The sequence below is a fragment of the Heterodontus francisci genome, chromosome 24, assembly GCF_036365525.1.
Source record: "Heterodontus francisci isolate sHetFra1 chromosome 24, sHetFra1.hap1, whole genome shotgun sequence".
In the NCBI taxonomy this organism is placed as follows: Eukaryota; Metazoa; Chordata; class Chondrichthyes; order Heterodontiformes; family Heterodontidae; genus Heterodontus; species Heterodontus francisci.
The window spans coordinates 54414978-54559156 of NC_090394.1; positions in this window are offsets into that span (position 1 = coordinate 54414978).

Consider the following 144179-nt stretch of genomic DNA (forward strand, 5'->3'; position numbering starts at 1 on the left):
TTTTGCAATGTTTGTATTTTTTCGTGCTGTTTGGAAACTGTTTGGCAATGTAATTTTTACAGATTTTTATGAATAAAGTATATTTTGGAAAAAAAAAGAAAGCAGAACAAAAGAAAACAGTGGGGTTTTAAGGAGGTTTTTGAAAGTAGGAAGGTGGCAAATTATCTAGAAATTACACCACAGAAACAGGCCATTTAACTCAATCAGTCCTTGATGTTTTCCATTCTTTACTTGAGCAGTAGTCCTAATCCCTTGTGCCTGCTGTGTTTTCCTAACACCTTTGTCGTCCATTTCTTCAATCACCTACATAATCTATTCTTAAAACTAATATGACCTGAAATTTGTGAATCTGCTCCAACTTTCGTAATTTCACTGGAAGTATGATGGAAGCCCCATTTGCACCAGTAGACATAACTTTGGCAGAAGGAACACAGAAATGCCGTAAAATGTGTTAACACTTTTTACACCATTTTCCAGGATTTCTTTGCCGAATTTACAACAGATGAGCAGAAAAATCTCCATGAAAATTTATCCCCTAAGAAACTGCCCATTAATCCTTCTCTCTGTTTCCTCCCTTTGAACCAGTTTTTAATTGAATTTCCTACCTTTCCCCTATCTGCAGTAATCTCTGATGTGGTGCCTTGTCAAAGCCTTTCTGAAAGTCCATGTGCACCACATCTGTTGCATTTCCCTCCATCCACCACAACCATCACCTCCTCAAAGAACTCTTTCACGTTTCTCAAGCATGAACATTCTTTCCAAAATTCATGCTAGCTGCTTCTAATTATCTTCTCTTCGTCTAGATATTTAGTAATTTTTAGTTTAGTTTAGAGATACAGCACTGAAATAGGCCCTTTGGCCCACCAAGTCTGTGCCGACCATCAACCACCCATTTATACTAATCCTACACTAATCCCATATTCCTACCACATCCCCACCTGTCCCTATATTTCCCTACCACCTACCTATACTAGGGGCAATTTATAATGGCCAATCTACCTACCAACCTGCAAGTCTTTTGGCTGTGGGAGGAAACCGGAGCACCCGGAGAAAACCCACGCAGACACAGGGAGAACTTGCAAACTCCACACAGGCAGTACCCAGAATTGAACCCGGGTCGCTGGAGCTGTGAGGCTGCGGTGCTAACCACTGCGCCACTGTGCCGCCTTAATTAAAGATTCCAAAGCTTTTCCTGCCACAAATGTTAAACTAACTGTCCTGTAATTACTTGGGTTACTGTTGTCCAACCATCCAAGATCTACCCCAATTTTCATTGCTCTACCATTGGTGGCCATGCCTTCAGCTGCCTAGGCCCTAAGCTCTGGAATTTCCTCTGTAAACCTTTCCACATCTCCACCTGTCTCTCCTCCTTTAAGATTCTCCTTAAACCCTGCCTCTTTGACAAAGCTTTTGGTCATCTGTGCTAATATCTTATGTGGCTCAGTGTCAAATTTAATTGATAGCACTCCTGTGACATGCCTAGGGATGCTTTACTGCATTAAAGGTGCTCTATAAATGCAAGTTGTTGTTGTTGACTTTACTTTTGAAAATGGCTATTAAATTGGTCAGTCTCCAGAGCTCCAGTACAAAACCATTCGCAACAGACCCTTAACAGTCCTCTAGGTGTAGAAAGCAATTGTTGTTTGGCAAGTATGCGTTATTGGAGTACAGCACTTTGTACAGGAGAGGACATGAGTTATGCCACTTTGGATACTTTGTGCTCTGTGACAAATGGAGGTGCTCACCCCAACAAAGAGGTAATGATTGGGGTCTTGGCATCAATTAGGGAAAGTTGGAGTTTGGATGGAAAATGTTTTGGAGGCGAAAGAAAATCGTTTTGCGAATGGTTGGATCGGGGAAGAAACCACAAGTCAGGATTTAGGACATCAAGGTTTCTTACTTTTGGGCTAAAGTCTGAGGTGACAGGTGGAATAGTCGATGGAATCTTGAGAAGAGGCTCAGAGATGCTGTTGAGAGGCAAGGAAGATGGCTTCTGTCCATGAATCTGGGGAAAATTACAATCCACTTGTTGGATAGGCAGTCTCTAGCTCTGTCAACAAGAACACAAACAACATGTACTTATATAATGCCTTTACTATAATATATCCTTTCCATCGATGGCCCCCGGGGGACAGCATCTGTGCCTAGCTGAGCAGAGATTGGAGAGGGCTGCGCTCATTGGTGCGGACTCTCGACAGCTGTCCCTGTTATCACTGTCTGCTCTTTCTCACTTGTGTAGTGTGAGTGACCAGGTGACATCCAATTATCTGTTCAACTGGTCCCACTGAAGTGTGAGTATCTGAGTTAATACATGGTCACCATGAGTTCTGTAATAATGCACTCTCAGCGTGACTCAACTACTCTGAGAAATCGCCCATCACGAGGTCCATGGACTTCTGCTGCACGCGTGAAGGCCCTGGCAAAGATAAAAGATATGAATTAGGATTGACAAGGTAAGAATGTTGCAAGTTATCATTCTGAAGATGATAATTTTTCACTCCCTGATGAAATCAAGTCAACATGAGTGAGTGTTGTATGACATATGTGTGCACATTATAATATAATTCTGTCACCACGGAGCTGCAGGGTGTCCAGCTCTGACTGCCAGGGATGCCGAGATGCTACTCATCTCCAGCACTTCCTCATCTGCAGTTATCAACTATGCGATCTCTTCCTTGTGTTTTGTGCTCTTTTCTTCTGCAACCAGGAAATCAGTGCGTGTAATGGCCAATAGATACAGTGCATTTGGTGAGGGTGACTATCAAGGAGAGACATGAAATTGCCTAAGGATAAGGATGAGAGTGAGTGGCGGTGTTGGGTGGATGGATGGAGATGTGAGGAAGTGCACAAAAAGAGAAGGATGGGAGGGAATGCAAGGTAAGTGCATGTGAAGAGTGATGTGAAGAGTAGATGCAACAAGGCAGAGCTTGAGAGTGTAGTGATGTGCACAACACAATGTAGGTGAATGTGCAACTGTACTCACCTTTCCTAACCTGGTTAGGTCAGTAAAACTCTTCCTGCACTGAATCAAGGAGTGTGGCACAATGCTCCTGCTGCTGACCTCCTGGGCCACCTCCAGCCATGGCTTCTGTGTGACAGCAGTAAGTTTCTTCCTACCATCACTGAGGAAGAGTATCTCTCTCAGCTCCTCACAGCTCCCAGCAGTGCATCAAGAGAGGTGGAACCAGTTGAACATTTAAATGGGACGCAGCCCTTGGCTATCCTGAATGCATTGTCACTGTTTATATTCTCTTGTTTCCAACTCCTAACTCCTCCTTCAGATTGCCTCTTCAAATAATCTGCTTTAGATTGTGTCAAACGGGCCCTCATCACACCCGCTGTCGTTCATTAGATGGCAAATACAGAGGTAAAATGATAATGAGCTGACTGTGTTAAAATGCCAGTGACAGAAATGCTAAACTTCTGGATTACCCATGCAACATCGGACTACCCCCCATCCCTGCCCACTTCCAACGCGCCTCTGCATTATTACTGGGGCCATAAGTTCTGGGTTGCTAGTCCGATACCATAACCACAGACATCTGTCATAATCATACGACATCTGCTACCCGTGTGCATAAACAGAAGTGCTTCAGTATTAATTAGTGCAATTATAACTTGTTGTGCCTGGCATTGTTGCACAATGGCCTCAAAATGGGGTTTTCACCGGTCGAGCACCCAAATGCCCAAATCTACCTGAATAATTCATATTGTAGCACTGCTGGTAAAGAAGACATGCTGCCACTTAGTTTATTATTTTATTGAGTTTTGGATTATTGATTTTCAGTATAAAACCCTACCTTATAGCATGATGGATCAGTCTGGAACCATAGAATCATAAAAACTTACAGCTCAAACAACTGTGCCAGTGTTTTGAAAGAGCTGTCTAATCAGTCCCACTTTCCCCATTGCCCTGTAAATTTTTCTTTTTCAAGTATATATCCAACTCCTTTTCAAATCAATCGACTTCCACCACCTTTTCAGGCAGCACATTCCAGATCGTGACAACTCGCTGTGTAAAAAAAAAGTTTCCCCCTAGTTCTTTTGCTATTTATCTAGAACCTTAGTTTGTTCACTCTCATTCGAAAGTACTATGATTTGTATAAAGTTTGTTCAGGTCTGTTCCCTTGTACTGCACACCTTATCCTGCAAACAAAAGATTGTCTTGAGATGTAAGTTGAAGGAACACATATTGTGACACACACAAAATGAACCTGCAAGCCATTAGCTGAGTCAGTAAGTGACCGAGCATCATGCAGCTAGGTTGTGCTAGAATGGGTTGTTTTATGAAGCCCTTTTAAGATGTCGGTGCGTCAGGCATTTCAGTTACAATCTGCCTCTTGCATGTGTAACCTGCTGAAGTACAGGCATGCGTGGGACATACTGAGAGAGCTATGAGGTTGGCTGAGGGCTTTGCATGAGCCAACGGCAATTGGGTTGACAGGCAACATTTTGTGGCATGTGCACTTGGACCATCTGATATATACTGCTGCTCAGTAGCAGCTTGCTAGAGATCTTCCATCTTTTTCATCTGCTCCCAAGACCTGTGAGTACTGTATGTAGCATTGCCCATGGCCGGTACTTGCAGGAATACTGCACTGCTATTCACCAGGGAAGAGTGCAAAACAAGGCAATCATCCTCACATCCACCTATAATGAAGCAATCCTCCACTTTGCCATCCATCAAATAGAAGGTTTAACACTTGGTCACATATTCTATTTCCTGCCTCTACGCTTTTTGTTTAGCATCTGTTGGTTTCTGCCAACCACATTGTTTTTTCCATCAGAAAACTTTCGACAGCCTTCATAAGTTTCATCCACCATAGTCTTTGGGAAGCTGGAAAGAATTCCTGTCCTACATGCAGCCATTTACTTTTAAGCATCTAAGTGTCAGCTTGGCTCATTGGCAACACGCTTCCCTCTCAGCCAGAAGGTTCAAGCCCACTCCAGAATTTAAGCATGTAATCTAAGCTGACACTTCAGCACGGTACTTAGGGTGTGCTGCATTATCGGAGGTGCTATCTTTCAGACGAGATTTTAAATCGAGACCCCATTCACCACTGTTCTAGTAGACTTAAAAGATCCCATGGCACTATTCAAAAAACCCACCAGAACAGATTACCTGATCACTTATTTCGTTGCTGTGTGTGGGATCCTGCTGTCTTCAAATTGGCTGCCAGGTTGTGCACTCAGTACTGCATCTTGTGACACATGTATCACTAAGGCATTAGATAAGCTATTACTTTCTAAATACAGTATTCTAAAAAATATTGATATGACCAATAGTTCTATCAAACACTAAAATAGACTCCCTGAAATTTCACCTATACCAACTTCCCCAGGAAATGATCCTCAGTGCCAACTCAACTCTCAAAGTGCACACACCCTACTTCACCAACCATCATTTCCAGTCTCTGTGTTTTATCCCAGGCTTCATGGATAGGAATCTGTAGTTTTGTGTCATGGACCCACATATACTGTTAAATGCAATAGCACTGGAAGGACTAACTTTTTGAGATAACCATTAAAATGAAAGGTATTTCATCACCAGAAGCTCAATTATAATCATCTTGCAGCTGTTAAAGTTAGTATGTCTCATTCTAGTTTCATATGATATATATTTAAGGCATCTGAAAACAGATTAGATTGTAGCTTTGACCTGCAGGCAAGATTTGAAAAGTTCAGACTCTGTAGTGGTACTTGTGTTGTATGTAGGATTTCCTAATATGGGTAAATAGATTGAGAATTGTTATGTAAATGCTAAATGGTGTTACAACCAAGGTGGGAGGAGTGCACTGTCTTTTCTAGTTCCACTTCTCCACAGGCACAACATATATTGATATATTTACCCAGTTATCGATGCAGTCAATCACAGACTCGACTCTTTATCCAAGAATAAAATACACCAACTGGGTCTCTTTAATAAACAACAAAATTATCAGTTTATTATAAAACAAGAGATAACCAGGAATGAAACAAAGCATTAACACAGAGTCGCAAAATGAAAGTTCCCTTTTACCTTATACACACACACACACACATTGCTCTGTTACAAAAACAAGACAAAAAAAATACTTTGGCCAAATACTTGCTAATTCTTGAAGAAAAAAAAGATATGGAAAGATGTCAGATGTCCCTTTTTTGTCTGGCGTCCGCGTATATGATGACGGGTCACTGGGTTCCTTCTCTGGAGCAATTTGTTCAGGTGGTGTCGAGGATCTATTCGGCAGGTTTTTCCAGCGTCGCAGGAGAAATGCAGCAACAGGAGTTTCAAGAAGGCCTTTCAGGACAAATGTAGCATCAATTTCTCTATTTTTTACACTCACTTCCAAGAGATTCTCAAAGTGATGGAAAAGCTGGCAGGTTTTTCAAAGAGATGGAAAAGGCTGAGCTGGGATGACGGCTCTCTTGGGTTTTTAAAAAAAAAAACTCCAATTGACTGTTCAAAGTGAAAACAAAGCAATATCTCAAGAGTCAAGCCTCCTGACTCCGATAAATCTTGACCTGTCACCTCTCTGGAAACATCTCCCCCAAGTCAAAAAGCCTTGCTGGGTATTTATCTGAAGACAGGTGACTTCCAGTACATGTTGTTTGCAAACCAAATCCAAAAGATCTTCCCATGACCTCTTTTTTTTAAAAAAACACAAAGTCCAGCATCTATGGAATCCTTTTTACAGTTTTAAAACACAAGTCCTCGAAATTTAACAAAAAATGGAAGTACTTACGTAACAAAGGCAAACTTTCAGAATTCTGCTATGAAATGTACCCTCATTTGTTCCATCTGTGAATGATAAAATGTTTTGTATGCCAATGATAATTTCTCATTGACAGTAAGTTAAACCATTCAAAAATCAACTTAAATTGTGATAATATTATTCTTTAATTGTAAATGAACCACTTGACCTTTATTAATGCGTATAATTTCAACCGGAAACATTTACATTTATAATTGCTTTTATATTGATGTTAGTGGGGTATCTGTACTATCCTAATGCATGAGTCTCACATAACCAGCAGCGCCCCAAAGTAAACCCAATAGACTTGCTAAGGCAGCTGTCCAGGAATACCTGGTAGGAAATTGCAGGAAAAGGTAGTGACACCACAATTCACAGTCAGAATAGAGATAATTGAGTAGTTTCCCCACCCATCATTCTTCTTATAAGTGATGGGATTGATTTGACATGCAGACGGGCTAGGAGGTGATGGGGGGGGGTGATGAAGTTGGGGGCGGGAAAGACCAAATATGGCCTTCCCGCCCAGAGGTCAATTGAGGCCCTGAAGTGGCCAATTAGTAGCCACTAAAAGGCCTCTTCCCTCCGCTGCTGGAATTAAACCAGCGGTGGGGAGGGGGTGGGGGGTGGGTTGGCTTCGCCATGCGTGGAGGTCACTCAGTAAAATGAGGAAACTTCCCCATGGGCCTTTGGTGGGGGGGGGGCTCCTCCGTGGGTAATCTGTGGCCCACGAAGAGCCCCTGGTGGCAAAGGCCACCTTTCCGGTAACAACCCCACCTGCCCTCAACACCGACCCTCCCCCCCACTCCCCCCATCACTGCTGCCTGCCAGACTAGCCCCGGTGACCTTGCATCACTTACCCTATGGTCCAGTGCTCCAGCCCTGGGCCTGTTCCCAGGCCTCCTGTAGTACTGGCAGTGGCTACCACTCCTGGTGGCAATGCAGATACTATAGAGCTGCCGGCCCTCTGATTGGCCAGCAACTCCTGGAGGAGGGACAGGAATCCTAAGTGCCTAACCACCGTTGAATTGCGCTGGGGTGGAGGGTGGGGGCGGGGGAGGGTGTGCTGCTCCGAAAGGCAGAAGCAGGGTTCCCCTTGTCTGTTCGTCTCAGTGCCGAGAGCCCTGCCGGCATTGCTAAATTCAGCCCATAATTTGTATTATTCAACTATGCACCAGTCAGTGCATTTTGTTAGAGAAATAATCCTGCTTTTATAGGAAGACCTTGCTGTAGTTTTCGTCTTGAGTTCTGCTTGCAATAGTACACAGAGTCTGTTTAAGTAGACTCTGTTTGCTGAGTTAATATACTGCTCTAGTGCACTGTTTGAATAGATTCTCCTGCTTACTAAGTAAACTATCTTTTTTGTTACGTCATGCCGCAAGTCCTGCCCCATCTCTAACTCATTGACTAGCAGAGTGATGTCAATACACATTTCGAAATAAAAGCATTCAAGGCGCAGGTAAAAATTCAAGTTCAAAGCCCAGTCCTTAGACAGAAACATAGCTATAAGGAAGAAACCTTTTGTAGGCATTTGAAACATAAAGTGACCAATCTTATGGGCAAGTTAAATGATTTTTATTGTGTTTGTGTTCTGAATGTTGTTGCTACTGGCCTAAATGAATAAAGAAAATCACAGCTGCAAACAGTGTGAAGCAATGATTTGAGCCATCTGATTAGTTGATCTTGCAGTTCCTGCTAATTCAGGGGTGACAGCTTTGGCAGAAGCTCGGACTTTGCAGTCAATGGCGAAGCAGAGGTGCTTGCTGCTGACCTTGAAGAAAGCCATGCTGAGAGATCTAGCGATCTCTATAGCGAGAACATTACATACAGTGGATTGCAGTGTTCTTTAATGGGGATTCCCAGCATCAAGCTACAGTGATGTCATCAAGCTGTCCAAGCAGCCAATCACATTAAAGAATTCTCACAGACAGAGAACCAGGAAATGAAAAGCACTAATAATCAAATGACTTCTTAAAAATGTTTACAGAGAGAAAAAATAAATCCTGCAACATACACATGGGCTGAAGGTAGAAGCTGAAATATTCTGAAAAAAACTTTAAAAAAAAATTATTATGCAAAAAAGTTTAAAAATCCAGTAATTAATCAGTTGTTCAGCAGTAGTTATTACTGAAACACAATTATACCCATTGAACAAGGTGCAACTTGTTATGGTGTTTCTAACCTCATAATGTGAGAATGGAAATGGGAAGTTTTTGCCATATCAGTTGATTTCACTGATTGCTGGTTCTGGTTGCGGGGAGGGGGGGGTGTGGTGGGGGTGCCCACAGCACAGTCCATGCAGAGCAATGAGTGATAGACCACACTCGCAACATCGGGATTTCTGTGTTAATCTGCACTTGCGCTAAAGTTGTGGTCAGATTCAGAGGACTAATGATGGAGAATGCTGACAGTTTGCCGCCAACCCCATTGCTATCCTCGGAACAAAATCCAGGCCATTATATCATTATCTGCTGGTTAATGTTTCTCCATGCTGTTTTTAATTTACTGAAATTAAATCAGTTATATATTTGATTGGGAATTCAGATATGTAGATATTGAATCAATCATGAGGGCCTGTTTCAGTGCTGTATCTCTAATCATAATCATAATCATTTGCTTACCAAATGCACTTTTGCTGTTTTGAGGTGTGACACTATAGATTTATGTTGGATACTTGGCTTTTGAATTTATATATATTTTTCAACACTTTTCTACCCATTGCCTTTCTTACTTTGATGCAAGTAACAAGTTCACAATCCAAATTTTGAGGTATGGTCGTGGTTTTTGGACTAGTGATCCAGAAAATATGAGTTCAGGTCCCACCAGCCTGAGAATTTCAATTCAGTCTAAAAGAGAATCTGGAAATAAAAACAACTGCTATCATAAAAAGCAACCATGAAGCTGTTGGATTGTCACAAAAACCCAACCTGTACACTAATATCCTTTAGGAAAAAAGGCCATCCTGACCTTTTCTGGCCTGCATCTGACTCCAGGCCCACATGAACATGGTTGATTCTTAACTACCCTCTGAGGTAGCCTAGCAAGCCACGCATTGGGCAGTATTTAATGCTCCTCCACATGGCCAGTTTGGAGGCGGGAAGGGCATTTAATCAGGCGTGATGGAGGAAGGTGGGGCCCAGCCACGTTCCCACCTAAACGCCGATTAAATCTGTGGCAAGAAGGACCGTGGCGGTCCTTCCCGCCCTGCCACCAATTGAGGCCCTTGAAGGTCAACTAATGCCGAATTAAAGGCCTCTTCCCACCGCCACTGGTGTTACCCCTGTCACCAAGCAGGAAGCATGACACGCAAACCCATGTGTGGTTGCTTGTGGTCTCCTGGGGTTGGGGGGTGGGGTGTTCCTCATTCAAAGGCACTCAGTGCCTGATTGAGGGACCTTGCATCAGGAAGGGGGTGGGCCGGCTGAGAGCCACCCCCACTGCCTTTGCCGCTGACCCCACTACACCTCCCTCTGCCGCGACCCCCCTCCTGCCATCACTTACCTCTGGCCTGGGTGGCTCCATGATCCTGGGCCTCCAGTAGGTGTCCTTCCGGCAGCAACCACTGCCTCCCCAGTGGTACTGCCGAGCAAAAGAGCTGCCGGCCTCTGATTGGCTGGCAGCTCTTGGCAGGCAGGCCTCCCCATCCCCGCTGGTGGCCTCTCAAGTGCCTGATTGGCTGTTGATACGGCAGGCATTCCCCAAAGAAGACAAGTGGGTCTCTTGTCGGCTGTCCAGTTGGTAAGGGAGACTATCTGTCGCCTCGATAAAATTCCCCCCATCGTATCAATAGGGATATGCAATAAATGTTTACCTTGCCAGTGATACCCAAATTCAGAGAATGAATATATTTTTGAAAAAATTGTAAGTGATTCCAGAAGGGATTAGAGAAGTACAGTTACTGAGACCAACTGCACCTGTGCTGATCACATGCCAAGTTGTGAGTGGGGGCTGGAGCATGGGTAGTCCTGACATATGAAGTACTCACTGCCATGAACAACCCCACCTCTAGGTTCTGACTTTTTATTTTAAAAGGCCACTGGAAAACCCCGAATCTGTCCGAAGTTCAGAAATGGCTGTTCCTGATGTCAGAAGCTGTCAGCTGTGAAACTCAGCGCAATTTTTTTTAAAAATGACCAATCACAAAGTTGCTGTGCTGAGCGCTTTCGCTCCTTACAACTGTCAGGGGGTGGGGAGAGAGAATGAGGGGGGAACAGAGAGAGAGAGAGGGGGAACAGAAAGAGAGAGAGGGAGAGAGGGAGGTGGGAGAGAGTAAGTGAGGGAGGACCTGGAGAGAGGAGGGAGGGAGAGAGAGAGAGGAGGGAGAGAGAGGGGAGAATGGAGTGAGAAAGAGGGGGGAAAGAGAAAGTGAGAGAGAGGGGGGACAGAGAGAGAGGGGGAACACTGGGAGAGAGAGAGACCGAGAGAGGGAGAAGAGAGAGTGCACAAGTGCACTCCTGACAGTTGGACATCTATCCGGAGTACTCTGCAGCGCTACAACAAGTGTGCGGGCAAACATTTGACTACATATGCAAGCAAACAAATGCCAGATATCTCACTAAATCAGTGTCCAACACAGTGGTGGGAAAGTAAGACAATAAATTAATTTTCTCATTTAAAGCTTCATCACAAAAATGCACATTTGTTGTTATTTTGATTAACAGTAAGATAACTTTTGCTTGACTTTATCTTTCCGAAATTGTTTCATCGGTCCCCCATGTAAGACAAAAATTGTAATGCGGCCCTCCACATGAATAGGTTGATCAACCCTGGTATAGAGCCTTGGTGAGACTGCACCTGGTACTGTGTACACTTTCGGTCTTCTTATCTAAGGAAGCATATACTTGCCATAGAGGGAGTGCAACGAAGGTTCACCAGACTAATCCCTGGGATGGCAGGATTGTCTTATGAGGAGATATTGCAGAAATATATAAACCTATATCTAAAGACCTCATAACTTCTTATTTTAACCTAACACCCCCATTCACACACATACGCTTGAAAATCAATGATGAACCAATTTTTTTTTTAAATGGTGTTTTAAAAATGAGCTGTTTCTTAAGAATAAATAAATAACTGGGTTGTTAGTCTTTGTGGGTTTCATTCCTGATGGGTGACGTACCTAGTGTAAACAAAAAGTCAAATGCCACTTGAAGTCGCCATGCAGATTTGATGAAACAGTCTTTCAATAGATAGGCATTCAAAGCACTTCAGCTGCAGTAGGCGTCACACAGTTCTTTCAACGATGAACACAGCAATAAGTCTACTTGAATTTTAAAAACCAAAAGTCTCTCAGTCGAAACTTCACTGTAAATTCCAAAAAACACAATCAGTCAAGAGAGGTTCAATCTTGAAGCAAAGACTTCTTAGATTGGAAGTAAAGAAAAGGAATTTTGCTACCTCCAATGGTCTCTTCAAAGGGTTTTTTCCTCCTTGGTCAATGAACATGGCTTGTAGCTCCTTGTAGAAGTTCAACTGAGAGAAATAGACAGCGTTTTCCTTCAGTAAGCACGCTTCGCTGGTGTTTCTCAAAACTGGTTTTAGCTGGTTTTTCCACACAGTTAAATTGAAACAGTATACCATGTGACCTCTCCACTCTCCTGCAGTTGCCTAGGTAACATATGCAGCTGTGGCACACTGTTCTCAGAAATCTAACACTTCTCTGTCTTAAAGGCAAACTGTTTCAAACAGAGGGAAAAAAAATACAGTTCCATGACAATAGGATGTTTCCTCTGGCTGTTGAGTCTAGAACCAGGGGACACAGTCTCAGGATAAGGGGCAGGCCATTTAAGACTGAGATGAGGAGGAATTTCTTTATTCAGGGGGTGGTGAATCTGTGGAATTCTCTACCTCAGAGGGCTGTGGAAGCTCAATCATTGAGCATGTTCAAGACAGAAATTGATAAATTTCTGGATACTAATGACATCAAGGGATATGGGGATAGTGGGGAAAAATGGCGCAGAGGTAGATGATCAGCCATGATCTGTTTGAATGGTGGAGCAGGCTTGATGGGTCGAATGGCCTACTCCTGCTCCTATTTCCTATGTTCCTATGTCCTTGTTTTCAAAATACAGGCAAATTCAAAGACTCTTGCTTCGTGTCAATTAGCTTGAAAATATGTCTAAAGTGTGAGATGTCAAATCCCGTTCATATTGTCATTGCTCCTTAAAATCTAGTGTATTATATAATGTAAACAAGACTGTTAGATTTCAAAGATCATTCATTGATTTACATCATCTGAAATAAGAACAAAGAACAAAGAACAGTACAGCACAGGAACAGGCCATACGGCCCTCCAAGCCTGCACCGATCTTGATGCCTGCCTAAACTAAAACCTTCTGCACTTTCGGGGACCGTATCCCTCTAGTCCCATCCTATTCATGTATTTGTCAAGATGCCTCTTAAACGTCATTATCGTACCTGCTTCCACCACCACCCCCGGCAGCAAGTTCCAGGCACTCACCACCCTCTGTGTAAAGAACTTGCCTCGCACATCCCCTCTAAACTTTGCCCCTCTCACCTTAAACCTATGTCCCCTAGTAACTGACTCTTCCACCCTGGGAAAAAGCTTCTGACTATCCACTCTGTCCATGCCACTCATAACTTTGTAAACCTCTATCATGTCGCTCCTCCACCTCTGTCGTTCCAGTGAAAACAATCCGAGTTTATCCAACCTCTCCTCATAGCTGATGCCCTCCAGACCAGGCAACATCCTGGTAAACCTCTTCTGTATCCTCTCCAAAGCCTCCACATCCTTCTGGTAGTGTGGCGACCAGAATTGCACGCAATATTCTAAGTGTGACCTAACTAAAGTTCTTTACAGCTGCAGCATGACTTGCCAATTTTTATACTCTATGCCCCGACCGATGAAGGCAAGCATGCCGTATGCCTTCTTGACTACCTTATCCACCTGCGTTGCCACTTTCAGTGACCTGTGGACCTGCACACCCAGATCTCTCTGCCTGTCAATACTCCTAAGGCTTCTGCCATTTACTGTATACTTCTCACCTGCATTAGACCTTCCAAAATGCATTACCTCACATTTGTCCGGATTAAACTCCGTCCGCCCAAGTCTCCAACCGATCTATATCCTGCTGTATCCTCTGACAATCCTCAACACTATCCGCAACTCCACCAACCATCGTGTCATCCACAAACTTACTAATCAGACCAGCTACATTTTCCTCCATATCATTTATATATATTACAAACAGCAAAGGTCCCAGCACTGATCCCTGCGGAACACCACTAGTCACATCCCTCCATTCAGAAAAGCACCCTTCCACTGCTACCCTCTGTCTTCTATGACTGAGTCAGTTCTGTATCCATCTTGCCAGCTCACCTCTGATCCCGTGTGACTTCACCTTTTGTACCAGTCTGCCATGAGGGACCTTGTCAAAGGCTTTACTGAAGTCCAGATAGATAACATCCATTGCCCTTCCTTCATCAATCATCTTTGTCACTCCCTCAAAAAACTCAATCAAATTAGTGAGACATGACCTCCCCTTCACAAAACCATGCTTCCTCTCGCTAATAAGTTTGTTTGTTTCCAAATGGGAGTAAATTCTGTCCCGAAGAATCCTCTCTAATAATTTCCCTGCCACTGACATAAGGCTCACCAGCCTATAATTTCCTGAATTATCCTTGCTACCCTTCTTAAACAAAGGAACAACATTGGCTATTCTCCAGTCCTCTGGGACCTCACCTGTAGCCAATGAGGATGCAAAGATTTCTGTCAAGGCCCTAGCAATTTCTTCCCTTGCCTCCCTCAGTATTCTGGGGTAGATCCCATCAGGCCCTGGGGACTTATCTACCTTAATGCTTTGCAAGACGCCCAACACCTCCTCCTTTTTGATAATGAGATGACTGAGACTATCTGCACTCCCTCCCCTAGGCTCATCATCCACCAAGTCCTTCTCTTTGGTAAATACTGATGTAAAGTACTCATTTAGTACCTCGCCCATTTCCTCTGGCTCCACTCGTAGATTCCCTTCTCTGTCCTTGCGTGGGCCAACCCTTTCCCTGATTACCCTCGCTCTTTATATACGTATAAAAAGCCTTGGGATTTTCCTTAATCCTGTTTGATAATGACTTTTCATGACCCCTTTTAGCCCTCCTGACTCCTTGCTTACATCAGGTCAAAGTTGAAAAAACCTAATACAAAAGCAAAATGCTGTAGATACTGGAAATCTATAATAAAAACAGAAAGTGCTGGAAATAAGCAGCAGGTGTAGCAGCATCTGTGGAGAGAGAAACAGAGTTAACGTTTCGGTTGATGCGAGGTCATTGACCTTTACCATTTGGTAATGCGCTTTTCCCCCTCCACAGATGCTGCCTGACCTACTGTGTATTTCCAGCATTTTCTGATGACTAAACCTAATTGTATGGGTCACAGAAGGCTTATTTAGCCAAAATAATTGCCAGATATCTATATCGCAGAAGATATTAAACACTATTTAAAGGTGACTTTGATAGCCTGTTCATTACCCCATAAAATGTGGAAAACACCATGGGGCTGATTCAAATGAGATCCATTCCCAATAATTGCTTCAATTGGTGTTTTAGTTAATGCCAAGTATTCTAATACAGCTTAATTTAATATTGCATGAAAATGTGAAGTAGCAGTAATTGTTGTTAATGTTAGTTTAACATCAGCAATGATGGTGAACATGTGGAAACAGCATTACATACAAGACAATGGAAGCTTGGGCATACTTTCAGTTTTTATTTGCTCCCCTCTTCATTGTCTTTGAACTGCACTATTGACAATGATATCTTTCAAACTCATAATAACACTCTTTTAATAAACATAATTTTGGCAATAATGCTTTAGGTGTAGATTCAGGACATTAAGCAGCGGATTTGAATAAAAGGATCATTATCTGTTATTTAAAAAGTCTGCTGTAACTCCAGGATTTGCTTTGATAACATGGTTCTCTCGATTAGACACGGAGACATTTTAATTTTAAAAAATAGCATTTAAAGTCCCCATTATAGGAGAATTGAGGGAAGATGGGGATGTGGTAAGGAATATGGGATTAATGTAGAATTAGTATAAATGGGTGGTTGATGGTCGGCACAGACTCGGTGGGCCGAAGGGCCTGTTTCAGTGCTATATCTCTCTATGACTCTATTGAGATCCTATAACTTGTAATAAGAATTTGCTGCTTTGCTTAGATTTCATTTACTTTAATGAAAGGAAGAAATCAGTGAATAAAAACAATTTTTTGAAGAAAATTTTAAAAGCGCTGAAAAGTTAGGCTAAAAAAAGATTTCCAAAACGTTTCGTAATATCTACCTTTCTTATCCAGCTTTTGTTCTGCTGACTGTTAACTGAGATGGCAGAATGTGTAATTTTGTTCTTTCTGCACTTTATTTCTATCTTTACTACTTTCTTCTGGCTTTCTGTCCCCAGCACATTCAAGATCCTTGTTTTCAGTTTCAAATCTGTTCACAGTGATGCTTCAACTTATTTGAGCAGTATTTTATCCAACCTACACTTTCTATTTTTGCAATCTCTGACAGCCCTGCAACCCTCCGACAACTTTTCATCCCTCCAACTCTGGCCTGTCATGCATTCCCTACTTCCTTCAGCCCATTAAAGGCGGCTGTGGCTTTCACCATCTTTCACCCTACGCTCTAGAAATCCCTCCCCAAATCTCTTTGCCTCTCCATCTCTCTCCTCTTTTAACATAGTCCTTAAAAACTACCTCATTAACCTGTCTGTTACAATCAGGTGAAGAGGGGTCAAAGCGCTCCCCTCTTGTCCCTCTCCTTGTTTGACTGCAACAGGGTTTATTTCATTTTTGAACAGAGTGTGCTTGCCAATTCAGTGGGTGTTTGACTAGTTATGTCCTATGATCATAAAAGAACCAATCAAACAGGTTTTCTTGAGTAAAACAAAAAAAAAGAGGTGAGCTTTACTGTACTTAAACCGACCTAAGTAAAATAATAAACTATGCTCCACCTTTCACACACATACTTGAGGGTCACACACACACACAAATAGGTTACAGAATGGGGAAGGATAGATTGGTTGAATTAGAGTCTGGAGCAATAAAAAAGGGTATATAGTCTGTGGAGGTTGGTGATTCAGTTGCCTTTTGGCTGAACTCAGTGGTCCTGAGGCTTCCGACTTGTAGATTTGGGAAGCAGATTCGATAGTTCTCCATGAAAGCAGTGATGAGGATGAGTTCCATCATGAGGTCTCTGTCTGCCGCAGTGATGGGCTTAGATGGTGACAGCCAGCAGGGTCCCATTGTTCAACTGATTACCTTTGAGTGGTTTGTCTCCACCAGTTTAACGTCCCAAGTGTTTGCCTTGAAATGACTGGCCAGGTGATGCACTCCAAACTACCCAAGTCATTGTTCTGAAGGGAACTGGCCAGACATCCCGACTCTTCTCGATGCATTGGAATGTAGGGATTTTGATGCAAATTTCATAGACCATTTTTGCTGCTAGAAGTCACCTTTTTTCAAATTTTAATGCAGGTTTTCAGCCGATGGATTAAAAATTCATCATTCGGCAGAGCACATGTTCGTGATATCTCCTATGTTTTTGGCTTAATGTCAGTTTTTGTCCTGTGAAGTGTGTTGGAATGTTTTAATATGTTAAAGGTGCTATATGAGTGTAAGTTGTTGTTGCTGGCACCTGTGGAACTATACCCCAGCATGATTTAGCACCTTTAAGCGAGACGGGAATGATTGGGGGAGGAAAATACTGTGAATTAAGTTATGGTAAGAATCATTCTCATCAGACATTTTCAAAGATAAGAAAGATAATTGAAACCCAACAAGTCGTTAGTATTTTTAGAACCACACCACAACATTTAAAGACTGTCTTTTGGTAGTTTATTAACCATCTCATTATTCTTGCAGTATGTGTGTTTTTCTATCTTGCCAACAGTATTTTTACATAACTCAATACACCATCAGTCCTTAACCACTGGCTACCAAAATAATAGCTGGGCTATTAAATTTCAAATAACACAAGCTCATGTTTTGACTCGCCCTTCAAAGATCATCAGGAAGGATTTGAAATATAGTTGTGCTAATTTGGACAGTGGGAATATGAATGACCAAAATTCAATATTGAAAATTCTTTGTTGCACTACTGTTAACTATTTTGTGTAGGCTTTTAAAACAATATGTATTGTTGATTTACTATATGCTTCAGTATGTTCACACAGTAATTGTATATTCCTTCACATATGTGATGATCAGTCACAATGATTGTATAGGTCGGTGGCTCAGATTGACTGCTTTTGCCTTCAAAATAACAAGTCAATCCTGTGTGAGAATAAATCAGTTAAATCATATTAGTCAGCATTACATAGCCAAATATGTTGTTATTGGCACCTGTTATCTTCCAAGCTAAATTAATATGCAGCTGTGTAGTCAATAGGGATTTCCCACAACACCAGTTTGTAATATATTAAAATATTAACCTTACCTCATACTGCATAAATCATGCTATATTTCAAATAAACCACATAGTATGCAAAACACAATTTTTGGCTCACAATTCCTTTAAAATTGTGTAATATAAAGGGACCAGGAATGGGTCTCAAATTCCGTGTCAGTGTTGGAAAAACCCCTGGTGAGTTACAGTTCACAGCCCGTTTAAAGTTAACAAATCACTCACACCTGTTTCTGTCTGGCTCATGTACTGTTTAGACAGACACAAACAAAATGCACATTTGCTTTGTTACTATGGAGGTATGGAAAATCAGAGAGAGACCCACAACTCCTGAGTACCACTCTTCACTTCGTACACCCCTCTCCTCTATCCCTCCAGTTCACTGTTGGAGGACCAGTAAAAGAGGTGCATAATTTTTGTATTTTCACTCTGAGGATTCATAAAAAGCTAGGTTCATTGGGAGCATGGAGCTCACCTGTTTTATATTATATTGTAGTCAGAGTATGGTGTTGTCATCAAAAACAAACTATCAATGTAAAAGTGTAAAAGTGCCTAAAACCCTTTACTTTGGCGAATGAACGTTCTGCTTATCTGAAAATCTGAAGGAGAAGATAACTAATTGAATGGGCTGGCAGTATGATTATAAAATACTCACCCTTCGATGTGTTCTAGGTGGTTAGTTTTTAATTATCTTCTGTATTTCCATGTAGTCTATCAGTCAGCCTGGATGACATCCATTAAAAAATAAATTGTTACCACAGAGGTTAATTCTGTACTTGTGAAGCTGAGAAACAGGACTGCTCAGTAATGGAACATTTTTCTAGTGTTTATATTTAATGTAAGAACCTTCCCCCATGGTCCCAGTAATGTGGTTTCACCTTAACCTCAGACAGTCATCCTCTTACTGCATTAGTGTGATGTTTCCATGGCTCACACCATTCATTATGGGGTCTCTCTGAGTGAGATTGTCAATTTAATCACAATTGATGTTGAGTTATGAGCAGTTTCATTCTGCGAATTTGTGCCAACTGTGAAATAGTTGAGGCTTCCCCAAGTTCTTGTCACATAGGACATTTCAGCTATCAGACTGAGGAGACTGTAATCTTGTCACCTAGGCTGGGTTTACATTAGTCCCAAGAAGTGAAAGGGCAACAGGGGTGAAATTGATATGGTGTGCATTGATAGGGAGGGGAGTGAAATTTGACATCCATGGTAGGGCAAAATGGGGTGACAGCAAATCGACAGCCCATTTTACACCCGGCTTCATTTCTTTTTTTATCGAAGTCAATGGAAAAGACAATTGGCCAAGGTGAAATATGGACTGCTGATTCACTGCCACCCACTTCATGCCACTGCTAAACACCAATTCCACCACCAATGTACCTTGAAAAAGCATTTACTTAACCCAAAAATGCATTCATTTTATAGATGAAAAATAAAACAGTCTTTGAAATGAGTGTAAATGTTCTATTTTTGGATCTATTGAGTGAACAACAGAAATCCAACATGGACTGAGGGAAAACCAAAACAACCATAGTCTAGAAAGAGGCCAAATCTTATCAATGGCTGGTAGTGAATATTTGGGAATCTTCTTAATGCTGTCATTAACAGACTGCCACTCAGGAGTGATTTTTTTGAATCTGTGCCAAAATGCACTGCATCACTTCGGCACAGCTCATATTGAAAAATTGGATGGGTACCTTGAGAGGCATTGACTGTCTGATCCACTCAATATCCTGATATTCACTTCCCCCAGGTAACACAATGATGGAACATTTTTTTACTTCATGTTGTTAATGTAATACTCTCTCCAGACTGTCCCAGTAATGTGGCTACACCCCAACCTGAGAATATCATCTGGCACAAATCCAGGAAAGTCTCCCCCATTACATTCTATTGATCAACGGAATAGATGTCTCCTGTGTGCAAAATAAACCCACAAACCTTACCAGCTTTGTTAACATAATATTTAAAGACAAAGAAAAACCGCACCTGGAATACTGTGTGCAGTTTTGGTCTTCACATTTAAGAAAGGATATACTTGCACTGGAGGCAGTGCAGTGAAGATTTACTAAATTGGTTCTTGGGATGAGGGGGTTGTCCTATAATGAGAGGCTGAGTAAATTGGGCCTATATTCTCTGGAATTTTGAAGAATGAGAGGTGATCTAATTGAGACATACAAGATTCTGAAAGGGCTTGAAGGGAAGAAGCTGAGAGATTGTTTCCGCTGGTCAGGGAATCTAGAACATGGGGACAGAGTCTCAGGATAAGGGGCCAATCATTCAGGACTGAGATGAGGAGAAATTACACCCTCAAAGAGTTCTGAATCTTTGGAATTCTCTACCCCAGAGGGTTGTGGATGCTCCATCGTTGAATACATTTAAGGCTGGGATAGATAGGCTTTTGGTCTCACAGGGAATCAAAGGATATGGGGAGCGGGCAGGAAAGTGGAATTGAAGCCCCAGATCAGCTATGATCATATTGAATGGTGGAGCAGGCTCAATGGGCCATATGGTCTACTTCTGCTCCTATTTCTTGTGTTCATGTGAATTAGAGAAATGCTTTTCACAGTAAATATTCTAATGTGAAGTAGCAGTATTATCATCTATGGAGTCTACTCAGAGCCATAATTATAGCTGAAAGCACTAATTGAGTTTTAGAACTTGAAAACATGATCGTCAAGAACATTTTAATGACCTTTCATGTAGGTTTAATTACAATCATGTTTTATAGGTAGAGCTTTGATAATTTTTAAGAAACACAGATTTTTTACTCTTAAAATTATTTTCTGAATAACCATTGCAACTGACAAATAGACGTACTGAATATATTGCTTCATTCTAAACCAAGAAAAATTTGAAAAAAAAAAGTAAATAGCGTGATGCAGAAATAGTGCAATGAACTCTTTAAAAGGTTATGTGAAGAATGAGGTTGAAATTATTACGCGCTTCATTGTTAAGACCCTTCACATTACTGACCGTGCTCATGAATTATTCTTAAGACACCAAACCTTTGCCTTCAGGCTTAATTGAAAAGTGCGACTTATAACATCGAAGGGCACACCATTTTCGCTTCCACTAATGTTCTGAAGGAAAGAATGTGTATTCACTGTAAAATTAGAATGAGTCCAGTGCCATCGGCTTCTTAATTAAAGTCGACTTCCAAAGTCGAGTTTACCCAGTAGAATTCAATGCGTGAGTGGAATCCGACAAGGAAGCCTGAAGGAATAACATCGTCAGACTTATTAGTAACCACAGAAACGAAGTGTTAATTAAGGAACGTGTGATTCCCACCTTCCAACTAATTTCCAGGAATGTGAACAATATGCAAAAAAGCTGCCTGTCTTATAATAAATCATAATTACAGCTAACATTACACTGACACTAATGGTCCCAGGACAGCACAGAGGAAGGCTGGCTAATTCATATTAATGTCAAATGAGGCAGCTAAGTAACACCATAAGAATCGACACGGAAATATGTTGACATATTTAACTATCATCAACTGCACAATGCGGTCTTCTGATGTGTATTTGCTAAGAATATGCGTGAATGCCTTCAGCTGAAGACTTTTTTTCCCTTTCAATACAAAACTTTCAAAAATCAATTGGAATATCAAGTTAAAATGCTCCAATGTCGCAATTACCAAACGGTGGTGTCTTCTGGTGAGCTATGGAAAACTAACATAGGAGGGATTACTTTGAGTTTGAATGCACCCACCAGCTAAACAATGGAGGTGCTAGAGAATATGAATTCACCCAGGGTATAAACAGGGTGAGTGTAGAATCGACTCAGTGTCTCCTGTTTCCCGCCCAGCAGGAACAGTTAAAAACAACCCCCAACTGCAGATATCAAATGCTTCAGGAAAATTAAATTTCGTATTAAGCACAAGTGTGGAAAGATCTAAAAAAATGTTAAGTTGCACTATATAAAGTTGTTGAATTCATTTTAATTCGAAGATAAAAATAAAGAACAGCTTTGAGTATGAATTCCAAATTTATGTTCACTCAACCATGCACGCATCTAATTAGATCATTGTACGTTTCATGTGTTGCTCTAAGTTACAGCCGCAGAATTTTATATAGATGAGAAAACTGTAAAAGAATAGACAATCCACCAAAAGTATATTTATTCCCAGATTATTATGGTTTTGAAAATATGACTTGAATGTATATAGTGCCTTTCATGACCACAGGACATTCCAAAGTGCTTTATAGCAAATTAAGTATTTTTGAAGTGCAATCACAGCTGTATTGTAGGAAATGTGGAAGCCAGTTCACACACAGTAAGTTCCCACATACAGCAACATGATAATGACCAGATAATCTATTTTTGTAATGTTAATTTAAGGTATAAATATTGGCCAGGGATAACGCCCCTGCTCTTCTTCAGTATACTGCCAGGGTATTTTTGGGCTGAATTTTATGAGGCCTCCGGCGTCATGGGTCTTGGTGGGGGGGGGGGGGGGGTGAAATTATCTGGGTGGTTGGGGGGGGCGGGGAGCGGAGAAAATACTTTTTCTTGGGCGTGGGGATGGTGTGAAAGTGTTGAAGAGTAAATGTAATGAGGTTGGGGGGAAAAAGTTAGGGTTGGGAATAAAGTTCATTTTTGTAATTTGGTCCATAAACAAAAATTGGAGAGGGGAGGGTGGAAAGGGACCCCATCTTTTATTTAATTTTTTGAGGACAATATACCGTGATATAACTTTAAAAATTAAAATTGATTTGAAGGGCTTGAAGCCCTTTAAAAATGGCACTGACACCAGATGCCGTTGCCAGAGTGGTCGCCCCCTCTACATCACCGGGGGCAGTCACTCCGCCCCCTCCATTTAAATTAGCCCCTGCACAAAATATCACAGGGTCTCAGCAACGGTGCATCTGTGCCTGAAGACTGTGCTGCCACGTTAATAAATTTCAGCCCTTTATTTCTACCTGAGAAGGTTTAACACTTCACCTGAAAGACAGCACCTCAATCAGGACAGCACTTCCTCTGCACTGTACTGGAGTGTCAGCCTGTATTTTTATGCTCAGTTCATGGGGCTTGAACCCACAATCTTCTGACTGCGAGATAACAATGCTACCAACTGAGCCACTGATGTACAGCTACAGACAGCAAAGACAGAGGGAGTGATTTTCAAATGCTGGCCACCTATTTCCGACCTGAAAAATGGGTGGCCAGCAAAGGGAAATCAAGTGGGTATCTTGGACATTCTTTGACTTCCAAAGCCCGCCTGATTCAATTTTCAGACAGGCTTTTAAATGGGCACCCAACATTCTTGCCCAAAACAGATGGGAGGCCATTTAAATATAAAAAATGTGATCTTACGCCAATTATTGGAAATCATTTACAATTTTCATGTACACTTAGGCACACCGTGCACACTAGGCTCAATTGTACGTCGTACTGAGCAGTCAGGTGGCAGGACTATATCTCCAACACAGAAGTCCTTGAAGCGGCCAACACCCCCAGCTTATACACACTACTGAGTCAGCGGCGCTTGAGATGGCTTGGCCATGTGAGCCGCATGGAAGATGGCAGGATCCCCAAAGACACATTGTACAGCGAGCTCGCCACTGGTATCAGACCCACCGGCCGTCCATGTCTCCGTTATAAAGACGTCTGCAAACGCGACATGAAATCGTGTGACATTGATCACAAGTCGTGGGAGTCAGTTGCCAGCATTCGCCAGAGCTGGCGGGCAGCCATAAAGACAGGGCTAAATTGTGGCGAGTCGAAGAGACTTAGTAGTTGGCAGGAAAAAAGACAGAGGCGCAAGGGGAGAGCCAACTGTGCAACAGCCCCAACAAACAAATTTCTCTGCAGCACCTGTGGAAGAGCCTGTCACTCCAGAATTGGCCTTTATAGCCACTCCAGGCGCTGCTTCACAAACCACTGACCACCTCCAGGCGCGTATCCATTGTCTCTCGAGATAAGGAGGCCCAAAAGAAAGAAGAAGAACTGAGCAGTCTAACCAGTGGTCTTTAAAAGGGACCTTTGCAAGCTGGTCAGGAAAAGGTAAGTTTTAGGTTTTGTTTTAAGGAAAGGAAATGACTTGCATTCACATAACAACTTTCACAACCTCAGGACATCCAAATGTACTTTACTGCCAATGAAGTACTGTTTGAATTGTGATCACTGTTGTAATGTGAGAAGCACTGCATCCAATTTGCACACAGCAATGAGATAATGATCAGATAATCTGTTTTAGTGATGTTGTTTGTGGGTTAAATATTGGCCAGGATTCCAGGGAGACCTCATCTGCTGTCCTCCAAATAGTGTCAGGGCATCTCTTACATCCACCTGAGAGGGCAGACTGGGCCTCGTTCTAACTTCTAATTTAAAAGACAGCACTTCTGACAGTATAGTACTCCTTCAGTGTTGCACTGGAGAATCAGCCTGGATTATGTGCTCAAATCTCTGTAGTGGGACTTGAATCTTCTGACTCAGAGGCAAGAGTGCTACAATTGTGTCAAATCTGACACATTTTAGGACAGGGTTGTCCAACATATGGCCTGCGGATGTAAACCGTACCCGGACATTCCTCCTTTTTGCTGCGTGGTTTCTGCCTTTGGCCATTTGCTTTGTCCTTTCCTTGAATCAGAATTTCAAACTTGGCTCCGCTGTAGTGCCAAGCGCCAGCTACGATAGTTGCTCTGGGGTCAAATCCACCACTTCCGGAATGTCAGGCACCTCAATGAACAGATACAGGTTTGTCAGGACCCCTCTCCACATAACTTGGCATGCCGAGCAGAGCGGTAGAGCCTGCCTCTATTATCCGCATTTATGGTGTGTGCACAGACAGAGGGGCTGGATTTTATAAACTCGCCACGAGATGATCTTGGCAACGAGACAAAGAAACGGCAGCCTGCTCATGAGGGCCTCACGCCACAGAACTGCCACAATCTTCCATGCGGCGGCTCATTTGCATCCCCGGGGCGGGCCACACCCCCCCCCCCCCCGATCACATGGAGGGGGCAAGGACATAGAGAGAGATGGGGGAGAGACATGGGGTGGGGAGAGAGATAGATGCAGAGGGAAGAGAGAGAGGGCAGAGAAAGAGATCAATATCGCTCCTGACAGATGAACATTGATCCGGAATCCTCTGCATCACTACATCAAGTGTGCAGGAAGAGATTGACTACTTATGCAAGCAAAAACAACACCAGGAATGTCACTAAATCATTGTTCAACATAGTGATAAGAAAGTAAGTCAATAAATTAGTCTTCTCATTGACAGCTTCTTCACAAAAATGCACATTTGTTGTTGTTTTGATTAATAGTAATATAAATTTTTAATTCCTTTACCTTTCCAAAATTTTCTCCCTAGCCCCCTATGTAGGACAAAAATTGTAATGTGCACCCCCCCCCCCCACCCACACGAAATCCTATTTTAGGATTTCTGTACAAACCTGTCAATTTTTAGCCTTTCAAAATTCACGAGCCGAGCGCCTGATATTGCCCACAGCTCACCGGTCAAATTCAAGTCAGGTCTGAACTGCAAAATAGTTTGGGCCTCCTAATGGTGGCTGTGGGCAGATGCCTTGGATGCGCCACCAAATTCAAGCCCTTTTAGATTGACATTAATAATTGCCCCGAGAGTGTTAGTGAGTTATTCTCCTCCTTTAGAAAGCCTCAGTGAGAGATTATTGTTGGCAGTAAGAGAAAATTGTGGGTATAAATGCAGTAGAATCCTTCCATAACCTTTCCTGTTCATTAATATATTGCTATAACACATTCTGTGTGGACATTTGCAATAAATCAATGAGATTTTGTTTGGGTTTTAATTTTCAATTTGTTTTTAAGCAAGGACCTCCTTTATATGTTGGATGTTTAGGTCATGGAGATAGACTGGAATACAGTCCATTGACAGCCATAGAAAAGTAAGTACACATGCAAACATCATTCTGTCCTGGGCAATGTGCAATTTTCTTGCCTTTTCTGCTGCTATTGTTCATCAATGAGACAGTGTGCAGGTTTTTTTTTCGTATGACTACATTTTCTTATGGGGTGAGGGAATAATCCTATAATATTGTCAGACAGCAAGCTCTAGCTGAGATCCACCAAAGTTACATTGATTTTGTGGTCTTGCCAAGAAGAACACCTGAGTCAGGCACCTACTGTTATTAATACATCTGTCTGGCCTGTGATAACTCATTCAGTCCCTGATGGGTAATGCAAAGCCATTAACAGGTTGTTGCCTTTTTGCCCTCATTTAATTACACCCCAAGGAAAGGGTTTTGTCAGAAGGCTTGCAGACAGACTGGGGTGACCCTCCACAGTCTCCAGATGATATGACTGGGTTTTAATATTTCATGCCAGGACTAAGCAATAACATACTAGAGGACGTTGGTGTATGTCAGTAAGCACACCATACCACACTTTACAATGTCTCATATTTCAGCTGAGACTTTTAAGAAAAGTAATTGGAATATCAGAGGCAATTTTCATTGGACTTATTTTAGTATTACAATAATTTCTATCATGCAAAATATAAGAAACATCCTATTCAATCAAGGTTGCACAATAAATTTTACAGGAATTTTGCCCTGTGTGTATTTAAACAGAATGATTTTATTTAAAGATGTGGTTACAACAAAAGTTAGCAATTATATTTTTGAACTTTTAAAATATAAACAAAATGACAATCGTAAATTAGTGGAGGCAGCTTCATTAAAGCCACAAACTCATCACGTCACCTATCCACAATGCAAATTTTCTTTAGCACACTCTACCTTAATGATATTGTTCCTTATATCATTTTAGATATGAGTGTGAAACCATTTCTTTTCATCAACAATCATTCGGTTCTTTTGTGGGCAGGGGATGTGAACATCTGGATTTCTTGAGAGCTGAGATATTTCATCATGATTTAAAATAAATCACTGGATGAGGGAAAATGTTAGGAGGTGATTTTAACACTACCTGGTGGGCAGATAAAATGGCCCAGCACCCTTACCCACCTTTGAGTCGCCAACTGATTTTATCATCCTCAACTGAGTAAGCACCAAGATTATCCGCCCAAAGCCAACGGGGTCCATTTTTACATAAGCAAGCTGGATCCTGATGAGAAACATCAGGCACCAACTGGAATTTTAACTCAGTGGCTTGAGCAGAAAGCCATAGTGGCTTTCCCACCAGGTGAAATGACAATTGGAAAAATAATCTTTAGTGAGAACAGCCCAAACAGGTATGGTTTTTATCTTAATAAAAGCAAAATACTGCGGATGCTGGAAATCTGAAACAAAAACAAGAAATGCTGGATTCACTCAGCAGGTCTGGCAGCATCTGTGGAAAGAGAAGCAGAGTTAACGTTTCGGGTCAGTGACCCTTCTTCGGAACTGGTTTTTATCTTTCTTTGTGGGACCATGCTTCTCTGCCCCTCACTAGAAGAGCTTAGACCTCCACTGTCACAGACTTGATGCCTTTCCCTCAGCTGAACAGGCCCAACCGCTGATCCCTCCACTATATACTGTTGGCAGGTGGCCTCCAGGCCACGCGATTTTCCACTTCTTCCTGTTAATTTCCCTGCCAGAACAGGTAGGGAGTCGGCAGTGAGATTTAAATGAAGCGAGGAAGTTAAAATACATTGGACCTCATTTCTGGAGCAAGGGATAAGTTTCTCACTCACACCTCCACTGACTCATTGAGAACACAGAGTTAAAATTGGGCTATGCAGCTGCAATCTTCAGAGGACTTCTGTTCCATTGCTCTCCTAACCTACAACTGAAACCTTTAGAACAGGTATATATCCAGATTCCGTGTGGATGCTTCTCTGTCATGTTTGCGATCAAATATGATGTCTCTAAGAATCTGCTTACCATTCCTGTCTTTGATATTAACCCCACGTCCCCACAGTGGGCAGGAGGGAGTCAAGGTTCAGCCAAGGTGGTTAAAGACTTAAATATGGGCTATGTATCCCCAACACCCCACACACACCTTTTTATTTTTACAGTGTGAGACACTTCATTAACATTTTTAAATTGTTCAGCCTCCCACCTCCCAATTGCTAACCTCTCTCATCCCTCCACAGCATGGCCTTACCAGGTTCTTCAGCTGTTTTCAGCCTCCAGGCCCCTTCCCATCTCCTTGTAAATAACAGGCCAAATGGATGCTGTATGCTGCTGTTGGTCATAGTCATATTGATCCTTAGATCTAGTCTAACGAGCTGCTCATCCTGATGTGATTGAGAAGACCTCAAAAGGGTAGAAAGTAAACCCACAGCAAAAGTACTGCAAACAATCTCTTTCCCACTCGTGGTTAAGAAAGCAGCCATAAGTAAGCTAAAAGTACTCAATATTTATTGCAGTAGCTCCATGAGATTGAGTCAGCCCCCTCAATTGCAGTTCTGTTCTGTTATGAAGATGCTTCTATAATTTTTGTTACTTTTTTTGAGGACTCATATTTAAATCATGGAGATGGATTCATTGGAAGGCTGAAGATTTCATAAATGCTGGACTTTGCTTTGTTGTTGACAGGTCACTGAAAGGACACTGAGATATTGTTTGAAAACAAGCTTTACTGGAAATCATGTGCTTTGGGCTCAGTAAACAATAGAAACCTTGGTGACCTCAAGAAGATGTTTATAGAGAAGCCACATGTCAAGATTTACGGAGGTCAGGAGTTTGACTTTCTGTTTTGAAGACTGTTGGCGATCAACTTGCCAAGGCAAAAACACACAGCCCACCTCTTTCTCTACCTCTTTGAAGAAACCCTGGAAAGATCCAGTGTGGGACAACTAAAATCCCTGGTGCTGCATCTCTCCTGAGAAGCTGGAAAAACCTGCCAGATTAATTCTCAACGCCAGCTGAAAAGAACTGATTTAGAAACGATCCCAGTGACTCATTTCCATATACCCAGATGCCAGACCAAAAGGGACAACTGACTTCCTTCCATACCTCCTCTTTTTTCTTCAAGAATTAGTAAGTATTTGACCAAAGTTTTTTTTGTCTTTTTTTGTAACAGACCTCTGCAGAGAGAATTTCTGTAGCTTTTTCAGAGTGTGTGTGAGTGTGTGTGTGGGGAATTTTAAAAGAGAACTTTTATATTTCACTCTGTGTGTTAATGTTTTGCTTTGTTACTGGATAAGTCTTGTTTGATAATAAACTGATAATTTTGTTGTTTATTAAAGAAACCTGGTTGGTGTATTTTATTCTGGAATAAAGAGTAGAGTCTATGATTGACCGCACTGGTAACTGGGTAAACATTTAAATATATGTTGTGATCTGTGGAGAAGTGGAACTAGAAAAGACAGTGCACTCCTCCTGCCTTGGTTGTAGCAATTCTCACCTTGCTTCCACTGCCGACTATCAGGAAGCTCGGGAAACCTGTGAATCTGACGTTAAAGTGAACACTATGTTGAAATATTGTTCTAATTGAGTGAATAATGTATATTATTAGGCAACCCACTACTCCCGATGGAGCTGCAGGCACACAGCCTAATGCACTGGAATAAAATGCCGAAGTCATGGGGTTGCAGCCGGCTTCCTGACCAACTGTCATTTTCCCGGTTTAACACCCCACCTGCACCTAAATCTGTGTGCTCCTTGTTGTATGATTGCCTTTAAGAGGGATGTCCCTTGAAGATCTTAATATGATAATAAGCCAAGTACCAGGATGCAATGATGTGACTCAGAACCAGAGTCACTTTGCAACTGTAACACCCAGAGTAAGGTTCTGTAAATAGTTAGCTCTGTACTGTACCTATTAGTTTAGCTGTTTAATAAATCTGTTTGATATCTTCAACCAACTGGACTCCACACATCTCATTTATGTTGCAACAGACAACATAAAAGAACTCATTACATGGTGGCAGCTGTGGTGAGGAGACAAAGTCTGAGGTTGAAGACCATGGTTAAAACAGCTCTGAAAGTGACCTTTCCTACAGCCAGTAGCGAGAAAGTTCAAGAAAAATACTGGGTCAAACAGTGATAAAAGAACTTACCACAAGTTGTAGAAGACAGAGCACAGAACGACAGGCTGCAAGTAAATCGGGTAAGTCATTGTGCCGATGGTTGAGGGATACTGCTTTAAAAAAAAAGCTTTGACGTCCTTCAAAAGATTGTTTTTTTTTTCAAAAGCTTTGTGTAGAAAAAAAAGGGAAAGACCCGATTTCTTTCCTGAGCTGATCAAGGTCGGCGGCACTACAGGAGTCATCCATTAGAAAAAACATGGGAAAATCCAGATCACTGCAGAACCTTCATCCATGCAACCAAAGTTTAAAAAAACCATTAAACCACTCAAGCATGAATAGGAGCTTCCATTCACATAGCCACAGCAAAAAAACCCTCATAAAACCATTCGAGCATAAGAACATATACAAACTCTAGCAGCTAGTGACCAGCTGTGTAAACAGACCATCTTAAGTGCTGCAAAAACAAACTCTAAGAAAAGCAATTAAACTGCAAGTCTTAAAGCAAGTTTTAAAGAAAAAGAACAGCAGAAATATGGATACCAAATTTCTCAGCATGAACTGGAAGGCCTTGGATATCCTATCCAAGTGCTAACTGTTCAAACAAAGAATGCAATTATTCTTCACAGACCAAATAATTGTAGAACCAGAAAAACAGGCTTTAAAAATACTAATAGAAGTTGGAAATGAGGGATTACACAGAATCAACACCTCTGGACTATCTGACGAGGACCAGAAAGTTCCCACAAAGATATGGAAAGTGCCCAAAGATCAGCTCCGATTACGAGTGAATTTTAGAATTCACCGCATTGAATTGATGTCCTACAGGCAACAGCCATAGGAATCAATACACCAATTCATCAGCAGATGCCGTAGTAAGGGCAATGAATGTGAATTCTCAGAAACTGAGCTGTCGGACCGAATAATGGAGCTAGTGATTGTATCGAAATCCATTGAAGCATTTCAGAAAGACCTCTTGGGGAAAATGAAGGGTCACAGCATTGATGCACTGCTGGAAGATGGCAGCAAATACAAAGCCATTGTAGCTGGACAACAGCACCTGCAAGCACTAGGTGCTGCCAACAGCATCAGCACCATAACCAGGTTGAAAAGAACAAGCAAGCTGTGTGGTAAGTGAGGTCTGTCCCATTCATGGAGTAATTGCCCTGCATTTTGTAATCTGTGCAAGGCATGTAGTGCAAAAGGACCTGCGCCCGCCTATGCAAGAAGTCTGGCTCGAAAGACACAGCCAGAAGCTGCAGTAGGACAGGCACAGAAAACAGGGCAACAGCAGAAATGAGAGCACCAGAGACCTATGTAAACGCAAGCTGATACACAAAGTCCACAGCGAAACAGCCCTGAGACAAGACTCAACAAGGAATAATTCTCGGCCAGAAGCCGAACAGGCGTTCCACATTGTGAACCTGACACATCACATTGGTGAAGTCAAACAACTGGAAGCTGTTGCCACGATTAACATCACATGCCTGAAGAAAGCTGGCAAACATACACTCAGGGCCAAGGTTGACACTGGCGCAAATATCCTACCAGTCCGAATACTCAAATATATGTACCAGAGCCCTTGGAAATCAGTCATACAACCGACAACTGCCAAGTTATCTGCATATAGCGGGTCACCCATTCCTTGCAGTGGTACACTAACAATGCAATGCAGCTATGGCAAGTTGGCATTAAAACTACAAACATTCTACCTTGTAGACATGAGCAGACCAGCTATGGCAGTATTATCAGCGTGTAAGGACCTCAACATCATGACCATCCACGAGGTCACCAAGGTACCCATTACAGCAGAATAGAACAAGTGTACCCACATTGAGTCAGTCCAAGACCTACAACAAATGTCCCTGGACAGTTTTGAAAACATAGGAGATTTCAAAGGCGATGCTGTACTGCACCTCAGAGAGGATGCAATTCTGTCAATCTCCTAGAAAGTACAGCATGCACATACAAGAAAGGTTTAAGTGCGAGTTCGATGACACGAAATGCAATGGCATCATCCGTCGAGTGCATTATCACACAGACTGGTGCAGCTCAATTAAATGCATACTGAAGAAGGATGGAGCAATCAGGGGATGTCTAGATCCGAGGAGTCTAAACCTCTACCTAAAGAGATGCTCTCACAAGATTCCTACATTAGAGAATTTGAATCCCAAGTTCACAGGAGCCAAATTCTTCTCCAAGTTGGATGCTAAACATGGATATTTGTCAGTACACTAGCCAAAGAATCTCAAGAAGTTACCACCTTCAGAACACCATTTGGAAGATATTGCTTCCAGAGACTACCCTTCGACTTATCTGTCAGTCAAGATCTATATCAGCAACATATGGACAGAATTATAGAAAACCTGCCTGGCTGCATATGCTTTGCCAATGATACTGCGCTAATGGGTAAAACCAAAGAAGAACATGATCGAAATCTCCATTCTCTGATGGCAGTAGCTCATTGTGAAGGGCTCGGTTTTAACAGCAAGAAGTGCCAGGTGAATGTGAGTCAGATCAATTTCTTTGGCTCCATCTATTCAGGTAGCAGAATCCTTCCTGACCCAGGCAAAGTCGAAGATGTAAGGCATATGCCTACTCCATATGACAAGGAAGATCTACAAAGAAGTCTTGGATTTCTCAACTTCTTGGCACCATACATTTCAAATTTTTCTGACAAAGCCTCATCACTGAGGGAGCGGTTAAAGAAAGATGTATAATTTGTATGGCAGGAGGACCATCAGCATATGTTTGAGTCTCTCAAACAAGCATTGTCAGCAGAAACCTGTACCCTGCAGTACTACGAGCCAAGGAAGAAGACAATCCTAGCAGTCGACACTTCACAGAAAGGGCTAGGAGCGTGCCTTCTGCAGGATGACAAGAAAATTGTATTTAGGTCCAAATGTTTATCTTCAGCACAGTCCAATTACTCAAGCGTAGTGGGCTGAACTTTATTGGGGCGCCACCGTTGCCCTTTGAACTTGGCGGGGCGCCTGCATTCGCCGGCCGCCGCCGAGCCCCCACGCTATTAATCGCATGGCTCATTAGAATCACGGCGCCGAGATGGCCTCCCCATATTCTGCGGGGTGAGGCGGGACATTCTGCACAGGGAGAGAGTTTTTGACAGTTGTGCAGCAGGTGCAGGGGCCCTATTTTAAACACCCCAGCACCTGCTTCCTGACAGCTGTAAAAGAATACTTTCCTGACTGCTGAAGAGCGGGGCTGCTGTCAATCTGGCAGCAAAGCAGAAAGTGCTACAGAAATCCAGTAGGTCAGGCAGCATCTGTGGAGAGAGAAGCAGAGTTAACTTGTCCAAGTTCACAGACCTGAAAGTTAACTCTGCTTCTCTCTCCACAGATGCTGCCTGACCTGCTGAGTTACCCCACCACTTTCCACTTTGCTGCCACATACTTACCCTTCTGTGTCCCAGTGTCCTGTGAAGTTGCAATCCTCTTCTTCCACTCAAGTGTAACATTCCTTCTTGTAGGCGTGCCGCACCTGGGTGAATAATCTTAATTTTGCACATTCCAGGATGTGAGACCTAAATACACCATAAAAAGTACTACAGAGGACACACTGACCCAAATGGGAATGCATAGGTATCACAGTAATGTAAATACATCTTTCACTAAATGTTCCTCACCAATGTCGAGAGATACAGCACTGAAACAGGCCCTTCGAGTCTGTGCTGACCATCAACTACCCATTTATACTAATCCTACATTAATCCCATATTCCCTACCACATCCCCACCATCTACCTACACTAGGGGCAATTTACAATGGCCAATTTACCTATCAACCTGCAAGTCTTTGACTGTGGGAGGAAACCGGAGCACCCAGCAGAAACCCATGGTCACAGGGAAAACTTGCAAACTCCAGACAGGCAGTACCCAGAACCAAACGCGGGTCGCTGGAGCTGTGAGGCTGCAGTGCTAACCGCTGCGCCACTGTGCCGCCCATTTGTGTGGTCCTTTTCACTGTGCAAATGATGTGTGCCAGCATGTAGTGCCAATGTCACATCCCTTTCCACCATTGGCCCTTCAGGAGAGCCAATGAATGCAATAACATCATTGCCATGCCACCTTTACTCATGAGCGTCTCCACGGACTCAGTGACATGGACATTGGCTCAGCCAGCTGCTGCCTCTAACGGTTTACACAGGGATGCTGCAGATGTGGACTGGTGCACAGCAGGTGAGCGAGGGTGATATGTGGCTTGCAGAGCTCATGTTGGTTCCTATGGAGCAGACAGCCTTTGTCTGATAAGCCACTTCCGTACATCCCTACCTCACTGCTAGCCCTGCGTGCAGAGCCTGGGTACCATCTGCCCTCTCGTGTGTCCTTCATGTTGTAGGTCTTCAGCGTCCTCATAGTCTGAGGAGGAATCTTGTTGACGCCTCTCCTCATCATGCCAGGCCTGGCCCCTATTGGGTGCGTAGTTGTGCATAGCAGCAAAGAAAGGAGCTGGCCTTTTCGGCCCATAGTACAGGGCGTTACCCTATACATCCAGGCATTGGAGGTGCCCTTTCAGCATGCCGATCTCCTGCTCAATGGTGGCTCATGTAGCTCAGTGGCTGGCGTTGTATCTCTCCTCTGCAGCAGTGGTGGAGTCTCACACTGGTGTCAGAAGCCACATCTGCAAAGGATTGCCCTTATCTCTAAGAAGCCACCCCTCCATCTGAGCCAGTTCAGTGAACAGCGGTGGCAGCCAGGACTGGCACAAGACCCAGGTGACATGGCAGCTGCCTGAGAAGCGGTCACACTTTCGCTGCGAGCATCTGCGGTGTTCACATACCAGCTTCACCTAGATTAAGAGGGCTCCTTTAATGGTGATGTCTGCAGGTGGTAGCCTGGCAGTAGGCCTGATGGCCACATGAGTGCAGTCCATGAACATTACAACCTATGGTTCTCCGGCAATGGTGCCAGAACCACTGGCCCTCTGGGCCTGGCTGTGGGAGTCCGTCCTGAAGTGGACATCCGGTGCAGGGCATTGGTGACCTCCCTGAGGCAGCGGTGCACTGCTGACTGTGTAACCCCACAAAGGTCTCTGGTGGGCCCCTAAAATGCTGCAGAGGCGTCAGGCATGAGAATCACTGCCACAATGATGAACAAAGGCATGGGATGTCCACCGGAGCCCATGGGCTGCAGGTCATCCTTGAGCAGGGCACAAAGACGTGTCATCACCCTCTCCATATGCGCAATCTACTCTGACACTGGTGCTCTGACATCCAATGGCATGTCATGTGGGGCCTGTAGATGCACGGTAACTGTACTGGCGAGCTCCCCTTGGGGGCTGCTGCTCATGACCAGGGTCCTCTATGTGGATTGCACCTGCCTGTTGGTATTGCCTCTGGCGCATACAGATCCTCATGTGCAGAGGATCACACAATGTAAGATGAGCCATACCTATTTCCATGTGATAAATAAAGTTGAACCCTGCATGTATTCGAAGGTTCCTAACAGGGCAGGGATTGGTGTTGGCAGGTACATCAGCTGTTTTCCTGGATCAACTATTTGGTGTGCCATGGCATTGCTCATCTTGGCCAACAATCAGAGTGGCACAGCAAGACCAGATCAAGATCCTACCAGCTGAATCGATTGCCCCTACCATCCATAACACCTTAATGCTCCTGCCCTTTCTGGTACCCTCCCCAGACACAGGGTGCCTAGTGTGTCATTGCCCCCTCACAAACACAGAGTGTACACTGTTAACGGAAGGATGGTACACGGTACCTAACTTCATGCCAGCACAGTTTTCCCTCCAGTAATCCCAGACCCCCTTCCTTTCAGAATGCAGAGTGAGACCCCTGCATATCCCCCTCCCTCCTCCCTTCCAGAATCAGAGTCAGACCCCTGCATATCCCCCTCCCTCCTCCCTTCCAGAATGCAGAGTAAGACCCCTGCATATCCCCCCTGCCTCCTCCCTTCCAGAATCAGAGTCAGACCCCTGCATATCCCCCTCCCTTTAAGAAGGCAGAGTTAGACCCCTGTGTAACCCCCTCCCTTCCGTAATGCAGAGTGAGGACCTGCCGGCTTTTCAGATTGTGAACGGGACGGCATGTGACTGCCGCCCATTCAATGAAAAATCCGGAAGTGTCACTAGCGAGGCAGCGGGCTGCATAATCAACATAGGTAAGTAAGCATTACCATATGCTAATTGTGGTGCCACCGCTGTGCGGCGGGCAGGCCGCACCGAGGTCCCTTGCGGGCCGCACCGAGGTCCCTTCGCCGGCAGTAAAATGCGGCAGACCTGTCTCGATTTCGTGGGTCGAGGCGGGCCTCTCCCCACAGCATTTTACCTGCCCACGCGCCACGACCCGTGGCGTTGAGGGACCAGTAAAATTCATCCCAGAGTGTGAAACACTTGCTGTGGTGTTTGGGATCACAAGGTTCCACACCTACCTGTTTGGCAAGCAGTTCACTTTGGAAACTGACCACAAACCACAGGAGATGATCTGGTGCAAACCATTGACAAGCCACCTTGACTACAGCGGCTCTTAGTGAAAGTACAGCGGTACGACTTCGACGTCTGCTACAAACCAGGTACTAAAATGATCACCTCAGATCCGCTGAGCAGATTGCCAACCACGATCAAGAATGAAGAAATTCCACTGGATCTACAAGTAGACAGCATGGACATCGAGGTGGAAGATGTGCTCAAAATCAATTTATTGCATTTTGGTCAGCACAAATGTGACCAACTGCAATCAGAAACAGCAAATGACCCACAACTGGAGGCACTGTGGAGAGTCATCATAGAAGGTTGGCCTGATACGGTAAAAGAGATGCCAGAAACCCTTAGATGCTTTTGGCCTTACAGAGATGAACTCGGTATCTCAAGAGGCATCACCTTCAAAGGAAAACAAGTGATTGTGCCCAAAGCTCTCTGAGAGGACATCTTGTTAAATCTTCACCAAGGCCATATGGGCATAGAGCGAACAAGACGACTGGCACGAAACACTGTTTACTGGCCAGGGATCAACAGTGACATCGATAGGTTAATGAGGATGTGTGAGGCATGCTAGAGCCACCAGCCACAACAACGCAAAGAACCTCTACACCCTCACGAGATTCCGTCAGTCCCTTGGTCCAGAATCACCACTGACTCATTTTCTGTGAATGGAGATGACTTTATCTTAGTCACTGATTATTTTTCCAAATTTCTAATTATCAGACAGATAAAAGGCACTTCCAGCACGGTCGTACATATTCAGGCTATTCAGTGCACCAGAAGAAATCATCTTGGACAATGGGCCACAGTATACAGGCAAACCTTTCAGGGATATGTGTGTCAAATGAGGCATCAACCATGTGACATCCTCCCCACATTACCCTAGATCTAATGGTCTTGCCGAGCGAATGGTTCGCACAGTCAAAGCACTTATCCTGAAGTGTAGGACAACAAAACAAGATTTTTTGTGTTGCCATGCTCCACCTCAGAGCTACACCTATGGATATGGGCTTACCATCACCAGCAGAGATCATGTTTGGCAGACAAGTGTGGACGACTCTGCCAAACCACCATCTGTCCAAATTCTCTGAGATGCAGGAGGCACTGCTCAAAAAATAGAGGAGAATGAAGATGGTGCATGACTGACACGCAGGGGCAGAATTACCTCAGTTACACGTAGGACAAAAGGTCAGGGTTATACACCTCACAATGAGGACATGGTTATCCACGGAGCTATCCAAAATTTGCAGTGAGCCTAGCAGAGCAGTGTTGGGAAGGAACCGTAGCCAACTGAGAGAGGTATGCAATACTTCAATTGCACACAGCGGACACAGAAGAACACACTCCGACGATGAGGGTGTGACGGAACAACAGGACAACAACCAACACAGTGACAACATACCTACAAACCAAAAACAGCCAAGGGTGAAATCCACATCCCCAGAAGGTTATATCATAACAAGATCTGGAAGAGTTGTCAAATCACCAAAACGATATATTGACTCTTATACTTCTGCACATGTAAAGTTCATAATATCTATCCCTGTGTAAATGATTTTGATGTTATCTAATATTATCTGCTTAGCATACGAGACTTATATTTGGAAAGAAAGGGGATGTTTTATAATTGTCATTAAGAGTGATGTCCCTTTAATATCTTAGTATGCTAATGAGCCAAGTTCCAGGAAACAGTCATGTGACTCAGAGCCAGAATCACTCTGCAACTGTAACACCCAGAGTAAGGTTCTGTAAATAGTTAGCTCTGTACTGTACCTATTAGTTTAGCTGTTTAATAAACCAGCTTGAGATCTTCAACCAACTGGACTCCACGCATCTCATTTATATTGCATCAGACAACATAAAAGAGCTCATTACATTCCTCCAGGTTAAAATTAGTCCAGTATCTCCATAACTTGTTGCCTTTGGGGCAGTAACATTAATTTAGCAGATTGCCCCAATGGGAATGATTTCCAAAATCAGCAAGCTGCTTTTTCCTCTAGTAATAAATGGAGAAGATAAATGTTGTTTTGGTTTTTGTTTTATATATTTATAATAAGTTGCCTTTATTATGTTTAAATACTATTCTTTTATACAGAGTTTTTATCAGTTTATTCATATTAGGTTAGTTTACATTATAACCAGGAGTCCTTGGATATCCATTCACTGAGTATTGTAGTGTATTTTACTTTTTATCCTTCTGAGTGACAGGAAACAAAGAGTAGTGGTTAATGGATGTTTTTTGGGTTGGAGGAAGGTTTGTAGTGGAGTTCCCCAGGGATCAGTGTTGGGACCCTTGCTTTTCCTGATATATATTAATGACCTAGACCTTGGTGTACAGGGCACAATTTCAAAGTTTGCAGATGATACGAAACTTGGAAGCATTATGAACTGTGGGGAGGATGGTGTAGAACTTCAAAAAGACATAAAGTTGGTGGAATGGGCAGACAGGTGGCAGATGAAGTTCAATGCAGAGAAATGTGAAGTGATTCATTTTGGTAGAAAGAACATGGAGAGACAATATAGAATAAAGGGTACAATTCTAAAGTGTGTGTAGGAGCAGAGGGACCAGGGTGTATATGTGCATCAGTCATTTAAGGTGACAGGACAGGTTGAGAGCACGGGTAATAAAGCATACGGTATCTGGGCTTTATTAATAGGGGCATAGAGTACAAGAACAAGGAAGTTATGTTGAACTTGCATAAGACACTAGTTTGGCCTCAGCTGGAGTATTGTGTCCAATTCCGGGCGCCGCACTTGAGGAAAGACGTGAGGGCATTGGAGAGAGTACAGAAACGATTCATGAGAATGGTTCCAGGATGAGGAATTTCAGTTATGAAGATAGATTGGACAAGTTAGGAGTGTTTTCCTTGGAGAAGAGAAGGCTTAGAGGTGATTTGATAGAGGTATTCAAAATCATGAGGGGTCTGGACAGAGTAGATAGAGGGAAACTGTTCCCACTTGTGAAAGGATCGAGAACGAGAGGGTTCAGATTTCAAGTATTTGGTAAGAGAAATAAAAGTGACATGAGGAAAAACTTTTTCACACAGCGAGTGGTTAAGGTCTGGAAATCGCTGCTCGAGAACGTGGTGGAGGCAGGTTCAAATGAAGCATTCAAAAGGGAATTAGACAGTTATATGAAAAGGAAAAATGTTCCGGGTTACGGGGAGAAGGCAGGGGAATGGAACTGAGAGAACTGCTCTTTCGGAGAGCCGGTGCGGACATGATGGGCCGAATGGCCTCCTTCTGCACTGTAACAATTCTGTGATTCTGTATTATTCTGTCTTTGAAATGTAAAATGGGTACTTGCCAAACCTTTTTCTAAATTATATTAAATTAAATTGTTTCAGAATTTCAGTCCTTGATATTGCTATGCTATTACTGATATAGTTTGCTGCCTTTTTAATTACATTGGTAGAACTTTCTTTAAAAATGAATAGCTATCATTGCGGTGAAACCTAGGTATTAATTGAGGATATTGTATTATTAAAACCGTACTTTTGCTGAGCCTGTTAAGTCTGAGGACTTTTCAAGTATTTCATAGCTCAACAAATAATTAAAGATGTGTAATGCTCCAGAATACAGTGTGTACAGAGAATACTTGAAGCAGGCGTAACAATGAATATGGTGGGTGCTGTTTAAAATTATAACTTCATCCTATGAAATTACAGTACATTGCTAAGATCGCTCAGATTAATTCAAAGAATCAACCACTGATCAGGAATAGGTGATTAGTAAAGCTAATAATTTTAAGAGGTTACAGCCTGGATGTTCTTTAGCAAAGCCATCACTTTCTGGCAGCTAAGAGACAAAACAAAATAGTAAAATTGGGTGTTTTTGGCTCGCATGCCAATTGTGCCCTCAAAAAAACCTTTGCCCTGCTGCTGGTCCATTTGAGGCCCTTTCCTACCAACTCCAGATTTCTCCCTCCCCACCAGACCCAATTTGCTTGTCAGCTTAATGTAGATACCAGCTGATTTCCCACAATTGGCGAGCTACAACTGGTGCCCTTTTAGTACTGTGTGTAAATGTGGCCCGAGCCCGGAGTTGGTATGGACCTCATGACTCCACAAATGGACAAGTGAAACAGCTGCTCCAGTGGGCTGGATATTAGCTTGGAGGTGGTGGGGGAGCATTGGTGGGGGAGTAGGGAGGGCGCAGTTTTCAGGTTGGCAAACCTGGAAGTATGTCCTGCATTTGATGTCTTTGAATTTTTCATTGTAGGTTTCCCACCCATAGCCAACTTGATTCGCAACCTAGATGCTTATTAGGCGGGAAATCCTGCAGCATAAGGCTGCAGCCAAGCTGGGTCGAGAGCAGGTAGGTCCAGTGGGCGGGAGGTGGGGTTGCGGGCGATCATGGGGGTGAGTGGATGCTGGTGGTCGGGGAAGGTCTGATCATGGTGGTGGGGGGAGTAGATGGTTGCTGGGGGGGGGGGGGGGGAAGAAGGCAGGGTTCCAATCTCAGGAATTGGAAGCTTGTTGGAACTGGAAGGAACTCTGCTGCTCCTCCTGTCCCACAAGAAGTGCTTTAAAGGCACTTACCTCATGGATTCAGCCCTTCTCGCTTCCTTTCACCTCACATTTCCTGAAGTCAGGGAAATCCAGCCATCTGTGGTTATCCAAAGAATGACTGTTAAAATGAGGGCACATAGCTTCATTGAAATACTTTCTTGACCAACCTGCCTCCTGTAAGTGGATTGGTACCTGCCCTTCATCCCACTGGGTTCCTACTTCAGATGTTTAGCATTTTAACTTCCCACCTAAACAAAACTCACCCATTTTTGGAGGTGTGAATTCTGTTACTATCACTTTCAGCCCACATGTGGGCCTGGAGTTAATGGGCCTCCTGGAGATGGGCTGGAAGGCGGGGATCCCACAGAATTTCGATGGGGGGAGGGGGACAGAGGGCCCATCACCTTCTTGTCGTACCGCATTTAACTCGGGGGTGGGAAAGACCAAAGACGGTCTTTCTGTTCAGAGGCCAATTGAGGCCCTAAGTGACCAATTATTAGCCACTAATAGGTCTCTTCCTGCTACCACTGGAATTAAGCCAGTGGCGGTGTGATGGGGGGCCTCCCGCATGTGGGCAGTTTGCCCAGTGAAACAAGGCAACATCCCTGTGGGCTTGGGGGGGGGAGGACTCCTCTGTGGGCAATCTACAACCCATGGAGGGCTTCTGGCATCAAAGGCTGCCCCTGCAGTAATGCCCCCCTGCCCTCAATGCCCATCGTACCCTGCAATCTTCAGGGTCTGCCAGACTGGCCCTGGTGACCTCACCTCAACACCCTCTTGACTTGGTCTCCAATGATGGGCTTGCTCCCAGGCCGCATGTAATACCGGCAGTGATCACCGCTCCCGATGGCACTGCTGAAACTACTGAGCTGCTGGCCCTCTGATTGGTCAGCAGCTCATGGAGGCGGTATCCCCATCTTTAAAGAGATGGGAGGGGTCGGGGGGGGTGGTGGTGCGGTGGGTTCCAAAAGACAAGGCCGGGTTCCACTTGGCTTTTCAGGCTGACATTGGAACCCCTGCCAGCTGTACAAAATCCTGCCCATTGTTTTCACTGGTTAGTGAATTAGATTAGATTAGATTTTTAGATTAGATTAGAGATACAGCACTGAAACAGGCCCTTCGGCCCACCGAGTCTGTGCCGACCATCAACCACCCATTTATTCTAATCCTACACTAATCCCATATTCCGACCAAACATCCCCACCTGTCCCAATATTTCCCTACCACCTACCTATACTAGTGACAATTTATAATGGCCAATTTACCTATCAACCTGCAAGTCTTTTGGCTTGTGGGAGGAAACCGGAGCACCCGGAGAAAACCCACGCAGACACAGGGAGAACTTGCAAACTCCACACAGGCAATACCCAGAATCGAACCCGGGTCCCTGGAGCTGTGAGGCTGTAGTGCTAACCACTGCGCCACTGTGCCGGGGATATAGGGGATATAGATTCAGAATTATCACGAGAATGAGGAGGGAAGGTAGAAGACTTTTCTCATGCAAAGGGTTAATAGAACATGAATTCTTTACTACAAAACAACAACTTGAATTTATAGATAACCTTTAACATAGTAAAAATGTCTGAAGTTTATTCACAGGAGCATTATCAGATAATATTTGAGACCGTGCCACATATATAGGTATTAGTACAGGTGATCAAAAGCTTGGCCAAAGAGATAGGTTTCAAAGAGTGACATGAAGGAGGAAAGGAATGTAGAGAGCTGGTGAGGTTTAGGGAGGGAATTCCAGAACTTAGGGCCTGGACAACTGCAAATGGTGGAGTGAAGAAAATCAAGGATGCACAAGAGGACAGAATCAGAGGAGCAAAGAAATCTTGGAGGGTTGTCGGGCTGACGTTGGTTACAGAGACAGGGAGGGATTTGATTACAAGTGGCTTTGAGGCGGAGATGAAAGGACCAATGCTTTGAACCCAGGGGACGCTCAGTTAAAAGTCTCCACAAATAGTGAAGAGGCATGGGAGAGGCCATCACAAAGAAAGGGGGCAAGAAAATGGGGGATATTAGTGCAGAAAAAATAAGCATGCAGATGCAAGAGTTATGAAGGAAAGATAGAACAATGCTAGGAACACAGTCAGTCCACCACACTCCTCAAAAACACTAAACCAACAACATTGGTACAGGCTCCCCTGCCAACATTGTTCTATATCCTCCTGTCCCACTAGACAGGTTAAATAGCACACAGGAGATGAAGTTATGTGAGATTTCTCAATTTAGTGTTCTTGCACTGGACATTCACCATGTTGCTTTTGGCAGTGTCTATCTGCTGCACCGTTGTGGAATGACTCATATATCTGCTGAACTGCTGATATGTTTGGAGTAGCTGAGCAGGACTTCCCCAAGTAGCAACCGTGTAGCAGTGCCTTGCTTGTATTGCTGCTGCTTAGAAAATTTCAAGTGGTTTGCTCTGAGACACAGCACGAGGCCTGCCCTGCTGTGCTATTAAATCAAGTTAGAGTGACCAGCAACATGACCCCAGCCAGCAGGAGAGGCGTAGCATCTGTAACATGTTACAATGAGAAACAAAGACTGGCAGTTTACTAACGAACCACTTTCAACTGACTCTTGCTTTCCTGCCTTATAGAATTTAAAAAGATTCCACTGGACAATTTCAAATATGTGCAGCGCAAGGTATTGCAGAGAGAATAACAAAGCTGGTCCAACAAGCACTATAATTTAAGACTATTTAGTATGGTAATTAAACATCTAAAAAAATAGATAAAATTTATTTTAAAAGCATGTCGATCGATGTTTTTGTCCCCAGTGAGCACCCATTGCCCATCTGCAAAGGTCAGGAAAAAGGAAGTGGACACTCTTAACATTGAGTCTCCATCTTTTCAAGTTGTCTATAGATTTCCAACTCCTTCCTCCGGTTGACTACCCCGGTTGGAGGCATTTCTGGAGGCTTCTGGAAGTTTCAGACTTAATAAAAGAGATTTTTTATAGAATGAATGAAATTTCAGCACAGAAGGAGGCCACTTGACCCCCAGTGCCTATGCCCGTGTTGGAACTCTCTCCTGCAAGCCCATTCTGCCCAGATCCTTTTAAATTTCCCCAATTAAAATAATTATTCCATTCCCTTTCAAATGAATAGCTCTCAGTTCAAGACCATTTTTTCTGCCTTGCCCCTTGATTCTTGCAATGAGAATTCTCGCTCTGAGTCCACTTGTTCCCCATTCTCCCACTGTAAGGTCCCAGGTTTCACTTACTCTTTCCCTAGTGTCTCCTCTCTCAGTGCTGCTCCCACTCATTATAATGCTGGTACTGTTGCTCCCAGCACTACAGAAAATGCTCATCCCCATGTCCACCTCATTCTCCAATCTCCCTCTCTCCTCAGCCCACGACCTACAAACCTATCTCCCTCTCTAATTCATCCGTGGCCCCCATTCCCGTCTCCCTCTCTCCCTTAAGTCCCCAAACCTATTCCCTAGTCTACCTCTCCTAGCATCTATACTCCAGTCTCCCTCTCTCCAACCATCTCCAACCCCTATTCCTAGTCTCCCTTTCTCCCCATTCCTGACCTCCTTCCCAGTCTTCCTCTCTGTCGCTCCCTTATCCCCCAATTGCACTTCCCAGTGTTCCTTTCCTGCCCTTTCCATTCCCCAGTCTCCCTCACTGCACCAATCTCTGACCACCCCCCATTCACCAGTGTCTCCCTCTCCGCTCAATTCCCAAGCTCACCAATTTCAGACTCCGTCCTCCCTCTGCACTCCCCTCCTCGACTCCCCTGTCTTTCAACTCCTCCCTGGCCCTTGAAAATTACATGATATTAGCAAACTGCCAGATAAATTAATTCTAAACAGAATCAATGAATCACCTTGGTTGGTCAATCCTTCAGCATAGTTTGCTCCAGAACTAGATCTGCATTTCCCAATGGTTTAATGTAACTCACACCAATAACCTTGTTAACTTACTGTAATTAGAAAAGGAACTGGACCTCAACTCCAACCGGTGAGTGATTTTGAGAGACAAGTTGTTGGCCTTTGTGCCTAAGGGAGGGTCATTGTGTCAATCAAGTGAAGCAAACGTCCGTGTTAAACAAAATGCTAATGAAAAGCATTAGTGAAGCTGTGTTCCCATCTGCTTGGTTCCTAACACATTACTATGATGGATCAGCAAAGTACTATGTCAAGGTGTTTGACTAATTCCACTTTGTTATTCATATCTAATTGGTAGATTCTTTTGAAGATTAGATTCTGGTTAAAATCTGACTGCATATCATAAGACAACTTTGGAGTCTTTTCTAAGTAAATTGAGACAGGTTTTATACCTTTAGCTGAAATAACCCCGAATATCGCATGACCCAGATTATTACCCACTGCCATTATAATAGTCTGACAATCACTTCTGCTACCCCTTAAAATAATTGCTTGGCATTGCTAGATTGATTGCGGTTCAGCACCTACAACTGAACTAAAGTCTTCAGTGCACCAGGCGCCCCCCCAGACCTCTCCAACACCAGCCTCTCTGCCAGTTCTTGTGATCTCCAGGCTACTCCAGCCCTCCTGCCTGCTGGTTAGGCTGTCAATCTTGCCATCTGTCAAGTGAGAGGCAGCCCTACAATATGCTAATGAGCTTCTGCCCTTAAGATCAGCAGGGCTTCCACGCCCCCAGCCTTATTGGGTTCTTCAGCTAATTTCAGTCACCAAACTGCAACCCCCCCACCCCTCCAAGCCATCCCCTGCTACCCATTAATATTGCGGCTTTAATCTCTTGAGTACAATTACAGCATTTATCTATAAACAGCAACAAGGTTTAGCCATCAGAAATACTAGGCTAAATGGTAGGGTAAGCATACAAAAAGTGCATTCAATTGAAAACAAACATGTGGAACTCCTTTAACATCAATAATAATGATACAACAATCATTGAAGATGCATTGTTCATCCTAAACAGGCAAAGGTGTGAGTTACAAATATTCACCAAGTAAAGCATCGACAAAGTGAGTGTTCGCTGACAGCTGGTAAAGAAATGAGCTTGGTTTGAGCAGGAACTGGCGGCTGTGTTGTAAGTATTGGTGTAACTGAGGCACTGTTAGGTGTGCCTGCACTCCAAGGACTGCAGCGGATCAAGAAGAAGGTGGCTCACCACCACCTTCTCAAGAGCAATTAAGGATGGGTAATAAATGCTGGCCTAGCCAGCGATGCCCACATCCCATGAACAAATAAAAAATGAAGATTGTGTTGGTTGGGCTGATTTCTTTTAATTAAGAAGCTGGTGGCCTGGTAGGGTATTGTCACTGTCTGGTGCAGTTATGTTTTATTCATTCAGGGGATGTGGGTCCCTCTTTTCAGGTGCTGAAAATGTCACCAGTTCAGACACTGGCACCACACTCTCTTTAGAGGGTAGGGTAGAGGAGGGGGTCGTCACATGGTGAATCACTGGGCATGTGTGCAGGGGCAAGGGCAGAGGGATAGGTTACCACAGGCACCAACTCACTGGAGGGCAAGATCTCATTCTTATTCTGCTGCAGAGAGTTTAGAAGCTGCCTTCAAGGGCAGAGACCGCTGAAGAAGGCTTGTGGGCATACATCAGGAAATTCTAGTGCAGTGGGCAGCCTGTCAGCAACTTAGTGCACAATGGCTCAGAAAACAGAGGCGTCCAGCTCCAACTTGTGTCACTGCTAACAGTTACAGCACCTTCCACGGAAGCTCAGATGGCTGTCATCTTGGCTCTGGGGGCCAGCGTTTGTTGTGGGATGACCTTAAGAGCTGACTACTTTAAGAAGCTGTAAGTGAAGATCACCAGAGGAAGTGATGTCATGTCACACATGACTAGAGAGTTGTGGGTGTATCCCAACTGAGTGAGATGTGTTTAGATGTGGCTTCTGCATTAACTGTTTGTATATTTATGCTCTAGTTGGGTTATAATAAAACCCATGTTTTCTTTGGATACTACTCATAGTCCTGTGATTCTTACAATAGATCACACCAAATGGACAAGTAATAATACAGCATTGACACATGCTTCTAGAATGTTACATCACTCCTGTACTCTATTCTTGCCTGGAGCCAAAGGAATACTGAGGCACAGGCCCAGGAAAGTGCCCTTGACTCCATGGAAGAGGCACCTGCTGTTCTCTCTCAGGATGCCTGCACCACCTCTCCCAACACCCCCTATCCACTTTGCCAGTGACTTTGATGAACCAGAATACCACAGCACACAGGCCCGGAAGATAGCTGCTCGAGGTCGCCCATCACAGCAGTCTGAAGCGTCCTCAGTAGAAGCTCAGCAGCCTCTCACCTCCCAACCTGTCACCACTGACAAAACTCCTCAGAAAAAAAATGTTGCAAGGTGCTTCACAGAAGCTTAATCATTCAAAAATCAACTTCAAGCCAAAGAAAAAGATAGCAGGAGAGTGAATAAATGATTGATCAAAAAGTTGTGTTTTAAGGAGGGTCTTAAAGGAGGAGAGAGAGGTGGAGAGATGGTGAGGTGTGAGTTCAAGAGCTCAGGGTCCAGTGGTTAAAGGCACAGCCACCAATGGTGAGGCAAAGGATGCACAAGAGGTCAGAGTTGGAGGAATTCATAGTTTTCAAGAGGTTTATAGGGCTGGTGAAGGTTACAGAGATTGGGAGGGATGAGGCCATGAAGAGATTTAAGCATGAGGATGAGAATTTTCAATCTGTGGTGATTGTGGATGAACAGCCAATGTCAGGTCAGCAAGCACAGCGGTGAATTGTGACTGGCTCACTAAAAGGCCTCCTCAATGTGGTAGCAGGATTCAGGAACACGTTTCTAAAGCTCCCACCACTTATATAGTGGTGGTAATCACTTGCAATGGGTTTGAGGCAAAATCTGGGAGAAATGGTTTGGAGGGATTAGTCGCACTTCCTTATCTCCATTTACACATGCTGGATCAGGCTTCCAGTGGGCCTTAATGGGGACTTTTTGGGAGGATAATTGAAGTATGTTTTCTTTTGCAGCAGATTTAAGGCAAAAGTCTCTAAGATCATTTTCCTTTTTAACTGCCCCAAAACAGGCGGCAATCCTCTGAAAAATCCAGGCCGGGCTATTTTTTGTCAGACTGCTCCCAGTGGTAAATATAATCCTCAAGTTGCACTGTCTCCCCACCCCCAGGTCTCTATGGTTACAGGAATGTGATATTAAAATCTATTGTACTGACAAGATTTATTATTCATTGAGAAGGACCTACAATTAGGCCGACTGATATGAATCACTGCATGGGCATGAGAAGCATAATCATTAGTCATATGGTTAATTAAAGTGGACAAAAATTTTTGCTCTTAATCACATGCTAAATTACCTGCATTAAGCTGCTTTACTGACCACTGCAAGATGGGAATTAACCTGCTTTTATAATGAGCTGGAAGCATCTGTTTCATAGGAAACAAATTAAAGCCTTTGGATTGTTCTGAACAGTTGGTCTACCAGGACAGAATTAATATGCATTCCAATGTGTTTCTGTTTCCTTTCCTAGTTACGATAGAGATAGCGAGTTAGAGTAAAAAGGGGTGCGGCTAAGGCTTGTTAACCAAGGGGGACTTGCTGAAGCTTGCTTAATTACCACTGCAATTACATGGAGCATTTATATTCCCTATTTAGGAAAGGACTACAGGTATATGCATTCAGGATATGTTAGTGTCGTGGTTATGTTACTGGACTAGTAATCTAGAGACCTAGGTCAATAATCCAGTGATATGAGTTCAAATCCCATCATAGCAGCTAGGGAATATAAATTCAGTTAATTAAGTAAGGTGTAAAATGAAAAGCTAGCATCAATGATGGTGACCGTGAAGCTACCACACTGTTATTAAAAACTCATCTGATTCACTTAATGTTCTTTAGAGAAGACAATCTGCTGGCCTATATATGATGCCAGACCACACAGCAATGTGATTGACTCTTAACTATCTTCTGAAATGGCCTCGAACAAACCACTCTGTTACATTGGGATGGGCAATAAAAGTTGGTCTTGTTGGTGATGCCCAGATTCTGTGAATGAATAATTTAAAACAATGGTAAAATGAGGTACTAGTGTTTGCAAGAGGCTGAAATAAGTGGAACGCAGGAGTAGGCCATTGAGCCTGCTCTGCCATTCAATACGATCATGGCTGATCATCCACTTCAAGTGTGAACATATTATTTAAACAGTCTACTGAAAAGGAATAACACCCAATAAGAGAATAAATTAGAGACAGTATGTGGAACTCACTATGTATGGATTTGATAAGTTAACAGCAGTCATTGGACAGGTTAAAGAGTGCATTTGCTTTATCCAGCTTAAAGGCTACAACATATCTAATGCAAACTGGTGACTAAAGTAAAAAATAATGTGATTTTCAAGGATAACATTCTTGCAGTAGCAAAAACCTTGACATTGTTGGTCCCTTGTTCGTACGTAGTCAACACTTTGAATTCACAAATAGATACAACTTTATTAACTGAAACTGAACAGTATCAACATTCTTCACACAAGAGAAGGAGATATTTAATATTTAACTTTCTCCTGCTGAGAGAATAGTTTGAACCAGAGCATTTGTCACAGATGACGGCCATGTAAAAATTAAATATTCGGCTCTGGGATATTTTAACACCCTGAGAGAAAGACACATTTTTTACTTTAAAAAGTGTAGTTTATGTTTCCAATTGCAATACTATGTGGATGATATGCACCTCCAAAGAGCACTATAATTTCAACGGTACTGTTTTTAAAGTAAGAAAATAAAATATCTGTATAAAGTAAGTCATTTTTATTTACGTAATCTAAAATGCATTATAAAATTCAGAGGACTGTGGTTTTTATTGACAAGAGATACTGCAATTGTTGAATGAGTTAACCAAGACAGAGACTTGTTCATCACACATGTTTGAAAATAACTTGCTTCTGATCAATGGACAGCAAACATTCTGCTGCTAAACACCTGCCGAGTTATGTCCATTAGGACCACTGACCACAGCAGGATTTCTGCACCTTGCCTTGTTTCATAATTGACAATATTGACAAAGAATAGGGAAAATTACTGGTTGTTGTTCCTGACAGTTTCCTGTTAAGAAGTTAGGTACTGAGGGACTTGTACAATATAATAACCATGACAGACTTGCCAAGTGATACTCAGTTGGAATAATAGTCATACCTTTGGTTTTAAAATGTAAGCTATTTTGATACGTCACTCAGAAAATAAATGCGGTGCCATGTGTTTAAGTGGGTTTATAATCCATGTTATGCTTGCTGATCATGAATCTCACTCCTAATGCAACTTTATTATGAACAGCTCTATGAAATTAAACAGCAATATTTCAGTCAATTTTGGAACTAGTCAATTAAGGTGAAATCTCTTGCTCACCTTCCAATGGCAGAATAACCGGTTGACCTTCATGGTTGAAAATCACGGGCAAAGTGCTGCAGAAAAAGGGCAGTAAGCATTGATGACTCACTTTACTCAACTGTAAGAATGTCCAAGCAAAACAATTTTCACCATGTTGTCTGTCCTGGGAGAACCAGGTTATCCTGCTGTTCAGGGGTGATCAAGGGAGGAGTCGTTAGAGTTAATGCTCCCCCTGATTTCCAGTTTTTGAAAAGCAAGGTCAAAGCTGATCCTCTCCACTGGCGTTCCCTCGCCAAGAGTCAGGTGCCATTTTAACTTTGGTTGATGCCGTAAAGTGGGCAATATTGAATTAGCCGCACATCTTACACCACGCCCGAGTTTCCTCCCCCATTAAAGTCAATGGGATGAAAATCAGGTGGGTCATGTAATGGACGGTTAATTTGTTATCGCTTGTTTTATACCATCGCCCAAAGTCAAAATGATTCCCTGTCCACTGCATTTCTAGTGAAGGCATTTCCCATCCTGGGAGTGAGAACTTGCTTGGAATGCACGTGGGTCAGACTTAAAGCTTCTATCACTAAACTGATGCAGCTGGAGTTCACCCCTATTCTCAAAGGACTTATCGGTACATGATTTTTGGTTGTGGAAAAAGAGGGCAGAAATAGTTTTAGACTTTTTCCCGAATCAGCTGGTATTTAGTTACTGGGCTAGAACATCTGCCTTTAATCTTTTTATCTACAGTCTCTATGATACGCTCATAAAAGCCATTATAATACTGAAGGCGGAAATTTAAATATGTCAACGTGAGGCTTACAACCAGCCATGTAGTATCAAAGTGGATTCACTGCAGGCAGTAAGCTCTTTCAGACTTCTAGGCATTGATCTCAGCAATTTGATGCAAATTGATGGGTGTAATACGCTTTGACAGACATCAAATGTTTTTAGTATTCTTTGAACATTTCTGATAGCCCATTATTTACAATGTGAAAGAGAAATATTCAATGAGAGCCGATTAGTATTTCTCTATGTCTATTGCAGCAGTAGATGGATACAGATCCGCCATGAATAGGGGAACAGGTGTGAGGGGCTGAATGACTTACTCCTGTTCCTAAAACCTAATGATGTCAGCTAGCACCTTTTCTGTATCAGGCACAAGCTGGCGTAAACATGTTGTTGGGTGGGGCAGGGGATGTGCACAGTGGGGAATTGCTCCTAAGTTCGTCTTTTGTGTGAATGTAAATGTATTTTTAAGAAAAGAAGATGGCACTGAAAGGGCAGGAAAGCTTTATGCTGAATTGTGCAGCTCACCTCAAGGCTGGGCTTGCACTAATTGGAATTCTACTTGATAAAACCAACATTGTCCCACAGCAAACAGCCCAGCAGATGATCACTTTTGACTGAAGGCACTGGATACAGCAAGGCTTAGGGCTCTGACAATATTTCAGCAATGGTACTGAAGACCTGTGCTCCAGAACTTGCTGCGCCCCTAGCCAAGCTGTTCCAGTACAGCTCCAACACTGGCATCTACCCGGCAATGTGGAAAATTGCCCAGGTATGTCCTCTATACAAAAAGCAGGACAAGTCATCTGATCTCCAGGACATCACTGCAGGAGTTCCTCAGAGTAGTGTCCTAGGCCCAACCATCATCAGTTGCTTCATCAATGATCTTTCTTCAATCATAAGGTCAGAAGTGGGGATGTTCGCTGATGATTGCACAATATTTAGCACCATTCACGACTCCTCAGACACTGATGCAGTCCGTGTAGAAATGCAGCAAGATCTGGACAATATCCAGGCTTGGGCTGATAAGTGGCAAGTAACATTTGCACCACACAAGTGCCAGGCAATGACCATCTCCAATAAGAGGGAATCTAACCATCTCCCCTTGGCATTCAATGGCATTACCATCGCTGAATCCCCCACTATCAACATCCAAGGGGCTACCATTGACCAGAAACTGAACTGAGTAGCCATATAAATACTGTGGTTACAAAAGCAGGTCAGAGACTAGGAATCCTGCAGCGGGTAACTCACCTCCTGACTCCCCAAAGCCTGTCCACTATCTACAAGGCACAAGTCAGGAGTGTGATGGAATACTCTCCACTTGCCTGGATGGGTGCAGCTCCAACAACACACAAGAAGCTCGGCACCATCCAGGACAAAGCAGCCTGCTTGATTGGCACCCCATCCACCACCTTCAACATTCCCTCCCTCCACCACCGACGCACAGTGACAGCAGTGTGTACCATCTACAAGATGCACTGCAGCAACGCGCCAAGGCTCCTTAGACAGCACCTTCCAAACCCGAAACCTCTACCAACTAGAAGGACAAGGGCAGCGAATGCATGGGGACATCACCACCTGCATGTTCCCCTACAAGTCACACACCATCCTGACATGGAACTATATCGCTGTTCCTTCACTGTTGCTGGGTCAAAATCCTAGAACTTCCTAACAGCACTGTGGGTGTACCTATCCCACATGGACTGCAGCGGTTCAAGAAGGCAGCTCACCACCACCTTCTATAGGGCAAATGTGATGGGCAATAAATGCTGGCCTAGCCTGCAACACCCACATCCCATGAATGAACGAATAAAAAAAAACTACTGGTGACAAACAGTGTCAGAAATTGCTCTTGATGAGAAGGAGATGTATATAGGCCCAGACACCTGGTGGAAGCAGTTTGAGAGAGTAGAAACTTTTCCTGCAAGATCACATGATCCACATCTCAACTGACCTCTGACTGGGCTTGAGATAACATATGTTTGATGGTTCATATATCGAACATTAAGCATCTATTGTATGTTACTGTGTCGCATTCCCTCATGCACTGCAGCTAAAAACAATTCAATGTTAACAAGAAACAAATGAGGATTACAAATGACACATTAAATGCAAGTTATAATTCAAGGAAAATGTGGGCATTTAAAATTAAACCATTAAGTCACATGTAAGTGAATGTATTTGGTGGAGTGTGTGCATCGTACTCTAGCAGTTGATATGACTGGTTTAAACTTCAGTTTGTAATGCAGTTATATCACAATCAGATTAATTACATTAACAGCAAATGAAACTCTCTGTTATGAGCTCCTTGCAACTGTATGACCTCCTGTAGCTGGGAGGAAAGAGCAGCACAGTACCTGGGCTTCTTCACGCTATCTTCAAAGCTGGTGTATGATTGGCTTGGACAATGCTCAAAGCACGTGAGCTGAGCATCAGTTTTACCCTTCCCCGGATAGAAAGCATTATTTGATGTGGACTGCCACCTTGTGGCACAGGTTAGAAGTACTAATAGCCATCTGAGTGACAGATAGTTCTGTGGCCTTCCAATTGCATGTGAGCAGCTTGAGGTACAAAGGGGCATTCAAGAAGGGCATAAGATATATATAAGAAATCTGATGTTTAAGGAAAAACTATATAAATGTAATAATCTAACTGATTATCCAACTAAACAGGTATTAGAAATCTAGGCTATAGCCCTGGTGATGCTGAACTATTGAGAGTTCAGTCACAGGTGAGAAGGACTCATCACTGAACTAAAAGTAATGAATGTACAAAATGATTCTTTCTTGGAGTTACTCACCAGCAGCATTTCATGGTCATGGGGCAAATTTTTCTCTTCTTAAAGCTTTGTTCCTAGGTGAAAGTAGAGCAAAAAGTGCTGGAGACCAATCACATTTGATCGTCACCTGCTAACATAGCATAGGGAGTTGCTGGGGACATCTGGAGGGGTGAAGCAGAACAGTTATGGTGGAAGAAGGTACACCCATGCTAAGGAAGAAGTTGAGAGCCTAACAGGCTTCTGCCTCATTTTCTTCCCTCGGCACCAGGGAGGGACACAGAAGAAGTGAGCCTTAGTCCCTGACCTCTGCCCCTCTAAAATCTCAAAGGAACAGGCAACAAGAAGATGGAGGGAAGAGGGAAAACCTTTCTTATCTCAAAATTGCTCCCCAACTGTAGGCCTTCAGGCTGCTGTTTCTGGACAGTAACCAGAAGGGCCTGCAGCTAATAGTCAATACCTGTGCGGCAGATTGCTCAGACCTGCAACAATGGGACAGGGGGGATGAACAGGGGGAGGATAATCAGCCACAGTGACTTTAAGACTCACTGTATTAACTTCCTAGACAGCCTAAGAAGGGTCAAAACTGATAAGTTCCCAGGAATGGATGCTATATTTCCAAGGGAAATTTGGGAGTAGGAATGAAACCTATGGCATTCAGAGAGCCATCATGAAGGAACCAATGATTTACCGGGAGGTTTGATTGAATTGCAATGACACCTACCTTTTTTTTCAAGAAATGATTAAAACAAATCCAGGTGAATACAGATCTAGTAGTCTTGCAACTGAGAAAATAATGAAATTAATCACTAGGAACAAAGCACCTAAATGAAACTAACCTAACAAACGGCAGCTAACGTGGCTTCAGAAAGGGCAGATCCTGTTTAACTGATCTTCCTTCTTGCTGCACTCCCCAGGATTCCCTGTGATTCCCTGATATCTGCTGTTGGTAAGTGGTAAGTTTCCATATCAGAAACATACACTTGGAAAAGCTGTAAACAGTTCTAAAACAAGAAAAGAGGAAGTCCATGATTCTAGTAGTTTCTTTTTGGCAGCTTCTGAGTAATGGTCACTGATAGTAAGGTGTGTGGGAGATAAGGACCCCACAAAGCCCCTTTAAGTCTCCAGACATTTAGAGGCCCAATCAAGCAGGAAACTGAAAGTTTTAAGAAACTCTGTGGGTTGTAAAATCATCTTTTCCCCTTAACTAAAAGCAGATCCTTTTAAGATTGTCTTTACAAAACACAAGTTGCAGCAAATCATGTGTTAATGATCTGGAAAACAAGCATGATCTCAGAGATATTTACGTGACCCCTGTACAATTGTCTCAATGTCCAATAAAAGTGATTACCTTTTCAGGCAGCCATCATCAACAAGACAAATTCACATAGGATTACTAAATGGAAACCCTCCTTAACTCTTCAAGAAATTTAGTAAGTAGAAGTAAGAATCTTTGAAACTGTGGAAGAAATGGGCTTGATGGCCGTGTGGCCTTTTCTTGGTCCATATTTTCACTTGATGAATTTTAATGCGTGTAATTTATAAATTGGCAGGATGACCATCTGCTAAAACTCTCTTCAGCAATTTATGAAAAATTTTCCTGGGGTAATTAAAGAATCAAATATTTTTCCTGGAGACTGCTGAGTCTTATTAACCAAACAAACATCAAGATAAATGCATAAACAGAATATTTATTACCTCCTTCACCAACCACCCCTCCTTGCTCACACCTTGCCTTGCATAACTGCTGACTCACAACCAATTACATCATGGGAAAGCAGCTAGTATTCCCTAAATTTTGCCAGCTGAGCAATCTGCCAGCAAAATTCTGATTGAACTTTGGTCAGCCTTATAATTGGAATATAAATCATTTTTTTATGATCATGAATAAATTATTTTAAAAATCTTAACATGGTACTAAAGGGCAAATTTTGTATTCCAAATGGCAGAGGGTTATTGAGGCCAAAGTGTCTTCTATCATTTTCCATAAGGTCCTATGGATGTGAAATTCAACTTGGTGGAAGTACATCGGCTGCCTATTGTACATCCTGCCCAGTTTTCCTTCATATTTACTTCAATGGAATTTCACCCCCTATGAGTTTCGCTCTCCAAACACAATTTTACAGATGAAGGGATTGTAATAGATGTCAGGTGTGGGCTTCAGGAGGCATCTCACAAAGAGCTTCATTCAAAATCTCATGCATGTGGTACGACCAGAAGTAGCAGTATAGAATTACATAGAATTTACAGCACAGAAACAGACCATTCATCCCAACTGGTCTATGCTGGTGTTTATGCTCTACATGAGCATCCATCCACCATACTTTATCTAACACTATCCGTATGGATAGAAAGTTTGTTGGCAAACAGATAAAAAGGGTTAGAGTTAATGGTGGTGTTTGTATTGGAGAAAAGTTGGAAATCATGGATCCCACTCATCAGTGTTGTGCCAACTTTATATCTATAGATACATAAGTGGACTGGGGGGGGGGGGGGAATAGAAAAATATGAAAAGTTGATAATGTCACAAAAGTTGGAAGTTTGGTGACAGTAAGGACTATAAAAGACTTCAGAAAGACATTGGCAAGTTAATAGAATGGGGAAGCAGATGGCAGCTGCAGTTTAATGTGGAGAAACATGATCGATACATCTAAGGAGGAAATATAAGGAAGTGGGAGTCTACACTCATTGGAAAGATACTAAAGGGTACTAAGTAACAGATAGATCTGAGGGTGCAAGTATAGGTAGGAAAAAAAGGCCAACGGCATTTTGAGTTTTATAAGAGCAAATAGGTATTGATAAATTATATTCCCAAACTGGGTACAGGTTTGAAAGGACAGTAAACCCATAGAGAGGGTACAATGTATAATTCATAAGGGTGATGCCAGAGATGGGAAACTAAAGTTAAAAAGAAATATTTGAGATACTGGGACAATTTCTAATAAGAGCAGTGAAGAACAAGAGGGGAATTAATGGATTTTTTTTTTCCAATTAGGAATGGTTTTGTTAAGGTTAATAGGGAAAGACTATTTCCTTTAATTGTAGAGTTAGTTATGTGGAAGCATCAAATTAAAATGATCACAAACAAAATGAGGAGAGATGATAAGAGAGATTTCCTTATACAGATAGCTGTTAGAATATGAACTCTTTGCCACTGGAAGTAGCTAAGAGAGAGACCATTGCATCTTCTAACAGAAATAACCATTTGATACAGAGGAAGAAAGACAGTGGATTAGGTTTTGATTGCTCTAACAAAGAAACAGTCCAGACACATTGGGCTGAATGCCCTCCTGTGCTTTAAACTTTTACGTCCCCCTGCAAGAAATTAAAAGATCAAATGAATGCTCACAAAATATATTTGAATTACTTGCCATGAAGCCATTTTCAACTTCTAACTCCATTACTGCTGACTCTCTTCTTACTGTAGTTTCAGCATGGGGTGACATGCCCACAATCATTACTCCCTACAAGGTTTTGATTGCATTTTGGAGGAAAGGAGGGACCAAAACTTTGTTAACTTTCCTTAAGTGATTGAGGTGGTTGGAGTTTGTGATGGAGAAAATTATGTCTGGCATGTGGAAGGAACTGATTCACAGGGCCTAACAGCTTTCTGTACTCCTGAGCGTTCTTAGGTTCTTATTACATAGCACAGATTTCCCTTATCTGCTAATTGCTAAACTGTTGCAGGAACCCAAGCCATTCCAAATAAGGCTGCAACCTTTACAGGACATCCAGAAGGTGAAAATCTTGTAACAGGCTTCACTGAAATGACATCAAAACATAAAAATATGAAGAAATATAACAGAAAAAATGTGGCAAAATCCATATTTACTTGCACATGTAGTGAAATCTTGTTACTCTTTTAACATATCGTTGCCAACACTGGCAAGGCTAGTATTTATTGTTCATCCCTAGTTGCCCTGAAAAGGTGCCAGTGCACCTTCTCCTTGAACCCCCGCAGTCCTTGTGGTGATCGTGTTTGTACTAGGATGGACTAAATGAATTGTTTACAACCAGCCTTGCACAGAGCAGATTACTCTATGCCATGACTATGTAAAGAGCAATATTAAAATCTGGCAACAATATATCAAGGCATTGCTAGGAATATCATTAGTATTGCATTAATATGAATTGAACTGTACTTAATTGGCAGTCAAATTACCTAGGAAGCATTTCGTTTCTCTGGATTGTTAACTTGTTATGTAAAATGATAAAGCTAATAAATAGCTCACATATTAACAGAAGAGACAATTGTCTTTTCTCTATTTTAACAGATAGATTATACTCATTACTTTAGATCCAATAACACCGCAATAAAAAGAAAGAGAAAAAAAAACCTGCTTGAGATTGTCAGCGCTGTTGAACAAACAAATCCCTTGACAAAAGCTTTGCTGAACCATGGCTATACAGCATGCTTTTGTGACAGGACTGCGTATAAAAATATAATTAATTTAATTATAAATCAAGGAGAATGACGAAAATTATTGGGAACAGTGAAATGATTTGACACTCCACTATGCCACTAGCACAGTCAGAACTTTGAATAATAATCTTTAAATAAAATTAATAAACAACTCAGAATGTCAGGGGTAATACAAAGGTCAATGCTATTGGAATCAGTGAGGTAGGTATTACAGACTGGATTACAATGTTTGTTCATAGGATTAAATAACACCTCTGAGTGCATCTTAAATAATATTCCTGGAACTGCCTGATGAATATAATTATTGTTCTTAGGCACGAAAAAAGTAAAATGCGGTAAACTGAAAATGGAGTGGCTTTACTGTAGCACCTGATACAATCCTGAATGTTATCATAGGCAGGATAGTATGCATCTGTGTGTGTGGAATTTCTATCCCAACATATTTTTGATATTCTATGCCTTAGGTCAGCATGTATTACAGCTGTGGCTCAGTTGGTAGCACTTTTACCTTGGAGTCAGAAGGAGTCAGAGGAAGGGGATCAAAGACAAGAACAAAAGACAGTAAGGGGAATAAGAAAAGTGATAGGCAGAGAAATCAAGGGCCAGAATCAAACAGGGCCACAGTGACAAATTGTGGGAAGGGGCCAAGTAATGTTAAAAAGACAAGCCTGCTCATATTTTCTATGTTTCTATGTTGCAGGTTCAAGTCCCCTTCCAGAGGCTTGAGCACAGATTCTAGGCTGATTCTTCAGTGCCAGATTGAGGGAGTGCTGCACTGTCGGAGGTGCTGTCTTTTGGATGAGATGTTAAACCAAGGCCCTGTCTGCCCTCTCAGGTGGGCATAAAAGATCTCATGGCACTCTTTTGAAGAAGAGCTATTGAGTTCTCCCCAGTGTCCTGGCCAATGTTTTTCCCTCAGTCAACATCACTTTGTGGTTATTATCTCATCTCATTGCTGTTTGTGGGACCTTGCAGTGTGCAAATCGATGCTGCATTTGCTGCATTACAACAGAGACCAAGAAGGGAATTTTAACCTGGAGGAGCTCATGGGTCTTGCTGCAGGTGAGGGGTTAAAATTGGCAAAAATAAGACCGCATCATGAGCTCCAACTCGCCAACTTCCGCGTTTAACTGGACGTGTAAGGCTGGGTGGGCACAACCCTTCTAGAGAGGTCTATTAGAGTGATATTTCAACTGAGTTTTAAATTAACAGTGATTTCATCAGTTTCCTGGGCTTTCTGAAACTCACCAGTGAAGGCAATGGGAGACCACTGCAGCAATTGAGGGGCTGAATCAATCTCATGGAAATACTGCAATAACTACTCAGTACCTATAGCTGCTTTCCTACCTGCTAGTGGAAAAGAGTTTTTGTACTTTTGCCAAGAGTTCACTTTCTACACAGTAAAATGCTAATGAGCTGACAGGTGAAGAGCCACTGACAGATGTGCTGAAATTGCTTTCCAGTTTACTGTATGATATTGTACTCCCCCCGCTCCCAACATATCTCCAAGTTAATATCAAGGTCTAGGCTTCAAAAGTACAAAAGCAGTTTGGGACATCCTCAGGTTGTGAAAGGTGCTATCCAAATGCAAGTCCTTTTTTTAGATTGAGGAATATTCAGATTCACCATTTGTTGTAGATTTAAGTCAAGTGAAAATCAGATATCACTGTTTCCGAGTTAGCAGTCCTGTAAAAGTATTGTTTTTTTTGTGAGTTTGTACAGACTGTGAAACAATCTCAAACAAAAGACGAAAACTTTCAGGAACCAGAAAAGTCCATTACCCCAACAGCATAGCCCTTTTGGATCAATCAAGCCCACATTAACCTCTTCCACCAAATCCTTCAATTCCTGTCTCCTCAGAAACCCATTTACTTTGTCCCTTTTCAACCCATTCATACTTTTTATTTCAGTTGCCTTCCCCATAATTTCTGCCATAAATTTGCCATTCCTTCTGCACTCAGAACATCCGATTCTCTTTTTCAAGTTGTACACACCTATTGAAAGTGTTTCATTTCATAGATATTTTAAATCTAAGGGTTCCACGTGATATCAAGAAATGACTGAAGGCACTGGATACTGCAAAGGCTATGGGCCCTGACAACATTCCGACAATAGTACTGAAGACCTGTGCTCCAGAACTTTCCACGCCCCTAGCCAAGCTGTTCCAGTACAGCTACAACACTGGCATCTACCTGGCAATGTGGAGAATTGCTCAGGTATGTCCTGTACACAAAGCAGGACAAATCCAATTCGGCCAATTACCGCCCCATCAGTCTACTCTCAATCATCAACAAAGTGATCGAAGGGATCGTCAACAGTGCCATCAAGCGACACTTCCTCAGCAATAACCTGCTCAGTGATGCTCAGTTTGGGTTCCGCCAGGGCCACTCAGCTCCTGACCTCATTACAGGCTTGGTTCAAACATGGACAAAAGAACTGAACTCCAGAGGTGAGGTAAGAGTGACTGCCCTTGACATCAAGGTAGAATGTGACCAAGTATGGCATCAAGGAGCCCTAGCAAAACTGGAGTCAATGGAATCAGGTGGAAAACTCTCCACTGGTTGGAGTCATACCTAGCACAAAAGAAAGTGGTTGTGGTTGTTGGAGGTCAATCATCTCAGTCCCAGTACATCACTGCAGGAGTTCCTTAGGGTCGTGTCCTAGGCCCATCCATCTTCAGCTGCTTCATCAATGACCTTCATTCAATTATAAGGTCAGAAGTAGGGATGTTTACTGATGATTGCATAACTTTCAGCACCATTTGCAACTTCTCAGATACTGAAGCAGTCCGTGTCCATATGCAGCAAGACCTGGACAATGTTCAGGCTTGGGCTGATAAGTGGCAAGTAACCTTCACATCACTGAAGTGCCAGGCAATGACCATCTCAAACAAGAGAGAATGTAACCATCTCCCCTTGATGTTCAATGGCATAACCATTGCTGAATCCTCCACTATCAACATCCTGGGGGTTACCATTGACCAGAAACTGAACTCGAGTAGCCAAATAAATACTGTAACTACTAGAGCAGGTCAGAGGCTGAGAATTCTGCGGCGAGTAACTCACTTCCTGACTCCCCAGTGCCTGTCCACCATCTACAAGGCACAATTCAAGAGTGTGATGGAATACTCTCCACTTGCCTGGATGGGTGCAGCTCCAATAACACTCAAGAAGCTTGGCACCATCCAGGACAAAGCAGCCCATTTGATTGGCACCCCATCCACCACCATCAACATTCAATCCCTCCATCACCGACACACAGTGGCAGCAGTGTGTACCATCTACAAGATGCACTGCAGCAATACGCCAAGGCTCCTTAGACAGCACCTTCCAAACCCATGACCTCTACCAACTAGAAGGACAAGAGCAGCAGATGCATGGGAACCACCACCTGCAAGTTCCCCACCAAGTCACACACCATCCTGACTTGGAACTATATCGCCGTTCCTTCACTGTCGCTGGGTCAAAATCCTGGAACTCCCTTCCTAGCAACACTGTTGGTGTCCCTACCCGAAGAACTGCAGCAGTTCAAGAAGGCAGCTCACCACCACCTTCACAAGGACAATTAGGGATGGGCAATAAATGCTGGCCCAGCCAGCGGTGCCCACAACCCATGAACGAATAAATAAAAAAAAGCTCCATGCAGGATGTTCTAGGGAAATCAAAGACAGCGCTGTGAATGAATTAGGTTGTTGCTTTAAACTGAAATGATTTGACAATCTGCTATCATTTGAAATCTATGAAATGCTGCGAATAAGTTGCCTGCACTCAATTTATAAGCAGAGGTTCACCGATTTCAAATGTGGTGTTTGTTGACTTCTTGTTCCCCTCGCCTGTTTGTCTGGAAGCATAACATTGAGTGGCAGCTGCACAGATTGAAATATGTTCACTGCTGAATAATGCATGGTTCCAGTAGGGATCTCAACTTGCATAAATGTATGTAGCTAGATATGTATCAGTTGTTCTGTTATGTATGTATACATTTTGATCTCATGTAATTTCAAAGGGATTGAGCAGTTCAAAAGAAGACCCTGAGAAGAATGCTGTTTATTTTGAGTCTGAGATAGAGTCAGAAAGAGTGACTCAATAATATAAAAGATGCCGTTACATAAAGCACAATACATGTTCCATTCGACACTAATGATCCAAGGAACGCAAGGTGATGACATCAGGCACAATTTGCCACCCAATATCTTTCAGTTCAAAGCCATTTTTAGTGCGGACTGTAGAAGTTATTTTAAAAGGTAAACTAATCCCTAATGGACACTGCTCAGTATATCCACGTTTAAATTGTACCGTTTCAATATTTGCTGAATTCTTGTCAGTTTTTCTATTTTAATTTTAAATAAAGATATGAATTAATTCAGCTTGAAAATCTGGTCTGTGTTTGATATTCCATCACATTTTAAAGAGTGTGGTTTCGTAGCAATCGCGTGCAGTGAACCAGCACTAGAATTACTGAAATAGTCAGTGTTAATCCTACAGGTCACGCATTTCTGCAAGGGCAGATTACCAAAATAAGGACACAACTGTCAGCATCAGCGTAAAGGACCTGCTGCGGCAGTACTTCCAAACTCAGGAAATGTAACAACCTCTGGTATTTAAAACTCGTACCATAGTGAAAAACTTGTCTAGATCAACGTTGATAATTATTCGCATGTATCTCTCAACTGCATTTTGATGATGATATCCTAACGTCCAGCAGTGCTCTCAGAAAAACAAGAATAAATACAAAACTCCCAATCTGGCAAAATCAGCTGGAAATCAGTAAACTGCTCTGATAACTGAAATCATGTTCTCTCATCTATTATCCTCTCAAGAGTAATAATATATTTTCCATGATCTTACAGTCAAGAAATAGATGCCCACGGGCCCACGGGTCCAAAACAGTGGGCAACATGCATGGGAGGTGTACACCCACAATATTGGATCGAGCTGATCAATTGGTCTTAAGCCCTCATGCTGGAAGCATTTTAAAGCCAAGTTACAATATTTCGATAAGGGCCCTATGCTTGTTGTAGGACCTTTGTTGTGAAATTGGGAATCAGTGCCTGATTCACCATGTGATATATGTATTGAAAAACTCATGACACCAACAGACTGCAAGGACCCTGTAGCAATGCTATTTAAAGGGCTCATCCCTTCCATGCAGGTTCGTTGCTGCTTTGTCCTCTTAGGCTACAAGTTCACTTTTGTGCCTTTGTTTTGGGGCTATTTTCTTGAGTTCCACAAGGGAATTCTGACTTCTGCAAGTAGTTTTGTGCTGGTACTGAACTTCTTTTATCTGCTTTGCAAACAGTTTTATTGTAGTCATGAGTGGTCTAGTGTGCTTTCCTTTCAGGCTGGAAGATAAGGGGGAGCAGCCAATAAGACAGGAAAGAGCGGGAGTGACTGGAAGGGCGGGAAGTTGGAAGGTAGGACGCAGGAAGCCAGACCCACAACAGGTCTTCAGGAGTTCTGAAGAAGGGTCACTGACCTGAAACATTAACTCTGCTTCTCTCTCCACAGATGCTGCCAGACCTGCTGAGTATTTCCAGCATTTCTTGTTTTTATTACAGGTTTTCAGGGATCATTTCTCCTGCCTCAACATCACTGAGAAGCAATGTATCAGTCACATATGCTTCCCCAAGAAGGATGTTACCATACGAAGTCACCTGATGCAGCCACAACTAGAACTTTGAAATAGGGCATGGACATCACTGCTTGTGGTGGTCAAGGTCAACATGGCCCTTAGCTCCAATGCCACAGACTCTTTCCAGGCTGCAGCAAGTGACATCAGTGCCATCTCACAGTTTACTATACACCATTTTGGATGGTGTCGAGCTCCTTAGGTATTGTTGCAACTACATCTATCCAGGCAAATGGTGATTATTCCATCACATTCTTGACTTGAACCTTGTAAACAGTGGAGTTACACTAAGGGGTCAGGAGATGGGCAATTTGTCACAGAGTACCCAGCCCCTGTCCTGCTATACTAGCCACATTTTTGATCTGGTTGGTTTGTGATCAATAAGTAATCCGATGACGTTGATAGTGGTCAGGGTTTTTCTTGGAAACCTTCATTTCCCGATATTTATGTGATACACATGTTATCTGTAAGGCCAAGCTGGGAGCTTGTCCAGGTCCTGCTTTAAGCTGGCAGTGGTCTGTTTATATAAATGGAAATGAACACTGAAGAATCATCAGCAAATAGCCTCATTTCTGACCTTATTGGTAGATTGAAGGTCATTGATGCAGCAGGTGGAGATGAATGGCATCTTCTGCAATGAGGTCTTGGGGTTTCCAACAACTACAACCATTTTCTTCTGTGACAGGTATGATTCCAGCCAGTAGAAAACAGGCATTCATTTTGAGGTTTATAACTAATGAAACAGTGTAAAGGATCAAGGACTCCATAATGTACTTATCGCACCTAAGAAGGCTTTAGATAGAGTTTGCCAAAAGGGCCTCTTCAGAACTTGGGAACATTATGTTCCAATGCTTTTTTGAAGGAGAAATAAGTCTGTGAAATTCCTCCACCTTTTTTATCGAGAAAAATAGTTTACTTCTCAGAATCCCTGCAGGTTATAAACTTGGCATTTAAAACAAAATGTGTCAATCAAGACCCTTGGAAAGAAACCCTTTTTGTGTTGAAAGTGGTGAGTGTTTTTTTTTGTTCAACCTACTCCCCTCTAGATATCCCTTCTTTAAGAATTTGACAAATAAATAGTGAATTGATGAATGTGTTCTGAAAGACTAGATGGTTGATCAAGGATACAACTGATGCTTGACCTTTTCCATTTATTTTTTGAACACATTGAAGGAAACGCAGAAAAATTTTAAAGGAACCCTAGGGTAAAATACACAGATGAGACATAATATCAATCTGTCATTTTAAACATAAACGTAATTGTACATGTTTACATTAGAGGTTCCAAAACTCTTATTGTTGAGCCTGCCCAAGTACAGTCACATCCAAGTCACACTCCCCTCATTTTCCAAGAAACATTATTTTGCAGTCACCAAAAAAATGACAGACTACAAACCTATTGGTTTTTAAAAAGTTGGAAAACAAATGAAAGAAGCTCAAGATGCTCACTCTGCCTTCAGTCATGTAGGATAATAAAAACAGAAGGTGCTGGAAATACTCAACAGGTCTGGCAGCATCCATGGAGAGAGAAGCAGAGTTAACTTGACAAAGTTCACAGATCTGAAAGTTAATTCTGCTTCTCTCTCCACAGATGCTGCCTGCTGTGCTGAGTTTCCCCAGCACTTTCTGCTTTGCTGCCACATACTTACCCTGCTGTGTCCCAGTGTCCTGTGAAGTTGCCATCCTCTTCTTCCACTCAGGTGTTACATTGCTTCTTGTAGGTGTGCTGCACCTGGGTGAATAATCTTAATTTTGCACATTCCAGAACGTGGGACTTAAATGTACCATAAAATGCAAATACACAACAGAAATAAAACCATAATTGAAGAATATTTACATACTATGGGCTTCTAATCATCTGAATCTGAAAAGCTGCAGACTAATATGCATTTGGAATCTGTATTCATTTCTCTGCCAACTGTTATGTGAAAATACATGTAACTACAATTAAATGATCTTTGTTAAAATAACAGGAAAATGTGTTCATATTCTAGCTGCATTGCCAATTAGAAATATTACACCAGTAAATATGATCAGCTGCTGCAGAAGCAAAGTGTTTGTGAACATGGTCGATGTGTAACAGTTGAAAATAGATGACAACAGCACAGATTTCCTCACCAGTCCTGCATTGGTTTTCAAACATGTGCAAGACAAACCTTTCAGCCACGAGGTCATGCTGCAGCTGTACAAAACTCTGGTGAGACCGCACCTGGAGTATTGCGTGCAGTTCCGGTCACCGCATTATAGGAAGGATGTGGAAGCTTTGGAAAGGGTGCAGAGGATATTTACTAGGATGTTGCCTGGTATGGAGGGAAGGTCTTACGAGGAAAGGCTGAGGGACTTGAGGTTGTTTTCTTTGGAGAGAAGGAGGAGGAGAGGTGACTTAATAGAGACATATAAGATAATCAGAGGGTTAGATAGGGTGGATAGTGAGAGTCTTTTTCCTCGGATGGTGATGGCAAACACGAGGGGACATAACTTTAAGTTGAGGGGTGATAGATATAGGACAGATGTTAGAGATAGTTTCTTTACTCAGAGAGTAGTAGGGGCGTGGAACGCCCTGCCTGCAACAGTAGTAGACTCGCCAACTTTAAGGGCATTTAAGTGGTCATTGGATAGACATATGGATGAAAATGGAATAGTGTAGGTCAGATGGTTTCACAGGTCGGCGCAACATCGAGGGCCGAAGGGCCTGTACTGCGCTGTAATGTTCTAATTCTAAATTAGAGCAGTTACACGGTGAAGCCACCTTTGCATTTAAAGGACCACACCAGAAGCCGAGGATGGCAGAGGGTTCTCTAGGGTGGCCGCACAGTGTAGCGAAGCCTCCCTGCTCATTCTCCTCCAGGCTGTACGGGTAAAGCGGGAGGTCCTTTTCACCAGCGATGGTAAGAAGAGGTCCTCCCACCTGAACAAGGCAGTCTGGCTGGAGAGGGCAGAGAAGATGAGTAGCCCAGGGGCCATCCGGCGTCATAGGGTCCAATGCCGGAAGGGGATGAACGAGCACTCCCTCAGCCAGCCGGGGCCCTCTAGGTCTCGTGCGCACAGGGTACGAGCACCAAAATCATCCACAACCGAAGGATAATCAGATCAACAGCCTTCCTCCAGTCAGGCTGCTAGCGCAGAGGTTGCACCGAGAAGGGACACTCGCAAATGTTTACAGAGAACACACTGACACAAATGAGAATGCACAGGTGTCACAGCAATGTAAATAATTGTTGCACTAAATCTTATTCACCAGAGTGTGTCCTGTTTTCCTGTGTGCATGATGTGTGCCAGCCTGTAGCATCAATGTCACATCCCTTGCTCTGTTGGCCCTCCAGGAATACTAATGTATGCAATCGACTCATTGCCATGCCACCATAACTCATGAGCCTCTCAACGGATGCAGTGTCATGGAAATCAGCTCAGTCAGCTGCTGCCTTTTGTTTTATTCATTCATGGGATTTGGGCATCGCTGGCTAGGCCAGCATTTATTGCCCATCCCTAATTGCCCTTGAGAAGGTGGTGGTGAGCTGCCTTCTTGAACCGCTGCAGTCCATTTGGGGTAGGTACACCTACAGTGCTGTTAAGAAGGAAGTTCCAGGATTTTGACCCAGCGACAGTGAAGGAACGCCGATATAGTTTCAAGTCAGGATGGTGTGTGACTTGAAGGGTAACTTGAAGGTGGTGGTGTTCCCATGTATTTGCTGCCCTTGTCCTTCTAGTTGGTAGAGTTCACGGGTTTGGAAGGTGCTGTCTGAGGAGCCTTGGTGCATTGCTGCAGTGCATCTTGGAGATGGTACACACTGCTGCCAATGTGCGTCGGTGGTGGAGGGATTGAATGTTTGTGGATGGGGTGCCAGTCAAGCGGGCTGCATTGTCCTGGATGGTGTCAAGCTTCTTGAGTGTTGTTGGAGCTGCACCCATCCAGGCAAGTGGAGAGTATTCCATCACATTTCTGACTTGTGCCTTGTAGATGGTGGACAGGCTTTGGGGAGTCAGGAGGTGAGTTACTCGCCTCAGGATTCCTAGCCTCTGACCTGCTCTTGTAGCCATGGTATTTATATGGCTACTCCAGTTCAGTTTCTGGTCAATGGCAGCCCCTAGGATGTTGATAGTGGAGGATTCAGCGATGGTAATGCCATTGAATGTCAAGGGGTGATGGTTAGATTCTCTCTTGTGGAGATGGTCATTGCCTGGCACTTGTGTGGCGCGAATGTTACTTGCCACTTATCAGCCCAAGCCTGGATATTGTCCAAGTCTTGCTGCATTTCTACTCGGACTGCTTCAGTATTTGAGGAGGCGCGAATGGTGCTGAACATTGTGCAATCATCAGCGAACATCCCCACTTCTGACCTTATGATTGAAGGAAGGTCATTGATGAAGCAGCTGAAGATGATTGGGCCTAGGACACTACCCTGAGGAACTCCTGCAGTGATGTCCTGGAGTTCAGATGATTGACCTCCAACAACCACAGCCATCTTCCTTTGCGCTAGGTATGACTCCAGCCAGTGGAGGGTTTTCCCCCGATTCCCATTGACCTCAGTTTTGCTAGGGCTCCTTTATGCCATACTCGGTCAAATGCTGCCTTGATGTCAAGGGCAGTCACTCTTACCTCACCTCTTGAGTTCAGCTCTTTTGTCCATGTTTGAACCAAGGCTGTAATGAGGTCAGGAGCTGAGTGGCCCTGGCGGAACCCAAACTGAGCGTCACTGAGCAGGTTATTGCTAAGCAAGTGCCGCTTGATGGCACTGTTGATGACACCTTCGATCACTTTACTGATGATTGAGAGTAGACTGATGGGGCGGCACTTGGCCGGGTTGGACTTATCCTGCTTTTTGTGTACAGGACATACTTGGGCAATTTTCCACATTGTAGGGTAGATGCCAGTCTTGTAGCTGTACTGGAACAGCTTGGCTAGGGGTACGGCAAGTTCTGGAGCACAGGTCTTCAGTATTATTGCCGGAATATTGTCAGGGCCCATAGCCTTTGCAGTATCCGGTGCCTTCAGTCGTTTCTTGATATCACGTGGAGTGAATCGAATTGATTGAAGTCTGGCATCTGCGATGCTGGGGACTTCAGGAGGAGGCCGAGATGGATCATCAACTTGGCACTTCTGGCTGAAGATTGCTGCAAATGCTTCAGCCTTATCTTTCTCACTGATGTGCTGGGGTCCCCCATCATTGAGGATGGGGATATTTGTGGAGACACCTCCTCCAATTAGTTGTTTAATTGTCCACCACCATTCACGGTTGGATGTGGCAGGACTGCAGAGCTTAGATCTGATCTGTTGGTTATGGGATTGCTTAGCTCTGTCTATCGCATGCTGCTTACACAGTTTGGCTGTGTTGTAGCTTCACCAGGTTGACACCTCATTTTGAGGTATGCCTGGTGCTGCTCCTGGCATGCCCTCCTGCACTCTTCATTGAACCAAGGTTGGTCTCCTGGCTTGCTGGTAATGGTAGCGTGGGGGATATGCCGGGCCATGAGGTTACAGATTGTGGTTGAGTACAATTCTGCTGCTGCTGATGGCCCACAACGCCTCATGGATGCCCAGTTTTGCATTGCTAGATCTGTTCGAAATCTATCCCATTTAGCATGGTGGTAGTGCCACACAACACGATGGAGGGTATCCTTAATGTGAAGGCAGGACTTCGTCTCCACAAGGACTGTGCAGTACCAATGCTGTCATGGACAGATGCATCTGCGGCAGGCAGATTGATGAGGACGAGGTCAAGTATGTTTCCCCCTCTTGTTGGTTCCCTCACCACCTGCCACATACCCAGTCTAGCAAATGTGTCCTATAGGGCTCGGCCAGCTCGGTCAGTAGTGGTGCTACCGAGCCACTCTTGGTGATGGACATTGAAGTCCCCCACCCAGAGTACATTCTGTGCCCTTGCCACCCTCAGTGCTTCCTCCAAGTACTGTTCAACATGGAGGAGTACTGACTCATCAGCTGAGGGAGAGCGATAGGTGGTAAGCAGCAGGTGGTTTCCTTGTCCATGTTTGACCTGATGCCATGAGACTTCATGGGGTCCAGAGTCAATGTTGAGGACTCCCAGTGCAACACCCTCCCTACTGTATACCACTATGCCACCACCTCTGGTGGGTCTGATCTGCCAGTGAGACAGGACATACCCAGGGATGGTGATGGCAGTGTCTGGGACATTGTCTGTCAGGTATGATTCCGTGAGTATGACTATGTCAGGCTTTTGCTTGACTAGTCTGTGGGACAGCTCTCCCAACTTTGGCACAAGCTCCCAGATGTTAGTAAGGAGGACTTTGCAGGGTCGACAGGGCTGGGTTTGCTGTTGTCGTTTCCGATGCCTGGGTTGCTGCCGGGTAGTCCGTCCAGTTTAATTCCTTTTTATTGACTTTGTAGCAGTTAGATACAACTGAGTGGATTGCTAGGCCATTTCAGAGGGCATGTAAGAGTCAACCACATTGCCTCTAATGGTTTACATTGACATGCTGCAGATGTGGACTGGTGCACAGCAGGTGAGTGAAGCCGATGTGTGGCTTCCAGAGCTCATGGTGGCTCATATGGAACAGAGAGCCTTTGTCTGCTCAGGCAATGCCTTTCATCCCTAGATCCCTTCTTGCTCCGCATGCGGAACCTGGTGGCATCTGCCCTCCCATGCACCTTCCTGTTATAGATCCTCATTGTCCTCATAGGCTGAGGATGAATGCAGTTGTCGTCTCTCCTCATAATTCCAGGCCTGCCCCTTATTGGGTGCATATTTGTGCAGACCACCGCGAGCAGGAAAGAAAGGTCATGCCCTTTTTGGCCCGTTGTACAGGACACAACCCTATCTATCCAGACATCGGGAGTGCATTTCGAACATACCGATCGCCTGCTCAATGGCACATCTTTCAGCTCAGTGGATGGCATTTTTTCTCTCCTCTGCAGCAGTGGTGGGGTCTCTCACTGGTGTCGGGAGCCATGTCTGCAAGGATTATCCTTGTCTCCAAGACACCACCCCTCCATCTGAACCAGTTCAATGAACAGCGGTGGCAGGTGGGACTGGCGCAGGACCCAGGTGTCATGGCAGCTGCCTGAGAAGCGGTCACAGATTTGCATGAAGCATCCCCAGTGATGAAATACCAGCTGCACCTAGATTGAAAGGATTCCTTTAATTGCAACGTCGGCAGGTGGTAGCCTGGCGGGAGGCCTGATGGCCACATGGGCACATCAGGATCAACTATGTGGCATGACATTGCCCGTCTTGGCCGACACTGAGAGAGGCACAGCATGACCACATCAAGATCCTACCAGCTGCATCAATTGCTCCCACCATCCGTAAAAACCCTAACGCTCCTACCCTTTCTGGCACCCTCCCCAAACACTGGATGAGGGCCGAGGCGGGCCTCTCCCTGCAGGATTTTACTGGTAAAATTCAGCCCAATGTTTCAGGTCTGTGACTTTTCATCAGAACCCTGATCTTGTTGGGTCACTGACCTGAAACGTTAACTGTGTTTCTCTCTCCACAGTTGCTGCCAGACCAGCTGAGCATTTCCAGCACCTTCTGTTTTTATTTCAAATTTCTAGCATCCGCAGTATTTTGCTTTTATTTCAGTCATGTAGGATCGGATGCCTCAAATAACCAACTGTTTCAGGAGTCTCTACTTCCATGTGGCAATCAGGACATACCACAAGAAAGTCTTGAGTTTTGTATATTTTTAGTGAAAATTCCAATATTCACAAGAAATGATGGACGGGTTGGACTATCTAACATAATGGCTTAATATAGATAAGCTAAGGTACGAAGTGGTGAGGAGGGAGTGCAACTTATTTGTTTTAGGTACAGCAAATTGGGAGAAATTTGAAGCTGGAAGAAGTTTCTGAAAGTGTAGTTCAGCAGTTTTTGCACAGTTTATATATCTCTGAGATTCCCTCCCAAGACCCCTTGGCCTCGTCACTTCTATCTCCTCCTAAAACCCATCTCTTTGATCAAGATATTGGTCAGCCCCTCCTAATATCTGCTTCTTTGGCTTGGGGTCGTATTTTATTTGTTTGTGCTCTGTGAAGTGCCCTGAAACCTATTTTATATTAAAAGTGCTACATTAATGCAAATTTTTTGCTGCTACTATTACTATTCTGCCTTCAAGATGGCTCCTGGGCTGGAAGCTCCCTAGGAAGCTCCCTTGCTGTTCAACTCTATCCATGGCCATCTGCTCCCATCCCTAACGTTTTCTCCCCCAATCTGCCCTCTTAAACTGTTTAAATTCCCCTGGCTCTTTAAATCAGTTCATTTTAGCCCTATCTAAAAGTTAACAGTTAGTTTAGTGTATGTTACCTGGGCCCACTGCCCTCCCCCAGCCACACCTGCTCTTTGTTTTCTCAATGAAATTGATCCGGATGAAACTGACGAGCACAGCTGCCGATACTTTAATCTCCGATCCTGCTGTCTTCACAGTCCAGAGTGTCTGCAGCCACGGCATGCGGTAAGTCCATTGAGGTGAAGAAGGAGCTGCGGGACCCGAGAGAAGTCCTGTGAAAAGGTGCCCCGAACACCCAAAACATCCACGAACGGCCCCCCCGGCCGCAACTTCAAAGCGCCCGCGGGAGATGGCTCGGAGAGCATCTGCAGCGCACTGTCGGCAATGCTGCATGCCTTTATTTAAACCACTGCAAAAAAAAACCCTTAGCAAATGTAATCACCTCTAAGTCTGCCAAATGATGCTTCACCTCCCGAAGGACGTGGATGAGCTTTCCGGACGTCGATGGTGGGCACTGAGGAAATGGCTTATTACCTGCACCAGATTCCACCCCCCCTCCCCCCCCCCTTTACCCCCCTTCCACCCCCCCCACCCCCGTCCCCTTCCCTGCTCCACCCTCTCAGCTCACCCCCTCACAACCCCGTCCCAGCCCGCCCCCCCCTCGCACCATCTTCACCCCGCACCCCCTTCCCCTGCACCCCCCCCCACCCCCTCCCTCTACCCCTCCCCCTTGCATCCCCTCCTCCCACCGGCACCATCCTACACCTGTGTAGGGGCCCCAACAACCCCACTGCCTTGTGGGCGTCTCGGGAGAGACCAAGGCTAAGGGAGTAAACCCTAACAGAAAATCCGGAGCGGAACCCCGTAGGCGGTCATGTGTCACCTTTGGCATGTTTCCGGCAGTTCCTGCAGCCATACTGGTGCCAAACGTCGTGTCCTGCACTCCTTTGGACCCCACCAGAAAGGCCGAGAGGGGGGTTTTGACGACTGGGCAACTCTCAACCTCCATAAATTTGCCCAGGCATGCGCCATGGAGAGGTCACTCCATAGTTGCCTCACAGCGACTGAAACAACACGGAAGGCAGCAGTTACGGGTTATAAGTCCAGATAAATTGGCGTAGAAACTGGGCGCCACGGGTTGCCTTTGTCGGTGGGAGAGGTCATTGCACCTCACTGGACAGCTACCGCCCGCCTCAAACCGGGCAGCCCCCGGTCAATAAGGTTCTGTCCCGCCACAGTCTGCCTGCTTCAATGGGTGCTTGGAGCTCAGGGTCATTGCCCGAAAGGTGGACTGACACACCGCACCAAACAACATGAAAAAAGGAAAGAAGGTACCAGCCCTTCGCTTTGCAAGCTGGAACGTCAGAACTATGTGTCCTGGCCTGTCGGAAGACCTTACACAAATCAACGATTCTCGGAAGACCGCCATCATTAACAACGAGCTCAGTAGACTCAATGTGGACATTGCAGCACTTCAGGAGACTCGCCTCCCCGCGAGTGGATCTCTAGCAGAGCAAGACTACACCTTCTTCTGGCAGGGCAGGGATCCTGAAGAACCAAGACAGCATGGAGTGGGCTTCGCCATCAGAAACTCCTTGCTCAGCATGATAGAGCCTCCCTCAAATGGCTCGGAACGCATACTGTCCATCCGACTGCTCACCACCTCTGGTCCAGTACACCTACTCAGCATCTATGCTCCAACACTCTGTTCCGCACCTGAAGCTAAAGACCAGTTCTATGAACAACTCCATAACATCATTAGCAGCATCCCCAACACCGAACACCTATTCCTGCTGGGGGACTTTAATGCCAGGGTTGGGGCCGACCATGACTCATGGCCCTCCTGCCTTGGGCGCTATGGCGTTGGAAGGATGAATGAGAACGGGCAGAGACTGCTTGAGTTGTGTACCTATCATAACCTCTGCATCACCAACTCGTTCTTTCACACTAAACCCTGTCACCAGGTTTCATGGAGGCACCCAAGATCACGTCGTTGGCACCAGCTAGACCTCATTGTCACAAGGCGAGCCGCCTTAAACAGTGTTCAAATCACACGCAGCTTCCACAGTGCGGACTGCGACACCGACCACTCCCTGGTGTGCAGCAAGGTTAGACTCAGACCAAAGAAGTTGCATCATTCCAAGCAGAAGGGCCACCCGCGCATCAACACGAGCAGAATTTCTCACCCACAGCTGTTACAAAAATTTCTAAATTCACTTGTAACAGCCCTTCAAAACACTCCCACAGGGGATGCTGAGACCAAGTGGGCCCACATCAGAGACGCCATCTATGAGTCAGCTTTGACCACCTACGGCAAAAGTGCGAAGAGAAATGCAGACTGGTTTCAATCTCATAATGAAGAGCTGGAACCTGTCATAGCCGCTAAGCGCATTGCACTTTTGAACTACAAGAAAGCCCCCAGCGATTTAACATCCGCAGCACTTAAAGCAGCCAGAAGTACTGCACAAAGAACAGCTAGGCGTTGCGCAAACGACTACTGGCAACACCTATGCAGTCATATTCAGCTGGCCTCAGACACCGGAAACATCAGAGGAATGTATGATGGCACGAAGAGAGCTCTTGGGCCAACCATCAAGAAGATCACCCCCCTCAAATCTAAATCGGGGGACATAATCACTGACCAACGCAAACAGATGGACCGCTGGGTTGAGCACTACCTAGAACTGTACTCCAGGGAGAATGCTGTCACTGAGACTGCCCTCAATGCAGCCCAGCCTCTACCAGTCATGGATGAGCTGGACATACAGCCAACCAAATCGGAACTCAGTGATGCCATTGATTCCCTAGCCAGCGGAAAAGCCCCTGGGAAGGACAGCATTACCCCTGAAATAATCAAGAGTGCCAAGCCTGCTATACTCTCAGCACTACATGAACTGCTATGCCTGTGCTGGGACGAGGGAGCAGTACCCCAGGACATGCGCGATGCCAACATCATCACCCTCTATAAAAACAAAGGTGACCGCGGTGACTGCAACAACTACCGTGGAATCTCCCTGCTCAGCATAGTGGGGAAAGTCTTTGCTCGAGTCGCTCTGAACAGGCTCCAGAAGCTGGCCGAGCGCGTCTACCCTGAGGCACAGTGTGGCTTTCGTGCAGAGAGATCGACTATTGACATGCTGTTCTCCCTTCGTCAGATACAGGAGAAATGCCGTGAACAACAGATGCCCCTCTACATTGCTTTCATTGATCTCACCAAAGCCTTTGACCTCGTCAGCAGACGTGGTCTCTTCAGACTACTAGAAAAGATCGGATGTCCACCAAAGCTACTAAGTATCATCACCTCATTCCATGACAATATGAAAGGCACAATTCAACATGGTGGCTCCTCATCAGAGCCCTTTCCTATCCTGAGTGGTGTGAAACAGGGCTGTGTTCTCGCACCCACACTTTTTGGGATTTTCTTCTCCCTGCTGCTTTCACATGCGTTCAAATCCTCTGAAGAAGGAATTTTCCTCCACACAAGATCAGGGGGCAGGTTGTTCAACCTTGCCCGTCTAAGAGCGAAGTCCAAAGTACGGAAAGTCCTCATCAGAGAACTCCTCTTTGCTGACGATGCTGCTTTAACATCTCACACTGAAGAATGCCTGCAGAGTCTCATCGACAGGTTTGCGTCTGCCTGCAATGAATTTGGCCTAACCATCAGCCTCAAGAAAACGAACATCATGGGGCAGGATGTCAGAAATGCTCCATCCATCAATATTGGCGACCACGCTCTGGAAGTGGTTCAAGAGTTCACCTACCTAGGCTCAACTATCACCAGTAACCTGTCTCTAGATGCAGAAATCAACAAGCGCATGGGTAAGGCTTCCACTGCTATGTTCAGACTGGCCAAGAGAGTGTGGGAAAATGGCGCACTGACACGGAACACAAAAGTCCGAGTGTATCAGGCCTGTGTCCTCAGTACCTTGCTCTACGGCAGCGAGGCCTGGACAACGTATGCCAGCCAAGAGCGACGTCTCAATTCATTCCATCTTCGCTGCCTTCGGAGAATACTTGGCATCAGGTGGCAGGACTATATCTCCAACACAGAAGTCCTTGAAGCGGCCAACATCCCCAGCTTATACACACTACTGAGTCAGCGGCGCTTGAGATGGCTTGGCCATGTGAGCCGCATGGAAGATGGCAGGATCCCCAAAGACACATTGTACAGCGAGCTCGCCACTGGTATCAGACCCACCGGCCGTCCATGTCTCCGTTATAAAGACGTCTGCAAACGCGACATGAAATCGTGTGACATTGATCACAAGTCGTGGGAGTCAGTTGCCAGCATTCGCCAGAGCTGGCGGGCAGCCATAAAGACAGGGCTAAATTGTGGCGAGTCGAAGAGACTTAGTAGTTGGCAGGAAAAAAGACAGAGGCGCAAGGGGAGAGCCAACTGTGCAACAGCCCCAACAAACAAATTTCTCTGCAGCACCTGTGGAAGAGCCTGTCACTCCAGAATTGGCCTTTATAGCCACTCCAGGCGCTGCTTCACAAACCACTGACCACCTCCAGGCGCGTATCCATTGTCTCTCGAGATAAGGAGGCCCAAAAGATTACTATTGAGAAAATATATTTCAACAGGCACCTCAGGCTAGATTTTCAAATTGGGGTTGGGAACTTAATGCCTGGATAATGTTATGACTAGGTGAGAAAGGGGGCTAGGGGTTTCCTCTCAGCCTTTGCCTGGTTTAACCGTAACAGGGTTTAATTTTAGAAACACCGTGTTTTTAGCTCCCATTTAGTGAATCCTTGTTCACTGCTCCAATTGTAAGGCAAAGAAATCAAGCAGGTTTCCTTGGATTTAAACAAGAAAGGTGGAAGTTTATAAATCTTAAACTCTAAACCGGGTAACGACTACAAATATGCGATGCAACCACGCTAGCATGCATACGCGATAAACACACATGCAGATAGAGACAGAACAAGTAGAAGGAATAAAGGGGAAAAGTTTGAGGCAATATCTGGTAGTTACAGTCCTTTAAGTTCAATGTGGAGTCTTTGGTTGCTGGTCAGTCCTGCTGTTCACTGCGGCCCAGTTCACACTTCAACTTGTTTCCATGTTGGAGTCTTTTCTCTCTTGAGATTTACGTGTCTTCCGTGGGTTCAGTGGCTTAAGAGAAAATGAGAGAGAGAGAGAGAGAGAGAGAGGCTTCCTTGTTCCAGCTTCAGTTGCACACTGCCTTCTGTTCCTTTCTCTGTGACACAATTCAAAACCCCCCCCAGGTTGCCCAACAGGTTAGTCATGTGACTAGTTCCTTATTTGGAACAATCTCCCCTGCGAGGCTTGTGGATTTCAAATCTATCGGTTGTGGGTGGGGGTGTAGTGCTGTCTCTTACCAACAAGATGTGGAACCATTGTCAGACCAATCTCTGTGCATTGAATCAGTGATCAATTCCTTTGTCTCTCCAAGCACGGTCTCTTAGTATGCAAATGTTCTTCCAACAAGTGTCTGGTGATCTTCAAACCAGTCATTCCTTCACTCTAGCAACAGTTTAAAATCAATGTCCATATGACGAAATCAATATGCCTCATTTTTGGCAGGTGGGGGTCTGCATGACAATAATTTCCGGGTCCCAACCCCGCACTGTGTCTGCATCACTCGTGCAATGCAATCTTCTAATGCTAATGTCCTAAATGGGTGCGAGGCAAGCTCAGTGCAATTAGTGGCATCAAGCTCCACAAGGAGGCAGGAGATGCCTGTTAGAGCAGGAGCCACAAAGGCAGATGACAGCCATGATGGGGCCTGTTGCTGCCTTGAACAAGAAAGGAGGCTGGAATTTAGAGGGTCAGAAACTTCAGTGCACAGTCGAAACCAATAAGCAGACATACTTCAAAGCCATATTCACTTTGATGCTGAGTTAGAACTTTGAAAAAGATTCACGTACACAAAAACATGGAACCATCAGGGGGATTTTTATACTCTCCCCGGCGGCAGGTTTTGAGGTGGGGGGAGAGCATAAGATTGGGTGTAATGGTGGCATGGAGTGGTTCCTGCCACCGCCAAAATTTAGTCCAGGGTGGAAGGCCTGTGAGCAATCTTCCCACCCTGCCACCAATTGAGACCCTTAACTGGGTAATTAAACCCCAATTAAGGACCTCTTCCTGCTGCAGCCGCAAGTATCCATGCGGTGGACGGCCCTGTCACCGCACAGGAAGCACTGCACAAATAGCTGTTTTGGCTGCTTCCCGGCTCTGGAGGGGTGGGGGTGGGTGCTCCTTGTTAAAAGGCACATAGTGCCTGAATGAGGGACACAGCATTGGGAAGAGGGAGGGCTGCTGAGGCCCACCCCTCTGCCCTTACTGCCGACCCCACCCCCCCCCCCCCCCCCCCGGTCTCCTCCCCTGCAACTGCCACGCCACAAGACTCCTCCCGCCCTGACCTACCTGAGGCCTGGTTCCAGTAACGCTTCTTGGCCTCTGGTCAATGCACCTGTAGCCTCAGTCAGTGCCTTTGCAGTGATGCTGCAGCTGTCAGCCTCTGATTGGCCGGCAGCTCTGCAAGGGCGGGACTTCCAGCAATGGGGTCCTTGATCCTGTGGAAGGCCCACCACTGTCCAGTTAAGTGCCTGATTGGCACCAAATTCGGCGGGCCTTCTGGACAAGAGGCTACGCGGGGATCTTGGCGTCGGTTTCTCTGGATGTCGTGACTCCCGCTGCCAGGATAAAATTCCTCCCATGATGTCTGAAAACACCAAGCTAAGAGACTGATCATGTTTTAGAAATGCTAAATTAGCTGGTCTAAGTGGTCCAAAGTGTTTGGAAAAGCTGCGAGAGAGTGACATATTGTTGCTGATTGATGATGTCAGTGTTTGCCTTCATTTGAAATGCAGAAAAACTAGAAATTCTCCAAGCAACTGCTTGTAAGAAGTCAGTTATTTAAGGGACTCTGATTTTTAATTGTCCTGTGGGTTTAAAATGTGTGTGTCTGTCCAGGAAAGGAAGCTGCTATTGTGTTTACTCAAACGTCTTGAAGGCATCTGCCACATCCAACAGAGATGGTGAAATTGTTGAAGAAAATGTGAACCTATGATCACTATCAAGGCGGTTTCTGACATCGTAGCTTGAAAAAAGAATTAGATGCCTCATTGGACAATTGTAACTTAAGGTGGATTTTGATAGGACAGTATGAAGTTGTCAATGGAACATCCTGCCCACCTTGGAAAGCAAGGTATAAAAATCATTGCTAATAGTAATTCAGTGCTTAAGTCAGGTAGCTTGGTCAGCTACTGAAGAGGACGATCTGCAGGGAGGTGACCGCTCACTGGGTAGTTGTGTATGTATGATACCTTGTAACATATTTGTGCATTGGTAACGGGTGTATTGCTAATGGATGTTTTGTATTGTTAACTAGTATTCCTACCGAACCTAGGAAAGTAATTAGTGTTTAATTTGAGCTTTGAGTGTTGTCTCCTTATTTCTCATAATTCCTCTGTTCAAACCATGGAGTAACCAGTCAAGGGTAAAAGGTTACATCTTACAGCCTCAGCACTGCACAAGCCTCAGCTCTGCAAAGCTAGCTCTCATGACTTTTTCTTGTGCCTCCGACAGATGGAGACGTCCATCCATGGACACTCTCTCCCTCCCAAGCAGCGGCCTAGTAGGAGAAGCTGGAAACAGAAGAGGCACTGTCACACCTCAACAAGCGCACCATCCACCAGCACAGATAGACTCACCTCAGTGGGTCCTCGCGTGCGGTTAGAGCATGTGTCACTGGGTGAGGAGCATGGCACTAGTGGGCAGGAGGAAGTGACAGAGGAAGAGGCAGCTGTGGTCAGTTCTCCTCGGAGGAGAGAGGACAGACACAGCCCCTGTTCAGCAGGGCACAGATGTAGGGCCTCAGGAGTCACAAAAAATGAGGCTGTATCTGGAACAGCAGCAGGAGATGTGTTCCCACATGTCAGAGTTCCCGAAGGCAGTGCAGAGTCATGAGCTGAGAGTGGAGGAATCCAGCTGATGTGCACCACCATGGCTCAGGGCTATGACACCTGAGCTCCTACATTGAGAGAGTGGCCAATCTTATGGAGAGCCATATGCGGCAGCACTCTGAGTGGATGCAGAAGCAGCGCACTGACATCCACGGGATGCATGCCACACTGTGTAGCTTGGAGACACAGTAGGTTTCGCACCTGTTGTTTTGGTTGGAAGTGGGCCACATTCAGGCCCGCATGGGGTTAACAATAAGCAAGTGAGCTCCCACCATATGTAATGCCCATAATGGGAGCTCATAGCTTTGTGGGAAAAATCATTCAGCGTGCTACAGTTATTAAAAGCCTGCAGCTAGATCTTAGATGGGGGAGGGATTTGTGGAGGTGTGATTTACATTGCAATACTGAAGAAATAGATTGGCTGAAGGTGCAGTGCCAAGGTGCACGATATGCTCAGATGTCAGGTCCTATATTTCCAGCACCCGAAGCCAAGTGCCTCATAAAGAATGGTCTAAAGTGGACCAGAGGATAAGGCAACTCATGTCGACAAGGAGAGTAACTCCCCAAAGACATGTGCAAGAAGTTCAGAGCCCTCAGTTGTTCTGCTATTTGAAGGGACAATTCATTCACATCCTCCCTCAGCTGTGGATCAAAAGGACGCTTTAAAAAGGATACTTGCTGAGCACAGAAATGCAGTTCTGTCTCAGCCTTACAAGGCACTATTTCTCAGATATGTTGAGGTGCAGTGGCGCTAGTTGATGTTAGTGACTGCGGATTGCAACTTTGAAGGAGGCTGGCAATTCCTTTATACCTTCTAAAATGCTGGATGTCCATTTTCAATAGGCATCACTTGGACTGATTGTAGCATAAACACTTCCCTCATTATGCTGCAGAGTTTTATATTACAATCAGCATTGATTTCAAATGTTGATTTCAATTTCAACCAGAAGTGATGAGTCAGAACAAAATGGATGGGAAACCAGCATTGTCAATTTCCATTCAGGCTTCAAAGACTCAATGCTGTTTTGGGGCAAAATTGTCAGTTTCCCACTTGAGGATATGAAAAGTGTTAGATAAGTTCAAGGGTTTTCTCTCTTTACATCCACACCCACCTTCAAAAGGTCTTCTCAAAATCTAGCTATTTATAATGCCTTTGGTCATTTCAGCTAACTCTCTACCCAGTTCCTGCTCTGTGTCCAGTCCGCACTGTGAAACAGTTTGGAACGATTGCTATATGAAAGGAACCATGCAAGTGAAAATTGTTGGTTATTGTCTGGCAACACTGCCCAGCAATTCCTACTTTCATGTAGCAAGACCAGTGGCCATAGACTGCTGACACTGCCTGGAGACAGGAAACACTCAGCTCCTGTAACGCATTTTCACTTGGAAACATTTTCCAGTGAAAATGAAAGTTTGAATAATCTATCATCCTGCTAACTGCACCATACCTTTGAAGCAGCAATGTTAACTGCAGCTCATCAACAATGAAGCTGAAAATAACACTAATTGACCAATTATTTCAATTATAATCATTCTTCATGCTTGAAGTTAAGAACTTTCTGCCACTCAAATTTTTATTAACCAGCTAACAAGTTAAATCCAGCTTAGTGTGCATTTCCAGTGAAGAAAATATGAATAATTCAGGCAAGGAATTTTTACTATATGTAAGTCTGCAAGTTTTAAACGACCCCTCACCAGGGTGCAGCACCTTGGCTTAGAACCAGGATCTGTTTTCCATTTGAAAACTGTAGGAAAAGAATCACGACCTTCAGAGCCTGCAGGTAATTGGTCTCCTGTGTCTCTGGTTTGCTGAAGCTTCCAGCACCTCTGCTCTAATTGCACGGCAGTCTGTTTGTCCAGCTCAAAGCCCAAAGGTCTGACAATATGTAGCAGTCGGCTGGCATCAGATAGCAGGATTTTTTTTCTGACTGTTTCAGCTTCTACTTTCCAATGACTTACGTGCTGTGCTTTTTTTTCAGTTAGTAGGACAATATCAACAATCAAATGTCTCCTGCCAACTTCTCAATGAGGTATGTAACTGATTATTGGTGAGCTGTGATCTTAATGTAATACAAGATAATTCATTTGTCATGGCCATTAGAGATTCGCTGAAGGTAGATTATCTCATTTTGAACAATCAAAGGAAAATAACCATCCAAGCCCTTATTCCATACTCAGCCTAACAAGAGTTATTTTCAATCACATTCTCATTATTGATTATATATTTCTTTCCCTCTCTATACAAAGAACAGACCTAAGAATATCCCACAGTATGGTTCATCTGGGCCTTGTTTTCCTGTTTGCAGAGTGCTCTTTCATCTACTTCTCGTATACTTGTGAGAATGTTAAAAAGGAGGTTACTTCTTACAGAAGAATTTATATTTTATTTATTGATGGTAACATCATCAGGAGTGGCCTACCATTCAAAACTTAAAAGTTAGAAACAGAAAATGTAGGTCCAAAAAGAGCCCAGTACAAAGTACTCATACACTCACTGATATTGTCACCATAACTACAAGTACATCATGCACACAAACGTTTGAAATCCAGTCTATCAATATGACATTTGACAAGCTTTGTTTTCAATTAGTTATTTGAAAACTGTATTGTACTCTGTGGGGATCATTTTAACAATGGGTGAAAGAGTAAAATGGATAATATTGAATTGGCCGCCTATTATATACCCCATATAACCAATTTACCAGCCTTTGACTGTATAATGGGCAGCTAAAAAGATTTTGCCTGTTTTATACAGTCACCAATGGTTCACATTCCCTCTTCCATTTCTTTTTTCTTTCTGGGTGGAATCTTTGGCACTTATAAAAGTTTCAAGCGTCGAGACCATTTACGGGTCCTGACCCCACTTCGGTCAGCGGCATGTTGGCAGGGGAGATCTTCCAGGAAATGGCCAATTAGCAGGCCGCCTCCATATTTGCGGTCCAATTAAGGATGGTGGGCAGGGGAGTTGGGAAGGCCAACGGTATAACCTGCAGGAATATCCGGCTGGTAGGCCCACCAGGAGAAGTGAGCACTGCTGAAGAAGAGGGAGACCTAGTGGGCGCCTCAAAATAGAGGTGCTCTTGAAAGGTTCCAACCTCAGTTTATAAAACAAAGGGCGAGAACTGTGAGGGACCTCAGAGTGGAGGGGGAACTCCTCCACAAGAATACCTGAAGCCACGATTGGACCTTTTTGAGCCTTGCAGAGCCCTAATAGCACCATTTCAATCAGCTTCCAATGGCCCTCTGACCTCCCACCAACGGGCCACCTCTGAAGCGTTGCCAGGCTCCTGACACAATGGGAGGCCCATGCGATGCTGGGGAAAAAGCCAGGACTGTCAGAAAATGGCCCTTGATTGAGGCCTTAATTATGTTGATTGCCTGCCTGCCTCCAAGGAGTAGGTTGCCGATTCCAGTGGCAGCTCACACCTGGGAAACTTGCCCGGAGGCAGGACCACATTGGGGAGCTGTCCTAATGGAATTTTACATAACTTTCATGCCACCCCCCGCCCCACCCCACCCCCCACATCCGTGAGGTCCGTGGCCCACTACCGTGAGGCCAGGAAAATTCCACCCTCTACCTTTTACATGCACTCCTCCTTCTCCCATTCTCCCCCCCCCCTTCTTTCCTTTTCTCTCACAAGTCTACTGTCTCACAGCTGCCCCCTCCCACAATCGATCTCGCTCACTTTGTCATTTGCACATTCCATCGGAGAGTGCTAACATGAACATATGAAGTGCTGCTGGGGGATCAAGGGGATGCAAGTACCAATATGAACTGAGGGAGTGAAGAAGCATGTCAGAATGAAATGGGTGCAGAGGCAATGAAAAAAAGAAACTGAAACTGAACTGAGAAAAGAGAGGGAAAAAAGAATGCCAGAATAAACTGGAGGATAGGGAGGCCACAAAAGAGTGTGTCCATGCCACTGTAACAGTGTAAACAATTCTTAAACAGTTTAGCAATGGAAAATGTCAATTCCACAGAAACAGGCTATTGAGCTCAAAAAGTCTACGTCGGTGTTCCTGCTCCACACGAACCTCCTCCCATCCCTCTTCATGGGAACATAGCAACAGGCCAGTCAGCTACGCAAGCCTGTCCCACCACTCAATGAGATCACGACAGATCTTCATTCTAACTCCATCCACCCGCCTTAGCACCATATCCCTTAATAACCTCGGCTAGCACAAATCTGCTGATCTCAGAAATAAAATTATTCATTGAGCCAGAATCTACTTTTTGTGGGAGAGCATTTCACACTTCTACTACCCTTTGGGTGAAGAAGTGTTTCCTAACTTCTCTCCTGAATGGTCTGGCTTTGATTTTAAGGTTCTGTCCCTTTGTCCTAGACTCCCTCACCAGTGGAAAAGTTTTCTTTAACTACCCCATCAGTTCCTTTCAAATTCATAAAAGCATCATCAAATCATCCCTTAACCTTATATACTTCAGTAGATACTAATTTATGTAATCTTTCCTCATAATTTAACCCTTGGAGCCCTGGTAAAACTCTGATGAATCTGCAGTGCACTCCTTGCAAGGCCAACATATCTTTTTAAGGTGCAATGCCCAGAACTATACACAGGACTCCAGATATAGTCTAACCAGTGTAGTGTTTGATTGATCAGAGTTTGATTGTATCAGTCTGTCCATCTATCTGTGTTCATTGTGTTTGATTGCTTAAGCCTATGGGTGGAGCTTAAGAGTTAAAAGTGAAACTAAATGACACAGCTTGGATCTTCGACAGAAAACACACTGATTGCTATGAGAAGACATGTACTGAGATTGTGTAAGAGCTAATAGTTTAAAGTTCTGTAAATAAACCAGTTGGTGATTTAATACAAGTATGATATCCACATTGCTCTGAGATAAATCAGATATACATACTATATCCAGCAACCCAGCATAAACATAACAACCAGGGCTTTGTACATCTGTAACAAAACTTCCTCACTTCCTCCCCTTTATATTCTAGCCCTCATTATAAAGACTAACATTATAACCCTTTTGTTTATTTTTTCTACCTGACTACTATATTTAGTGATAATAAAAACAATAAATGCTGGAACCACTCAGCAGGTCTGGCAGCATCTGTGGAAAGAGAAGCAGAGTTAACGTTTCGGGTCAGTGACCCTTCTTCGGAACTGACAAATATTAAAACTGTCACAGGTTATAAGCAAGTGAGGTGGGGGTGGGGGCAAGAGATAACAAAGGAGAAGGTGTAGATTGGACAAGGCCACATAGCTGACCAAAAGGTCATGGAGCAAAGGCAAACAATATGTTAATGGTATGTTGAAAGACAAAGCATTAGTACAGGAAAGGTGTTAACGGACTGAATATTGAACAGCAGCAAGTGCAAACATGAAAAAAACAGTGGGTAAGCAAACTGAACAAACTAAGATGAAATGAAATAAATGCAAAAAAAGGTTGTAAAAAATGTAAAAAAGAAAAAAAGAAAAAAGAAAAAACAACTAAAAATGAAAGTAAAATGGGGGGCTTTCATGCTCTGAAATTATTGAACTCAATGTTCAGTCCGGCAGGCTGTAGTGTGCCTAATCGGTAAATGAGATGCTGTTCCTCGAGCTTGCGTTGATGTTCACTGGAACACTGCAGCAATCCCAGGACAGAGATGTGAGCATGAGAGCAGGGGGGAGTGTTGAAATGGCAAGCAACCGGAAGCTCAGGGTCCTGCTTGCGGACTGAGCGGAGGTGTTCTGCAAAGCGGTCACCCAGTCTGCGCTTGGTCTCCCCAATGTAGAGGAGACCACATTGTGAGCAGCGAATACAGTATACTACATTGAAAGAAGTACAAGTAAATTGCTGCTTCACCTGAAAGGAGTGTTTGGGGCCTGGGATAGTGAGGAGAGAGGAGGCAAATGGGCAGGTATTACACCTCCTGCGATTGCAGGGGAAGGTGCCATAGGACGGGGACGAGGTGGTGGGGGTAATGATGGAGTGGACCAGGGTGTCGCGGAGGGGACGATCCCTTCGGAATGCTGACAGGGGAAGGGAGGGGAAGATGCATTTGGTAGTGGCATCACGCTGGAGGTGGCAGAAATGGCGGAGGATGATCCTTTGGATATGGAGGCTGATGGGGTGGAAAGTGAGGACAAGGGGAACCCTGTCACGGTTCTGGGAGGGAGGGGAAGGGTTGAGGGCAGAGGTACGGGAAATGGGCCGGACACGGTTGAGGGCCATGTCAACAACAGTGGGGGGGAATCCTCGGTTGAGGAAAAAGGAGGTCATACCAGAAGCACCGTCATGGAAGGTAGCATCATCAGAGCAGATGCGTCGAAGACAGAGAAACTGGGAGAATGGAATGGAGTCCTTACAGGAGGTAGGGTGTGAAGAAGTGTAGTCGAGGTAGCTGTGGGAGTCGGTGGGCTTGTAATTGATATTAGTAGGCAACCTATCCCCAGAGATGGAGACAGAGAAGTCGAGGAAGGGAAGGGAAGTGTCAGAGATGGACCATGTAAAGGTGAGAGAAGGGTGGAAATTGGAAGCAAAGTTGATAAAGTTTTCCAGTTCGGGACGGGAGCAGGAAACGGTACCGATACAGTCATCAATGTACCGGAAAAAGAGTTGGGGGAAGGGGCCTGAGTAGGACTGGAACAAAGAATGCTCGACATATCCCACAAAAAGACAGGCATAACTAGGACCCATGTGGGTACCCATAGCGACACCTTTTACTTGAAGGAAGTGCGTGGAGTTGAAGGAGAAGTTGTTCAATGTGAGAACAAGTTCAGCCAGGCGGAGGAGGGTGGTGGTGGATGAGGACTGGTTGGGCCTTTGTTCAAGGAAGAAGCGGAGAGCCCTCAAACCATCCTGGTGGGGGATGGAAGTGTAGAGCGATTGGATCTCCATAGTGAAGAGGAAGCGGTTGGGACCAGGAAACTGGAAATTGTCAAAATGACGTAGGGCGTCAGAAGAGTCACGGATGTAGGTGGGAAGAGACTGGACCAGCGGAGAAAAGATAGAGTCAAGATAGGAAGAAATAAGTTCAGTGGGGCAGGAGCAGGCTGACTCAGTGGGTCTGCCGGGACAGTCCCATTTGTGGATTTTAGGAAGGAGGTAGAAGCAGGCTGTCCAGGGTTGCGGGACTATGAGGTTGGAAGCTGTAGGGAGAAGATCTCCAGAGGAGATGAGGTCAGTGACAGTCCTTTGGACGGTGGCTTGATGTTTGGTGGTGGGGTCATGGTCCAGAGGGAGGTAGGAAGAAGTGTCTGTGAGTTGGCGTTGAGCTTCTGCAAGGTAGAGCTCGGTACGTCATACAACAACAGCACCACCCTTGTCTGCAGGTTTGATGACCATGTTGGGGTTAGACCTGAGAGAACGAAGTTCCTCAAGTTCAGAGGGGGACAGGTTAGAGTGAGTGAGGGGGGCAGAGAAATTGATATGACCAATGTCTCGCCGACAGTTTTCAATGAAGAGATCAAGAGCGGGTAAGTGCCCAGGGGGAGGGGTCCAGGTAGAGGGAGAATGCTGGAGGTAGGTGAATGGGTCTGCTGGTCGGGAGGAGGACTCCTGGTCAAAGATGTGAGCCCGGAGGCGGAGGCGACGGAAGAAGAGCTCAAGGTCATGCCGAGCGCGAAATTCATTGAGGTGGGGGCGTAAGGGGATAAAACTGAGACCTTTGCTGAGTACAGAACGTTCAGCATCAGAGAGGGGGAGGTCAGAGGGTATAGTGAATATATTTAGTGATCTGTATCTACGGATCCCTAAATATCTTTGAATCTCCACTGTTCCTAGCTTGTCAGCATTTAAAATATACTCAGATCTATCCTTCACTGGTCCAAAATGGGTGACCTCACATTTAGATGCATTGAAATCCATCTGCCACAGCTTTCCCACTCACTTAATCTATCAATGTCTCTTTGTAATTTTATGTCTCTGGTCTAAATTACTTACTATGCCACCAATCTTTGCATCATTTGCAAGTTTCAGTATAGGGCTCTCTCTCGTGTTATTTAAGTCATTAATAAATGAAGTCACTCATTTAACACTACCATCATATCCGTTAATTCCTTTCTCCCTCATGTACTTACCTAGATTTTCCTTAAATACACCTCTGCTATTCAATCACTTTATGTGGTAGCACATTTCACATTCTAACCACTCTCTGAGTAAAGAAGTTTCTCCCAAATTCCGTTTTGATTTATTAGTGACTATTTCATATTCATGTGAAGTGCTTTATGACTTTAACCCCTTATAGGGACTAAACCAAATCAGGAGTACATCCCTATGAATCTCCTTTAATTAAGTTCAAACCAGACAAATTCTTATAGACACTTATTTGGGTCCAAAGAATTGAACCAGTTTTCCATCAAAGAAAGAAAGCTAACAGAGGATATTACCATCTTTCAGATAGCCTTTTTTTTAATTAAGTATGGCTAAGTCATAAATATCTCAGATATTATAAGGGTCTGGGAAACTCTCTTCAATACGTTTCTCTTCACTTAAAGAGATGCAGAGAGGGGGTTCTTGTAGTTGTGTACAGAATACTACATGAGATGATTTATTAACTTTTATATATTTATTAAAGAATTTAACATGTAATACACTTTTAAGTGGATAAGCATATCACAATATCAAACATAACTAAGAGGTGTAACACAGAATACTATTTCTAACATAGAGTGCAAAAGTTTAACCTTGCTAATGTTACAGCAAAATATCTTAGATATCCATCAAAATTTAAAGTAAACTTTTACCTTAAATTCCCTGAGTAAGCCATAGGGTGAGAAGTATTGTTGAGGAATTCAACACTTCTAATTTTTGCTTCAGAACCTCTCATGTTTATACTGTTTCGAAGGTATCATCTGACCTTTTGGCATATAGGTATTGCCTTTCTGTGTCTGTTTTTCCTGCTTTTAAGATCCATATTTTGTAGTATCATTAACTAACATCTCCAGGGAAAGTAGACGGCACCGTGGTGTGGAAAGAATAAACTTATGATTTTTAGTGCAATTGGGGAGAGGGGGAGTGGAAATTGGCTTTAATGCAAATTACTAGTGTAGGGGAGGATGGGAAGGGGTGACGTCTGCTCTTTGATTGGTTTGGCAGTGGGGTAGGTCAAGTCTTTTGGGGGGGAAGAGGGCAAATGTTGAATTTAATTGTTATTGGGGGAAAGAGGGGCGCAAGATTTATTGGCGGTACGTTGGGGGGGTAGCCCTTTAAAAATTAAATGACCCAACGGGGCTGGCTGCCCTTTAAAAAGGGCGCCAGCGCCTGCGCACAGGTAGCTGCGCCATTGCCAGTGTCGGAGAACCCACCTGCTCATCATGCTTGGGGAGGGGGGAATGTGGCCCAACTGGCTCATTCTCCTGGGCCGCCATGTTTTCGTCCGCCGCTGCTCCCAGTGGTGGGAGAAGAAAATCCAGCCCTCTACTTTCTGTCTTGAAGTCAGCTAGCAATCCATTCTGCCACTTGTCTCCGAACTCCGAATTACACAAGAACACAAGAAATAGGAGCAGAAGTAGACCATATGGCCCATCGAGCCTGCTCTGCCATTCAATATGATCATGGCTGATCTTGGGTTTCAATTCCACTTTCCTGCCCGCTCCCCATATCCTTCGATTCCCTGCGAGTCCAAAAATCTGTCTATCCCAGCCTTAAATGTATTCAATGATGGAGCATCCACAACCCTCTGGGGTAGAGAATTCCAAAGATTCACAACCCTTTGAATGCAGTAATTTCTCCTCATCTCAGTCCTGAATGATTGACTCCTTATCCTGAGTCTGTGTCCCTGTGTTCTAGATTCCCTGACCAGTGGGAACAATCTCTCAGCTTCTACCCTATCAAGCCCTTTCAGAATCTTGTCTGTCTCATTTAGATCACCTCATTCTGCTAAACTCCAGAGAATATAGACCCAATCTACTCAGCCTCTCATCATAGGACAACCCCCTCATCCCAGAGACCAATTTAGTAAATCTTTGCTGCACTGCCACTAGTAGAAGTATATCTTTCCTTAAATGTGGAGACCAAAACTGCACACAGGATTCCAGGTGCAGTCTCACCAAAGCCGTGTACAATTTTAGTAAGACTTCTTTATTCCTGTACTCCAATCCCCTTGCAGTAAAGGCCAACATGCCATTTGCCTTCCTTACAGCCTGCTGCACCTGCATGTTAACTTTGTGCATTTCTTGTACGAGTACACCCAAGTCTCTCTGAACATCAACACTTACCAGTTGCACACCTTTTAAAAAATATTCTGCTTTTCTATTTTTACGACCAAGTGAACAACTTCACACTTCCCTACATTATACTCCATTTACCATCTTGTTGCCCACTCACTTAGCCTGTCTATATCTCTTTGCAGCCTCTCTACATCTTCCCCAGAGCTTACCTTTCCACCGAGCTTTGTATCATCAATAAACTTAGACACATTACTCTCTGTTTCTTCATCCAAGTCACTAATATAGAGTATAAATAGCTGAGGCCCCAGCACTGCTCTTTGCAGCACCCCACTATTCACTGCCTGCCAACTTGAAAATGCCCCATTTATGCCCACTCTCTGCTACCTGTCTGTCAACTAATCCTCTATCCACTAATATATTATCCCCACCACCATGAGCCCTTATCTTGACTATTAATCTTTTATGTGGCATCTTATCGAATGCCTTTTGAAAATACAGCTATCCTACATCTACTGGTTCCCCTTTATCTACCCTACTAGTTACATCCTCAAAAAACTCTAATAAATTTGTCAAACACAATCTCCCTTTAGTAAAACCATGCTGACTTGTTCTAATCATACTATGCTTTTCCAAGACTTCCTTGATAATAGTTTCCAGCATCTTCCCAATGACTGATGTTCGGCTAACTGGCTGTAGTTCCCTGTTTTCTCTCTACCTCCTTTCTTGAAAAGCGGTGTAACATTTGCCAACTTCCAATCTGACGATACCGTTCCTGAATCTAAGGGATTCTGGAAAATCACAGCCAGCGCATCCACTATCTCCGCAGCTATCTCTTTTAGAACCCTAGGATGTAAGCCATCTGGTCCCGGGGACTTGTCAGATTTTGGTCCCTCAAGTTTCTCCAATACCTTTTCTTGGCTGATATCAATATCCTTAATTTCCTCACTCTTTTTAGCCCCTAGGTTACTGCCTATTTCTGGTATGGAACTTGTGTCTTCTACTGTGAAGACAGACACAAAATATTTGTTCAATGCCTCTGCCATTTCTTCATTCCCCATGATGATTTCTCCTGTCTCTGCCCCTAAGAGACCAACGTCTACTTTCGTTACTCTCGAGCCTGTTTTGCCATTCAGTTAGATCATGGCTGATCTATATCTTAACTCCATCTGACTGCTTTGGCTCCATAACCCTTGATACACTTGCCTAACAAAAATCTATCTATCTCAGTTTTGGAATTTTCAATTGACCTAGCCTTGACAGCTTTTTGGGGGTGAGCTTTCCAGGTTTTCACTGCCCTTTGTGTGAAGAAGTGCTTCCTGACATCACTCTGAATGGCCTAGCTCGAATTAATATTGTTCTGGACTCCCCCACCAGAGGAAATTGTTTGTCTCAATCTATCAAATTCTTTAATCATCTTCAACACCTGAATTAGATCACTCCTTAAGCTTCTATATTTGAGGGAGTACAAGCCTAGTCTCTGCAACCCGTCCTCATAAATTAACTTTTTTAGCCCTGCTATCATTCTGGTGTTACATTGGTTTATCTCAGGTAAAGTCTATTTCAGAACCACTGGCACTTAAATAGTAAAACAAAGATCTGTGCAGTAAAAGCAGAAAGTGCTGGAAACACTCAGCAGGTCTGGCAGCATTTGTCGAGAGAGAGAAACAGAGTTAAGGTTTCGAGTCAGATATGACTCTTCTTTGAAGAGTCCAGCACTTTGTGTTTTAATTTCAAATTTCCAGCACCCTCAGTATTTTACTTTTATTTTAAAGACCTGTGTAGACTCATTTCCGAATGGTCCTTCTCAGCAAACAACGATGTCAACATTCAGAATTGAAGAACAGGCTAATTAGAGTTCTGAATGATGCCTGGCATCTTTTTTATCCATCAACTACCATGAACATTTGAAGAATTAAACAATCTACAATTTTTAGATTTAATAAACTGCAAACATTTCTAATGCAATAACTCCAGTTGCCAAACCTAACTCTCACTCATGATGTATCCTGCTATTACTTACGAGGTGCAGATGAATTAGAAAGCTGATTTTGCCAAGAGTTCCTTCAATTTTCCCTCAGCCCCTCCCTTCAATGTATTTTGGAATTCCAGACTATTCTACTTCCTGTACAATTTGGCCAACTAAAATTTATTTTCAATCACCGACTGCTGTCTCTCAATCAGATGAAACCATGAAGCTACACAACTTCAAGGTTGGATGTGTAAGCCTTGATCTGCTCCCTTTCCACCTAATTTCAGGCAGATTGGAGGCAGGTGGGACCAAAAAATCAGCTGGAGAGCAGTCAGGCTCTGCCAGTTCTGGGCATTGTGCCAGAGTGATGGCAGCTGTTGAATTTTCTGCCAAATATGGGCAGCTGCATTCAAAATAAGCTGTAATAAGGAAGTGCCATTAAACATCGTATTATCTGCCGTTTACGGCTGTCTGCAACGAATTTGGCCTAGCCATCAGCGTCAAGTAAATGAACATCATGGGACAGGACGTCAGAAATGCTCCATCCATCAATATTGGCAACATGCTCTGGAAGTGGTTCAAGAGTTCACCTACCTAGGCTCAACTATCACCAGTAACCTGTCTCTCGATGCAGAAATCAACAAGCGCATGGGAAAGGCTTCTTCTGCTATGTCCAGACTGGTCAAGAGAGTGTGGGAAAATGGCGCACTGACACGGAACACAAAAGTCCGAGTGTATCAAGCCTGTGTCCTCAGTACCTTGCTATATGGCAGCGAGGCCTGGACAACGTATGTCAGCCAAGAGCGACGTCTCACTTCATTCCATCTTCGCTGCCTCCGGAGAATCCTTGTCATCAGGTGGCAGGACTGTATCTCCAACGCAGAAGTCCTCGAGGCGGCCAACATCCTCAGCTTATACACCATACTGAATCAGCAGCGCTTGAGATGGCTTGGCCATGTGAACCGCATGGAAGATGGCAGGATCCCCAAGGACACATTGTACAGCGAGCTCGCCACTAGTATCAAACCCACCGGCCGTCCATGTCTCCGCTTGAGAGACGTCTGCAAACGCGACATGAAGTCCTGTAACATTGATCACAAGTCATGGAAGTCAGTTGCCAGCGGTCGCCAGAGCTGGCGGGCAGCCATAAAGGCGGGGCTAAAGTGTGGCGAGTCGAAGGGACTTAGCAGTTGGCAGGAGAAAAGACAGAAGCGCAAGGGGAGAGCCAACTGTGTAACAGCCCCGACAACCAATTTTTTCTGCAGCGCCTGTGGAAGAGCCTGTCACTCTAGAATTGGCCTCTATAGCCACTCCAGGCGCTGCTCCACACACCACTGACCACCTCCAGGCGTTTACCCATTGTCTCGCGAGACAAGGAGGCCAAAGAAGAAGACGATCTGCCGTTACTGCCTTGGTGATGCTCGATCACAGAATGCCAGTATGTTACTGGTATCTGGCATTACTATGGTGGGTGAAGGACATTTCAAAATGACTCATCTAGGACTGCATTACACCCTGACACTGCAGGAAATATAAAAATTTAGCAAACCTTCAGTCTCCTCTTTAACTTCTCCCAATCTGCCCATGGCAGCAGCTCCGCAGGCCTGAAGTAAGCATTTAAAAAGTACTTGGATCCTACAAGGCTGCGGACCAAGAGCTGGAAAGTGGGATTAGGCTGGATGGCTACTAGTCAGCCGGCATGATCACAATGGGCTGGATGGCCTCCTTCTGTGCCGTAAATTTCTATGATTCTATGATTTTATGATTCTTTCTATAATTCTCAATTGTTCTGTGCATATTGCTGTTGAATACTGTAATGTATTAAGTCTTACATATGCTCAAATAAAATCATAACTGTTACCAATATGGAGTCAACTTCAAACCATTGAACAGATGATTCACATGGACTTCAAATTTTTCTTACAATACTTCCTTCCAGTCTGAAAAACCAATCATTCTCCACACTCTTTGCACTTCTGCCCCTTAGCCAATTTTTTTTATGCACACTGCAACTGCCCTTTAATCCCAAGGGCTTCAATTTTCCTAACAAGTCTACTATGTGGTATTTTATCAAACATCTTTTGAAATTCCATATACACATCAGCTGTACTACTCTCATCAACACTCTGTTACTTCATCAAAGAACTCAATCAAGTTAATCAAATATGATTTGCCTTTAATAAATCCATCTGGCTTTCTTTTATTAATGTATATTTTTTGCAAATGCCAAGCAATTTTCTGCTGCATTAATATCTTTTAAAAGATCTCCAGCACTGGCATTTAGCTCACTGGCTTGTAGTTGCTCAGTTTATCACTCTTATTCTGAAGAGGAATGTATCATTTGCAGTTCTCCAGTCCAGTGGCGCCACTCCCATATCTAAAGAGGATTGGACGATTGTGGCCAGAGTCTCTACAATTTCCACTTTTCATTCCCTCAGCAACCTAGGATACATTCCATCTGGATCATGTGACTTTCCTACTTTGATGATTGCCAACCTTTCAAGTACCTCCTCTTTACCTATGTTTATCCTATTCCATTTCTCTCCTACCTCCTCCTTTACTGTGGCATGCACTTCTTTAGTGAAGACAGAAGCAATGTACTCATTTAGTACCCCAGCCATGTCCTTTGTCTCCACAAGATCTACTTTTCACTTTGTAATCGGTAAACCTTTCCTTTGACTATTGTTTTAAAATTATATGTTTATAAAAGACTTTTGGATTCCCTTTTATGTTACTCACTAATCTATTCTCATCCACTCTTTTTGCCCCTTGTATTTCATTTTTCAGTTTCCCCGTACTTTTTGTATTTAGCTTTGTTCTCTACTGAATTTTGAATCTGATGTTTATCATAAACCCCTATTTAATTTTATTCCCTAAATCTTTAGTTATCCAGGGAGCTTTTGTTAGCTTTTGATGCTCTTCCTTTCTTTCATGTGGGAATGTGTTTAGTCTGTACCCGAACTATCTTCTATTGCTCATTTACTGTCTTACCTGCCGGTCTTTGATTCAAATCCAGCTGGGCCACTTTCCCTTTCAACTCATTGTAACTAGTCCTCCTCCAGTTCAGTGTTTTCCCATTTGAGATTCCCTTATCCTTTTTCATATCTGCTCTAAAGCTAATGATATTGTGATCACTGTTTCCCAAATGCTCCCTCATTGAAGCCTGCTCCACTTGCCCCTGTTTAACATCCTGTTGGCTTTATTGATTGCTGTTCTGCATTGGTTGAATGTGTTTAGTGCCAAATCTACTAAAACTCCTAGGACTTTTTCAACTTCATTCATTGCTACTTTAATATCATTCACTCAGTATGCATGACCCATGTGTAGCAATTTGCAGCTTTCTGCATCAAATTTTATCTGACGTTATTCTGTCCACTTCACATATTTTGTCCAACACATTCTGTAATTTCTGAGCCATGTCCTCTGATTCCACTGTTCCTCCTAATTTGATATCATTTGCAAGTTTGATCACTTTGCATTCAGTTTCCAAATCCAGGTATCATTTATATAAATTAGGAACAGTAGTAGACACTCTACTGAGTCCTAAGGCATTCCACTCAGTAGTTACCCTGTCTCTAAATAGTATCCATTATTCCTACTCGTCAACCAATTTCTTATCCATTCCCCCACAAATTTGAGTTTAATTAATAGCCTTTCATGTGGAGCATTGTCAAAAGCCTTTTGGACGTCAAAGTGCATCATATCATAGAGCTTACCACAGCCCTTTTGGCAGTGTCACTTCCTCAAAGAAGTCAAGATGGGATCTTCCCCTCCTGAATGCATGCTTCCTGCTGTTAACTAGGTTATTGCTAGATGATCGTCAAGTTTACTGCTGATAATTGATCCCATATTTTACACAGAGTGAAAGTGACTGTAGGGGGTAGTAAGGGGTAGTCAATGCCATGCTTCTCAGACCTGACAAGGAATTTAAAGAACCTAATCTCTTTCTATTGATCAATCTGATATAAATCAGCATTGCCTTACACAGAATCACATAGAATACACAGCACAGAAACAGGCCATCAGCCCAATTAGACTTGGCTGGTGTTTGTACTCCACATGAATCTCCTCCCATTCCATCTACCTCATCTCAGCATATCTTTTTGCTCTTGTACCTATCTAGCTTCCTTGGTTCCTGGGATGAGGGGATTGTCCTATGAGTCAGCCTATATTCCCTGGATTTTAGAAGAACTAACTGAAACATAAAATTCTCAAGGGGCTTGACAGAGTGGATGCTGGGAAAATGTCTCCCCTGACTGGGGAATCCAGAATACGGGGTCACAGTCTCAAAAAAAGGGATCGGCCATTTAGGATTGAAATGAGGAGAAACGTCTTCACTCAAAGGGGTTGTGAATCTTTGGCATTTACTACTGCAGAGAGATGTGGATTCTCAGTTGTTAACTATATTTAAGATAGAGGTCGATAGAGTTTTGGGTACTAAGGGAATTAAGGGATATGGGGATCGTGGGAAAGTGGATTTGAGATGGAAGATCAGCCATGATCTTGTTGAATGGTGGAACAGCCTCAATGGGCCAAATATTCCAGCTTCTATTCCTTATGTTTTTATGTTTTTTAAAAAGCATCTAAGCTATTTGCCTTATCACTTTTTGGTAATGAGTTCTACGTTCTAACCACTGAATAAAAAAAACCTCTTTATTTCCCGATTGGATTCATTAGTAACTATCTTCTATTTATGGCCTCTAGTTTTGGATTCTCCCACAAATGGAAATAATCTTTCCGCATCTACCCTGTCCAACCCTAAATCTTCTCTACTCTAAAGAAAAAAAGCCCAACCTGTTCAATTTTTCTCAATACTGTAATCGTTCAGTTCCCATGCCATATCCTAGTAAATTTTCTTTGTACATTCTACTGTGTTTCTATGTCCCTTTTATTGTATGGAGACCAGAACTGTGCACAGTACTCGAAGTGTGGCCTGACCAGGGTCCCATATTTATAACTTCACTACTTCTGAATTCTATATCCCTGGAAATAATTCCCATTGCTTTGTTAGCAATTTAAATTGCTTTGCTGATCTGCTGTGCTGATTTGTTCATCTATACCCCTAGATCCCTTTGCTCTTCTACCCCATTCAGTTTCTTATTGTTTAAGGCATACGTGACGCATCTTTTTCCTACCAAAATGCATCACTTCATATTTATCTATGTTAAAGCTCATTTGCCACCTAACTCAACAGTCTGAACGTTTTCCAATGTCTTCTTTTAATATGCTGCATTCTTTCTCAGTGTTAGTTATACAAACTCTGTCGTTCCCCCCCACCCCCCCACCAAGTTTGATATCATCTGCAAATTTTGATAACGTTATTTGTTCTTAAATCCAAATCATTCATGTAAATTATGAATAACAGTGGTCCAAGCACTGATCCTTGCAGAACACTGCTTTCTACCTTCCTCCAATCTGAATAATTACACTTTACTCTTACTCCCTGTTTTCTATTTTTTAACCCTTTTGCTTTCCACTCAGCTATTTGTCCCTTGATTCCATATGCACTAGCATTTATCATCAGCCTACCATGTGATAGCTTATCAAAGGCCTTTTGAAAATCTAAGCAAATGACATCTACCCTTTCTGTTACCTCTTCAAAGAATTCTATCACATTAGTTGAGCAATGAAAGGAAGGCGTGTATTTAAATAGTGCCTTTCATGGCCACAGGATGTCTCAGTGCACTTTACAGCCAATGAAGTGCTTTTGGAAGTGTTGTCACTGTTGTAATGTAAGAAATGCTGCAGCCAAATTGCACACAGCAAGCTCCCACAAATAACAATGTGATAATGGCCAGATATCTGTTTTTGTGATGTGATTGAGGGGTAAATATTGGCCAGGATACCAGGGAGAACTCCCATACTCTTTTTCAAGATAATGTCAGAGGATTTTTTATGTCCATCTGAGAGGGCCTCAGTTTAACATCTGAAAGATTCACCGCCAACAGTGCAGCACTCCCTCGGTACTGCACTGGAGTGTCAGCCTTGATTTTTGTGCTAAAGTCCCTGAGTCCTGTCTTAGAGACAAGGGTGCAACCCACTGAGCCACAGCTGACATAGTCTTTCAGAATTCATGCTGTTTTTTTCTTGTATTTGCTGTCTCTAGGTGCTCTTCTATGACTTCTTCTAGGATAGTATCCAGTATCTTTCCTATCACTGATGTCAGACTACAGTTCCAAGGTTTTTTCTATCTCCCTCTTTTGTACATAGGAATGACATTAGCTGTCCACCAATCCTCTGCCACTATCCCTTCTTCTATGGAAGGTGTATATACATATAAACTAGTGTCTCTGCACTGTAACATTTGTTGTGCCAGCTGATACTATTTTAGCAGGATAAATGCTAATATCAAGGGGTGAAACTGAGCTACTCCAGCAGCATTAAAAGGGCTCCGAGTGAATAGGCAGCCGATTTTTTGACTGCACTCGATCGTCTTTCCACTGAAGTTCACAGAACGATTGTGCAAACTATTTTTTGACACTTGTTACCTAGTCTCACTGTCGCTTTTACTTGGCTAGAAATTAAAAATCTTGGTAACACTTCCAGGTCAATGAAAAATAAAGCCGAGCGCAGTGTATTATAGGCTGCTGATTTGCTACAAGCTAATTCTACCTTGCTGGCAGAGATCAATTTCACCCTCCCCCCCCCCCCCCCCTCCCCAGATGTCTTTTTATCCAAAATGCAGAATTGATGTTATTTATTACTTATTAAAATGGGTCGAGCTGCATTTCATTTTAATATCTTAGAACTCAAAATAATCCACTGTCCTGTTCAGTTCCTTCATTTTATGCTGAGTTTTATCATCTCTTGTAAACCTCTATAATGCAGGATTCTAATAATAGCAATTTGATACACTTAAGCAGATCCCATCTTATATATGAAGCTGATTGACATAATGTACGTAATTGCAATGCTTGGTCATTCAAATATTACAAAATTGACAGAATGTACAAAATATATACAATTTCTACGAAGAGTGAAAAAGAGAGTAATCGATACAATAGCTCATCAATGCAAAACAGAAATTAGGTATTCAAGAGATAGACTAGGCAAGTGCCATATTCTGTCCCTGAGCCCTGCTTAATTAGTTCAGTTCAGTTGGAACAATAGGAGTGTAAAAATCAGATTCACCAGCAGAGTTAAAGATGAACAAAAGGACAGAGTTTCCACTTCAGATCGTTATCCAGTGACTGTTGCTTAAATGGATAAGTTTGAATGTTGGATAAGATCAAAAACCAACAGGTCAACAGCTGTAATTCTCCCAATGGCTCACATTTGGACAAGGTATTTGAGGGGAAGTGGCATCTACAAACCATAGACAATAATTATCAGGAGGGGAAGAAGGGAGAAGAGTGTTGGAAAATGTAAGTGGAAAGGTTAAGTGTTTTAGAATCAATAGGGCTGATTTTAACTGCAGGTGGAGAGCAAGTAAACTGCAGGTGCCTGCCTGATCATACTGACATGTGGAGCAAGCCATTTTAAGGCTTGGGCTTCATTTACATGCTGCAGCTGAGCTGCGAGCACCAAGCAGGTGCCCCACTGCTGGGAGGTAGGAAATTGTCTGACTGCCACAGTGAGCTGGCTAACAGTTGGAACCGGGATGGGACGGGTAGGGAAGGCGATCCTAGGGAGAGAGGAGGGATGGGACTGGCCAGTAGGGAGCTACATTATTATCCAAAAAGAAATGAACACATCGCAGGAAGTTTTGAGTGGTCATTTTGTGAGCAGCCTCCAGCGGTGCCTTTAGGGGCAATTGGTTCGGCCATTCACCACCTGGTACAAATGCATGGAGCATTCATGGCGCATGTTCTATGCACTTGTACCTCGAAGTTGCAATCAGTATCCTATATACCTCATGGAACAAAGTGCCTGTGTAAGTGGAGCAGTAAATGACCCGATATCATTTTCTATAGTATTTACACTAGGCATAGGGAATGAAAATATCCCTAATGTTTGAATTCCATAATATTTTTTTGTTCACTAGTCATATATTCATAATAGACAGTTAGAATGGACTCGGAAAGAAATGCTAAGGATGTCACCCAGAAAGCTATATACCCATAGCATTTATTTACCTTTGACTCTCACAGGCTATGTTAAACCCTCGGATATTGTAAATAGAGAAAATAAAGTCTGCATTAGCAAGATTTTCTTGTATTTGAGATTATATCGCATTATTGTTCGTTAACTGATTATTAAAAGGCAATAAAGATAAATATAGCCCCAATATTTCTTCAAGTCCCCTGTTTAAAAAAAGATCAGTCCTTTTCTAATAAGGGGAGGCGGTGGCGTAGTGGTATTGTCACTGGACTAGTAACCCAGAGACCCTTCATGTTGAACAGCACTTGGAGGAAGTACTGAGGGTGGCGAGAGCACAAAATGTACTCTGGGTGGGGGACGTCAATGTCCATCACCAAGAGTGGCTCGGTAGCACCACTACTGACCGAGCTGGCCGAGTTCTAAAGGACATATCTGCTAGACTAGGTATGCAGCAGGTAGTGAGGGAATCAACAAGAGGGGAAAACATACTTGACCTCGTCCTCACCAATCTGCCTGCCACAGATGCATCTGTCCATGACAGTATTGGTAGGAGTGACCACCGCACAGTCCTTGTGGAGACGAAGTCCCGCCTTCACATTGAGGTTACCCTCCATCGTGTTGTGTGTCACTACCACCGTGCTGAATGGGATAGATTTCGAACAGATCTAGTAATGCAAAACTGGGCATCCATGAGGCGCTGTGGGCCATCAGCAGCAGCAGAATTGTACTCAACCACAATCTGTAACCTCATGGCCCGGCATATCCCCCACTCTACCATTACCATCAAGCCGGGAGACCAACCCTGGTTCAATGAAGAGTGCAGGAGGGCATGCCAGGAGCAGCACCAGGCATACATCAAAATGAGGTGTCAACCTGGTGAAGCTACAACACAGGACTATCTGCGTGCCAAACTGTGTAAGCAGCATGTGATAGACAGAGCTAAGCAATCCCATAACCAACAGATCAGATCTAAGCTCTGCAGTCCTGCCACATCCAGCTGTGAATGGTGGTGGACAATTAAACAACTAACTGGAGGAGGTGGCTCCACAAATATCCCCATCCTCAATGATGGGGGAGCCCAGCACATCAGTGAGAAAGATAAGGCTGAAGCATTTGCAACAATCTTCAGCCAGAAGTGCCGAGTTGATGATCCATCTCTGCCTCCTCCTGAAGTCCCCAGCATCACAGATGCCAGACTTCAGCCAATTCGATTCACTCCGCGTGATATCAAGAAATGACTGAAGGCACTGGATACTGCAAAGGCTATGGGCCCTGACAATATTCCGGCAATAGTACTGAAGACCTGTGCTCCAGAACTTGCCGTACCCCTAGCCAAGCTGTTCCAGTACAGCTACAACACTGGCATCTACTCTGCAATGTGAAAAATTGCTCAAGTATGTCCTGTACACAAAAAGCAGGACAAGTCCAACCCGGCCAATTACCACCCCATCAGCCTACTCTCAATCATCAGTAAAGTGATGGAAGGTGTCATCAACAGTGCCATCAAGCGGCACTTGCTTAGCAATAACCTGCTCAGTGACGCTCAGTTTGGGTTCCGCCAGGGCCACTCAGCTCCTGACCTCATTACAGCCTTGGTTCAAACATGGACAAATGAGCTGAACTCAAGAGGTGAGGTGAGAGTGACTGCACTTGACATCAAGGCAGCATTTGACCGAGTATGGCATCAAGGAGCCCAAGCAAAACTGAGGTCAATGGGAATTAGGGGGAAAACCCTCCACTGGCTGGAGTCATACCTAGCGCAAAGGAAGATGGCTGTGGTTGTTGGAGGTCAATCATCTGAACTCCAGGACATCACTGCAGGAGTTCCTCAGGGTAGTGTCCGAAGCCCAACCATCTTCAGCTGCTTCATCAATGACCTTCCTTCAATCATAAGGTCAGAAGTGGGGATGTTCGCTGATGATTGCACAATGTTCAGCACCATTCCTGACTCCTCAGATACTGAAGCAGTCCATGTAGAAATGCAGCAAGACTTGGACAATATCCAGGCTTGGGCTGATAAGTGGCAAGTAACATTCGCGCCACACAAGTGCCAGGCAATGACAATCTCCAACAAGAGAGAATCTAACCATCTCCCCTTGACATTCAACGGCATTACCATCGCTGAAACCCCAACATTCAACATCCTAGGGGCTGCCATTGACCAGACACTGTACTGGAGTAGCCATATAAATACTGTGGCTACAAGACCAGGTCAGAGGCTAGGAATCCTGAGGCGAGTAACTCACCTCCTGACTCCCCAAAGCTTGTCCACCATCTACAAGGCACAAGTCAGGAATGTGATGGAATACTCTTCGCTTGCCTGGATGGGGGCAGCTCCAACAACACTCAAGAAGATCAACACTATCCAGGACAAAGCAGCCTGCTTGATTGGCACCCCATCCACAAACATTCACTCCCTCCTTCACCGACGCATAGTGGCAACAGTGTGTACCATCTACAAGATGCACTGCAGCAATGCCAAGGCTCCTTAGACAGCACCTTCCAAACCCATGACCTCTACCAACTAGAAGGACAAGGGCAGCAAATACATGGGAACACTACCACCTGCAAGTTCCCCTTCAAGTCACACACCATCCTGACTTGGAACTATATCGTCGTTCCTTCACTGTCGCTGGGTCAAAATCCTGGAACTCCCTTCCTAACAGCACTGTGGGTGTACCTACCCTAAATGGACTGCAGCGGTTCAAGAAGGCAGCTCACCACCACCTTCTCAAGGGCAATTAGGGATGGGCAATAAATGCTGGCCTGGCCAGCAACACCTACATCCCACGAATGAATAAAAAAAAAGAATTGTACATCCTGTTTTTCAAAAGGTAATTTAGTTAGATATTATATAGAAAATAGTTAAGTCTCGTCATCTTCATGCATGAACGAAGATTATTATAAAACATGTTTCCAGCATGAATCATCCAATATTAAATTGTAACATATTGTCAAAAGGGATTGAAGTATTACAAAATGAAGATAATTTAATTCTAAATATGTGCATATTATACTTTTGGCATATGGAGAGTTAAGCCAGCGTGTAAAATTGGCGATTTAATTTCATATCAGCGCAGACTGTGGAACTTGTGTCCAACAAATGTAATTAATGTTTGCCACTGAGCCATATCTTCTCCATTTGACATATGTCTGAGACTTCCTCTCCTTCTGTGCTGTTTCATAAGGATTTATGATTTACTCTGCTCATGGAGTCATAGCTACACTGCAGATGAATGTGGCAGAGGATCTCGATGGCTGCATTTCCTCAGTCAATCTTCCAACATTTACATGCCAGATGTGGGCCGAGGCTATAAAACCAAAGGAGCGTGTAGTAAGCAGATGCAGGATTTTAGACACGGTGGCCTGAATTCTTTGTGGAGAGCAGAACATAAAGCCAGAATCAATTAAAACTGAACTGAAACATTTCCACATTATTTTTGTACGTTGTTCTACCCCACAGACTTAGGAACACCAGAGCACAGTGAAGTTTAGAAGACAGCAGCTGTGAAAGTTGTTTTAAGCAAAGATATTGCTTATTGTCAATTAAGCTGAATGGAGCTTTTAGCACTGTGTTAAATGGACACCTATGCATTTCTTGCTATGAGTAATCTGGTTGGCTGAGCATAACCAATTCATTTAGTCTTATAGTATTTGAACCTAGTGAATGGTGGTTAAGTACATATTCAATATCACCATTAAATAGCAATTGATCAAATGACTATTGCTTACATTTTAGTACAGCTTCTGACTGGATTTAAATGCTATGCTTGCTTTTGAAAACAAACCCCACAGAACTACTGGAAAAAAAATGACAGTCACGTTAAATGGCCATTATGTCATACAGATTTCAGGAATGCTGGCAACTTATTTCCATTAAGAACTGCCAAACTCATTTCACAGGTGATCAATATAGCCTCAGTCAGCAGCAGACAGCAGTGTTGACTGAAATATAGAAAAGCAACAGCAATAAGCCATGGAGCCACCTGAGCCCCATTTAGAACTGCAATCCTGTGTTGACTAATATTGTCAGTCTGGGATGAAAGCTATCTCATTGATTTGCTGTTAGTGCAGAGCTTAAACCTCATGAAAAGACAAATAGCTCTTTGCATATCATTCAAAGCACAATGTCCGTTAGCAGAGGTTACACAGCAATTGATTTTTTTTTTAATGTCATTTACAAACTAAAGCTGTTATTTTTCAGAACCGACAGAACTGGACATATTCTGTACAAACGTGATATTTATGCCTGGCTGCCTTGATGTAAGAAGAAAAATATACTGAGTTCCTCGTAACTAATTTGAAGGAATGCAATTTCATGCCTTCTGCTATTAGTGCTGACATCCTTAGCTTTGTGAATTGACCTGCATTGCTTTTTTGCACATGATGCATCATATGAATGGTTTTAGCAAATACAATAATTGTGTTTTGACTATCATACATAAATATTTGGAATAGTATTTTTCTGAGTCGAAAGACTGCAGACATTTTTTGCAGGAATATTATACTAATATCTAGATATACACATTTGAGATTTTTTTTCGAGGGTGGCTGGCTGGGTGTCTGGCATGTGCAGAAATGGATTGCCATGTTTAAGGGTTTCCAAGTGTGCTATTGAGACATTAACATGTACAATTTTTGTTCGTCCCCTACTGGGTACATATGTGAACATTCAACACACTTGTCTAAATCCAGAAAAATTAAATGTAGATTGGCAAAGCCACAGCTTAGGAACCTCCATGTGCAGGCAGGTTTACTGCTGGAAATTAAGCAGTCTACTAGTACAAAGCATGGCCTATACAGCTATACCAACACAGGTGCTATTATTGTACACATACTGCTATTCTGGGTAGTGGTGATTATGTACCTCCCATCTGTAGTGGAAGCCACAACACAATTTGGTGCTTTTTTTGTGAAATTCTTGACAATCTTCTTCTATACCTACCTCAGGATATTTGTCTGCAGAACTATCCCAGCGCAGGTGACAAATCTACCCCTCTAGAATCTATGAGTGAGCCAGTGTAGTTAATCAGCAACAGTGCCTTGGACCATTGTGGACCTACTTCAGGTATCAGATTACTAGAGGCTGAATTTCCATCAAATTTCCATCATCTTGAAAGAATCTGGATTCTTAAAGAGACCTTTTTTACCTCCCACCCCAAGGAGGATAATCACCCATGGGTCATTAGACAACTGGCAAGCAACTAATTAGGCTCTTGCTATATGAACATCACATATCAGGAGATCTTCTTGAGCCATATGGTAAGCAGAACAACTCACCATAAAATTTGTGAATGTATTCCATCATACACAGCATAGGTGCACATCACATTGCTTCAAACCAGTTCAGGATATGGAGCTTCAGCAGCACCTAGAACTACAGAATTATAGAATGATTACAGCAAAGAAGGAGGCGATTCAGTCCATCGTGTCCATGCCTGCTCTCGGTAAGATCAACTGAGCTAGTTCCACTCCCCTGGCTCTTCCCCAGAGCCCTGCAAATTTTTTCTCTTCAGATAATTATGCGATTCCATTTTGAAAGCCATGTTTGAATCTGCCACCACCACACTCTCAGGCAGTGCATTCCAGATCCTAACCACTCACGTTTTTCCTCATGTTGCCTCTGGTTCTTTTGACAGTCAATTTAAATCAGTGCCCTCTGGTTCTTGACCTCTCCGCCACTAGAAACAGTTTCTACTCTCCTCAGAATTTTGAACACCGCTATCAAATCTCCTCTTCTCTAAAGAGAACAGTCCCAGCTTCACCAATCTGTCCTTGAAACTGAAGTCTCTCATCCAGAACCAGTCTCACAAATCTTTTCTTTACCTTCCCCACTTGTAATGGGTAGGGAGCCATAGATCTTTTTAAACATTCCTTCTTGAGATGTGAGCATCACTGCCCATAAGCAGGTAGCGGTGGCTGCCTACAACTAAGTGGCTTGCTAGGCCATTTCAGAGATCAATTATCAGTCAACCACATTGACATGGGACTGTCTGGAGTCACATGTATGCTAGACCAGATAAGGACAATAGATTTCTTCCCCTATTCGTGAATCAGATGGGCTTTTATAACAATCCGGTCATTTCATGATTATTAACAAGTTTAATGGTGAGTCGAAGAGACTTAGCAGTTGGCAGGAAAAAAGACAGAGGTGCAAGGGAAGAGCCAACTGTGTAACAGCCCCGACAATCAAATTTTTCTGCAGCACCTGTGGAAGAGCCTGTCACTCTAGAATTGGCCTTTATAGCCACTCCAGGCGCTGCTCCACAAACCACTGACCACCTCCAGGCGCTTACCCATTGTCTCTCGAGATAAGGAGGCCAAAGAAGAAGAAGAAGTAACAAGTTGAAATTATTAATTAGTTGAATTCAAATTCCCCCAGCTGCTGTGGTGAGATTTAAACTCATGCTGCCTGAACATTAGTCCAGACCTCTGGATTCCGAGTGTAGTAACATTACCACGATGCTATCATTCCCTCCTCATTCAACAAGATAGTAACTGATGCTCTTTTCCCAAACCTCTGCCCAAACCACTCTGAGAGCAGCAGAGCAGAGTGAGTGTAAGCATCAGGGAGAAAGTAAAAAAAAAACTAAAATTATCATCAGTATGAGCGGCTTACATATAACTGTAAGTGAATTAATAAGAGTATTAGCACAGAGCAGGTCTTGAGTATTAATTAAAAATATAAGTTTTAAGATACTTACCAGATTCTTAAAAAGGGAATAGTTTTTTTAGATTATGGATGGGCAGCTGAGACCTGTTATTCACAATTCCTGTGCCATGTGGGAACTTAGGACACTTCGGGGGGATTTTATGTAGGTGGCAGGATTCTCGGTTACTGGCTGAAGAGCCAGCAAGAGCCCCACATCACCTCCTCTGGGAAAGGCCTGCCACATTACATGCCAATTGGGCACTTAAGTGGACAGCAGTGGGCCATCCCTGGGATCAAAGACCCCTGCGACAAAAGTTCCGCCTGCTGAGAGCTGCCAGCCAATCAGAGGCCGGCAGCTCTTTTACTGAGCAGCACCACTGTGGAGGCAATGGCTGCAGCTGGGAATACACCCAACCGCGGCCTTAGATCATCGACGCACCCAGGCCACAGGTGAGTCATGGTGGGAGGGGTTTCACAGGGTGTTTTTTTCTGTGGGTCACAGGGGAGGGGGTTGTAGGGGGAGTCGGCAGCAAGAGCAGCAGGGTGGCTCTCAAGGGCCCCTCCCCCTTCCTGATGCCAGGTCCCTTGATCAGGCATGAGGGACTCCCGCATGCCACCACCACCCCCTCCCATCCCTGGAGCCGACAAGCAACCCACCTCCCACTGGGCCAATACCGGCAGAGGCAGGATGAGGCCCTTAATTGGGCATTAATTGCCCACTTAAGGGCCTCAAATGGTAGTGAGGTGGGAAGACCCCACATGGGTCTTCCAGTCACATACAATTGGGGTGGGAAGGTGGCAGGGTCCCCAATTAAATGCTCTCCATGACTCCAAATTCACTGGGGTGGCGGTGGGGGGTGGGGTGCGGATGTGGGTGAAGAGCATAAAATCCCCTCCTTCATGAGTGTTAGGGGACCACATGTGTAGGACATGTCTTCAGCAGCTTTATTTGAGCTCAAGCTCAGGACTTCCAAGTTCAAGGGGCATCTGGAGTCACTGCGGAGCATCAGGGAGGATGAGAGTTTCCTGGGTCATGCATTCCAGAAGGTGGCCATCCTACAGGCATTACGAGGTCAGAATAGTAAATTGTTGGCCACTAGTAAGAGTAGGAAGAGGCCGGAAGTGCAGGAGTCTATGGGGTGTATGCCACTCTCAAACTGGTTGACAGCATTGGAGATTGCTGGGAGTGACGACACCTTGAAGGAGTGTGGCCCAGCCCATAGCACCAATGGCCAAAGGACTGCACAGGACGGAACAGCAAAAAATGCAGTCTCTATAGGAGATTCCGTAGTTAGGGGGATAGACAGGCATTTTTGTAACCGTCATCATGAGTCCCACATGGTGTGTTGCCTCCCTGGTGGCAGGGTAAAGGACATCATGGAATGGGTGCAGAATATTCTGCAGGGGGAAGGGAGTGAGACAGAAATTATGGTACACATCGGTACCAATGACATAAGACAGGGCAGGTATTGAGGTCCTACGGTTGGATTTTCAGGAGTTGGGAGGAAGTTAAAAAGTAGGACCTCAAAGATAGTAATCTCTGGATTCCTCCCAGTGCCATGTGCTAGTGAGAGTAGAAACAGCAAGATAGGAGGATCCATGCATGGCTTGAAGCATGGTGTAGGAGGGAGAGCTTCAGATTCTTGGGATATTGGGACCAGTTCTGGGGCAGGAGACACCTATTCAAAAGGGATGGGTTGCACCTCAGCAGGACTGGGACCAATGTCCCTGTCGGGAGTTTTTGTTAGTGTGGTTGGGGAAGGTTTAAATTAAATTGGCAGGAGGATGGGCACCAGCATATAGAAGTAGAAAAGAAGAATAAGTAGCAGTACTGATAAGGGAGACATTGTACTGTTTGAAAGGGAGGATGTCCTTGAGGTGGCAAAGACAGAATCCATTTGGTTAGACTTGAGAAGCAAGAAAGGTATGATCATACTACTGGGGATATTCTACAGGCCTCCAAATAGTGAGAGAGAGATCGAGGAGAAAATCTGCAGGGAAATCACAGAGATTTGCAACATCCATAGAGTGATGATAGTGGGGACTTTAATTCTCTGAATGTCAATTTGAATGATGTTAGAGTAAAGAGAAAGGAAGGGGAGAAATTTCAGAATTGTGTTCAGGAGCACTTCTTTGACTAGAGGGAGATAGAGAATATGATGAAACAAAAAAAGAGGGTGTAAGATGTATGTCAGGTGAAATCTTTAAGCGAGAACCAGGCCAAATACAATAAGTTGAGAGCGGAGGTGAAGAAAAAATAAGACTGGCAAAGAAAGAATATGAAAATAGAATGACAGTTAACATAAAAGAGAAGGCAAAAATCTTCTACCAGCATGTAAATTGTAAGCTTGTATTAAGAAGTGGGATGGGTCCTATTAGGGACAAAGAGGGTGATTTTGGTCAACCAAAATCTGTAACCTCATGGCCTGGCATATCCGCCACTCTACCATTACCATCAAGCCGGGGGAGCAACCCTGGTTCAATTAAGAGTGCAGGAGGGCATGCCAGGAGCAGCACCAGGCATATCTCAAAATGAGGTGTCAACCCAGTTTTTCATGTTTGTGCTCTTGGCAAGGGTTGTTCATTATTCTGTCATTAACACTCTCTCTGCACTAATGCTTTGTCTTTCACCACACCATTAACACACTCTCTTTGCCTTTGCCCCAAGACTTCTTTGTCAGTTAATTTCTCGGCCCTCTGTCCTGTCACACACCTTTCTCCCCCACCCCGCTCTACTTGCTTAAAACCTATTGCATTTCTAGTTTTTGCCAGTTCTGATGAAAGGTCCCAGACCTGAAACGTTAACTCTGCTTCTCTCTCCACAGATGCTACCTGACCTGTTGAGTATTTCCAGCACTTTCTAGTTTTATTTTAAAAAATCAACAGGCACTTTTGAAAGGTTTGAGTTAATTAAGGAGAGCCACCACAAATTTGTAAAAGGCAGATCATGCTTGACTAGTCTAATTGAATTTTATGATGAAATAACAGAGAAGGTTGATAAAGGGAATACAATAGTTGTTGTCTATATGGATTTTAAGAAAGTGTTTGACAAATTGGTTTAAGGACAGAAAACAGCGAGTTGTGGTAAATGGTTGTTTAATTTCAAAATTCGCCAATGATACCAAACCTGGAGGTGTGGCAAACAATGAGGACGATACCAATCGACTGCAACAGCACATAGACAGGCTAGCAGAATGGGCAGACAAGTGGCAGATGGAATTTAATACAGAGAGGTGTGAGGTGATGCATTTTGGCAGAAGGGATAGGGAGAGACATTATAGACTTAATGGCACAGTTTAAAAGAGTGTTCAGGTACAGAGGGACCTGAAAATTAAAGCGCTTAGATCTTTAAAGGTGGCAGGACATAGTGAGAGAGTAGTTAGCAAGCATTTTGGATCTTGGGCTTCATAGAGGTATTGAGTACAATGCAGGAAAGTTGCACATAACCTTTATAAAGCTTTGGTTAGGCCACAACTAGTGTATTGCATCCAGTTCTGGTCACCACACTTTAGGAAAGATGCAAGGGTCCTTGAGAGGGTGCAGAGGTGATTTACCAGAATGGTTCCAGGGATGGGGAATTTTAGCTACAAGGTTCGGTTGAAGAAGCTGGGGTTGTTCTCCTTGGAGCAAAGGAGATTGAGGGGAGATTTGATAGGTGCATACAAGATTATGACAAGTTTGGTTAAAGTAGACAAAGAATAGCTGTTCCCATTAGCTGATGGTATAAGGACTAGAGGGCACAGATTTAAGATTTTGGGCAAGAGATACAGTAAGATGCAAGAGATGTGAGGAAGAACTTTTTTATGCAGTGAGTGATAATGACCTGGAACTCACTGCCTATGAGAGTGGTGGAAGTGGAGACAATGAATGATTTCAAAAGGAAATTGGATGGGCACTTGAGGGAAATAAACCTGCAGGGCTACAGGGGTAGAGTGGGGGAATGGGACTGACTGGATTGCTCTACAAAGAGGCAGCATGGACTCAATTGGCCTAAAGGCCTCCTTCTGTGCTGTAATGACTCTATAATCAGTCTCTAATAAACATGTCCAAGTTGCCTCAACCTCCAATCTCCCCTCCCTCTTTTTGTTGAAGCATCTTATCTCCACTTGGCACTTTGGTTAGCCAGCAAAACTGAGACTGGGAACTCATGTGAGAAATTATGGATGCAGGGAAGCAATATATAAATGTAGACATGGCTGATCCAAATCAGTTACCTTTTCTTTTAACAAAGATCAGAACATTGATTTTTTTCACCACTTTTTCCATCTAAAGATCAATACGATTATGACATTTATAAATAATGAAACATTCTCGGTTTGTATTTTCAGAATTTTGTTACACTCTTCACCAGATAGTAAACCCCACAGAAACAGTGTTTCCACCGCATTTCGGGCAAAGTTACAGTGGCAGAAAGTCTGAGGAAATTCAGAGCCTTGCTGTGCTCATAAGCCTTTCAAGTGGATTTTACCAGCCCCCCCCCCGATGTCAGAGGTCACGGCGACGAGGCCGGGAAGATATCTCCAGGAGAGGCCCGCTATGGGCCTCGACGCTGGGAAGGCCCCACCCCATATTACCGGCAAGGCCTCAGTGCGGCCTCCCCACCGCTTGACAATGGGGACCTAATTAAAATATGTTAATTTATTTTAATAAACAAAGTAATCACTCACCTGGTCCCACCGGCCGTCCTTCTTTGATATTCCGGCTGGTTGCCAGAGGTCCCGCGTCTTCAGATCTTTTGGCGATCTGAGGTGGAACACTGGTGGGGAGGAGAGAGGAGAGAAGTTTTTAGTGCGAGGAGGGAAACGGCAAAAACTAACGTGTTTGGTGGAGGAGATGGTGGGAAGGGGTTGAAGGTTAAAGTGGAGAAAGCTTGAGAGGGGAGAGGTCGGGATCATGATTTCAATTTTTTTGGGGGGAGAGGGCTATTTATAGATTGATTAGTCAATGGGGTGAGGTTTGGAGAGGGGATCGAACCTGATAATAAAGTTTTAATTTTTTTTTCCGACCTGTACCTTTAAACATTTAAATTGACCTGAAGGGCTTGAAGCCCTGTAAAAATGACGCTAGCGCCTGCGCGGTGGCGCTGAATGTCATTGCCGGGGACAGAGCGCCTGCCCCCTCTACATCATCGGGGGCAGGCACTCTGCCTCCTCCATGTAAATGAGCCACCGCGCGAAATATCGCGGTGGCTCCGTGATGCACATCTCGTGCATGCGCCATGCCGTTGTGAAGCTCACCACCGAGATTGGCGGCAAGCTGAAAAACTTCAGCCCACCATATTGTTACACCTCCCTGCCTCAGCTCATCTGTTGCTGAAACCCTCATCCATGTTTGCTGATGATACGAAACTTGGAGGAGTGGCAAACAGTGAGGATGATACAAACTGCCTCCAACAGGCTAGCAGAATGGGCAAACAAGTGGCAGATGGAATTTAATACAGAAAAGTGTGAGGTGATGCATTTTGGCAGAAGGGATATGGTGAGGCAATATAGACTTAATGGCACGGTTCTAAAGAGGGTGCAGGAATACAGGAACCTGGGTGTGCATGTGCATTGATCTTTGAAGGTGGCAGGATATATTGAGAGAGTAGTTAGCAAAGCATATGGGATCTTGAGCTTCATAAATAGAGGCATTGAATACAAAAGCAGGGAAGTTGCACTGAACCTTTATTCTTTTCTTTTCTTTTTCTTTTGGGCCTCCTTATCTCGAGAGACAATGGATACGCGCCTGGAGGTGGTCAGTGGTTTGTGAAGCAGCGCCTGGAGTGGCTATAAAGGCCAATTCTGGAGTGACAGGCTCTTCCACAGGTGCTGCAGAGAAATTTGTTTGTCAGGGCTGTTGCACAGTTGGCTCTCCCCTTGCGCCTCTGTCTTTTTTCCTGCCAACTACTAAGTCTCTTCGACTTGCCACAATTTAGCCCTGTCTTTATGGCTGCCCGCCAGCTCTGGCGAATGCTGGCAACTGACTCCCACGACTTGTGATCAATGTCACACGATTTCATGTCGCGTTTGCAGACGTCTTTATAGCGGAGACATGGACGGCCGGTGGGTCTGATACCAGTGGCGAGCTCGCTGTACAATGTATCTTTGGGGATCCTGCCATCTTCCATGTGGCTCACATGGCCAAGCTCTGGTTAGGCCACAACTAGATTATTGCATCGAGTCCTGGTGAAAGATGTGAAAGTCCTTGAGAGGGTGCAGAGGAGATTTACCAGAATGGTTCCAGGGATGGGAATTTCAGTTACAAGGTTAGGCTGGAATACTGGGGTTGTTCTCCCTGGAGCAAAGGAGAATGGGGGGAGATTTAACAGAAGTGTCCAAGATTATGACAAGCTTAGATAAGTTAGACAATGAAAAACTATTCCCATTAACTGATGGTACAAGGACTAGAGGACACAATTTTAAGGTTTTGGGCAAGAGATGCAGGGGGAATGTGAGCAAGAACTTTTTTACACAGTGAGTGGTAATGACCTGGAACGCACTGCCCATGAGGGTGCAGGAAGCAGAAACAATCTATGATTTCAAAAGGAAATTGGATAGGCACTGAAGGAAATAAACTTGCAGGCTATGGGGATCGAGCGGGGGGCGTGGGACTGATAGATTGCTACGCGGAGAGCCGCCATCGACTCAATTGACTGAATGGCCTCCTTCTATGCCATAAATGACTATGTTTTTGTTACTTCAGGTAAGGAAGGTGCCTCCCACCTTCCACCCTAGAAGACTTAGAGACTGTTTGTTGCTTGACAATTAAGGAAAAATGTGAAGGCATTGGAAAGAGTGCAGAAAAATTTCAAAAGAATGGTTGCAGGGATGAGAAACTTGATTTATGAAAATAGATTGGAGAAGTTGGGACTGTTTTCCTTGGAAAAGAGAAGGCCGAAAGGAGAATTGATAGTGGTGTTCAAAATCATGAGGGGTCTGGGCAGAGTGGATAGGGAAAAACTGTTTCCACTCGTGAAAGGATCAAGAGCAAGAGTGCACAGCTTTAAGGTAATTGGCAAAAGAAGCAATGGCAACAGGAGGAAAAACTTTTTCACACAGCAAGTGGTTAGGATCTGGAATGCACTGCCAGAGAGTGAAGCATTCAAAAGGGAATTAGATAGTTATCCGAAAAAGAAGAACGTACAGGACTACAGGGAGAAGGCAGGGGAATGGCACTAAGTGAGAGCTGGTGCAGACACGATGGGCCGAATGGCCTCCTTCTGTACTGTAACAATTCTGTGATTCTGTGATTCTGTGATTCTGTGAAGAGACTTGACCAATTTATCCATCATGCTCTGAGGTCGAGTTGTACAAAAGTTCAAGTGTGTTTGCAGAACAGGAAGGTCAGCAAGAACAAACTGTGAAAACATCTACCAGATCGGAGGAGGTTGAACCAATGGCCAAGAGTTGCAAACAAAAGCTTACTTGACAGACCTGGGGCACCTGGAGCGTTGCTAGGGCTTTGAGGTCAGATCCCGTGAACTACCATATGTGTTGACCAAACATTAGCCGAAGCCTCTCCCTCACCCCAATTGTTAACTGTATATAATTCTGAATTACCTGAGTAACTTTGCTGTATTTGAAGGGAAGAGTGACCTGGTCAGACACTAAGAGACTACAATCAACATGGGCTTGACCACTCGCAGGTGATTGTAAGTATACTGTCTGTGTATCTGTTTAATGGACGATGAGTTACTTAAGTTTCGACAGTATAACTTATAGTCGAAGTACATTAATTCTTGACACTATAACTTGCAGCTGAAGTACATGCAAATAAACGGTTGTGGCTTGATTTCTGTCTGACCGGTTTAGTCGTGTCCTTAATAAACTTTATATCTGAACTGAACAAATACAAGCTGCAACCCTCTGTAAATGTCAACTCATCTAAAACTCTGTATCCTAACCATCACCCTTATGCTCGCCGACCTACATTGGCTCCTAGTCCAGCAATGCATCGATTTTAAAATTCCCTTCCTTGTTTTCAAATTCCTACATGGCCTCACCCCTCCCTACCTGTGTGACTTCTTCCAACACTGCAAACTTCTGAGAACTTTATATTCCTCCAATTTGGGACTCTTGCATATCCCTGACTTCCTTTGCCCCACCATTGGTGGCCAGGCCTTCAGCTGTCAAGGCCCTAAGCTCTGAAATTCCCTCCCTAAACCTCTCCACCTCTCTTTCCTCCTTTAAGATGCTCCTCAAAATGTATCTTTCTCACCAACTTTTAGGTCACCTGCCCTAATGTCTCCTTCTTTGGCTCGTCATCAATTTTTTGTCTGATTACATTCCTGTGAAGCACCTTGGGATTCTTTACTATGTTAAAGGTGTTGTTCTTGTTGACTTTATTCTGCATGGATTCTCCTTGTCGACTGCCAACTTAATTATACCGTGTATCCAAGTAGATTTTAAAAAAACATGAATTGATGCGTGACTGAGTGCGATAAACAGCAGCTTGTGAATAAGTGATACATTCTGGTAGTAATGTGTCACAAGTGCTGTTTAATTTAGTGCTATAGGTCCAGTACTTTTAGTAAGTTTGTTGCTACACTAATTTTGAAACTAACAGGTAGAAAGTCTGTCATATGTTCTCTCCCAGTTTCTACACATTTGACGTCCCAGACAGTGAAATCTAATTATCACTGTGTGCATATTAACAGTTAAAATTGTAAACTAAAATTTGTAGGCCAACACAGCAATAGAGCTGACATTACTCAGGTGTCACGAACAATACAGTAGGGTATTGTTGGTGCCAATTTAATGAGATATGACTTTTCAGAGGGATACTTCTTCAGATACCAATGTTTTAAAGTGAATATCAATGAATACCAAGGGATCTGATAAATGAAAATAATCTACTAGATGGGCTCGGTTAACAGGTTTCAACATTAATCAAGTTTCCTTATAGCAACTGAATAGGATTTGAGATTACATTCTCAGGATACATTGGGGATTTTTATACCTGCTCAGTGCAGGAGAGAAAACCCTTGTGTAAATATTATCAAGGACAAAGAGTGAGAGTGCTCCTGGAGCTCCATTTCTCAATAATATAAAATGGAGAATTCAGACAGTACATTGGAAACTATCATACTTGACCTACCAAACTTGAAGTAAAAACCTTTACTGAGCTGAGTCCTTCTCTAGCCAAAACCAAGATTCAAAATACAGCCATACTGAATATTTAAAAAAGGAGATTATCCTTATTATCTCTTACAAATATTTTTTAAAAATCAACAGGACACAGAGAAAGTTAATCACAATTCTTACATTGATTTTTAGAGGAGCTGAAGGTGAATCTTGCGCTTTATATTGCAAACAGTCATAGCTCTGTTTGTGTCAGCTGTGGCTCAGTTTGGAGCACTCTTGCCTCTGAGTCAGAAGATTGTGGATTTAAGTATCGCTCTAGAGACTTGAGTACAAAAATCAAGGTTAACACTCCAGTACAGTACTGAGGGAGTGTTGCACCATCAGAGCTGCTGTCTTTCAGACAAGACATTAAACCACAGCCCTCTCAGGTGGATGTAAAAGATCCCATGTCACTATTTTGAAGAGCAAGGGAGTTATCCCTCGTGGCCTGGCTAATATTATCCCTCAACCAACATCACAAAAACAGACTTATTTGGTCATTATCACATTGCTGTTTGTGGGAGCTTGCTGTGCTCAAATTGGTTGCCGTGTTTCTTACTCCCCAAAGCCTGTCCACCATCTACAAGGCACAAGTCAGGAGTGTGATGCAATACTCTCCAATTGCCTGGATGGGTGCAGCTCCAACAACACTCAAGAAGTTCTACACCACCCAGGACAAAGCAGCCTGCTTGATTGGCACCCCATCCACCACCTTCAACATTCCCTCCCTCCACCACCAATGCGCAGTGGCAGCAGTGTGTACCATCTACAAGATGCACTGCAGCAACGCACCAAGGCTCCTTAGACAGCACCTTCCAAACCTGTGACCTCTACCAGCTAGAAGGTCAAGGGCAGCAGATGCATGGGAGCACCACCACCTGCAAGTTCCCCTCTAAGCCACACACCATCCTGACTTGGAACTATATCGTCGTTCCTTCACTGTCACTAGGTCAAAATCCTGGAACTCCCTTCCTAACAGCACTATTGGTGTACCTACCCCACATGGACTGCAGCAGCTCAAGAAGGCAGCTCACCACCAACTTCTTAAGGGCAATTAGAGACGGGCAATAAATGCTGGCCTGGCCAGCGACACCCACATCCCATGAGCGAATAAAAAAAATTACAACAGCGTTACAACCGAGGCGGGAGGCGTGCACGGTTAATTCAGTCCCACTTCTCCACAGGTCACAGCATATCAATAAATTTCCCCACTTACCGAAACAGTAATTATATACTCTATTTGTCCCCAGAATAAAGAACACCAACGAGGTTTCTTTAACAAACAACAAAATTAACCGTTATTGTAAAACCAAGTCTTAACTAACTAATAATAAAGTAAATATATTTATGAACTGAGATATTAAAGCTCCTTAATTTTTCCAAGCCCTCATGCTGGTTAACCAGGATAAAAAAAGGGATTTTGGTTTAAAGCTGTTTCATAGGAATAAAAGGAATAAAAAAGCTTACACTGCCGTGATCTGGAAGGAAGTTCTTCAGTTTGGTGAGGTCTGCCAAAGTCAAATAGTTGGATGCCACTCGAAGTCTTTCCAGGTGAGGTTGCGGAACAGTCTGTGATGGGTAAGCGTTCAAAGAACTTCAACAGTAGAAGGCTTCACATAAGTCTTCCATCAGGGGTGTTGCAACAGGTGTCAGTTCTCATATTCGGTGCAAAAGTCCTTTTTTAAAGATGCAAGATTTCTGAAAATTCAGGGTTTCTTCGAAAATGCAGGAGGCAACAGTACCACTTCATACAAGCTTTTGCTTTTCAAGAGCGAGGATTCTTTACAGAGAGGTAATACTTGTCTGGTTTTTCTTCTGATTTCCAGGCAGGTCAAAATCAAATTCCAATTGCTGGCTGTTGTCCAAACATCCAGAAAGTTCAGCTATCTCCTGATGTCTCAATGTGCACTGAAATCCTTTCCAATTTTTAAAAATATAGAATTCCGAGTTTTAATACAAAATTTGGAAATCCTTGTAACAACAGTGGCTACACTTCAAAAATACTTCATGACGGTAAAGCACTTTGAGATGTCCTGATGTTATGAAAGGTGCTATATAAATGTAAGTCTTTCCTTCTTTCTTTTTGGCACTACTGAGAAATAGATACAAATAGATTTTGTAGCGTAATATGAAGAGTAAAATATTAGATTTATGATTCCAGATGAAGAGTCAGGACTTTAAATTTAAAAATATGACTTCAATGTCCTAATTTCAGACAACTGATATTTGTTATGTTAGCTACGGGAAGAGCAAATGGCCCTTATGGTGCAGGTGCAGTGGTAGCTCAGTTTTACAAGGAAGTCCTAAAATGGTACATTCCCATTCACACAATCATAAGACACGAATGGGTGAGTGAGGTCATTCAGCCCATCTTAATTCATCTTGCCAGAACAATCCCAAACTCCCACTATTGTTGCATCTAGTTGTTCCTTCAATAATTCCAGGATTCTCACCTTCATCACTCTGTCTGGAAGCCCATTCCAAAGAGCTTCCTGATATTAGCCCTAAAATTGCCTTTTATGAATTTGAACTAATGTTCCTTGTCCTACTCCCATAGCTTCATTTAAAGCATGATTATGAATCAACTTTTTCTGTGCCATTTACTATCTCAATCATCATAATTGGTCAACAGTCATCTGAGTTTCTTTAATTGTCTTCCACACCTCTTTATGTTTCATGTCAGGGACATGGTCATCGCCCATGGCCCATCTTTCATTGACTTGTTCCATACTTCAGCTGTGCCATGGCTTGCAAGTTATGCATGTCATTGACTAATGCCAGGATTAGCAATCTGCCTTTTGATGCCATTTCCTCCAATGAGATTCCACTCCCCACCTCCAGGTGCTCAACTACCTGAAGCAGTTACCACTTTCTGGAGATGTGAAGTTATTTAACTGGCACCCAGAACTTGTCTTTGATTAATCACAGATAACATCATTTACTGTCATTACAGTGGCAGATTTTAACACCTGATCTGATACTGACTTACCTGTCTCCATAGGATCATCTTTTAAATGCCTCTTTTTTCACACTAATAAGCCCAAGTTTTTCTAATCTCTCCTCTTCACTCAGACCTCTGAAAACAGGATTAGCCTTGTAGCTGTTCCCTGTGGTGCCTCCAGCACTTGAATGTCTGTCTTCCTTGTTTCTCAGTGTCCAGACCTACAGTACCATAGAAAAACTACAGCACAGAAAGAGGCCATTCAGCCCATCGTGTCTGCACCAGCTGAAAAAACTCGCAACCCATTCTAATCCCACCTTCTAGCACCTGGTCAACAGCACTTCAGGTGCAGATCCAGGTATCTTTTACAGTACTCAAGTAGATTGCTTCTGAGTGCTTAAATGTAACTTATATTCTAAAATAGTTTAAAGATATATAGGTGACTGATATATGCATACAGCCTAAAGGTCTGTTCAGTCAGGGAGAAAAAGGACAGTGTGATCTATATAATGTAGCTGGATCCTCCAAGGAACTGTTATGAGTAGTAAAGCTTTCTAATTCAGAAATAATTCAATTTTAACTGAAACGGCTAAGAAAAAAGCATTAGGGCCTTGATTATATCACTTTGCACCACATGTGGTTCTTAAAGTTGTAATAGTAAATCAGTACTTTTCTGTGCTGCTTTGAAAGTACAAAGAAATCAATCCTATTAGCTCCAGCATTAAATATAATACTATTGCTTTATAGTTATTGTTATGAAAGCGCTTCCATTTAAAAAAAATATTTTTTGAGGACTCGTGGTAAAACTCAGAAGATTCCATGGATGTGTTTTTTTTACCAAGTTCACCGAAAGGACGCTTGAGATGTTATTTGAAAACCACCTGTGCTGGAAATCAGGTGCATTGGGCTGCGTAAACAACAGAACCCTTGGTGACCTGGGGAAAAATGGTTACAGAGAAGTCACATGTCAAGGTTTGTGGAGGTCAGGAGGTCGACTCTCTGTTTGGGGTTTGGATATTGTTTTCAGTGCAGTTGGGTGTGAACTGTTTCAAGACAGTTGTTTTTCCTGCCAAGGAGAAAGAAACCACCAGCTTACCTCTTTCTCTACCTCTTTGAAGGAATCCTGCAAAGAACCGGGGCTGAATCTTATGAGTGCGCCGCAGTTCGCGGCGGATGCACCGTCCCTCAGCCCCCGCGATATTACACGTGGGGGCTCACTTAAATAGAGGGGGCGGAATGGCCACCCCCAATGACATAAGGGAGCGGCCACCGCGTCCCCGGCAACGGCGCCTGGCGCCACCGTGCCGTTGTCGGCGCCATATTTAAAGGTCTGTAACCCTTCAGTAGCCTTTTAAAATTTAAAGGTCCTGATCTCCAGGATGTAACAAGACAATGTCATGCCAAATAGAAATCACTTCTCCCCAATAGGTAAATTAAACATTAATCGTACTCTTCCCCCATAATAAACCTTTAATAGTATTCCAATCTTTCCCCCCCAAAATTTGTTCCCTTTGACCCTCAACCCCTTCCCAACATCCTATTATCCAGTAAAGATTGTTTACCCTGCTCCTCCACCCCTCCCGCCCTGAAAATTCTATTGCTCCCCCTTCCCCACCAGGTTCTCGCTCGGAATTCCGTGTGGAGTTCTGAAGGCGTGCAGAGCATGGGATGGTCGCTGCCTGCAGGTAAGTTTATTTGCATCTCATTTGGTACGGTTTGCATATATATATGAAAGGCCCACTACCTGGCGGCGAGGGGGCCGCACCGAGGTCCCCCCCCACCCCCCGCCGCCGGTAATCTGTGGCGGGCCCTTCTCGATGTCGTGGGTCGAGGCAGTTCTCTCTCCATAGGATTTTACCAGCCCCCGCACCGCGACCCATGGCGTCAAGGAGCCAGTAAAATTCAGCCCCCAGTGTGCGCGGGCTAAAATTCCGAGTGCTGTATAGTGCCCGAGAAGCTGGGAAAAAATCCAGCGATTCAGGTGTGTGCTAGCAGAAAACCCTGATGCACATTTTTCTTCAAAAGCCTATCAGAATAATTCTCAACCTCTCCAGAATGGATTGCTTCTGAAATGATCCCAGTGACCCATCTCTGTATACCCGGATGCCAAACCAAAATAGGGACAACTGACATCGTTCCATATCTTCTCTTTTTTTCATCAAGAATTCGCAAGTATTTAGCCAAAGTAGTCTTTTTTGTCTTTTTTTTGTAACAGACCTCTGCAGAGAGAATTTCTGTATTTTGTCTAGTGGGTGTGTGAATGTAATTGGGGAATTTAAAAAGGGAACTTGCATATTTCAATCTGTGTGTCAATGCTTTGTTTCATTACTGGTTCATAACTGATAATTTTGTTGTTTATTAACGAAACCTGGTTGATGTATTTTATTCTGGGCTAAAAAAAATAGAGTAAATGATTGGTTGTATCAGTAACAGGGTAAACATTTAAATATATGTTGTGACCTGTGGAGAAATGGAACTTGAAAAGAGAATGCACTCCTCCTGCCTGAGTCGTAACATTATTTATGCATCAGTATCCATTTTCTGTATTTAACAAGAGTATAATTCAAAAAGTTAATAGTTTTTCCGAAGTATTATCTTCAATTTAAAAATAATTAAAATAAAGCCTGTTTTAACTAGATATGTGAACAAGTGCATTGTACCAAGTTATAAAAACACAAGTGCATCAATTTTTATATAAAATGCTTCTGAAACCAATCATGGTGCAATTTATTATGAGGTAATTTTAACTTAACCCACCCAACGGGATACTGAGGGGATTGAATCAGCCGCCTGTTTTATACCCCATCTGATTTTACTCTTTAACACAAAAGCAAAATACTGTGGGTGCTGGAAATATGAAATAAAAACAGAAAGGGCTAGAAATACACAGCAGGTCTGGCAGCATCTGTGGAAAGAGAAAGAGAATTAATGCTTCAGGTCTGTGACCTTTCACCAGAACAGTTCTGTATTGGGCTATTACCTGTTCCTTCTGCCCATTGTCCAGTATTCCCCACTCGCTTAAAAGCTAAGGCTGTCAATCAGGCTCACTTAGAGACAGGGAACCTATCAATGATGTCAGATGGGAGTTAAAACTCCACAACACGTGGGAAAACCCAGATTTCCTGGTTTCCCATGCACTACCGGAACCATCCTCCAGCCCTCAGTGGGTCAACAAGTTAAAAATTCCCCCCTTTTCTTTGTGTAATGGTGTCAAACAGGTCACATCGAGTCATCAGCTTGTGGGCAGTAAGCTGGTGGATCGGATTGCACTCTTATCCAACCCACACGATTGTCATTCTATTGATGTTGATGGGGTGAAAATTAGATGGAGTCTACAACAGGTAGATGATGCATTCCACCAGGTTACCTGCCGAGCAATGAAGTTAAAATGACCTCCCCCCCCCCCAATCCATTTTACTGGAACCAAACCATAAGAAAAGATTTGACGTACATTTGTACTTGTTTGATTGGAGTTTATGTAAGGATTGCAAAAGAGATCAGATAGCAACTAATCACAGGGTCACTCACAAAGAAGTGGAGAATAGGAACTAACCGTAATGCTATGGAGATGCACAAGCCACCGATCTAGTTCTCTTATACAAGTAAACACATTTCCCAGGCACTGCTACCTCTGACTGTCTGTTTAATCTCTGCACTTTTTACATCATTTCGATTGAATATAAGATTTAAAGCTAAAGAATTAAACACAGTGAACTTCACTTGTATTACTCATACAACACAATGCAACATATTGGTAGTTTAATAGCTGCTGTTCTTGACAAAACTCCAAAACATATTTGAAACCTGTCCACCATAACTTAGGGAGAAAAATTTAGTTACAAGCTGTGTTTCAAGTGTCATGGTCTTTTTTTTCTCCACGGAAATATTGTGTGTGCTTTTAAGACTGTAAATGATCAGTGCACCTTTAAGGCCATGAAGGTTCTGGAGACTCAGTCTGCCAGTTGCCTTCTGGTTGCCAAGCAACAGCAGCAGGAGAGAGAGGTCACGTGATTCAATGTTGCAGTTTTGACCATTTAAACTAGCTGGCAGAGACTAGTTTTGAGCAGAGAGTTCCGTGAGGCGATTTTAACTGAAGGAAGAAGCTGTGTTATTTCTCTCTCAAAGTTCTACAAAGCAACAAGCCAAATTAATTCTATAAGAAAATAAGAAAAGCTATTCTTTCCCAACAAATTTGCTGTGTTCGTCACTGAAGGGACAGTTTAATGCTACAACAGCCGAACTGCTGAATTCCTATCTTTGAAGGACTTTTTTTTTCCATCGGACCCCTGTGAAGACTTCAAGTGACCTTCGACTGTTTCGACATTGGAAGACTCCATTCATTAGGATCGTAACCTGCAAAGACTTTATTTTTATTTTATTCTCAACAGCCAGCTAATTTAAAATTGAACCATTGTTAATTTTTGTGTGCATGTATGTGAATGCGGGAGTTCGATTTTTAAATAAGAAGTTATAAGGTCTTTAGACATAGGTTTATCTTAATAGTGTTTAAGATTTAGTTGTTTTTTAATAAATAGTTAATTTTTTGTTGTCTAAAGATACCTGGTTTGGTCCATTTCATTCTAGGGACACTAGAGTACTTAGTTGGGCTATTTCTTTCCGATTTGGAAAGCTTAAATAAATATGCTGTGACCTGTGGAATGACGGGACTGAATTAACAGTGCGTTGCTCCCACCACGGTCATAACACAAGCACCAAGGTTTAGATGCCCTATTTTAAGCATACGTTGTGGAAAGATACCAAAAATGTATTGCGCTGTGGGTTTACTTTAGAACAATTTGGATCTATGCAAGTTTTTCAAGTTACTTTTTATTTAATATAAACTGTACAAATGAAAACCCATACTGTTGTATTGATAAATAATCATCAAAGCAATAGACAAGTGCAAAGAGGGTACTAAATGTCAATGTCCTAATTACGGTATTAAAAATTTGCACAGAAATGGGCGGCACAGTGGCGCAGTGGTTAGCACCGCAGCCTCACAGCTCCAGCGACCCGGGTTCAATTCTGGGTACTGCCTGTGTAGAGTTTGCAAGTTCTCCCTGTGTCTGTGTGGGTTTTTCTCCGGGTGCTCCGGTTTCCTCCCACAAGCCAAAAGACTTGCAGGTTGGTAGGTAAATTGGCCATTATAAATTGCCCCTAGTATAGGTAGGTGGTAGGGGAATATAGGGACAGGTGGGGATGTGGTAGGAATATGGGATTAGTGTAGGATTAGTATAAATGGGTGGTTGATGGTCAGCACAGACTTGGTGGGCCGAAGGGCCTGTTTCAGTGCTGTATCTCTAAACTAAAACTAAACTAAAATATCCTCGAGGAATCATAGTACCATAGATTGAGGCTATCTATCTTATTGTGACTGTGTCAGCTCTTTGATAGAGCTATCCAATTAATCACACTCCTCTGCTCTTCCTCCATAGTCCTGTAAGTCTATCCCTTCAAGTATTTTTACAACTCTCTTTTGAAGTTACTATTGAATCTGCTTCCATCTCCCTTTCAGGAAGTGCATTGCAGATCATAACAACTTGTTGTAAAAAAATGTTTCCTCACGTTGCCTCAGTTCTTTTGTCAATTACTTTAAAGCTGTGTCCCTTGGCTACCAACCTTTCTGTCACTGGAAACAGTTTCTCCCTATTTACTCTATCAAGACCATTCATGATTTTGAACACCACTATCAAATGTCCTGTTAACCTTCCCAGTTATGAGGAGACAACCCCAGCTTCTCCATTCTCTCCACATAACGGAAGTCCCTCATCCCTGGTAACATTCTAGTAAATCTCTTCAGCATCCTCTCTAAGGCTTTGACATCCTTCTTAAAGTATGTTGTTCAGAACTGGCCACAATAGTCCAACTGAGGCCTAACCGGCATTTTTTAAAGACTCAGCATAACTTCCTAGCTTTCGTACTCTATTAATAAAGCCAAGGATCTCATATGCTTTTTTAACATCTGTCTCAACTTGTCCTGCTATCCTCAAAGATTTGTGCAAATAAACCTCCACGTCTCTCTGTTCTTGCACCTCCTTTAAAATTGTACCATTTAGTTCAAACAGCCTCTTCTCATTCTTCCTACCAAAATATATCACTTCACACTTTTCTGCAGTAAATTTCTTCTGCCATGTGTCTGCCCATTTCACCAGTCTGTCTATGTCCTCCTGAAATTGATTACTATCCTTTTCATTGCTTACTACATTTCTGAATTTCGTGACATCTGCAAACTTTGAAATTATGTCCTGCATACCAAAGTCCAGGTCCTGGAGAATACCACTGTATAGCTTCCATTCTGAAAAACAACCGTTTACCACTACTGTCTTCTTCCTGTCCCTTAACCAATGTTGTATCCACACTGTCACTGCCCCTTTAATCCCCAGGCTTAGAATTTGCTAACAAGTAGGTAAAATAGTGGCATTCCTCTTTAACACCTCCAGGAGGCCATCCTGCCAAAGGTAAATGTGCAGTGTAGGTGTGATTCACTCCATTTTCCCTAACGTCTGCTCCAAACTTGGCCCATGTTATTACTAGTGCTCTATAAATAGCAGTATGAGCTGCAGAGTGGTAATCTGGAATAGTTACAGCACAGTGAAGTCTATTTTGGATTTCCTGTCTGAAGTTTGTAGAAAGTTTGGCTACAGTACAATGTTTAGTTGGTTCTTGCACTCGAGCTTCTCTGAAGACTTCTCCTAACAGTTTTTGTGAGTACTTGAGAAATAAAATTTCTGAAATGGGGTAATGGATATCGCACTAGGATTCGAATTGTCTATTCCTGTGCTAGGAAGAGTAGGAGGAGGAGGTGATGAAAGAGTCTAGATTGGAAGATCTTAGAGGAATGCATCAGAGAAGACATTTGTATCCAACACACATGCCAGCAGCTTCCTCAAACCTGCTCCTGCTCCTCTGCTGCAACTTCACCAGAAGTACAACGGAAACCCCGTTTGTGCGCATAAATGGTATTTCTGCCACACTTTGGGTGAAGTTATGGCAGTGAAGCAAAAACAGCTCTGGGGAAATTCTCAGAGATTTCCACTCCAGAGTGCTTACAGATCTTTCAATTTCAATGCACGTCAATGCTTTAGAAATGATTGTAGAGATAGAGTAACTACTGGCTAAAAACCTGCAGCCATTCAGCCACTCAAGCCTGTTCCATCATTCTATTAAATCATGGTTGATCTGTCCTCAGCTCATTTTACCTGCTTTCTTCCAGATCCCTTGATACTTATACCTCACAAAAATCTATTGATCTCGGTCTTTAAATTTTGAATTGATCCAGCATCCCCATTTTTTTGCTAAAGTGAATTCCAGAATTCCACCACTAATTGTTTGAAAAACCGCTTCTTAATTTCACCCCTAAATGACCTCATTCTAATTTTAAGATGTCTCCTTGTTTTGCAATCATTCACCAGAGGAAATAGTTTCTCCCTACCTACCTTATCGACTCCCTTAATCATTTTATACGCATCAATTAGCTTACCCCTCAACCTTCTAAAATCAAGGAATACAAAACAAGTTCAAGTAGCCTCATAATTTAACTCTTTAAGTCCTGAAAGAATTCTGGAGAATGTGCACTGTACCCTCCATATATCTTTCCTGAAGTGTGGTGCTTAAAACTGAATGCAGTATTCCAGATGGGGTCTGGCCAAGGCATTACTTCCTTACTTTTAAATTCCAACTTCCTTGGCATAAAATCCAACATTCTAGCCATGTTTTTGATTACTTTATATGTCTGTGCAGTAGCTTTTCATGATATATGTGCATGGACACCCAAATCCCTTTGCTCCTTCACAGCTAGCTCCAGCCTCTCAGCATTAAGAAAATATTTTGCTTTCTCTGTCCAAAACATAGAATTATCATGAGAGGTTAGAAGGTGAGTGAAGAGCCTGTCAGTGACTGAGAATATAGGTTGGCAACAATGCTTGGCTTATTCTTGGTAACCCTTGTTAGGTTTTTAAACTTCTTTCTCCATTGTGTGGCAGTGCCTGGATGGGGGAATATGCATAGACAACATTAGCTGCCTCCATAAAAGCAAAATACTGCAGATGCTGGAAATCTGAAATAAAAACAAGAAATGCTGGAAATACTCAGCAGGTCTGGCAGCATCTGTGGAGAGAGAAGCAGAGTTAATGTTTCAGGTCAGTTCTGTTGAAGGATCACTGACCTGAAACGTTAACTCTGCTTCTCTTTCCACAGATGCTGCCAGACCTGCTGAGTATTTCCAGCATTTCTTGTTTTTATTTTATTTTAGCTGCCTCCATCTTGATTCACCCTCTTATGTGGCTTCATGTCCTCAGTTTCAATGATCAATCCCTTCTCCTGCTGACTTCAGGCAGTAGCACCTGTGATATTCAATGAGACCTTGCTACTAATGACTTCTCCCACTCCTTACTCCCCAAGTCTGCTCCTACAGAACATTATTTCCATTTCTCTCCCTGCTGCTCAATAATTGATGTCCCCATTAACTAGCTGCAACTTTTTAAAAGCTCAATTTCCCACCTCCCAGTGGCAATAGCTGACTGAGCTGCAGCATTGCTGCTCCAAAGCTGTCCTGCATCAATAATGAGCTCATAATCTAGGCTGACACTCCATGTAGTAGTGAAGGAGTACTGTACTGTCAGTGTAGCAGCATTTGGATGAGACATTAAACCAAAGTCCCATTTACCCTCTCAGATGAGTGTAAAAGATCCTATTGAACTACTTGAAGAAAAGCAAGGGAGTTTTCCCGGAGCCCAGGCCAATATTTATCCCTCAACTAATATGACTTTTTTTATTCGTTTCATGGGATGTGGGCATTGCTGGTAAGGCCAGCATTTGCTGCCCATTGTTAATTGCCTTTGAGAAGGTGGTGCTGAGCCACCTTCTTGAACCAACTGGTGTGGGTAAACCCACAGTGCTGTTCAGGAGGGAATTCTAGGATTTTGATCCAGTGACATTGAAGGAACCACGATATATTTCCAAGTCAGAATGGTGGCTTGGAGGGGAACTTGACGATGGTGGTGTTCCCATGCGTCTGCTTCCCTTGTCCTTCTAGGTGGAAGAGGTTGCTGGTTGGAAGGTGCTGTTGAAGGAGGCTTGTGAGTTACTGCAGTGCATCTTGTAGATGGTACACACTGCTGCTAGACTGAAATAGATTATCTGGTAATTATTTCTGTACTGTTTGTGAGACCTTGCTTTGTGCAAACTGGCTGCCTTACATTGCAATACAGATTACATTTCTGAAGTGCTTCACTGGCTGTGAGGTGCTTTGGGACATCCTGAGGTTACAAAAGGTGTTGTGTAAATGCACGGGCAATTATTTTGGCCAATGGGTGAAATAAGGCACCAAATGTGTCTAATACTAATAAAACAAGCTTGTTTGAAAGATCGGATTTGGCTCACAATTTTGGTCCAATTGCAGATTATAATAATTTGAACCTGCTAAACAGAAATCTGGGAGGTTTAGTCCTCAAGTGCTGATTAGATGTAATTTTCATAGAACAGTATATGTAGTCTCCCTGCACCCACTTCCACTGAATGGGTTGTATTTAGTCATGTTGGTGGGACCCGTGTTGTCGGGCTGAAAAGGCGAGGGGGGAACGCCACCTTGGCCTTTCGGAGCACCCGCCTCCCGCACCACCCGGCACCGTTCAACAATCTCCATACCTTTAAGGACACAGATCTGCCTCCCAGAGCTGCCAGCCATTTAGAGGGCCAGCAGCTCAATAGTAACAACAGTGCCATTTGGAGTGATGGTCACTTCCAGTCCTACAGGAGGTCTGGGAGCTTCAGACCAGAGGTAAGTGAGGTGGGATCGCCGGAAATCCACCAGGCCCTGGTGATGGGGCGGGAAATGAGGGTGGGGGGGTTGTGTTACCAGAGATGTGGCCTTTTCCGCTGGGGGCCCTCAATGGGCTACAGATTGCCCACAGAGGAGAGTGCCCCACACTTCAAAGGTCTGCAGGGAGGATGCCTGGTTTCACTGGGTGGAGGCAACCCCCATCCCTCCCCCCTGCCACCACCACCCCCCCGCTGGTTTAATGCTAGTGGCAGTGGGAAGAGCCTTTAAGTAACTACTGATTGGCCACTTAAGGGCCTCAATTGACCTCTGAGTAGGAAGGCCATCTTCAGCCTTTCCTGCCACCGAATTAATCATGCTGTGACAGGAAGGTGATAGGCCCTCCACCCTCCACCTTCCATCGCAATTCTATGGGCCCCCCCCCACTCCACCCACCTCTTAGCCTATCTCCAGGGGACCCATTAAATTCTGCCCAAGGTGTGCAATGCTCTGGCTGGCGCAAGGCAGCACTGGTTCTCAGACGCAGCATTGGACCTTCTGGTGGAGGAGGTCCAGAACAGAAGGAATGTCCTGTACCCGCAGCAGGAAAGGATGTCACCTCATCCTCCTGTCCCTGTGGTGTTTTTCTGCCTGGCCTCATGTCCTCCTCCCATTCCTCACCCATACTTGGGACACCTAGCAAGATGCCCATGGCCAAGCACTCCTTTTCTCCTGGTGAATCTTTTAAGCTGTCCAATAAGGTAAAGCAGCACAGCACTTACTCTTTTAAGGTGAAGTCCTGAGAGAATTTCCAGAATAAATGTTCTTCGACTGTTGGCAAAGTCTTGGCAAAGTGTCCCAGAAAATCCCCCAATGTGTTTCAGATGTCTTCTTCACAGCTCCAGCAACCATGGCCATGAACTGGTGAGTATCCCTTTAAGTGGTGCTTGAAATCAGCATCAATGACATGGTTACTCCCAAATAGTGGGCCACTCTTAGGAGAGGGGAATTAGTTGATGTGCTAGCCACCAAAATGCTATGCAGCCTCTTTAATGAACCCAGCAGGCATTTTAAGTGGCAATCAGCTTTTAACAAGCCCCTGGGTGGCTGTTCCTATCACTGGCTTCAACTCCTTTACCGAGGTGGCATCTTGCATTAAATGTGAGTTAAACCAGCATTTCAGCTCAAGATTCCATCTTGGCCACCTTTTTATCTCTTTAGCAGCTAAAAAATTCAGTGAAAATCGTCTTTCTGTCTAGAAAAAATCGCCATTCGTGGTCGTTACTGAGCCCACCAACAAACACAAATTCCCCTCACTGCCGCGCTTACAAGAGTGATAATGGAAAACTGAGCTGAATCCATCCTTGGATATGGTACGGAAATATTAAAACTATTTTTCTATGGGTTAACTGAGAGAATCCATTTTCCAGTGGATTTTTACTGCTTGGACCAGGAGCCCAGTGACTGGGGTTCAGTCGCCATCTTGACAGCATTAGTTTGCAAGTTTTCAAGTTGATAAACATACTTTAACAAAAGGACCACAGGAACATTGCTGTTTCCCCCAATCCAAGTCAGACCATCGGCCACGTATTAAAATTTTTGCCCTGAGCGATCCATTCCTAATGGCATCACAACCATTCACACTGCATCAGTTGAAGCCATTGAATGGATCGTTAACCTCGACATCATATATGGGTTAATTAACCTATTGGCCTTCATTTATTTTCCCCGTACTGCACTATTCAGTTCACAGTGTTGCCCTGTGTAATACACAGCTTAATTCATCCAGTCTGTAGCTAGAATTGTGCTACATATGTCCAATAATGCATGAAGTCTAAAGGATATTTCAAGGTGTCATATCTTTATTAAAATGCTATTTTCTAAGGACAGTCCCACGGAAATGAATTACTATATATACAAGAGTGGAGTTTAGACCAATACCGTCTGAATATAGTGAACAAAAGATAACCTAAAAAGTGCACCTTTATATTTGTTGACACAAACCTTATCATGGACTTCAGATGAAAATAATAAAGTATGTTCCAAAGGAATTTTGCTGCCAACTTCAATGTTGGATTTTTATGACAAGAAAATAATTAATTTATGCCAAATGCAATGTTTACTTACAATCACTGACAGATGCCCTTTTGGAATTACAATTGCTCTTGGCATAAAATAATTATTTTAGTTGTCAAACTAAGAGATGGATGAAGTGTCAAGAGCTGTTACATATTGTGAATGAGAATTGAGTCTCCCCTGCATGATGCTTGCCTTAACAGACCTGTGGAGCATATATTATACTGCAGGGATCTCAAAGGGTGATAGTGTAGAATGGATAATACAGGCTTGTTTACCCATTGTACAACTTTCTTGATTTTCATTTCCATTGAAGTCAATGTATAACACACTTAACATAGGAAAGCAACCCAAGGCAGTTTAAGGAACATATTCAGACAACATTGATCCCAAGCTGAAGAGGGAGACATTAGGACAGTTGACTAAATGCCTACTCAAACAAAGGCTATTAAAGTAGGAAAGAGATGTGAAAAGGTGGAGGGAATTCCAGAGCCTAGGGCCTGGACAGCTGAATGCGCAGCCTCTAATGGTGAAGTGAAGAGAGTGAGGGGCACACAACTGGCCAGAATAGGAGACCTGCAGAGTTTTTGGAGGGTTGTAGAGTTGGAAGAGTTTAAAGATATAGGAAGGGATGAGGCTGTGGAGGGATTGAACACGGGGATGAGAATTGTAAAATTGACACATTGGTGGACTGGGAAGCAAAATATGAGCACAGTGGGGATGATGGGCTAATAAGACATAGTGTGGGCTAGCATACAGGCTGCAGAATGTTTGACGAACTAAAGGCGAGTGGAAGATGGGAGGTCATTGGGATAGTTCAGTCTGCAGGTAACAAAAGCAAGAATAAGGCTGAGGAATGGAAGGAGACAAATTGTGTTACAGATATGGAAGTAGGCAATCCTTGGGATTGAAAGGATTTAGAGTCATAAATTCAGCTTAGGTTCAGATAGGAAGCTGAGGTCATGAACAGTCTGGTTGTGCCTGAGACAGTGACCAGAAAGGATGATAGAATCGATGGTGAGGGTTTTGTTGTGGAGCTAATGACAATGATATTGGCCTTCCCCATGTTTAATTGGAAGAAATTACTGCTCAGCCAGAACTGGATGTTGGACACGCAATCTGACAACACAGAGGAAGCGCAGGGGTTGAGGGATGTGGTGGTGAGATAAAGCTGGTTGTTAGCAAAATCAAGTGAGGGTAGTCCCACTCATCTGGACAACAGAAGAGAGGCTTTGGAGGAGGATGGTGCGCTTAACCATGCTGGCTGCCAACAGGCTGAGAAGAAATAGGAGGAATAGTGCACCTCAGTCACAGAGGTTATAATTTGTGACTTTGATAAGGGCTGTTTCAGTCCTGTGGCAGGAGCAGAGGGTGGAGGGGTTCAGACATGGAGCTGAAGAAAAGATGTGACAGAGTTGTGAGGCGATTCAAAGCACTGAACTACTGGAAAGGTCAAGTGAAGAGGGTTTCATACTTCATTAGTTAAAATTCACATTCTAATTGCCTCTTCACTATTACCATAAAACTAGATCTTTGAAACAATCCATTCAATGTTCACAAAACAAAAAGCAAAGCCGCATCTCTTAGATGTATGTGTACTGCTCTGCCTGAAGCTGCAGTCCTATTGTTCACATACATGGTCTTGAAAATGACTGATGGAAGTGCCTCTTTCAACTAAACAATCTTGTTTATTATGTCAACTCACTTCAGAAAAAAGATCTTTTCTCAGGTGATGGGTGCAGTGTTTATTGACTCTACCAATGTATGAACAATGTCGACCCATATATCAATATAAAATCTGAGACTATTGTTTTCAGTCACAGAAAGTACAGAAGAGAGAACAAGAGAGGAAAAGTAAAAGTAAAAAGGAACAAAATTACAGGAGAAAGGAAGAGAAACTGTGAAAGAAAGAGAAGATGCGGGAGAAAGTGCTTTGAAAGAGAAAGGTTGAATTTTGAAAAGCTTCCCTGTGTCAGCTTTTTGAAAGAGCTGTTCAATTAGTCCAACAAATAAAGAGTTGTGCTGTTCAATTCATTTCATATGTAGCTGAAACTACTTCTCTTCATTCCATACAATTATAAACCTTGATTTCAGGGATTAATTTATTGATAGCCCCTGATCTGAAGGTGGTAGCTCATGTTAGGATGCGTTGTCACAGTCAGTCATAGCTCATCAGTACCAGGCAGCCATTTTCATCGATTAGCCTTTGCAATGAACAAAGAAGGGAAAAGAAATAGGCTGCGTTTGCTGACAATGCAACTACTAGGTGGCGCAGTACTTGCACATGCACAAATGCAGCCTCATGCATTGTAACGTCACTGCCTGCGATGTTTTTGGCAGGTGCCAGTAGCAAAGATGGCACTGCTCAATTTATCACAAAATCAAACACAGATGAAACCAAAATGGCCACTTCTGGTCCCCGCTCCTGCTCCCCGCAACGGTTGTTTAATGAATTTTATTGACAATTATTTCAGGACGCAAACACAAATTTTAAACAAGTGACATGTTAAAAAGAGATTTGTAACATTTTGGAAGTTGGAACAGGTAAATCCTGGGAGCTCATGTTCAGCATGAGCACCGGCAGAGAGCTACTTCTGTGTTGTAATAAGAGCTACATCAACAACTTGATTCAGCTGTGTTTAGACTTGAGCTCCAGCATAGCTGCATGTGCGGGATTGTGTGTGCAATTCAACAGAATCTGTGGCCTTGCCCCTTCTTCCCCCTCGGCCGTTCACTCTCCTGCTCCCTCCCGCTCACAGTCTCCCTCCCCTCCCCTGCCTATCTTGTCACTCTCTCTCTTCCATGCTTCCCCTGTGCGGGGAAAAAAGGTTGCAATCGCAGGAGGGAGCACGGACCAGAAGTGGGAGAGAGCGGGGACTAGAAGCGAGAGGGAGCGTGGACCAGAAGCGGGAGAGAGCAGGGACCAGAAGCAGGAGGGAGCCGTGTGGGGCGAAGTGGCGAGGTCGGGAGTGATGTGTGATGAATGATGTTTTTGCAGCATGCGCGGATTAGTCGTGGCAAGCCCGGCGGTGACGTAGGCTGCACATGCACAGCACCATACTGGCAGCAAGCATCTGTTCTGCGCATGTGAAAATCTGGGAGTGCTCTGATGACGTCGCGGGGTGGGGGGGGTGGTGCGGCTGCATTGTCAGAAGTCACTTTGAAAGAAATATGAAGGATGGAGCAATCAGGGTATGTCTAGATTCGAGGCGTACAAACCTCTCCCTAAAGAGATGCCCCACAACATTCCGAAGTCAGAGGAATTGAATCCCAAGTTCCCAGGAGCCAAATTCTTCTCCAAGTTGGATGCTAAACATGGATATTGGCCAGTACACCTAGCTAAGGAATCTCAAGAAGTTACCATCTTCAGGATACCATTTGGAAGATATTGCTTCCAGAGACTACCCTTCAGCTTATCTGTCAGTCAAGATCTATTTCAGCAACATATGGACAGAATTATAGAAAATGTGCCTGGATGTATATGAATTGCCCATGATATTGCAATAATTGGCAAAACCAAAGAAGAACATGATCGAAATCTCCATTCACTGATGGCAGTAGCTCATCATGAAGGGCTCGTTTTCAACAGCAAGAAGTGCCAGGTGAATGTGAGTCAGATCAATTTCTTTGGCTCCATTTAGTCAGGTTGTGGAATCCGTCCTGACCCAGGCAAAGTCGAAGATGTAAGGCGTATGCCTAGCCCACAAGACAAGGAAGATCTACAGAAATGTTTTGGATTTTTCAACTTCTTGGCACCATACATTCAAAATTTTTCTGACAAGGCATCATCGCTGAGAGAGCTCTTAAAGAAAGACGTGCCATTTGTATGGTAGGAGGACCATCAGCATGTGGCTGAGTCTCTCAAACAAGCATTGTCAGCAGAAATCTGTACCCTGCAGTACTATGATCCACAGAAGAAGACAATCCTGGAAGTCGATGCCTCACAGAAAGGGAAAGGTGCGTCCATCCTACAGGATGGCAAACCAATTGGATTTGGGTCCAAATGTTTGTCCTCAGCACAGTCCAATTCCTCAAACATAGAGTGTGAAACACTTGCTCTGGTGTTTGGGATCGCAAGATTCCACACCTACCTATTCAGTAAACAGTTTACTGTGGAAACTGACCACAAATCACTGGAGATGATCTGGTGCAAGTCATTGACAAGCGCACCACCTCAACTACAGCAACTCTTAGTGAAAGTACAGGGGTACAACTTTGATGTCTGCTACAAACCAGCTACCAAAATGGTCATACGCTGAGCAGATTGCCAAACCTGAACAAGAATGAAGAAGTTCCACTGGATCTACAAGTAGACTGCATGGACATCGAGGTGGAAGATGTGCTCAAAATCAATTTATTGCACTTTGGTCAGCACAAATGTGACCAACGACAATCAGAAACAGCAAATGACCCACAACTGGAGGCACTGTGGAGAGTCATCATAGAAGGTTGGCCTGCCATGGTAAAGGAGGTGCCAGAAACCCTTAGATGATTTTGGCCTTACAGAGATGAACTCGGTATCTCAAGAGGCATCACCTTCAAAGGAAAACAAGTGATTGTGCCCAAAGCTCTCTGACAGGACATCTTGTCACAACTTCACCAAGGCCATATGGGCATAAACCGAACAAGACGACTGGCATGAGACACTGTTTACTGGCCAGGGATCAAGAGTGACATCGATAGGTTAATGAGGATGTGTGAGGCATGCCAGAGCCACCAGCCACAATGTAAAGAACCTCTACACCCTCACAAGAGTCCCTTGGTCCAAAAATCGCCACAGACCTTTTTTTCGTTAATGGAGACGGCTTTATCTTAGTCACTGATTATTTCTCCCAATTTCCAATTGGCAGACAGGTAAAAGAGACTTCAAGCGCGGTCGTCGCAGACACTTTGAGTGCCATATTCAGTTTATTCGGTGCACCTGAAGAAATCATTTCTGACAACGGGACACAGTATAGGGGCAAACCTTTCAGGGATATGTGTGCCAAATGCGCCACCATGTGATGTCCTCATTACATTACCCCATGGCTAATGGTCTTGTCGAGGGAATGGTTCGCACAGTCAAGTCAGTTATCCTGAAGTGTAGAACAATGAAACAAGATTTTTGTGTTGCTATGCTCCACCTCAGAGCTACACCTATGGATATGGGCTTATTGTCACCAGCAAAGACCATGTTTGGCAGACAAGCGCAGATGACTGTGCCAAGCCATCATCTGTCCAAATTCTCCAAGATGCAGGAGACACTGCTCAGAAAACATGGGAGAATGAAGATGGTGCAAGACCAACACGCAGGGGCAGAGCTACCTCAGCTACACGTAGGACTAAAGGTCAGGATTATACACCCCACAATGAAAACATGGTTACCTGCAGAGGTATCCAAAGTATGCAGTGAGCCTAGGTCATACGAGATTACAACATCTAGTGGAGCAGTGTTGAGAAGAAACCGAAGCCAATTAAGAGAAATGTGCAATACTCCAATTGCGCACAGCAGACTCGAAAGAACACACTCCAACGATGAGGGTGTGACAGAACAACAGGATAACAGCCAACACGTTGACAACATGCCTGAAAATCCAACACAACCAAGGGTGAAATCCACATCCCCAGAAAGTTATACCATACTAGATCTGGAAGTGTTGTCAAACCACTGAAACAATATATGGACTCTTAAGCTTCTACACTTGTAAATTTCATGATCTATATCCCGCATAACTAATTTTGATGTTATCTAATTTTATGTATTTTTACTTTTAGCATACAAGACTTATCTTTGGAAAAAAAGGGGATGTTGTATGATTACCTCTAACAGTGATGTAATGAGCTCAATATCAGGATGTAGTCATGTGACTACAAGCCAGAGTCACTCTGCAAACACCCAGAGGCAGGTTTTATAAATAATTTGCTCTGTACTGTATATAATAGTTTAGCTGTTAATAAACCCGTTTGTGATATTCAACGAACTGGACTCCACATATCTCATTTATGTTGCATCAGAGAACATAAAGAACCCTTTACATGCTGCAGTGCAAAACTGGTAAAAAAGAATTGGAAGCCGCTTTACACACCATCTGATTTCCTGGAAAAGAAAATAGCCGGGATGTACAATGGGCGGCTGACCTGTTATTGCCTGCTTTGCACTACCATCAATGCCAAAGTTCATTCCCCATGGGCCCTTCAATGTTTACCCTATCCATTAGACAGTGTGATATCACGCACCACCCTCCACAACCTCTGGGGGAGCGAGGCAACTAGGAACCTCTGGCTAAAACCTCAGGGAGTTCCCCCAATCCTTTAAAGGTAATGAAGCAAGCTTCAGGAGATCATAGTTACCCATAACAGATCAAGTTGGTAATTCACATCCCACACCTACATTACCCGATTTCCTTAAGGATGTAAAGTTACGCAGGGCTGGAAATAACCATTAAGTATTGCATTCACACTAAACCTGACCCTGTCGCCATCTGACAGTCTGACTCATACACTTCTAGCAGATACAGCAATCAGGAACCCAACAGTTTTTCCTCCCTCATCCAGGAGTTCTGAAGGTCCTTATTACTCCCCAAGCTGAGATCGACTAACTCAGTACAAACTTGACAATTAGAAACAGGAAACTATCTGATTTGAATGCCATAGTACAATAAGATATGGTGTATTTATGTATTGAGCCACCAAGTGAGCCAGTATTATCATGTTTAATCAATTATTACAAGACTGCGACATGATTAAAGACAAGGAAAAAGTTGCATTTATATGGGGCATTTCATGTCCATAAAATGTCCACAAGCACTTTGTAACCAACATAGTTAAATGCAGCAGACAACATAGGAACAGAGAAACAGGGGTAAGCCATTCAGTCCTTTGAGCCTTTTCTGCCATTCAGTTAGATCATAGCTGATCTTTACCACAACTCTATTTACCCATCTTTGTTCTGTATCCCTTCATACCCTTACCAAACAAAAATCAGTTGATCTCGGTCTTGAAAATGTTCACAGTAAGGTCTGACAAAGATCAAATAAGATAAAGAACCAGTTACTCTGTTTTGGTGATGTTGCTCAAGGGATTAATGTTGACCAGGATATCAGGACTACTTTCTGCTGTTCTTTGAAAAAAGTGCCAATGGGAATTTTTACATCCATTGGATGTATAGGAAAATATGGCCTTGGTGTAATGTCCAAAGGACAGCACCTACAACAATGGAGAATTTCTTCTGTACTGCACTGAAATGTCTGTTAGACTATTCATTCAAGTCTCCAGAAGAGATTTAATTAAACTTCTTCTCACTTAGTGGTGAGGGTGAGCCATGTTAGCACGTATTACTTTACTGATCAATGGCCAAGGCATTGCATAGGTAAGTTGGACAATATGGTCTCCTTCTTAACTATCTCAACATATTGCTCTTTCCTTCTCTGTGTCTCCCCTTTTTCTTTTTTTTATTTCCCTCTGTTTCTCTTCCCTTAACTCTTCTTTTGGCTCCTCTCTCTTTTTTCCTTCTTTCTTTTTAGATAGCAAATGTTAGATGGTCTGGAAGAGATGACAGGAAAATGAGCTACAAATGGCTACGGTTTGCCTTTGGGACAAGGATTTATATCCTTTCTATCCTTCCTGTCCCTTGATCTGTAATCACTCACCTCAACCTTACTCACTCAATGGTAGGTCCTGAGAGGGCAATGTTTCCCTCATCCTCAATCTCATTCCCATTCCCCCCTCTTTTTCTATATGTTTCCATTAAAGAGTCTTTTCTTTTGTTTTCAAAATTCAAACTTTGAAAAATAATCAAATTAACATGAGGAGAGAAACTGTCTGCTTTTTCTCTCCATTTATGTCTTTATGGGCTGTAATAATGGGCTCTTTAAATTTGGCAGCAGCCCCATTTCTTATTAAAAGTGCACAGTCCGCCACTGGAAGAATGATCATTGATATTTGTACCACTTACGTGGCTCATCAGCACCTTGATGACTGCGTTTTTTTCTATGTCACTAACAAAATCACAAGCTTTAAACCACTTGTTTCTGTGATTTTGTTAATGGCTCATATGTTTCAATGCAACATTGGCACTTTTCCCATTTTTCCTTGAACAAGGGAAATTACATCTCCAAGTTATTATGATATTGCATTGTAGTCGCATAGTATACAACATTCTGATACAAGACAAACAGCTTAATGCGCTTTTGATTAATTGAAGCTTCATTTGTAGCAAATTCTGTAAGGTACTGGGTGTCAGAATGTGTTACAGCATCGTCCTTATATATTCGGGTCTCAATTCAAATCCAGCCTGGATAAATTGATAGCTTTATCCTTTTTGCCAGCTGCAAGGGTTTTAATTGGATTGAGTTTGGACAGTTTCAACCAAAAACAACATAACATATCCCGTAATTCAGCATAAATAGGCACTCTACCCAGAGAGACTGGACTCTTGATTGGTGTGAAGTTTAAAAACAAAACACTGGTGCTGTGGGGGGTCCTCTTCTAAGATTGCAAAAGACTTTTGACATGAATTTCATCTCGTGATGGTGGCCTAGTGCTGTTTTACTGGGGCACAGTGTGTTGTCAGCCACTTTTGGTTGAGAAGGACACCGGAAGGCTGTGAAGGAGATGTCCTGATGTCACCTGGCCCAACCGGCTCATGTGATGCCAAGATACCTAATCTCGACCACGTGGGTCCAGGCCACGAAATCGTGAGTGATACTTTAACATTCTGAGCTGCAAGATGGGCTCTGCAGTGCAGTCGATAAAGGTCCAGGCACACAAATTGCAGGTAAGGTAATTTTTAAGAACTTATGCAATTGCAAAGTGTCTGGAGGTACTCTAGAGTGTTTTTGGAAGTATGGTGAGTTCTTGGATTTGCCAGAGTGTTGCTGTATCCTCACAGGGGGGAGAGAGGATTTGGTGACCCATCCATAGAAAGGCTGTAACAGGTATGGGGACAGCAATGGCAGTGGGCTAGATTTTAAGAGCCCACTGCCGATCTTGGCGGCGGGCGAAAAAATGGCCGCTCACATGTGAGCAGAGCAGGACCTCCACGATCTCCCACGCGGCGGCTCATTTAAATAGCCAGGACGGCCCCTCCCACCACTCACGTGGAGTGGGCGGACTGTCCGACGCAGGCAATGGTGTCAGCTGCCTGTGTGCAGGCGCTGGCACTAATTTTAAAGGGCAGCCAGCCCTGATGGTCAATTTGAATTATTAAAGCAGTATCCCCCCCAAAATCTACCAAATAAAATTCTAACGCCCCTTTCCCACCACCCCCCCAATAACAATTACATTAACTATCTGCCCTTACCCCACCAAAACACTTACCTTTCAAATCTGACCTTTCCCCCCACAGACTGTACAAAGTTTAAAGTTCATTGCTTCCCACCATCCCCTATACCCATTACGTTTATTTGACCCCCATCCTCCCTCCACACACTAAAAAGCTTAACTCTCCCCCCTCCCCACCAGTGTTACACTGGCTTTCCCCAGATGAGGAAGTGAAGGTGCAGAAGTGCCAGCTGTCGCACTGAAGATTGCGGCAGGCCCGGAAGATTGGAGGTGAGTGCATTTAAATTTATTCATTTGATTGATTTACATACTGAAATTCAGGTCCTGCCGCCCAACAGTGGGGTGGGGGTGGGGTGGGGAGGGGAGCACAAGGGTGCCGCGCTGCTGCCAGGAGGATCAGGCCGGGCACTCCCAGCGTCGAGCTCTGTGCCGGGCCTCTGCCGGAACCATCTTCTGATACCCCCACCACGGAGCCCAACGTTGGAGGCTTGGTAAAATCCAGCTCACTGCCTCGGGGTCTGCAGCACAACAGCGAGAGGGAACAGAGGCTATGGAGAAGGCAAGCTCTGCGCCATGTCCTCTGCAAACTTGGAGCCAGACTGCTCCATGCACCTTGTGAAAGACCAACCAATGCACCTGGAATCTTGGTGTGTATGATCTTCAGCACTCTTTTGTATGCTGCCGCATCGAGGTCCTCATCTGATTCCACTTTAGCAGAACCCGTCTGGTAAACAAACAATCCTTTCCCCCTGGTCTGGCTTCAGCCCACTCGTGTCCAGATAACTCACCATGAGCTGATTCCAGCTCTATATTTGCGTCCAAGTTACATGTAGTGCCAGTATCTGACTCGGTAGCTGCGAGTATCAGATTAAGTAGCAGGGACGATTCATCAGTGCTGTGCTGTTGCTCGCTCTCTTCCTCCTTAAGCTGCTGTGGTGGCAGTTCTGAAAGCAGGAAATCAGAAAGGGAAGGTTGGAGTGAGGGAAGCGGGAGTGGGATGGGAAGTAAGATGTTCGTGGTTACACCATCAGCAACTTGCTCATCAAGCCAGATATCAGCATGAGGGTGTGCTGGGACTTGAGAAGAGTAATAAGATAGCAATTTACCGTCATCATCACCGTTCCCAGTGACACCGGATGCCAATGGATCCATCGCAGTTGGTCCCATGATGCTGAGAGACATCTCCTCTGTGGGCTCAGAAGATGCAAACATCCTTGTCCTGTGCTGTTTCTGCTCTGCTCCCTTTTATTGTGCGCCACATTTCCCATACAAGAGAGAGGGCAGAATGTTAATGTTTGTGCAGCACTGTGCTAGAGTAATTTTCCTGCCATAGATGAACAGCTGGAAGTATGTGGAGCCAGTGAGAGGGGGGTGCGAGGTTGGCAGCATTGATAGATGTGTGAGGATGAGGTGGAGAATCTGTATGTTAGGTGATTGTCCTGAGTTCCAGGGAGTGCTGATTGGTGAGTAATGGGGGTTTGGTGCATTGAACAACGTGAGAGGTTGGAGATGCAGTGAGTAGGAAATGTTACATGAAGATGCATTCACTGATGGTGATCACCCGGAAAGGTCATTAAACTTCTTGTGGCACTACTGTCAGGCCTTGAGGGGCAGACTCTGGGAGTTGCCTTCCCTGGGCACCTGCTCTCACTTCTTCTGAGGCGAGTCCTTGATGACCTCCTGGTCCCCAATGGAATCATGATATTTCTCCAACTCACCTCCATCACTAATGCCTCCAGTGCCACATGCATCATCCTGGAACTCTCTCTCTCTCTGGCCTCATTTTCCATTTTCGATGTTTTACAATCCAGGGAAATTATTCGGTGCAGCTTCCCTTTAAGAGGGACACACTGCCTTTAAGAAGAGCACAACGCTGATTGGTCCCTTGCTGTTTGCAGAGGCAGCCGGCAACATGAAGAGGCAGCCAGCAGCAAGGATGATGTGCCGCCCCATGCTATAATCGTGGTATTGGAGAGCACCAAATGTGCATGCTGCCCACCTCTAATGGAATCAGCACAGGTAGGTCACGACCCGTAATCCCCACACCCAAAAAGAACAGGGCAGATGAATTTTTAGCCTTTGAGGAGAATTTTATCCTGCTACACTTGGGAGTGGTTGATGCTAATGTTATGTACCTTTCATTGCAGCAGCTTTTTCGGGAGCAGAGTGTGAGCGAGTGAGCAGCTGGGAAGGTCAGTTTGAAAGTAAATTTAATTTCCTTTTGTTTTTCGGCGGAGGCCAGGGGGCTGCTGGGTAAGTAAAACACTATATATTTGGGCGGTTTAAAATAACTTTCCTTTCAGTGCAGCAGCTTTTTCGGGAGCAGAGTGTGAGCGAGTGAGCAGCTGGGAAGGTCAGTTTGAAAGTAAATTTAATTTCCTTTTGTTTTTCGGCGGAGGCCAGGGGGCTGCTGGGTAAGTAAAACACTATATATTTGGGCGGTTTCTGAACCCGAGACACCACACTTGTAGTGTCTCCCACCCGCCCTCCTGCTCTAACCAAAAAAAAAGGACTCGGTGGGGTGTTTATAAGGTAAGGCTTTTTCGATTTCTCTGGTTTTATTGTGATTGGTAAAAACTTTTCGTTCCTTTTTCATTTAACTAAGTTTAAACTTAAGATTAAAAATGGCAGGAGATCTCAGACCCGTATCATGCTCCTCTTGCTCAATGTGGGAGCTCAGGGACATGGCTGATGACCCTGACTCCTTCACGTGCAGGAAGTGTGTCCAACTGCAGCTCTTGTTAGACCGCATGACGGCTCTCGAGCTGCGGATGGACTCACTTTGGAGCATGCGCGATGCTGAGGAGGTCGTGGATAGCACGTTTAGTGAATTGGTCACACCGCAGATTAGGATTGCTGAGGGAGAAAGGGAATGGGTGACCAAAAGGCAGAGAAAGAGCAGGAAGGCAGCGCAGGAGTCCCCTGCGGTCATCTCCCTCCAAAACAAGTATACCGTTTTGGATACTGTTGAGGGAGATGGCTCACCAGGGGAAGGCAGCAGTAGCCAGGTCCATGGCACCGTGGCTGGCTCTGCTGTTCAGAAGGGCGGGAAAAAGAGTGGAAGGGCTATAGTCATAGGGGATTCGATTGTAAGGGGAGTAGATAGGCGGTTCTGTGGTCGAAAACGAGGCTCCCGAATGGTATGTTGCCTCCCAGGTGCACGGGTCAGGGACGTCTCAGATCGGCTGCAGGACATTCTAAAGGGGGAGGGTGAACAGCCAGTTGTCATTGTGCACATAGGCACTAATGATATAGGTAAAAAACGGGATGAGGTCCGACAAGCAGAGTTTAGGGAGTTAGGAGCCAAGTTAAAAAGTAGGACCTCAGAGGTAGTAATCTCAGGATTACTACCAGTGCCACGTGATAGTCAGAGTAAAAATGAAAGAATAGTCAGGATGAATGCGTGGCTTGAGAGATGGTGCAGGAAGGAGGGGTTCAGATTTTTGGGACATTGGGACCGGTTCTGGGGGAGGTGGGACTATTACAAATTGGACGGTCTACACCTGGGCCGGACTGGAACCAATGTCCTTGGAGGTGCTTTTGCTAACGCTGTTGGGGAGGGTTTAAACTAATGTGGCAGGGGGATGGGAACCAATTGAGGTCAGTTGACAGTAAGGAGGTAGTAACAAAAGCCTGTAAGGAACTAGATAATGAAGTCAGTGTGACTAAGGGGAAGAGCAGGCAGGGAGCAGATGATGAATATAAAGGGACTGGTGGTCTGAGGTGCATTTGTTTTAATGCAAGAAGTGTAGTAGGTAAGGCAGATGAACTTAGGGCTTGGATTAGTACCTGGGAGTATGATGTTATTGCTATTACTGAGACTTGGTTGAGGGAAGGGCATGATTGGCAACTAAATATCCCAGGATATCGATGCTTCAGGCGGGATAGAGAGGGAGGTAAAAGGGGTGGAGGAGTTGCATTACTGGTCAAAGAGGATATCACAGCTGTGCTGAAGGAGGGCACTATGGAGGACTCGAGCAGTGAGGCAATATGGACAGAACTCAGAAATAGGAAGGGTGCGGTAACAATGTTGGGGCTGTACTACAGGCCTCCCAACAGCGAGCGTGAGATAGAGGTACAAATATGTAAACAGATTATGGAAAGATGTAGGAGCAACAGGGTGGTGGTGATAGGAGATTTTAATTTTCCCAACATTGACTGGGATTCGCTTAGTGTTAGAGGTCC